The sequence below is a fragment of the Acomys minous genome, assembly GCF_964271855.1.
Source record: "Acomys minous genome assembly, chromosome: 15".
Lineage (NCBI taxonomy): Eukaryota > Metazoa > Chordata > Mammalia > Rodentia > Muridae > Acomys > Acomys minous.
The window spans coordinates 94,433,746-94,577,924 of NC_140497.1; the positions used below are offsets into that span (position 1 = coordinate 94,433,746).

Genomic DNA, 144,179 nt, shown 5'->3' on the forward strand with positions numbered 1-144,179 from the left:
AGTACCCCCTTTCAATCTGTAGTAATAATATATACTATAATATAGCATATGTACAAAACAATGTTTTGAGACAAGGCCTTACTAACCCTGGCTGGCTTGGAACTCATTTGTAGACCAGGCTGGCCTCAAACTCAGAGAGACTCACCAGCCTCAACAGCCTAAGCACTGGGATTAAAGCCATGCCCAGCTTGCTTTTTATGTTGTACATCCAGTACCGTGCCCCCCCCCCCTTTTATCTTTAAATGTGTAATGCCGAGAAAGCCCTTTAAATACCAAACCTCGGCAGCAGGCAGCACAGCAGGCAGCGCAGCAGGCAGGCCACAGCTGCGCGCCCTCCCTGCGTTAGTTCGCCTCTCTGCGAGGCAGGCAGGCATCAGCGGCCATTGTCCTTGCTTTTTCGAAGACCAAAGCAGCAGTTTTGTGAATATGAACTGCAGTGATGAGCCTTGTTTGATGAATGGTGCTGTGACTCTGAAAATGATCCCTAGGGAAGAGCTCAGATGCAGACATCTGCAGCCTTCTCCTGACCTTCCTCCTCCTGCCCTCACACCCCCTCCCCCACCCCAACACAGGCTGCAAACACTGGACCTTTTCTTCCCCCAGAGCGAGGCACAGCAGTTACTCTTTCAAAAAGTCACCGTGAAGTCTCAAACGATTACACTAATTTCACCCTCTGCCTTTTCCCCTTTAAGAGATGGACGGTTTTGAAAATGTCTGCTCCAACCTGGATTTGTTATGGAGCACCAAGTGTGGTTCCAGAAAGGACCCTGCCACCACCTGGAGGTGACAAAAGCATCGCAGAATCTATGAGCAGATGGGCTTTGCTGGAAGACAGGCCTTCCCCCACAGAGCCTGTTGCTATTAGCTAATGCCCCTTGTGTGCAGCCCATTGCTAATGGCATCGTTAGGGTCAAAGGCAGGAACCTGGCAGTTCCGGCAAATGGCTTAGCCACCCGCTCTTAGTGGGAGAACAAGAGAGACAAATAGCAGTGAAAGCAGGAAAAGAGAGACGTGTTCACAGTGGCCACACTCGGAAAAGAAGCCACACCCCATCTCCCTCTTTGGGACCCTGATATGATGCTTAGGCTTGAATGGAGGGCAAGTCGTATGCACGGCTTAACAGTCCTGAAGAAGATGTGGTCCCACTTGAACAGAAGACTGTCTCAGCCCCGGTCCCTCCCGCTGCGTGGCCTGATGAGTTGGCAGAAGTGTATAAAACCTCTTTCCAGGTCCCCCTCCTGGCTGACAGAGGCCCCAGGTCCCCCTCCTGGCTGACAGAGGGCCCCAGGTCCCCCTCCTGGCTGACAGAGGCCCCAGGCTTCTTGCCCAGAATGAGAATTCAAGGGAAATTCCAGTTTCTTGTGTCCATTGTCTGACAGCCACAACAGTCTCCGCAGAGTCTCTTCATCCGGGGACAGTTGCGTCCCTACAACTGTCTGTGCTCCAAGCCTGCACATTAGACAGCGGCCTCCTAAGTCTAAGAGCAAGCAGGAGAAGGCTCACCTCCTCGTCTTCCCGTGTGGAAACGCCTCATTCTATCCACTTGGGTGTGGGTTTTGTTTTTATTTTATGTGTGTGGATTTTTTCCTGCTTGTGTGTTTATGCGCATGCCAGGTGCCCATGGATTGGAACACAGGCCTAGTGACTTGTGGCCTGGTCAGGCCCCTCTCCAGCTGGTTCAGGAAAGGAGAGTTGAGATCTGACAAGACATGGCAGGCTGATGTGCCATGGGGAGGCACCTACCAAGATCTAAGTGAAAACCCTGGCAGAACAGTACTAAGCTGGAAGAGAACCAGCACTTACAGTAGTACTAAGCTGGAAGGGAACCAGCACATACAGTAGTACTAAGCTGGAAGGGAACCAGCACTTACAGTAGTACTAAGCTGGAAGGAAACCAGCACTTACAGTAGTACTAAGCTGGAAGGGAACCAGCACTTCCAGCAGGGTCGCTGACAGCTCCCACGGTTGGGGAAAGTGGTTGGAAGGCATCTGCCTGAGTGTTCACTCTGAGACTGTCTCCAGATGTGTTTCCCGGAGTAATGAAAGTACCATGTGTCTCTAGGTTCCCATACAAATTGGGAAACTAAAAACGCCAGATGATTACAACAGATTTCTGCTTGTGTTCATAGGAAAACAACTGCCACGAACTCTTGGGGAGCGAAGGAAGGTGCGTTCTCTGGCTGATGCCTTCATCCTGGTGCAAGCAGGTCCCAGTCTACAGCTGCTCAACATGTCAAGTGAGGTGTCATCCTGCTGGTGGTCAGGTGACACATCAGAGGCAGTGACCTCATCTGGTTCCCTGCAGCTCGCCTGACCAGGACATTCGGTTCTGTATTCCAGCCATCCCCCTCCCTGCCCTCAAGTCCTGGCCAGCCATGCTAGGACCTGTCCTCTCCTCCCCCCCACCCCCTCCCACCTAAAGACAAGAAGATACACACCGATGCAGAACACAGCCTCATTAGCCAGGGTGGTCCAACAGGCTTGAGCCCTGGCACCAGTCTGCTAAGGGGCAGAAGGGACATGACCCTGAATCCCTTTTCGTGGGTCTCTTCTTCTCTGGGGGGCTGTTGGCCACCAGCCCACAAAGGCAGGAAGCAGAAGTCCAGGCACAGGGCTCCGAAAGCCATGGACATGATAGAAAATGACTTCTCCGGACCTACTTCAGGAGACAGTTAATCAGGGAGAGCAAAGGCTACATAGGCCCTGGGGGGTGGGTGGGGTTTCCAGGATAGGTGCACATCATTGGTTGGAACCAGGCACTTTAAGAATGCTGGTTTTGCATTTGGCAGCACGCTCCTATCACATGATCAGGAACACAGCACCTAATTATCCTATAGGTGCATGGAGGGGAGAGCTGGCAGGGAGCTGTGTCAAGGGTCATATAGCAAATGTGCTTAGGGGCATCTGTGTCTAAAGACACTCTCCAGGTGGAGTCAGGCAGAGAGCCAGAGGCCCTGCTGGGGAGAGGGAGTCCTGCACCAAGCTCAGCGTGGCTCTCCAGACTGGGAGGACTGCAGCCCCAAACAGCAGGGCCCTTCCAACACTTTTTGTGTCTTGTTGGCTTCCTACTACTAAACAGCAAATTCATCGGTGCGGAGACCATTTGATAAAACCCATGCACATATGGCCAGGGTTCCTGTACCCATGATACTTCTGAGACTTTGCCGAGGCTGCTCACACCCCCTCCAGGACTAGCACCAATGAGCCTAAAGAGACGGTGAGGTGGGAGGGACGTGTGTGGTGATGGTGGGACGCTGGCCATCGGGGAACACTGCCCTGGGGATGGGTTTAGTTTAATGCGCAGTGACTTTTCTGATTGTTGTGATGAAATTCCTGAGTGAATCAGCATAAGGCAGGTGTGGGTATGTGCAGTCTCAAAAGTCAATAGGGTGATAGGGTGCAGCCCGTTATGGCGGGCTTCGGCTGGGGGCACTCGTTAGAGTAGAATGTTTGGTGGACAAAGCAGAGGTCATCTACTGTGGGGATAGAGCTCATTGTGTGGCTGGGTAGGGCCAGAACTCATTTCTTCATAGTTTAGGAGAGAGAGAGAGAGAGAGAGAGAGAGAGAGAGAGAGAGAGAGAGAGAGAAGAGAGAGACACACAGAGAGACAGAGAGATGCCAACACCTAAATAGCTCTTTCTTTTGTTTTTCTTCCTTCCTTCCTTCCTTCCTTCCTTCCTTCCTTCCTTCCTTCCTTTCTTCTTTCCTTCAGGTTGCGGCCCTTACCTGTGGGATGACAGCAGCCACATTCAAGGCAAGTCTTACATCTTCAGTTTGACCTCCGTGGAAGCACCCTCAGGCCCTCCCAGAGGTGCAGCATGCCCTAACTGAGCATCACACCCGCTGACTTCCATGCCCCTAGAAGTTACAGGGAAAGGTGGCCTTCCTTTTCTTGCACACACCACACCATGACTCGGGCATGCCACAGTGAGTCCCAGAACTAGACTGCATGAATCTCAGAAGAGACTTTGAGCTTTGCACTTTTAAACATGTTTGAGCCGGGCATGGTGGCGCACGCCTTTAAAACCAGCCCTGGGGAGGCAGAGGCAGGCGGATTGCTGTGAGTTCAAGGCCAGCCTGGTCTACAAAGTGAGTCTAGGACAGCCAAGGCTACACAGAGAAACTCTGTCTCGAAAAACAAAGCAAAACAAAAACAAAAAAAAAAATGTTTGAGACTGCTATAGACGATGGAGACCTCTGAAGGTGCACTAAATGCATTTTGCATTGTGGTGTGGCTACAAGCCTATGGGGGCCAGGGAGTGGAATACCCTATTAGGAGGTGTGGCCCTGTTGGAGTGGGTGTGGCTTTGTCAAAGGAGGTGTGTCCCCAGGGCTTTGAGGTTTCAGATGTTCAAGCCAGCCCTGGTGGCTCACTGTCTCTTCCTGCTGCCTGCATATCCAGATGTAGAACTCTCAGCTCCTCTCCAGCACCACGTCTGCCTGCACGCCGCCATGCTTCCCGCCATGATGACAATGGACTGAGCCAGCCCCAGTTAAACACTTTCCTTTGTAAGAGCTGCCTTGCTCGTGGTGTCTCTTCACAGCGACAGAACACTGAGTAAGACACGTTCACCTTTGGCTTCAGACTCCTGGGTGCTAACGCTTAGTCTCCGACCTTGTGAGTCTTGAGGCCTCAGGGAACTCTGAGCCGCAGCTTGAGAGGGGATCACAGTATCACAGTATGTCTTCCGGGAGGCTGTGCAGATCAGGTGAGTGGACACAAGGGGGCGTCTCTCTCCCTCCCTCCCTCTCTCTCTCTCTCTCTCTCATCTCTCTCTTCTCTCTCTCTCTCTCTCTCTCTCTCTCTCTCTCTCTCTCTCTGCTAGTCTAGTTAGCAATAAATGAATGCCATCCTTATACACACACACACACACACACACACACACACACACACCGAGGCCCACACAGTATACCCATTTACATGGAAGTCACCAGCCGCCTTGCTTGCCTAGCCTAGAAAGAATGTTCGGAAACACAGAGTGGCAAAGGACACCTCTGTAGTCTTTTGCCAGAACAAACCATGGCCGTGCCTCCATGGCTGTCAGAACATCGACCACCTCTTCTCTTGTTGAGATTCCTCTTGTCTGCAGGATTTCTTTCCACGCAGCCATACTAATAGTAGGGTCTATGAAAGTCAAGTTAAAAGCAGCAACATTTTAAAGTCCTGGGGAGGCCGTTTGTTGTCAGGTCCCCACTGTCGTTGTTTTATCATGGCTGTGTTGTACAGCATCGTGGTCTGTGACAGTCTACTTCTATGAGATTCTAGTAATCGCTGCCTAGGTTCGCCCTTGTTCTGTTTCCAGTTTGACTCGGACACTTAGCCGCCCAGAACTGGCGCAAAAGCCCACAGAGCTGAAGAGAAAACCCTCCATCAGACTGCCCTCGTCTGCCATGTCCACCACAGGAAGTCTCCTGAGGTCTCCAGGCCACACACATTTCCGCCCAGCTGAGCTCTGTGAGGTCACCATGACCTCTTTTATATTCGACAGTTCGCTCCGGTGAGTCACCAAATCCAAAGCTTTGTTAAAGGGTATGCTTCAAGAAGAGACAGACAGACATATAAGGCAAGAGGACACTCCACTCCACACTGCCCCCCTGTGCGCTCAGGGAGCAAGCCCTCCTGGGGACGAGGAAGACAGCAGAAAACCTAACGAAGAGTCTACGCCAACCCTGAGTGGTTTGCGTCAGGAGATAGCTGGGGTGGGAACAAGACACCGATAATGCTAGTTATCAGTAATATTAGCTGGTAATTACTAGTTATCAGTAATATTAGCTGGTAATTACTAGCAGCCTCTATCAGTCAGCTCATCGGATCACAACTCTGAAGGCAAAGCCACAGGAAAGCCGAGTCACTAAGTACCCCCCCTGTTACCAGCTGTCTGGCTGGGGTCCTTTCTTTCTGTTCACATGGCAATTGTGAAAAGGCCAGGAGAGGCTCCCCGACTGCTGACCCTGGCAGCTTTTGTAGTCCTTAACCATCAGCCTAGACACAATGGGCAGCTGTGGCAGGCAGATTCAAACAACATCAGGAGGTTTCCTCTAGCGTTGCTGGACCATTGCTGGTAGGGAGCCTTGGCTACTAGGGCCTCCCCGACACTGGAAAGTACCACAGCCTTGGGTGGGTGCAGGAAGTGATGCTGGTGTTTGATTTCAGCTCAGGCTAGGCTTCAGGCACCTAGCGAGGCCCTGGGTCTGAAGGCCTGATAGCTCTCTGGAACTTTTCTTGTTCCCAAGACTTGCAGTTTTTCTTCTCTGCTTCTTTGCATCCCTCTATTCCTCTTTATGTCTGGCTTTCCACCCCCTCCTGGCCTCCCCTTCACCTCTGCCATCCTCTTGATTTTCCTACGTCTCTCTCCAGGGCTTTTCATCTACCTCTGCTTGCTACCGAAGCTGTCATGGCTGCCAGCATTTGTCCCTGCTGCTGCTATTTATTATCAGAGCCATTGCTGCATCCCTCTGCCTGCCTACAGCTCCCAGTATAGCCACTGTCACCGCCAAGCTGCTGCTGCTGCCACTGGCACTGGTCCTCTTTTGTCATAGCTTCCACCACCACTGTCGCTGCTGCTCCCTTCCTGTTGCCAGTCCTCCCTGCTCTACCAGCAGCAGAGACAGGCAAGGAAAGGGCACGAAGCACAGGAGGGCGTTTCTTGGCTAGATTATAGCCGGAAAGGGTTTCTTTGCACCAGTCACACCAGGCCTGCATGCAAGCGATGGCTGTCTCCCACACATTACAATTCCTCTGCCAGATGAACAGGAAAACGCCCCCTCCTAGAGTAGGTAGAACTGATGCCACGGTAAGTCTGGAACATGCTGGAAACCCGTAGCTACATTGACAGCCGCAGGCAGCTGTGTGTAGTTGCCATGTCACTTTTTCAAAGCATCTGTGGAATGCTTGAAAGAGCTAGGGCTGACAGTCCTTCTCTCAAGGCATCACGGGCATCAGAGAGAGATCCAGAATCCATGAGTTAGTGAGTCCAGGCACCCCACGCCCAACGTCTTGGCTAATTTACTGGGAAAATGAACATAAGAGAGATCACTTAAGATAACGACTTATCGCTAACATTATCAATGACTAAGTAGTGTTGGCCGGTGCTGTAACTACACTTACTCTGTCTCCTGTGCCTCCAGGAAAGGTGTGTTGTTCTAATCCGCCTCATCCACGTGACCACAGAACCTGTGTTCACCAGCCAGAAGTCTTCACTGACCCCTCAACAGGAGAGAGTTCTTATTGGGACTTTTCTTAGATATAGGTCATGGATTAAATCAGTGGACACATTTTTTTTAAATCTCAGCCTGCCTCCTCACCCAGTTAGTGAGCTTGTTCCTCGGGTCATTGTGATCCAGGGTTCTAACGCTTGAGTCCTGGCCAGCCCTCACTCTGACCGCGCTGTGTCCTGGCGCATCTAAGAGTGAACTGATCAGCCGGAGTAGCAAAGATACCCTTGTCAGAAAAGCCCAAAGGTCTTAGCAACTAAGGAAAACACCCAATATAATCTTCGTAATACACACTTTACTGTGAAGACTTAAAACCACCAGGGGCTCCAACTCAAGCTTCTCCTTTAGATGTGGGGAGTCGTTTCCAGCAGGTGGGATTATTTGCTGAGCAGCTACTATGGAACAGCTCTTTGCTTTACATATACTGAGACTTTTTAAAAAACATTTATTTATTTATTATTATGTACATGGTATTCTGCCTGCATTTACACCTGCAGGCCAGAAGAGGGCATCAGATTACATCATAGGTGGTGGTGAGCCACCATGTGGATGCTGGGAATTGAACTCAGGACCTTTGGAAGAGCAGTCAGTGCTCTTAGCCTCTGAGCCATCTCTCCAGCCCCTGAGATAATATTTTGGAAGGTAAGTCAGGCCGCCGCATGGACAGTAGGCTGAAGGAAGCTAAGCCAGGAGAAAGCAGAGAAGGTACATGGATAATAGACAGGCAGATGTGGAAATGGAAGGGGAGAGTCTGAGAAGCACAGAAGAAATTTTCAGCTGACTTAGCCTACCCCTAAGCCACACCCACCCTGTTCTAGTCTGAATATGAAATGTCACGCTACAGGCTTATGTGCTTAAACACTTTGTAACCAGATGGGGGCGCTGTTTGGGGAAACTGTGAAACCTTTGCACCACAGAGCCCATCCATACGGAAGAAGTAAGTCCCTGGGGGTAGACACTGATGTTTTGTAGTCCTGCTTTAATGTGTGCTCACTCTCTGCTTTCTGAGTGTGGAGATGATGTGACAAGCCAGCTTCCTTATCCCACCGTCATGCCCTCCACCTGCTGCCATGTTTTCTCTCCGTGACGAAGTACATCCCCTCAGAACTACAGGTCAGGATAAATCCTTTCTCTCTTCAGTTGCTTTCCTCAGAGTACGTCAACTGAGGGACCATATATCATCATAATTCCCCAGGAGATGGACCGAGGCCCCTGCAAACCATGAGCCAGAACAAACCCTCCATTGAGTTTTCCCGCTGCCATGATGAAAAGAGAAACACAGCTGGGAAGAGATTTGCCAGAGCTCAAGGGGTCTAGGAATTCACCCACTATACAGAGGTTGTAAAGACCACACCTTGCAGGTTAAAATGGAGTTAAGTCCAAATACTTACCGCCAGAGATGTCAATACTTTTCAATTGATTCAAGAGACACATTCACAATGGCGTGTCACAAGCCTCCTGCCTCGTCCCAGCTTACAGAGCGTGTTCTGGTTCCACTGGGGGACAGAAAGTACCCACCAGGTCTATCAAAGTTGTTCAGCAAAGGGCAGATAACCTCGCGGTTTTCTGTGACGTGGAGGTAGCGAACCCTACCAGGGTACCTGGCTGTCATACGTGAAACCTGTATGTGCTATTTATCCTCTGAAGCCAAGATACTGACCTGACAAATTGCAGAGAAGCTTTGCACAAAACCTTTTCATAGGTTTTTAAAGAAATCATTCTGGGGTTTTATGGCTTGGGGATCAGTGCATAAATGCTGCATATTGAACAATACCAAGGTTTTTTAAGCCCTTCTATTTGGAAACACTCAGATGCCCCCTGCTCTTACCAACCCCAACCTTCACCTTAGCCCAGGAGGCGGGCAAACCTGGCTGCCAGACTGACTGGATGAACAGCATTGTGACGTGACCACCAAGCAGTGTCACAATGTGCCCTTTTGAGGGCTGTGGGAACCTGGGCCGTTTGAGAGCAGGCAACAACACAGCCTTGATCATGAAACCACCTCAGGTAAAGAATTAACTACCATAAGATGGTGGTGTTTCCACCCATCTCCAGGGAGACTTCAAGACGTCCAGCATAGTTACCTGTACATCAGGCGGCTAAAGGCCCTTGGGACTATTGATCCACTAAGAAGTGTTTATTTGGCCCATGCTTTCCGATGCTGCTGCCCCCTGTTGCCTACCCATGTATTTGGGCCGAGCATCACCACAACAGAAAGCCACTTGGCAGAGGCTCTTTCATGTCTTAGTGACCAGGAAACAAGGAAAAAAGTAACACCAAGAAGCATTTAGGGTAAGACCTAGCAACAGGCTCCAATGACTAATTTCCTCCATGAAGGCCCCAACCCCTCGCTTTCATCGTCTCTTTAAAATGCCTTCATGTTATAAATCTACCAAGGGGTTAACCCATTGATCAGGTCATAAACATTGTGGCCAAATTATCTCTAGAAATGACACCATTGATATGCCCACCGGTGTGCTTCACAAATCCTCCAGGCTTTTCTTTTTTGTTTGTTTTTGTTTTGTTTTGAGACAGAGTTTCTTGGCCTCTGGTCCATGTCCCTATAGAATGTAACATAAATGCCTCTGGTCCATTTCCTTGTAGAACCCTCATTCTCCATGGAGCCTCAGAATAGTCTTTATCTTGTTTTGTTTTTAAATTTAAAGATGAAACGGAAGGCAAGCACTCCACCACTGACTATATGTCCCTAGACCCTCTTTTTCCTTTGTACTTTAAGACATGGTCTCACTAAGATGGCCAGGCTGCCCTTGAACCTTCACTGTCCCAGGTAGTTTTAGGTCAACTTGACACAAACTGAGGTCACCTGAAAAAAAAGATAACCTCAATTGAGAAAATTCTCCCATAAGACCCAGCTGTGGGGCATGTTTGTAATTAGTAATTGACGCACGAGGGCACAGCCCACTGTGGGCGGGGCCATCCCTGGGCTGGTGGTCCTGGGTTCTATAAGCCGCACTCTTCCACGGTCTCTGCATCAGCTCCTGCCTCCAGGTTCCTGTCCCTTCTGAGATCCTTCCCTGGCTTCCTTCAGTGACGAACTACCATTTAGAGGTATAAGCCAAACCAACATCTTCCTCCCTGCTTGCTTTTGGTCATGCACCATATTTCACTGCAACATAGAAACCCTGCCTAAGCCACCTGACCTGCTGTTTTTGGGAGGACTGTGGAAGGACTTTGGAACTCTGGGCTAGAAAAGCCACCGAGTGCTGAGAGCTCTGTGGGATGCTCTGTGGGGGCTTGGAAGATCACAATGCTGAGAGCAGCGCAGAAGATGGAGGCCTGGCTTGTGAGATTTCAGAAGGAAGCAAAGACTCTGCCGTGCGTTTTGTGTGAAGAGTCTGTGGTTCTGGTTAGCTGGAGGTAAAGAATCAGCTGTAATTAAGAAGAGACCAGCATCGCTGAGGTGAAATCTTCTGGCAAGTGTTTCCTCAGAGTCAGCACACAGAAACTGCGCTCCAGAAGTGACCATGGTTGTACCTTGTGCTGGCAGCCACACTTAGTCCTGTGTAAGAGTCACCCAGGTGGTACCAGTTTTGAAGGCATGAAGGGGTCATGGAGAGCAGCTGAGGCTCAGCACTGTGAGAGGCCAGGGGAGGCCGCTGGTGAAGGTGCCGCCTCAGCAGCAGTTGAAGGCCCAGGACTGAAGGTTTTATGAAGAGAAGTTGAGGCAACATGAAGGCACCATGAAGAGGGCCCAGGAGAGGCTATTGGTGCAGTGCAGCCCAGTTGCAGCGGGGACCCCAGGACCATGGCATGGCCACCAAGACAGCAACTGTGGGGTGGAGCCAGCTGGAGCCTAGGACACAAGCTGCGTTTGCTGCAGAGGGCAGAGCTGGAGGAGTGACCAAGCCCCTTGGAGGAGCCCAGACGATTGTGAGTAAATCCCAGATCACTGGACACTGAGTTGTTTACACTGCTGGAATTTGATTTTGTTTTGTTCAGAGTGAGACTGTGCCCTGGTTCTTTCCCTCTTTAAGTCAGAAACTTTAAATGTATATATATTAAATATATATATACATAATTTTTACATGACTCCACATTTGAGAAACTGAATTTTCAAAGAGATTTTAGGTTAAAAGAGACTGCTTTTTAAAAAAAGACTAGATTTTTAAAGTGTTTGAGTTTTTAAAGACAGTGGGACTTTTAAAGTTTGTAAACTGTTTTATACTGTGATGCTGATGTGAGATCTTGAGGATGAACAAAAAATGAGAAGCTATGGCTTAGCAGTTGTTCATGTGTCAAGCTGACAAGGGGTCAATTGTCCTGGCTAGTTTTATGTCAACTTGACACAAGCTAGAGTCATCAGAAAGGAGGGAACCTCAGTTGTGAAAATCTTTCCATAGGATCCAGCTGGGGGGCATTTTCTTAATGTGTGATTGATGTGGGAGGGTCCAGCCCACTGTGGGTGGGGCCATCCCTGGCCAGGTGGTCCTGGGTTCTATAAGAAAATAGGCTGAGCAAGCCATGGGAGCCAGCCAGTAAACAGTGCCCTCCATGGCCTCTGCATCAGCTCCTGCCCTGTTTGAGTTCCTGTTTTGACTTCCTTCAACGCTGGATTATTATCTGGAAGTATAGGCCAGATAAACCCTTTCCTCCCCAGCTTGCTTTTGGTCATGGCATCTTTCTGCAGTAATAGAGACTCTGACTAAGACACCCGTTGCAGGATTTGAACTTGTAATCTTTCTGTCTCAGCTTCCCGAGTAGCTGGGACTACAGGCTGAGCCTCCAGGCTGAAAGAAAAAGTCTTTACTTTCCAGTCTATCAGTCTGGTCTTCTGAGCACTCAGTTAAGAGCTGCCTGCAGTGCCCCAAGGTCACCTCTCACCCCTTTCCCCAGGCTCCTATAAATTCCTCCCACAACCCCAAAGTCTGAGGACTGCGTGAGCAGGTTCGCTCATAGCGGGCGTCAACCTCACTTCTTTATTAGTCAGATGTTTTCACCACTGTAACCAAAACAGTTGTGAGGTCAAACTAGAGGGGTTCTTTCCCTCACAGTTTCAGGAGCATCAGGTCCCTCATGACGAGGGCATGACAGAGCAAAGCAGTCCATGGCAGCCTTGAAGCAAGAGAAGGCAGCCACACAGGAAGCGGTCAGGGAAGGACACAGCTCCCAAGCAGCATCCCCACCCCCACTGACCCACTTCCTCCAACGAGGCCCTATGGTTCCATCTTTCACCACCTCCCGATAAACCCACCATATTACACACACATCCAGGGAAAGATCCAATCCTAACAGTCTCCGATCATCTGTGGAAACACCCTCACAGACCTGCTTGGAGGCCTGGCTTATTAATCCGCTTTATTGGTCGCCTTGATCCAGTTAGCTGGCAATTAAAGTTAGCCATCATATACAACCAATTATTTGAAGCTATTCAAAGATTATGTGGGTGCAGCTTGTGTTAGGCGTTTGGAGTGCAGGCATGCTCGGTTGGTGGAGTGTGTCTAGAGTGTTTGAAGTCCTGGGCTCTGTCCTCCGGTGTGCTGATGCATGCCTGTATGTGATCCCAGCCCTGGAGAAGTCATGGGGGAGGGATCAGAAGTTCAAGGTCAGCCTGGACTACATGAGACCCTGTGCTCTAGTGTCCCATCTGTTGCTATGGTAAAACAGGGACAAAACAACCAATGTAGATGAGCAAGGGTTTGTTTGGCTTATATAGCCAGGCCATAGTTCATCGTTGAGAGGAGTCAGGGCAGAAACTCTCACTCCTTCACTGTCTGAGTCACCTGCTTAATTGTGCTGAGCAAACTTTCTCATCAGGACCGCCTGCCAAGGGATGGTGTCCCCCACGGTAGGCGGTGCCCTACCAAGGGATGACATCGCCCATGGTGGGCGGTGCCCTGCCAAGGGATGGCTTCCCCCATGGTAGGCGGTGCCCTGCCAAGGGATGGCTTCCCCCACAGTAGGTGGTGTCCTGCCAAAGGATGGCGTTGCCCACAGTGCGCGGTGCCCTCCATCATCAGTCAGTCATCAAGACAGTCCCCCCAAAAATAGATGTGGCCACAGGCCAAGCTGAGCGAGACTGTTTTCCAGCTGAGGCTTTTTCTCTCAGATGAGTGTAGACTGTCCAGCTAGGATACCCTGTCTCAAAAACAAAACAAAACAACAAAAAGTATGTGAGACACAAAAAGGAGGCAACATCTTAGCATGGGCTGATGGTGGGTGCTGCTTCCCTCTTAACATTCTGGAGTTATCGTCATATTCAGACAATTTTTTGTTGTTTTTGTTTGTTTGGTTTGTTGTTGTTTGTTTTTGTTTTTTGAGAAAGGGTCTCTCTGTGTAGCCTTGGCTGTCCTAGACTCACTTTGTAGACCAGGCTGTCCTCGAACTCACAGCGATCCTCCTGCCTCTGCCTCCGGAGTGCTGGGATTAAAGATGTGCGCCACCATGCCCAGCTCAGACAGTTTTTAAAACCCAAATGTTACAAAGAGGAAAGGGAGACACGGGTGCACTTCAGAGCCGCTAGTGTGGTCCCAGCCTGGCTCTGTCCCTTGGTAGCAGTGTGATCCAGGCAGGCGGCATTCCTACCTGTGTCTCAGCCTCCTTGTATCCGACGTGGAAGACGTGGAAATGGTTATAACCTTGTCCTGTGGGTGAAATGAAATAACATGTGAACCATTCTAAAAATCCCAGAAAAGATCAGGTCCTAAGCAAATGGTGACTGGTTGCCTGTAGATAGTGGCTTCGCTGCAGCAAAGCGGCTGCCTGTCAACCATAAAGCTGGCTAATCTCTTCAGTCAGATCATCTCCTTCAAAGCAGTCCGTCAGAAGCTTTGGTGTAGAAAGAGTAATTCAGTGTCAGGCTTGTGGAGCCCAGCCGTTTCGTGTGAGATGGGATGAGGTGGAGGTGTCACCTGACTGCGGAGCATTGCACAAACTGGTGGACAGTGGGAAGTATTGAGAGGCAGAGGTGTTTCCAGTTTCCATTGTGTGAGACCATGGGCTGTGTCCTGCTGTGGTCAATGTCCTCTCTCTGGTCACAGGAAGTGGTTCATGTTATTTGAACTCTGGCCTTTTCTTTTTAAGTGTTTCTTTTGGAAACAATCCCAACTCAGAAATACACACCACCACTACCACCATCACCACCACCACCGCAACCACCACCATTACCACCACCACCACCACCACCATCACCACCACCACCACCACCATCACCACCACCATCACCACCACCACCACCACCATCACCACCACCACCATCACCACCACCATCACCACCACCATCACCACCACCACCACCACCACCACCACCACCACCACCATCACCACCACCACCATCACCACCACCACCATCACTACCGCCACCGCCGCCACCGCCGCCACCGCCGCCACCACCATCACCACCACCACCATCACCACCACCACCATCACCACCACCACCATCACCACCACCACCATCACCACCACCGCCGCCACCGCCGCCACCGCCGCCACCGCCGCCACCGCCGCCACCGCCACCACCACCACCATCACCACCGCCGCCACCGCCGCCACCGCCGCCACCGCCGCCACCGCCATCACCGCCGCCACCGCCGCCACCGCCATCACCACCACCACCACCACCATCACCACCATCATCACCACCACCACCATCACCACCACCACCACCACCACCACCACCACCATCACCATTCTTTAATGTTTATTGTGCTTTCCTTTTATTGGAATTAATTTTTTAAATTGTTGTTATCACTCTGGATATAAATTTACAGTATATATTTGGGGCTTTATTTTGCCCTTTTTGCTTTTTTTTTTCCTGTATGGTACTGAGGATTGACTATAGGGTCTTGCACACGCTGGGCACATGTTGTACCACCAATTTGCTATATTGCTGTAGTACTAATTACTAAAAATAAGCAATATTTACTTACTATTTTAAAATTATTTTTGTGTATGTGTGTGTGCCTAGGCACATGTCCGTGTACCACTTGCACACCTGAGGCCCACAGAAACCAGAAGAGGGCATCTTAATCCCCTGGCACTGGAGGTACAAGTCATTATAAGCCACTATGCTGTTGCTGGGGACCAAATCCAGCAAGAGCAGCAAGTGTTCTTACCCTCTGGGCATCTCTCATCCTTTTACATTCTGATGGATGTGAGTAGGGATTCAGTAAGCTATCCAGGCTAGCGCTGAACTCACTGTGCAGCACAGGCCAGCCTTGCTCTCATAATCTTCCTGTGTCAGTGTCCATGTAACTGAGATCTCAGGGCTACGACGCCAGGCCAGGCCCGGTGGCTTTCCCTTCAGATCTTGTGATGGGAAAGCTTCCTTTTCAGTAGCCCTCTACCAAGCCGTCCCCGGGAGCGAGGACAGACAGAGGCTCTGAGTGAAGCAGCGGGCCGAGCACAGCATCTACAGGAGAGGAGAGGAATTCCTAGATCCAAGCTACCCTGCCAGAGCCAGCCGCTCACTCACGCAGTATGACTACCACCAGGATAGGAAGGGCCTGAGACTTCACCACCGGCCTCGCAAGGTTAGAAAGGAGAATCCTGAGTCAAAGAGAAGAGAAATGTCTTTATTCCCAGCAATGGCAGCCCCCCAGGGAACTGGCCTTTTCTTTCTTGGCTCCTAAGGCCCCAGAGCAGTGGTTCTCAACCCGTGGGTCACAACCCCTTTGGGTGTGAAACAGCCCTTTCACAGGGGTCACTTAAGACCATCAGGAAGCACAGATGTTTACATTGTGACTCATAACAGGAGCCAAAATACAGTTACAAAATAGCAACAAAAATAATTTCATGGTTGGGGCTTCACCACAACGTGAGGACCTATATTAAGGGGTTGCAGTACCAAGAAGGTTGAGAGCACTGCCCCAGAGAGATGAAAAGGGAGGAGGATGAGGAAGCACTTTAGGTACAAGTGGACACGTTATGGGAGCAGAACCCTTGGGGACAAAGAGGTGGCTCAATAGTGAAAAGCACTGGCTGCTCTTGCAGAAAAACCCCAGTCCCACTTCCAAACCAACCGCATGATGGCTCAGGACCGTCAGGGACTCCAGCTCCTGTGAGATCTAACACCTTCTGGCTTCCACCAACAAATGTGGTGCACAGACACGCAGGCAAAAGACACATAAAACGAATAGATTAATCTTAGAAAGAGAGAGAGAGAGGGCGAAGAAAACCCTGGAGAAGTTTCCTGCATGCAGACTCGATGCTGGAGAGGTAGGTGAGAGTTCTACACTTGGGTCGGCAGGCGGCAGGAAGAAAGAGGGACACTAGGCCTGGCTTGAGCATTTGAAACTGCCCATCCCCAGTGGCACACTTCCTGCAACAAGGCCACACCTAACAGCGCCACTGCCTATGAGCCTATAAAAGGCCATTTGTCGTTTAAACCACCACAGCCACCCACAAGGCACTTGAGCATGCATTCAGCCTGCAAGAAAGGGTGGCCGCCTGCCTCAGCAGATGCACAGGAAGATCTGAAGATCCACACCAGGCTGCTTAGCAACAATCCTGCACCCACACCAGGCTGCTTAGCAACAATCCTGCATCCACACCAGGCTGCTTAGCAACAATCCTCCACCCACACCAGGCTGCTTAGCAACAATCCTCCACCCACACCAGGCTGCTTAGCAACAATCCTCCATTCACACCAGGCTGCTTAGCAACAATCCTCCACCCACCCAGGCTGCTTAGCAACAATCCTCCACCCACACCAAGCTGCTTAGCAGCAATCCTGCAGCCACACCAGGCTGCTTAGCAACAATCCTCCACCCACCCAGGCTGCTTAGCAACAATCTTGCATCCACACCAGGCTGCTTAGCAACAATCCTCCATAAACAGCTTCACATTTTCCTTTCAAGCCTCAGAACATGCTCGCCTACCTTCCACAAGCAACATCATAGCACCCAGGGGCTTAGAGACAGTACATAAATGTAAGGGAGACCGCCCTGAGGTCAAGGACCAAGGCCATGTTTTCTTTATGAGAATGGTGCTCTGCTCAGGAGACACTCAGTAAATGAGCTGGCAGAGCCTGTAATTGGACTCTCTTTGTTTCAGTTGTTAGAGCTCTATCTGTTTACTTATTTATGTGTGTGCGTGTGTCTGTGAGTGGGTGTGTGCTGGTGCATTGCCTGGGCACATGTATAGAGGCCAGAGGAAGATGCCAAGTGTCCTCCTTCACTGTGTAAGTCACCATTCCTTTTGAGTCAGCGCCTCTCCCTGAACATAGAGCTCATGTTTGCTTGGCTAGACTGGAAGTCAACAAGCCCCCCAGTGGTGCTCATGTTTCTGCACCCCACGCCACCCCACCCCACCTTACCCCATGCCACCTCCACCCCATCCCACCCCCACACCACACTACCCCCACCCCGCCTCACCCTGCCCCACCCCACCCTCACCCCACCCCACCCCACCCCACCTGCGCCGCCCCACCCCACCCCACCCCACCAGGCCCCACTCCCAGGACCCCCAACCCCCACCCCACCCTGCCCCACCCTCACCCACAGAGCTGGTGTTACAGGAGCATGTGGAACACCAGCTTGTCACATGGATGCTCGGAGCTAAACTCCAGACCTCGTGATTGCACAGCAAGCGCCCTTAACACAGAACCAGAATGTCTTCAGCTCTGTAGCCACCAGCCATGTCTCCCACCCAAAAAACACTATAGATTCACCAAACATTGGCCACAACTTGGCACCACCATGTGTGGCAGAGCTAAATTCTCTTTCTTTGGACCTACTTAACCCAAACAGCTGGTGAATGTATAATATGCCTTCTTATTAGTTAATTCTGGCATTAACCCACAGCCTGTAAACTATGGTGAGGTTTAACTTGCAGAAAAGTCATGGCTGTTGAAGAAAATACAGAAGCTGGCTCCAGGAAGCCAGTCTACTGCAGGTTCTAGCCAACAGGGAGGGGGTTGAGGGGAGGGAGAGAAAACGCGGGGGGGAGGAGGAGAGGAGTGGGGGAAGAGGAGGGACAGCAGCTTTTCCTAGAGCAGCCTGGTTCCTCAGCAAACACTGACAGGGTATCCTAACTTAGCTTCTGACACTGTCTGGGCATAGCACCAGACCCCAAAGGCTAAGGGCGCCGTCTCACAGGACTGCCCCATGCCTACCTTCAGATGCCCCTGCCTGCCCAACCCATTCTAGCTAACACGGCTACAGACTGGAAGTTTCCCCAGGATCCTGTTCCCAGATTCTGTCATTTGCTAGAACATCCACAGAGCTGCAATGGCTTTCTTTCTGGATGACTGACTTAGTTACCACTCAGGGACAGTTGGCGAGCCTATTGAAGATGACGGATGTGCAGGGCAGGGTCTGGAAGAGTCTGAGAGCAGGAGCTTCTATCCAGTGAAGCTCTGCGAGGTTCCAGCATGCAGACCTGCTCCACGGCTGCGTCTCTCTGCACCCGGGTCATGCTCCCATCTCTCTAAGGTCTGAATGACAGTGTCGCAAGCTGCCACACACACACACTCCGCTCCGCCCGCTAGAGCTGGGAGCCACCCTCACCACTGCACCTTCCCTTCTACCAAGGACCACTTGTATCCTCTAAGCCAAAGCAAACCCTTACTGAAATCCCTGGCACTGCTGATGGGTAAACCGTAGGCTCCACCCCACCCGGAAGCCAGTGTGCACAAGCCCACCTGCTCAACAGGAGGCCATGAGTAGCTGACAAGGCCTTATATTATAAACCACAGAAGATGCCCCCTCCCTTCGAGAACTGTGAGTAAAACCCAAGATATAAAGGATCTCCCATAGCTCTGATCACTTACGGTGAGGGGTTTGGACCTTACAAGGCAGGAAACACGAAAGAGAACTACAGCGTGAGTTTCCTAGACCAGGGTGTCATGAGTGTCTCAGGTGAGAGCTGCTTGGCTACCGCCGGCCCCACCTGCACAATACTCCTAAGGCGTCTCTGCCCAGGCGGCACTGCCTAAACTCTCAGACCTGCACTTTATGATCCCTCATTAAGAACTTTGCTTCTGGTTTGCCTCATGCTTGTAGTTGGAGATGTGAGTTCTCTGTCCCGGCTGCGCACCTGCCACTGGCTGCCATGTTCCCCACCACGGTGGATTCTTACCCTCCCCCAAGCCCGGGAACTGTAAACTTGAACACATTATCCTGTAAAAAAAAAAAAATCAAAATGAAAAATTTCAAGTTTTCTTCTCATCAGTGTTTTGTACTAAGAGAGTAAGCAGTAAGACCCCCACATAAGCATGTTGGGGTGATCACTACTGGGAGATTTCAAACACTACTGAATGAGCAAGTGCAGGTGGCTTAGTGGGTAGGGGCGCTTTCCCACAGGCCCGAGTTCAGTCCCTGGATCCCACAAGGATCAGGAAGAAGTGACTACATGATGTGACGACCCGAAGTTGTCCTCGGATCTCCACATGTGTGCATGTATGTACCTGCACCCACACACTATGTTTTAAAAAGGAAATAAACCTTTTAAAAGAACTACTGAAAAGCTACACCACTAACAGCCGATGGGTTCCATCCTACCACGCCCATTTCTTCCCCATAGGATTGAGCAGTTATGTCTGACTCTGAAGGAAGGCTTGTCTGGGCTCACATCCAGCTCCCTCAGGGATGTGTGACCTGTGGTTAGCCAGAAGAATTTAATGGGTGCTGGCTTTTAAGTCTCTGAAGAAAGAAATTGAAGATATCAGAAGATGGAATGATCCTCCATGCTCATGGATCTGTAGGATTAACATAGCAAAAACGCCATTTTACCAAAAGCCATCTACAGATTCAATACAATTCCCATCAAAAATATCAACAAAATTCTTTACAGACCTTGAAAGAACAGTTCTCAATTTCATAAGGAAAAACAAACTCAGAATAGCTAAAACAATTCTGCACAACAAAAGAATTTCTGGAGGTATCACACCCCCCCCAAATTTCAAGCTGTACTGCAGGGCAATCGCAATAAAAATTGCATGGCACTGGCATAGACACAGATAGGTTGATCAATAGAAAAGAATCGAAGATCCAGAAATAAACCCACACACCTATGGACACTTGATTTTTGACAAAGAAGCCAAAATCATACAGTGGAAAAAAGACGCCATCTTCAACAAATGGTGTTGGTATAACTGGACATCTGCACGTAAAAGGATGCAAATATACCCCTATTTATCACCCTAAACAAAACTAAAGTTGGAGTGGATCAAAGACCTCCACATAAAACTGGACACACAAAAACTAATAGAAGAAAAAGTGGGGAAGAGCCTTGAACTCATTGGCACAGGAAACAACTTCCTGAACAGAACACCAACAGTTCAGGTACTAAGATCAACAATTAATAAATGGGGCATCATGAAACTTAAAAGGGGAAGGACACTGTCAGCAGAACAAATCGACAGCCTATGCACTGGGAAAAAAAATCTCCATCAACCCTACATCAGACAGAGAGCTAATATCCAAAATATTCAAAGAACTCATGAAATTAGACACCAATAAACCAAAATGACCCAAATAAAAATGGGGTACAGAGCTAAACAGAGACTTCTCAAAAGAGGCATCTCCAATGGCCAAGAAACACTTAAATGTCCAATGTCCTTAGTCATCAGGGAAACACAAATCAAAACAACCCTGAGATTCCATCTTACATCCATCAGGATTACTAAGATCAAAAACTCAAGTGGCAGCATGTTGTGGAGAAAGGGGACCACTCCTCCATTCCTGGTGGGAGTCCAAACTTGTACAACCACTTTAGAAATCAATCTGGCACTTTCTCACACAATTGGGAATAGTTCTACCTCAAGACCCAGCTATGCCACTCCTGGACATAGACCCAAAAGATGCTCCACCGTGCACCAAGGACACTTACTCAACTATGTTCATAGCAGCCTTATTAGTAATGGCTAGAATCTAGAAACAACCTAGGTGTCCCTCAACTGAAGAATGGATAAATGTGGTACATTTACACAATGGAATACTACTACTCAGCTATTAAAAACAAGGAAATCTTGACATTTGCAGAAAAAAAAATGGATGGAACTAGAAAACATCATCCTGAGTGAGGTAACCCAACCCCAAAAAGACATGCATGGTATTTACTCACAACTTTATTAGGCATGAAGTACAGGGTAAGCAGGCTGCAATCCACAGACCCAAAGAGGTTAGGTTACAAGGAGGAACTAAGGGAGGATGCTTGGATCTCACTCAGAAAGGAAGATAAAATAGGCACTGAGGTGGAGGGAAGGAAGGAATTGGGGAGGGGAGCGGATGGGGAGGGGAGCAGGGATGGGGGTTAGGGGGAGAGAGGGCAGGGGGAGAGAGGGCAGGGGGAGAGAGGGCAGGGGGAGAGAGGGCAGGGGGAGAGAGGGCAGGGGGAGAGAGGGCAGGGGGAGAGAGGGCAGGGGGAGAGAGGGCAGGGGGAGAGAGGGCAGGGGGAGAGAGGGCAGGGGGAGAGAGGGCAGGGGGAGAGAGGGCAGGGGGAGAGAGGGCAGGGGGAGAGAGGGCAGGGGGAGAGAGGGCAGGGGGAGAGAGGGCAGGGGGAGAGAGGGCTGGCGTTGGACTCTGCTGTTAAGGTCAAAGTGGTACGACAACACGGGCGACGGAATCTCTGGTTAGAGTGGGAAGGGGTGTGCGTCCCCGGCCTGACGCCTAGCCCTCCACACTCTGACGGAGGCAGTCCTGTCTCGTGTTCCTACTCTGCTTTCCGTCAGTGCCTTTGCGAGGGACTGGACATGGTTGCGGAGCAACAACTCCCCAATATTGGCCGAAAGGTTCCATTTTCTTCTTTCCAGACCCCAACAGCCTAACCTGAGTCTAAGCGTTTAGCCTCTTAGGAAAAGAAAAAAAAGAAAAAGAAAAAGAAAACTGGTAACGCAGCAGCCATGTAAACATCATTAGGACGGCTGCCAGCTTCTGAAATCTGCGTCAGACTTGCGGTTGGTGGGGCATGCCAATCCCTCGAGACAATTGCCTGAAGAAAGTGGGCCGTCACCAGCACCACTTCCTCTCTTAATCTATAATGGGAAATACTTCATCACATAGAAAAGACCCTTGGGTTAGGAAGATATGCACTCTTTAAAAATTACATGGCATAAAACTTGCCAAAAAAAACAAAACAAAACAAAAAAGACAACCCCAAATCTCCTTTTGGGAGGAACTTGCGTGGCCATAAGTAACATTTACATCCCTGACTTGTGGACCCAAATAAAAAGTCAGGGAAGAAAAAAACCTCTCCACACTCTCTGTCCATTAAAACAGCAGTCTATCAATGCTTAGGACCAATTAGAACAGGGTTTGTTTTTTTTTTTTAAATCTTGTTTTCACTAACAGTTCATCCTTTTAACCCAAAATTGTTTACAGGCTGCAGACAACAGCAATACTAACATATCTGGGATCCAGCTGAGGGGGGGGGGGCAGGCAGACGTTAGCAGTTATTAAAGCTGATGAACCACATTAGCAGTTAGTAAAGCCGGTTTGTTTTTCACAGACAAGCTGTTACTGTTAGATACATAATTAACAGCATGCTTCACTCCTCAACTGTTTTAAGCCGCCTTTCCCCTGCGTTCCTAACTTCAGCACAGGTGACTGTTCTCTTAAAGGATGCCAGACCAGGACAGAGAGATCCCCTAGCACCGCCCACTGCTTCCTGAAGCGCCCACAGACACTCCTGGGATAACTCCAGCCTGAAGAAATAACACCAGTCCGGACTTCAGGACCATTCCTCTTTTTAATCAAACGTCTACCGGATCCTTTCCCCTCCCTTCCAGGCCTGCACAATGCTCCGCCAATGAGAGCATCACATCCTTTTCTTAACAAAATAACTCAGGAGGCAGAGGCAGGCGGGTCGCTGTGAGTTTGGGGCCAGCCTGGTCTACAAAGTGACTCCAGGACAGCCAAGGCTACACAGAGAAACCCTGTCTCAAAGAACAAAACGAACAAACAAAAATAAAATAATCTCCTGAATAGATACCCACCTACCGGCAATCTTTGCCATCCCCCTTGGATTGGCCTGGACCAGGACAGCAGCCACTGGCCAGATGCACCTGACTGGGGACCTCTGAGATGAGCTTCACCAGGCAAGAGCATCCACAGCTAACAGCCTTGGATTCCTCTACTGACAGATGAACTCTCTAGACCTAATGACTGCCACACATGTGGAGACTTGCCTAGTATTGAGGAAAATGCTTTGCTTATGTAGATGTATCAAATGTTATTTGAAACCATTGTTAATAGCCTCGCAAACCTCTGTACAAACGTGCCCTTGAGACGTCAGCCCTCTAAGCAGTTAAGTTTGTTCGGTAATCCCTGCCTTTTATTAGCTGTCTGATAATGCTATGTCTTATTCTGATGCTCCTACCCTGTCTCATCCAGTTCTTAAAATGGCAAAATGGGCAACACTGCGAAGGTCACCGCCAGTCGTCGGGTTCTGGTTCAATACCAAGCAAAGAAACTAAAGGTTATGACGACATCTCTCCTTCACAAAATGAAGCGGGAAGGTGCTGGACCCTGCTGGTGAGGTTGGCATCAGGCATCACCAAAAAGCCCCCTCGCTTGATGCTAAAATGATGGACTGCCTTCCTTGGCTGCGGTTCCCTCCTCTCGGCCTGATCTGAGGAAAGCCCAGATGCGCTAAGGAGTGTCACACAGCCCTCAGCGAGGTTACAGGTCAACCTAAGAAACCTTCCCAGTGTGCACCTGGGCATTCCTGGAAATACCCTCCATGCAAATGAGATGTCTTGGCACCTCAGCGTTCAACCGAAGACCTTTTTCCATACCTCTGACCATACCTGGAGTTCTTCTTCCCCCCTTCCCTCCTCGCTGCCCATAATAGGATAATTAAGTGCTGTGTTCCCCTTCTTATGACAGGACTACGCTGCCGCCGCACGTAAATGAAGCTTCCCTGGCGCTCCAACCCCCAGTGAATCAAACACTTTCACCCTCCAAAACCCTTCCCACTGCCCAAGTATTGTTTTACATGAAATAAATGGGCCACCAACATCTATTCCACTAAAGACCGTCTGAGACTCACGTCATTTATTCTGGGGAAGGAAGGGCTCACCTCCTCCCCTAAGAGTTCACCACTGGACTTCTTGGCTGCACATCGGGCAGTCAGTCACGTGCTGCTGGCCATGGTGAGCTCCTGACGTTCTCTGGTGCATCAGCGAGCATCAGCGAGAGTCACTGCTGCCGCCATCTTTCTCACACTCCTCCACCCACCTCAAGGTCCATCTGGGAGGGCAAGCAGTCATTCTGTCTGCCCAAACCAAACCAGGTTCCCTCTCCACTGCTCTCTTGAGCTCCTGTTACTAACTCACCCAAGGCAGGCCAGGCCCTCCTGGCTCCACCACCTGGCCTGGTGCTGGCAGCTAAAAGAGCAGTTAACACTTACTGTGGAGAAATCTTTTCTCCCGCACCCCCAGCATTCACCAGAGATCTCCTGGCCCAGAGCTCGGTTCTGTGTTCCACCCTTCTCAGCCCAGACACTGGTGGTCCTGGAGAGTCAGAACCTTTGACCCTGCACTTAACCCTTTTCTGCCCGGAAGCCCATGATGCTCTGGCCTTCCCTGGAGAGAAGCATGCACTTCTGTTTGGGTGGCATCTGGGCCTGCTGGGAAACACTGAGCAATAGGCTAGGTGAGAGAACAGAAATCAGAGGTGGGGGGCATCTCTGGGATTTGCCAGAGACCTGGAATAGGGGAGACCAGGAAGTCTATGGGGGTCACCCTAGCTGAGACTGCACTTCCGACAGCCAGGCAGGACTTCCAGTGGAGGGAGAGACACCAATCTACCCACAAAACCTTCAACCCAAAATTTGTCCTGCCTACAAGATGTGTAGGAACAAAGACTGCTGGACTGGCCAGGCAAAGACTGGCCCTACTTGAGACCCATCCCATGGGAGAGCGCCGGCCCCTGACATTACTGTTACTCTGCTGTGCTTGTAGAGAGCAGCCTCAGCCAGCAGCTGATCGAAACAGGTGCAGGGACTCACAGCCAAGGATTAGATGGAGGTTGGGGAGTCTTACGGAAGAGTTGGGGGGATGACGGAGAGCCAGGGGGGGGTCAAGGACTCTACAAGAAGACGTACAAAGTCAACTAATGTTTTTAAAGTACTTTTAATTTTGATACCCTGCGCCACCCCCCCCCCCCGTGTGTGTGTGTGTTTGTGTGTGTACCAGCGTATGTGTGTACATATGTGTATGAATGTGTGGGGATGTATGTATGTGTGCATGTATGTGTATTTGTGTATGTGTGTGCATGTGTGTATTATGTCCATGGGTTTGTGTGTGCATGTATGAGTGTGTGCATATGTATGTGTGTTTCTATGTGCGTGTATGAGTGTGTGCATATGTATGTGTGTTTCTATGTGTACATGTGGTGTGTGTGCGTGTGTGCAGGCACACTCCTTCCACCGTGGGGTCCAGGGACCCAGCTCAGGCTGCCAGGCTTGGGCAGCACTTTCGCCAGTTAAGCTTTCTCCTGCCCTGGATCTGAAGTTTTAATGTCTCTTCTTTTTAGGTCACTTATCTGGTGCACATTCAGCTGCCATCAGCACATTACCTCTGAGGGAACTTCCGGTGCCCAGGCTATGTTCAGGGGAAGGTGTTCTTCCCATGTTTTTTTTAGAGCGGGTTTGATGGTGTGAAGTCAGGGATTTCAAAGCTGTAGCACGAGGTGGAGTTTTATCACGCTGCCAGTAATTCACTAAGTGCTAATAGTTGCAACAATGTTAATAGATAAAGCTTAAAACAGGATGTTTTCTGTTCAGTCCCTTCCCACAACGCTGGGGTGGGGGTGGGGCCTGGGTAGCAGTTGCATTAAGCAGAGCGAGGACTCATGAGTAAAACCCTGCAGGCAGTTTTGACTGAGAACTTAAACTTTACTTTCATTATTACCAGGCAGGATCAACTGACTTTAAAGACAAGACAAAACAAGAATACCAGGTTCACCCTAAAGAGTAGCTTCTGCATTAAAAAAAAAAAAATCAGGTGTTCCTGTATACAATGCCTATACGTGTATATAATTTTAGTATAATGATTTTGAACTGAGATAAAGATTTTCAAAATTTATTGTTACCATACAAAGAGTTTGGTTTCATTGTGGATATATATATATTTATTATTATTATTATTATTATTATTATTATTATTATTATTATTATTATTAAGTATACATTTTTTACTACCCAGAGGCTTCAGATTTTCCTGTAGCATGAGCTATACTGGACGACTGAGCATAACCTGAAACTTGAAATTAAATTAGTGTTTAATGATAGGTCCTAGGCTAGGAATTGATAACAGAGATGAAGATAAAGATTCAGCCCCTGTGCCAGGGAAACTCCTAAACTTGATGGTGAAGCAGACATGTAAAGCTAAGTGCTATGAGAACACAAAAGAAGAAATAGATTTTCCAGAAAGGTTCAGGCACCTGAAAGAAGGCGATTCTTTGATTATGCCTTCAAAGAATGAAATGGCAGTTTAGGGACTTTTTTTTTTTCCTGCGGCCAACAATAAAACAATGCAACAGCATCGCCGTTTCCACACCATCTGCAAGATACACCCCCCAATCTGACCACACCCCTGCAGGGTGGCCTGGGGAAGAGACCAGAGAGCGTAAGTTCTAAGATGTAGCAGCTGAGGACCACATAGCTGGTGACACAGAATCTGAGTCCACACGTGTATAGCCGGGACCTCAGTCTGGCCCAGAAATACCCACTGCTGCTCTCTGTATGCGGTTAACTTGTATCTGTGTAAAGTCCGCATGTAGAACTTTAATCTGGAGCCCAAATAGAATGTCAGGGTGCTCTTTGGTAGAGGGCTTGCTTAGTATGAGGCCATGAGTTCTGTGCCCAGTTCAGAGTGGGAGGCAGGGATTGGAGAATTGCTTGTAAAATAAAAATTCAAGACAGAACCCCAGCTTAACTAGCCAACAACGTCTGCTCCTCTCCCTCAACTCCAGCACGGTTTGAAGGTGCAGACTTATAATTTCGTGTGTTTGCCAGATTCCCTCTTCCATAACTTGTGAACACCAGGAAGTCAAGGAAAGAGCCTTCACACTGTTCCGAACCCCTCAGGAGCAGCCCAGCATCTACACGTGTGGAGTGATTGATTGCTGACTTACCTGGCGATTTTTATAGGGAGCTTGCTAAGTGTGTGGTGTGAGTTAACGTAAGTGGAGTGAATGTTTGTAAGCTAGCTAATGAGAAAAGATGGCCAGAGCGGTATAGCACTATGGCTTTTAAACTAGTACTCTCTATATATGGTTTGTTTTTTTTTTTAAAGACTGATTTATTATAAAATGTTCTGCCTGCATGTGCACCTGCAGGCCAGAAGAGGGCAGCAGATCTCATTATAGATGGTTGTGAGGCACCATGTGGTTGCTGGGAATTGAACTCAGGACCTCTGGAAGCACAGCCAGTGCTCTTAACCTCTGAGCCATCTCTCCATCCCATACTCTCCATATTTAATGCACATCACCAACCACTGTCTACAGTGCAGAACTGTCCTGTTCACCCTGTCGGAAGGGCATCACAGAGGAGATCCAGGTGTAGTTAGAAAGACACTCTATGAGACATCTTGATGAAGGCCCATACATTTCATTTCCGAACTTCAACATTGTAGCTATTTTGCCTTTCAAGGTAGAAAAGAGTAATAACTTCAACAAGCACCCGTGTGTTGAGTGCTGACAAAGGCAAGTGCTTGGTTTGCTCTTGTGGTGCTATGCACATGGTATAGAACTCTCCCAGCACCCTGTGGACCTATGCCTACATTACTGAGGAGGGTGTGTGAAAGGAGGCAGCCCTTCCTGGAACTTAAAGAGGGAGAACAGAGACATCGGCCTGTTTCACCTTCACCAACCATCTCGGGTCTGGTGCATGCTTGGCAGTGGGCTGGCACGCCCCGGCTTACAGTTAGGATGTTAACAATAACAGAGATGCCGGAGTGTCTTGGAAAGAAGTTTGGAGAAAAAGACACTGCACAGGAGGTTTTCAACCTGTGATTTGCAATCTGAGATTTGCTTGTGGTTTTTGCTGTTCTGGTGACCCAAAGTTCAGGCCTTGAGACACTAGCACTGAGCTGCTCCCCAACCCCCCCCCCACCCCCCCACCCCCCGCACAACCCCCCTCCCCGTGCCTGAGGTACAATGTTTGAATTTGGAGCTACCTAGTGGAGTACTTCTGCACGTACCTGCTGGCTTACAAGGTACTTAGACCTCCGACCCCCTCCCACTTTCTAAAAGCAAACTGCCTTTTCCCCAGAGACATGAAACCTTCCCCTCTGCCTCCTGGGGGTGGGGGTGGGGCACCCTAGGTTGTTGGCTTGTCCTGTGTTAATGATGCTGGCGCAACAGTGATTCCTCTAAGGCCCGAAGGGGTTTACGGTTGTCTTCGGCAGCCGACAACTGCTTATCGTCACAGCTTAAAAATTACTGTGCAAGAGCACACAACTAGTCAGTGCTGTTGGCTGCTGGTTTCTCTCCTCTCTTCTGTCTCTCCCAGACTGCCAGGACACAGCAACCATTTATCAGTGCTCTGAGGACAGCCAGCTGGTACCGACGAAGCGCTTACTCTCCAAAAACTGCTACAGTTATCTTGTCTGCACTTTTTTTCCCCCAACTTTTTTTTTTCTATTTAGGGAGCTGCCAGCATTCAAGATGTCAGTTTTGGCTTTCGACCTATAATTGGGCAGAGAGATGGGAGGAAAACCCCCACAGTTCAGGTCAATGGATGGGAGAGAAACCCTCCCGGACACCATCTAAACAACAGGTGGTTTAGTGAGCTGGATTAACTCTTTTACACACACACACACACACACACACACACACACACACACACACACACATATTCTGTCCTTAACCCCGCCCCCACGCACACAAAATCATAGGCGGAGTTTTCATTCTGAATGGCACCTGCTGCCCAGAGCCCAGAAGCCCATCTGGCAGGATCTGTGGGACACCAGGCTTGAGGTTGTTCAGGGGCTTGAGGCTTTGTGAACAATGGACATCAGGTTTCTTTCTTTTCTTTTCCCCTCAGTTATTTCCCGCGGCCCACTGCCCACCACCCCTACGCCTCCTCAACCCTTGGTTCTCTGGAGAGGGGTTATCTCCATCCTGACCCTAGGGGAGTTCCCAGAAGGACATTTTTAGCAGCGGCCGCTCTTTTCCAACTCTCTCCCCCCCCCCCCCCGCTCCCCGGGGAGGAGCTGCGGTGTGGGAGCAGCGGATGCCAAGGGCACAGAAGCCACCCGCTTTCTGGCATTGTTAGTGTTGCGCACGGGAGGCAGGGGACATAGCTGTGCCTGCCAGGTGGTCGGCTCGGAGCAGCGCAATCATCCAGCGGCAGAGAGGACTGATTTCCCTGCGCTGAACGCCGCGCTCAGCAGCCCGCCCAGCGCAGGCCCGCCCTCCCCAGGCGCCGGGTGGTCTCTGCAGAGGAGGAAGTTCCCGGGCACCGCTGCCTGCGTCACAGCGGGGTTGGCACCGCGGCGTTGGCTCGGCAGGCGGCGGCGACCCCGGGGCTGGGCGCTGGGCGGCGCTGGCTGCCGCGGGCCAGGCGGTGCGCGGGGCGGTGCTGGAGGCGGCTCCGCTCGCAGCCGGGGAGGCACCAAGGAGGAGGAGGAGGAGGAACAGGGCTGCGGAGCTGGGGCGTTAGCTGCGTCCCAGCTCAGAGCCCGGGAAGAGGACGAGGACCAAGGCGCCGCCGCCCCTACGGCCGCAGCACTTTGGGCGCGACAAGCCATGAGCAGGGGCCCCGCGGTCGCTGGCCGCCGCTGAGCTCAACCCGCGCCCCAGCACCCTTTTCTTTGGACTCCCTCGCCCCAAGAGGTAAGGGCTGGGGATCCGCGGACCGATGGAGAGGGACAGCGGGCACCCGATCATTCCGCTCGATTCCCTGGGCGCGCCCCATCCTGGACGCTCCGCCCAGCCTCCTTGGAGTCCCTGCCTCCTCCAGGCTCTGGGATAGGCACAATGTGTAGGCTGCTCGGTGTACGGTCCTGGGAGCCCGTTAAGCCTAACCCCACCCAACCCACGAGAGCCCTGGCGTCTCTGCCAGGGACCCCTAGTCCAGGCGCCTAGCGCAGCGCAGCCGCAGGTTCTGGGGACTGGGGGGAGGGGCGCACGAGGAGAAAACGCGGCCGCGGCAGGGTGGCCAGGACGATTCTCCTTCAAAACCCCCGGAGATGCTGGGGCCTGGTTTTTCTGCTCTTCTCCCCAACACCCTCTCCTGCCTAGAATGCCTGAAGTTAACACTTTTTGAGGAAGGAAGGGGACATCGAAGGTCTCCTTTGGGATCCAGTGAGCACGAGTCCGCTCACCTGCAGGTCCAGAGGGGAGGGAGGGGGCTGCTCCGCATCTCACCGCCCTGGAGGCTGGAGGCCAGGTGTCTAGGCCAGCGCCTACGGCCAGGACCTCTCTGCCTTCACCCAAACCGAGCCTAGCAGGTCCGTCGTTTTCTTTGGTTTCCAGCTTAGAGGTGTTAAGGCTAGAGTTAGCCCCTCAGGAGCCTTAGGGTGTGCTGTGTAGACACCAAAGCCTTTCTTTTTTCCAGCAGTCAACCCCCACCCACCTCCACCCTGCTCCTCCACGATTGCCTGTGCCCCTCAGATTTCAATTATTTTAAACCCCTTCAAGTTTACCTTTGTGGCAGCTCAGCCCACACCTACTCCCCATGCTTATGCGGGTGTTGAGGGCAGAACTTGACTGAGTTTTCAATTCCTCAAGGATTTGCAAATCAGTTAAAAAAAAAAACATTTTTGGGTTCCCATCCTCCTTAAAGTGAAAAATAAGAATAATTGATCTTGTGGGAGTGCCTGAGTTAGGCTCAGAGATTCTTAAATTACCCGTTAGAGGTGCTGTTTTACTCACTTCTGCAGACTGCGGTAGTGTGGAAGTGTGGCCTTCACTAAACGGTCGCCTTCCTGCCGGGTGTGCAGTGGTTTACTGAAGCCAGGACAAGGCTTTAGAGAGTCGACCAGGTATTGAGGTGTCATCCGGGTGGCAGGAATACAAGCGATTTCAAGCCTCTCGGTTCCCACAACTCTGCAAAACTGCCCGCAGCACAGCTTTATACATACAGTCTCTCTGTTTTCTAATGATTTGTAAAAGGCTACCGAACCTGGTTGTAATCTGAACTTAATAGACTTTCAGTCAGATTTACAGTCTGCGGTGGGTATGTGGACAAAGCTGTTGGGTTAGAGCTGCACAACTCTTAGTCTGTGATACTTGAGTCTCTTATCGCTTAAGAACAACTGGGAGGTGGGGTGAGGTTTTGGAAGCGCAAACATTTTCCTCTTTTGTATTCTAGACTGACAGCAGGTAGGGGAAACCACCTCAACTCTCTGAAAGGTGGAGAGCACAATTAACCATTTCTCTCCTGAAGCCTTTGGTCTCATGTAGCCCAAGCTGGCCTCAGACCTTGAACTTTTGATCTCGCTCGTGCTGGGATTATAGGAGCCCACTGCCCACCCGCTTTATTCTGTGCTGGGGATGACTCTGTGGCTCTGTTCATGCCAGTCACACAGTCTGTTAGCTAAGTTACAGCCTCAAAAGGTGTATTTTTTTTTTTAAGGGGAAGCTTTTGGTAAAGAAAAAAAGTTGGGTTTTGTTTGTTTATTTGTTCATTTGTTAGTTTGTTTTGGTTTTTTGAGACAGTATATCTCTGTTCTGGACTTGCTTTGTAGACCAGGCTGGCCTCGAACTCACAGAGATATGCCTGCCTCTGACTTCCAGAGTGCCAAGATTGCAGGTGTGCGACAAAGGAAAAAAGTTTTAAGAACTCTAAAAGAGCGTGGTGGTGCACGCCTTTATTCCCAACACTCTGAGGCAGAGGCAGGTGGATCGCTGTGAGTTCGAGGCCAGCCTAGTCTACAAAGTGAGTTCAGGACAGCCACAGCCAAGGCTACACAGAGAAACCTTGTCTCGAAAAACAAACAAATAAATAAATAAATAGGAACTCTAAAAGAAAAAAACAATTTCCTGCTATGTAAAGTTTATCTTTTAAAAATAATTGAGTCAGAAATATATTTAACTCCCAATGCCCAGTTTTTAATCAGATTATTAGTATTATTTTTGTTTTCTATCTTTTGTTTTCTGAGACAGGGTTCCTCTTTGTAGCCTTGGCTGTTCTGGAACTCACTTTGTAGACCAGGCTGGCCTCAAATCAAATTATTATGGTTGTTTGATTGTCTGATTTGATTGATTGAATGATATAGTGCTTCTTGGTATAGCTCTGGATGTCCTGGAACTTGTTCTGTAAGACCAGGCTAGCCTCCAACTCAGAGATCTGCCTGCGTCGACCACCACCAGCCAATGATCTTTAACTTTTCTGTAGTATTTTAATCTATAGTCATTGGCACCATTATAATAAAGCCCAAGTTTAAAGAGAAATGAGATGAAAATTATACTTATCCGGCAAGACTTGCCTTAATGATTCAACCTGCTACGTTTCTGTTATGTAAACTGGCTGGCCTGGTGTCTCTCCTATCCTAAGAAAGATGGTGCAATCCCCGTTTTGCAGAAAGGAGCTCAGAGTTTATGCCTTGCCAAAGGCCATGCAGCTGCAGTAGCCAGGCCTCAGGCCTCTGTGCTTTCCCTTGTCTGTTTCTAAGTACAGCCACACTCTGAAGCCCAGTCTTGCCGCACAGACCTGGCAATCCTCCTGCCTCAGCCTCTTCAGTGATAAATTTACATATATGAGTTACTGCACCTGGTTCTTTTTAGTTTAGTTTTTTTGAGTTTTTTTTTTTTCTTTTTTGCTTTTTGAGACAGGGTCTCTCTGTGTAGCCTTGGTTGTCCTGGACTCGCTTTGTAGACCAGGCTGGCCTCAAACTCACAGAGATCCTCCTGCCTCTGCCTCCTGAGTGCTGGGATTACAGGCACGTTTTTACCATGCCTGGCTACCATTTATATTTTAAAAGAACTGTAGTCAAAGACGCCTCCATAGCAGTGCCCTCCTCATTGGTTGTAATATGCGTCCACAGATGAGCCAAGACTAGAGACACAGCCAACGTCCCAGGGGGAAGTAGAAAATCCTGGGGCTGTGTCACCGTCCGTGAGGCGTTGCTGCCAAGTGGACAAGCGCAGCTGATGGGCAGGGCAGTGTGGCCCGCCAGGGTGAACAAGCTACTCATCTGGTTATCCGTCAAAGGAAACATGGAAATAGACAGCCCTTGCTCAAAACTTAAATTCTGTTCATACTAACTTTTCATTCTTAATTTCTGTTTTCTTACGCAGGCCCTATGGTTAGTCAAAAGCATATTTAGGTCAGAGCGGGAAAAGAAGGGGGCCTTCGGATAACGGGGAGAAAGCATAACATTACAAACTAAAAAGAAGCCGGGTGGTGGTGGCGCTCGCCCTTAATCCCAGCACTCGGGAGGCAGAGGCAGGCGGATCGCTGTGAGTTCGAGGCCAGCCTGGTCTACTAAGACTTCAAAGGACCTCAGCTGAGTGAACCACGCTAACCCGGTTCCCTTGTATAACGGAGTTTTAGAGGCTACCTCACTGCACGAGTTAGACAGAGCAGGGCTTGTAGAGACAGCTCCCTTCTCACGGCAGGTGAGCATTAAGGACTCCATCTTTGTAGCCTGTCTAGTGCTGACTGCGACCTCTGCATTTGCTTTGCTGTGTTTTACCTGAGGGGCAGACCAGTCCGTGCTGTCATGGACTCCGTCTTCCTGCCTTCCTCCAGCTGCCCTTGGGTCTAAGTGTTTTTCAGCATATCTTACCATCCCATCCTTCCTTGAAGTCTTTGAGTTGGAAACAGGCATTCACGTCTGTTAGTGTTTCCTCTGTTCTGTGCCACACGTTTTTTTTAAGGAACTTACTAAAGCTGTCTCAGTGGCTTGGAATGCGTGTGCTTTGGCAGACAAACTTTCCTGTTCCTGCCGCTCCGAGTCTCTCGGGCGTGCTTATCTCTCGAGGCACTGTGACGACGGGGGTATCTCCCCACCACACACAGACCCTCTACCGCACCACACCCTCCGCCCCGGCCCCTAACCTCCTGGTAACCTCCTGTCAGTTACACTGCAGACAAGCGTTCTAATCCTTTAGTTTTCTTTATGTTATTTTCCCAGGTAAATACACCACAAAAGGGAGTTGTTTGAGGTGGTGGGCCTTCTGTTTGTTTGCTTGCTTGCTTCGGGCCGCGCCTTGATGGCTCCTATGTCCCTAATGCAAGGCAAGTCAGTATGTGTAAGTGCTTCCCCACAGCAGCGAGGAAAGGCGCCCGAGGTACCTGCTTACCACGTGGTTGGCAGCGCCTCCTTTATCTCACTTGTTCTTTATGTGTATTATGGAGTGTGTGTGCCTGTGGATGTGTGTTCACGTGTGTGGGCTTATGTGTATCAAGCTGCACACCCACATGTGTGCAAGTTCCTGCCAAGGCCCACGGTTGATACCGGGAGCCTTCCTTGATCGCTTTTCACCTTGTTCATTGGGGCAGCGTCTCTTCCTTGGACCAGGAGCTCAGCAGTACAGCGAGTCTAGGGAGCCAGTTTGCTTCTGGGGTCCCCACTCCCTACCTCTGAGCCCTGGAATGACAGACTTGATTCCACCTGGCAGACTCATTAGTTCTCAGGATCTGACTCAGGTCCTCCGCTTACAGGCCAGACTCACACCCACCCTTCCAGACCCTTCCTTCACTTTTTAACTAGTCTTGCATTTACTGGAAGGCCACATTTCTTAAGTGAAAGGTAGGCTTTGTTAAGAAATCGCTCCCAGGGCAATGTAATAAACACCACTGGATTATGAACCTATTAAGCACATCAGCATCACACAGCCCAGAGTGGGGGGAGGGGAGGGGGAGGAGGAAGGGGGAGGGGGAGAAGTGAGGAGGGGGAAGGGGGAGGTACTGTCTTTAGTTAGGAGAGTAAGGCTTGACAAGCTCAGGAGGTGTTTGAGGTAGTGAGCTAGGTAGAGGAGCTGAGACCTTCAGTGTGTCACCGCTGGGGGCTGCAGTCAGAAGCCACTTTCAGGAGAAAATTAGGCCAGATGAAAGTCCCAGACCATCCTGCCACTGACACAAGGGACAGGACAGGGGAGGCCTCCTGCCTATTGGTCATTCCTGGACTATGGAAATGGGAAAGAGACTGTGGGGTCAAGAGGAGCAAGAGTGCAGTGAAGCTAACATGGCCTTGAACAGCTAACTTGGAAGACATGCGGCCGGCCATTGTCGCCCAGCCCCCATGGCTAGTGCAGAAATGCAAGAGGCTTGCTTTAGACAGTCTGATGGGAACCTGTGGAAAGTGACCCAAGTGTTTTTGTGGAGAATGACTAAGCCAGTCTTATCAGAGTTGCTTCCCATCACAAGCCCTACAAGGAAGTCTAGGAAGTGTACAAGTGTTGACTGTGTGCAGGTGCAAACATGAACACAGGATTAAGCTCATGGCCTTTCACAAGCTACATGCATCACATACTCCTCCTGACTCATGTCTCCCTCCTACTCCCTTTCCCTGTGCCATCTCACACACACACACACACACACACACACACACACACACACACATACACACATACATACACACACATGTTAAGATGTTTGTATGATTCTATAGTCTGTGATATGTCTTAGAAAAAATGTTGATAGAAAAAAATGTAGTGTGGGCTCTGAAAAGTTTAGCAAAATTCAGAATCCAGCTGTCAGAAAGAGTGGAAGTGGGGGCCATGTTGAGACAGGGTTCCTCTGTGTAGCCCTGGCTGGCCTTGAACTCAGCAACCATGCCCAGCTCAGAAAGATATTTTGTAGCTTAGGAAAGTCACTGAAAATGTTTCAGATGCGGGGAGTGTTTGAGTTAGAGCAATCCAGCTCTATGTATGTGTTCCTTAAAGAATCTTTCCAAAAACCCAGGAAAGGAAAGCTATTCCCACACCAGACAAAACAGCAAGGTAGAGCGCGGGGGAGAGTTAGCGTGGCTGAATGCAAACTGCCAGAGGCCCTAGAACAGGGCAGAGCGTGCGAAGGCTTAATGCTACCTCCCGACCATTGTGACTCTGTGGACTGTGGACCACAGCCATTGTTTATTCTTTTCCCCACTTCTTCCTACCCAACCAGTTTTTTTCTGGGGCAAGATGACCCCTTTGAGAGCACAGGCTCATGGGGTTCTGTGTTCCACTCACTGGTCGTAAAGGAGCTGTGCATGGCCAGAAGGCAAACAGAATAGCCAACATATACATATATTTTTCTGAATGTATCGTATGTCTTAATTTTAAAATCCTCCACAGTTATATTGTTATTTTGTATTTATAAGAAGCTTACTTAGCTAGATGTGGTAGCATACGCTTTTAATCCCAGCATTTAGGAGGGTGAGTCAGGTGGATCTCTGCAAGTTGGAAGTCCGCCTATGAGTCAGCCAGTGAGTTCTGGGACAGCCACAACTACATAGGGAGGCCCTGTTTTAATAAACAAAACAAAAGCAGAACACAAAACAAAATGAAAAAGAAGCATATTTTATTCACTCTGTGTGTAGCAGGGCGGTATGTGTGTGCACACCTCTACGCAGGTGCATACGCACGGATCTGTGTAGAGGCCAGAGGTCATGTGCCATAAGCCATCTCACTTACTTTTGAGATATAGTGTCTTACTGGGACCTGGTTCTCTGATACAGCTGGGCTAGCTCACCAGCAAGCCCCAGGGATTCCTCTGATCCCGCCTCTCCAGCACTAGGAATACAAGCGTGTGCCACAATGACTGGCTTAAAACAAAACAAAAAACTTGGGCGCCAGGTATCTGGATAATTGTTTGGACCATTCTCATGGCTGACAGCAGCTATTTCTCCAGCCCTTGTCTTAAACTGAAATTCATTTGTAAAGAACTGATTACCTAAATTTTACAATGGCAAAATGACAAAACCCCTAAGTTCCCCTGCCAAGACCTCCTCAACTGGGCACCCTTTTGCTTTCCCGATGGGCAGAGCCCCCCTCCGTTCTCACACTGAGTGTAAGTCAGTTTGTCTGTATCAGAGAATTTGCACTTATTCATAACCACAGCGCGCTCTCATTATGAGAGTTCAGCATGCAGCTATCTGGGGAGGGTGGGGCTCGGGTTGTTCTCAGCTTCCCTGGCTTCTTGCACAAGGGCCCCTGGAGAACAAAAGCCTGGGCTTCTGGTGTGTTCTCTGGAGCAGCGGCGGCGAGGAGGCTGTGTTCCTGGCAGTCTCCCGCATCTGGAAGCTGGCGCGCTCTGGCACGCAGCACCTCCACAAGCAGTGCATCGCCACCCCATACACACACACACAATGATTTTAACCATACTGTCCTTTTCAACCTTAACGTCAAACTTCCGAAAACATGTTTGGTGACAAGAAAATACTCAGGATGGCTAGAGCTGTGTCCGTTCTCTGGTCACTCTACGCTCAGTGCTCGCAGACTCCCCTGGACACTGCAGCTCCGGGACTAGGACTGTCGATGTGGCACTTCGTCCCTCCTAGCTGGGACCACATCCGCTTCCTTCTGTTGCTTCTGTTTTGCTTCGAGACAAGGTCTCACTACGTAGCCCTGGATGCCCTGGATCTTGCTATGCACAGCAAGCTGGTCTTGAACTCAGAGTCCTGCTAGCCGCTGGCGTGCTGGGATTAAAGGTGTGCACCTCCACACCCATCCATAACCTTCTGCTTGAAATTCTGGTAATGGAATTTGGTCATGTCATTAGGGATTCATCTTTCTTCATAGGGGCAGATATACATGTGGGAATATTCCTAAATGTAATTGAAAATTAGGGAGAGGAGCCGGGCATGGTGGCGCACACCTCTAATCCCAGCACTCGGGAGGCAGAGGCAGGCGGATCTCTGTGAGTTCAAGGCCAGCCTGGTCTACAAAGCGAGTCCAGGACACAGCCAAGGGTACACAAAAAGACTCTGTCTCGAAAACCAAAATAAAACAAAATAAAATTCAGGAGAAAATGTTGAAAAGACTATGAACTAGCAGCAAGCATATAAACATGAAGTGAGGAGTACAAGCATTCCCAGGTGGAAGTCACCAAATAAGATAAATATCTGCAACTGTGAGCCTCGTGAGGGCGTTCTCTGAGTTCTCACGTTCACTAGCATGTAAAATTGTTGATGATAATGCATTGCATTGTGACATGTCATACATGTATATAGTACATTTAATTAGTGTTCAGCCATGGTCCTATTTGTAACTCCCCACCCTCCCTCTGATCCCCTTTCCAGCAAGTCCCCTTTCTACTTTCTCCTGCCAACCCCACCCCCACTCCATCCACCCACCTCTCCATCCCCCACCTCTCCATCCCCCCACCTCTCCATCCCCCACCTCTCCATCCCCCCACCTCTCCATCCCCCACCTCTCCATCCCCCCCACCTCTCCATCCCCCACCTCTCCATCCCCCCACCTCTCCATCCCCCACCTCTCCATCCCCCACCTCTCCATCCCCCACCTCTCCATCCCCCCACCTCTCCATCCCCCACCTCTCCATCCCCCCACCTCTCCATCCCCCACCTCTCCATCCCCCACCTCTCCATCCCCCACCTCTCCATCCCCCATCTCTCCATCCCCCCACCTCTCCATCCCCCACCTCTCATCCCCCCAGCTCTCCATCCCCCCACCTGTCCATCCCCCACCTCTCCATCCCCCCACCTCTCCATCCCCCACCTCTCCATCCCCCCACCTCTCCATCCCCCCACCTCTCCATCCCCCACCTCTCCATCCCCCACCTCTCCATCCCCCACCTCTCCATCCCCATCTCTCCATCCCCCCACCTCTCCATCCCCCACCTCTCCATCCCCCAGCTCTCCATCCCCCCACCTGTCCATCCCCCACCTCTCCATCCACCCACCTCTCCATCCCCCACCTCTCCATCCCCCACCTCTCCATCCCCCCACCTCTCCATCCCCCACCTGTCCATCCCCCACCTGTCCATCCCCCACCTGTCCATCCCCCACCTCTCCATCCCCCACCTCTCCATCCCCCACCTCCCCATCCCCACCTCTCCATCCCCCACCTCTCATCCCCACCTCTCCATCCCCCACCTCTCCATCCCCCACCTCTCCATCCCCCCACCTCTCCATCCCCCCACCTCTCCATCCCCCCACCTCTCCATCCCCCACCTCTCCATCCCCCACCTCTCCATCCCCCACCTCTCCATCCCCCATCTCTCCATCCCCCCACCTCTCCATCCCCCACCTCTCCATCCCCCACCTCTCCATCCCCCCACCTCTCCATCCCCCACCTCTCCATCCCCCACCTCTCCATCCCCACCTCTCCATCCCCCACCTCTCCATCCCCCACCTCTCCATCCCCCCACCTCTCCATCCCCCACCTCTCCATCCCCCACCTCTCCATCCCCCACCTCTCCATCCCCCACCTCTCCATCCCCCACCTCTCCATCCCCCCACCTCTCCATCCCCCACCTCTCCATCCCCCACCTCTCCCCATCCCCACCTCTCCATCCCCCATCTCTCCATCCCCCCACCTCTCCATCCCCCACCTCTCCATCCCCCATCTCTCCATCCCCCCACCTCTCCATCCCCCACCTCTCCATCCCCCACCTCTCCATCCCCCACCTCTCCATCCCCCCACCTCTCCATCCCCCACCTCTCCATCCCCCACCTCTCCCTCCCCCAGCTCTCCATCCCCCACCTCTCCATCCCCCACCTCTCCATCCCCACCTCTCCATCCCCACCTCTCCATCCCCCACCTCTCCATCCCCCCACCTGTCCATCCCCCACCTCTCCATCCCCCCACCTCTCATCCCCACCTCTCCATCCCCCACCTCTCCATCCCTCCACCTCCCCATCCCCCACCTCTCCATCCCCCACCTCTCCATCCCCCACCTCTCCATCCCCCACCTCTCCATCCCCCACCTCTCCATCCCCCACCTCTCCATCCCCCACCTCTCCATCCCCCACCTCTCCATCCCCCCACCTCTCCATCCCCCACCTCTCCATCCCCCCACCTCTCCATCCCCCACCTGTCCATCCCCCACCTCTCCATCCCCCACCTCTCCATCCCCCCACCTCTCCATCCCCCACCTCTCCATCCCCCCACCTCTCCATCCCCCCACCTCTCCATCCCCCCACCTGTCCATCCCCCACCTGTCCATCCCCCACCTCTCCATCCCTCCACCTCCCCATCCCCCACCTCTCCATCCCCCACCTCTCCATCCCCCACCTCTCCATCCCCCCACCTGTCCATCCCCCACCTCTCCATCCCCCCACCTCTCCATCCCCCACCTCTCCATCCCCCCACCTCTCCATCCCCCACCTCTCCATCCCCCCACCCCACCCCCGTGTATTTAAAGTACTTGTCAAAAATCAGTAAGAATTACTTAGTAGTCACTTTTAAATACCTTAGAGGTTCATGAAAATTGGAACCATGTTGAAGTATCCCCCATGCTTTTAGTGAATGGGACAGATACAACTTGTCGCCTAACTTCTGGAACATTCGGTTGAAGATTGCTCAGTCATTTCTGTTTTGGAGCCCTGAAGACTGACTTCACTGGGAAAGCTCCGCCTGCTGGACATTAGCAAGGCAGGACAAGTGTGCGGGCCAGCGAGGTTGGGAAGTGCTGTTCAGATCCTGCGGTTTTCTGGCTGGTGCTTAGCCAGGCAGAGCCTGTGTAGCAGTGGGTGCCATTTGGGCACGAGTTAAGAATTGTAGTGTTTCATGAAGTCTGGATGGCATGTTAGAAAACATATATAGGACACTAAAGCCAGGATTTGAAACAAGCTCGGTGGAATGAAGTAAGTAACTTCCTGAGACGAGAGGAAGTAGTCAAGGCAAGCAGTAAGGTAATTAGTTAGAGGAAAGTGCGCGGTGGTGTCATGAGGAGGGATAAGCCATGCAAGTGCCCGGTGTTGACACACGATTGTGTCTGTGGTCAGTGCAGGGGTCCCAGAGGACTAACAAATGCTTGTGAATGAAGAGATGAGAGAAATGCAAGACACGGGAGGACTCTGTGCCGTTAGTGTAAAAGCAGACGTGCCAGCCAGCTAGCGAACTGCTAGCAACTGTTGCTGGTTGAATAAGTTGTGAGCAGTTGTTCTTGTAAATCATATGTAAGGAGGTTTGGGAAGAGCCACTTAAAGTGCATCCTTAGGGGCACTTAATAGGAGAAGTGGATGGTAGGCTGGGTTTCCCCGCCCCCCCCCCCCTGGTTTTTCGAGACAGGGTTTCTCTATGTAGCCTTGGCTGTCCAGGACTCGCTTTGTAGACCAGGCTGGCCTCGAACTCACAGAGATCCGCCTGCCTCTGCCTCCCGAGAGCTGGGATTAAAGGTGTGCGCTACCACTGCCCAGTGAGACTGGGTTTTAAATGTAGATTCAAGATTATTACTAAACTTTGTTTTGAGATAAGGTCTCACTGTGTAGCCCTGACTTGCCTGGAACTCATTATGTAGACCAGGACGGCCTCAAACTTCTAGAAATCCACTCACCTCTACCCCAAGAGTGCCGAGACCAAAAGCCTGCTGCATCACACCCTGCATTGCTTACCAGACCCTTGACTGACAGCTAGCATTTGCTGGGTGGCCAGGAGACAGATTTTCAAGGAGTCCGCTCTCCATTGGAGATTGTTTACATCTTAAATTTCTTCACAGAGCTTATGATGATACCTTGCAAATAGATTGCAAGTTTGAAACTCTCTTGATCATTTCTGTTTCATTTTGAATTAATTTCTAAGTTGGAGTACAAAGTCACAGGTGTGTGTGCGTGCGTGGGTGCGTGCACACGTGTGTTTTAGTCAAGCGCAAAGTACAATGGAACTTGCTCCTCCAGACAGTCTTTACACATTGCCTTGGCCAAGGAACCTCCATCCGTCGCGTTCTGTTTTTGTGTTACCATGCTTGTGTGTGTTATCATGCTTGTGGCTTTTTGAGCTTCTTCATTTATATTGCACCTTCAGGATTAGGATGGCCAGCACTGAAAATATACCTTTTTTTTTTCCTGTCTGGAAATATTTTCAAAGCATAATTTAAGTGAACATTGCTTCACTATTACTGTCTAATATGGTATGTGCACCTGGATTCTTGTGTTTTGTGCGTCTTGTCCACTTTAACATCCTTTCTTTTAAAAGGTACAGCAAGAAGTACCTTATTGGGTACTTATCTTTGTGGAATGCTTTTTGTTGTTGCTGGCTGTTTGTTTGTTTGTTTGTTTGTTTTTCCAGACAAGGTCTCTCTGTGTTAGCCTTGGCTGTCCTGGACTCAGTTTGTAGACCAGGCTGGCCTCGAACTCACAGAGATCCACTTGCCTCTGCCTCCCGAGTGCTGGGATTACAGGGTGCACCACCATGCCCGGTGGTTATTCCTAATTTTAATGAGCCCTAAAATTCTTATCCTGATAGGAAGTTATATTCTTCCTTTAACATATGTTTGAGTTGTTCAAAACAACTTAATTTTGGTGAGGGAGGGCAGAATAGCCCTGGCTTCTTGGAACTCCCTTTGTAGACCAGGCTGGTCTTGAACTCACAGCGATCTGCCTGTGCCTCTGCTTCCCAAGTGCTAGACTTAAAGGCATGCACCACCACGCGCAACAGAACTTAACATTCTTTCCTAAAGAGTTGAAATTCTGAGGCTGGGGAAAATGGGTCAGTTGATAAAGTGCCTGCTGTCCGCGCACGCGAACCTGAATTCAGACCCTCAATGCCCATGTACAATCTAGGCTTGGCAGTGTTCTCTGTGACCCTGGTACGTGGAGAAGCAGAGCCAGGCAAATCCCTGGCTCCCGTGGGTCAGCCAGCCTCTCCCAGCTGATGAGACACTCTCTCAAACGGTGATGTGGAGAGAGAGAAAGAGAGAGTGAGGAAGAGGGAGACGGTGCTGACGGTTGGCCTCCAGACACACCTGCACCCACATAAACACACTCACACACTGTTGCTACGCTGAAGACTGTGTAGTGGTGTTCAGGAAGTTTATTGTAGCCCTTGCCCCACTTACAAAAGTGTAGCCTTCACAGTGGGGTTGTCATGCTGAAGACGTTATGTCCAGATGTGTGACATTTTTCAGCACAGCATGTCACAAAGTAACCTTGCTCAGTTACTGTTAGGAAGGACAGATGCCTAAACATTTGGTATCAGTACATTACCAGGATTCCGTAAAGACTCTCATCAATGCACACAGTCAGAACACATAGCTTTATGAATGGCATAAACACATCTTACTTCCCAGGGGGACATAGATTCCATACTAGTGGGCTCATCTACAAACAGCCTTTTTATTTCATTGCCCCTACGTTTTCTTCTTAGAATAAAGTCAACTTTTTCTGAGCTGGCTTTACAATTTTTCAGTTATCCGGCAGATTTTCGCCATGTCCTTTTCAGCATTCGCTAGGTGGTGCGTACAGCTGTCCCTGTTATCATTTCTTACAGGATGTTTTCCTTCTTGGTGTTAGAATGCTGGGAACTGTGTGCGTTCCAGGACTCTGGAGTGTGTGCTTAGTTTGGTAGCAGCCTGAGGAATGTGACCCTTCAACCCCGAAAGCTGGGCTTCTGGTTTTGGGGGGCATTCCTTGGCATTGTACCCGTGAAACAGAGCTTTATAACCAGTTATCGTGGACGCTTACACAGAACTCTTCTGGATTTGAGTCTGTTGTTTTGTTGTTTAAAGGCACACTGAAATAACCTACTAAGTTAAGGGTTAGAAATGACTTTTGGTGGGGGAGGGGTATCTTTTAGAAAATAACTTAGGCAAGGAAGGCATGAGAGAGCAGCAATCCAAAGCAAGAAGTGGTGGAGGGCTCCCTAAGAAAGGGAAGCCAAACAGGGGCTTTTTCTCTTGGAACCTTTGGGTGCTTCCTGCCCTTGGAAGCTCCTAAATGCCAAAGCAAAAGCGGCAGTCCTGCTGACCCGCAAAAGTGGAAGGCTCAGTTGGGGACTTCCAGTGGCTGCAGAGCGAAAGGAAAGTGTTCACGTCATCCCAGAAGTACTAAGGGACCGCAACTGAGCAGGTAGCTGGCCTGAGTCCACACAGGAGCAACCTCCTCTAGGCAGCCCACCAAGTGCTAGGCTCAAATATGACGACCCCACTGACCGGTTGCAGCTAACGCCAGAGCTTGCCAGAGGCAGAAAAGAGCAGTGGCCATCTGGATATCCATGTAAAAGTCAGCTATTGGCCATGAAAATACACAGGAAATTGTAGCCCCTATAAGACAAGGGAAAAGCTGGGGGGTGGTTGCGCACTCCTTTAATCCCAGCACTCAGGAGGCAAAGGCAGGTGGATCGCTGTGAGTTTGAGGCCAGCCTGGTCTACAAAGTGAGTCCAGAACAGCCAAGGCTAACACAGAGAGACCTTGTCTTGGGGGGAAAAAAAGACAAGGGATAGTCAGCAGAAATTAACTTGAAGATGAGCCAAATGTTGGAATAAGGCAATAGCAAGTTACAGCTGCTGCTGTCCACGGTATGGAAGGGACGGTGATCCTAACGGCCCCACAGATGGAGCTCAGCCGAGAAATGCAAACTGTCAGTGGACAACAAGATGCAAAAAAAGCCCCTAGGTGGACTTCAGAATTCACTGGAGAGAACACACACACATGCACGCACACACGCACACACGCACACACACACACACATTTTGTAATGTAAAGAGAAGAGAAAAAGGTGTGAAGAAATTGACACACAGGGGCACGTGGGACAGTATCAGGTTAAGCACAGTAAAACCATCTCTAGTTTGTCACTGTAGCCTGAGAGCTGGAACTCAAAGTATACAGAGAAAGCAGGCTCTATCTGCTCCAGGATGACCACAGTCAGGATAAAAAATAAGTTTTCCTCAAGAAAAAGAAAACTATGGGCTGGCAAGATGTCTGCAAGCCTGATAAAACCTGTATTTGATACCCAGAGCCCTCCACACTCCTCACTGTGGTACATGGAGCCCGTACTCACAGGCACAGTGTGTACTTTTTAAAGATTCTTTTTATGCTGTGTGTAATGAATGTTTCATCTGTGCATGCGTCTGTGCACCCTGTGCATGCAGTGCTCTCAGACACCAGGGGAGGGTGCTGGATTCCCTAGTACTGCGTTATGGTTGTTAGCCGCTCTGTGGGTGCAGGAACCAAACCTGTGTCCTCTGGAAGAGCAGTTAGTGCTCTTAACTGCTGGGCCATCTCTCCCATCCCAATAAGACAAAAATGAGGACAGAGCAACCTTGCTTGTATTCTTTGACCACAATAGAATTTAACTCAAGAGTTTAAGACAAGGATATTTAGAGGGGTGGCTGGAAGAAACGAGCGAGTGCCTGACAGCACTTGATGCTTTGCTTTCCCAGAGAGCTCAGGGCTGTTACCTAGCACTGCATCAGTGGCTCACGGCAACCCTACGTCCAGGTCTGGGGCAGCCAAGTGCCCCTTCTGGTCTCTGTGGGTGGCATGTACATGAACAACCCCCGCCCCATGAACACACCACATACCATACATCACACCACACACACACCACATATCACACACACCACATATCACACACACACACACACACACCATACATCACACCACACACACACCACATATCACACACACACACACACACCATACACCACACATCACACACACACACACCATATATCACACACCACATAACACACACATACCATACACCACACACCACATAACACACACACACACACACACACACCATATACCACACACCACATAACACACACACACACACACACACACCATACACCACACACCACATAACACACACACACACACACACACACCATACACCACACACCACACACCACATAACACACACACACACCATACATCACACACCACATATCATACATCACACACACCATATATCACACATCACACACACCATACACCACACACCACATAACACACACACACATCATATATCACACACCACATATCACACATCACACACACCACATATCATACACACACACACACCACATATCACACACACACCATATATCACACACCACATATCACACATCACACACACCATATATCACACATCACACACACCACACACCACACACCACATAACACACACACACACACCACATATCACACACACACCATACACCACACACCACATAACACACACACACACCATATATCACACACCACATATTACACATCACACACACCATATATCACACATCACACACACCATATATCACACACACACCACATATCACACATCACACACACCACATATCACACATCACACACCATATATCACACCACATATCACACATCACACACCATATATCACACATCACACACACCATATATCACACACACACCACATATCACACATCACACACACCATATATCACACATCACACACCATATATCACACACACACACACACACCACATATCACACATCACACACACCATATATCACACATCACACACACCACACACCACACACCACATATCACACACACACCATACACCACACACCACATAACACACACACACACCATATATCACACACCACATATTACACATCACACACACCATATATCACACATCACACACACCATATATCACACACACACCACATATCACACATCACACACACCACATATCACACATCACACACCATATATCACACCACATATCACACATCACACACCATATATCACACATCACACACACCATATATCACACACACACCACATATCACACATCACACACACCATATATCACACATCATACACCATATATCACACACACACACACACACCACATATCACACATCACACACACCATATATCACACATCACACACCACATATCACACATCACACACCACATATCACACCACATATCACACATCACACACCATATATCACACATCACACACACCATATATCACACCACATATCACACATCACACACACCATATATCACACACCACATATCACACATCACACACACCATATATCACACATCACACACCATACATCACACACCATACATCACACACACACACACCACATATCACACACACACACACACACACACACACACACACCATACACCACACACCACATAATACACACACCATACATCATGCACCACATATCACACATACATACACAAATATTTGTCGTTTTTGGTTATGAGCCTAGCTTTAATAGCTGAGGCTTCTCTCCATCCTGAACGCTTTAAATATTTGTAAAGACATTTAGAAGAAGGTCAGTGAGTAAATTTTGTGTATCTTTTGAGTCAAAAACAAATTCAAGAAAATGTTAGTAAAACATTTCCAGCTGAATGATAAAAGCACAACATCAAGTTAGGAAACAATGATGACACGGTGGGGCGTAGGTCAGGGTGCTGGGCAAGCAGGAGAGGGGGAGGCAGGCGCCCGCAGAGCCTGATGTGTGTATATGTTTGTATTAAAAAAAACATACATGGTTGGGGATGTAGCTCCATGGCAAAGCGCTTGCTGGTATACATGAGGCCCTGGGTTTATTCTATCACTACTAAAGAGCAACAGTCACATACACACACCCCAAAAAAGGAAAAGAAAGAAAGAAGAAAGAAAGAAAAAGAAAAAGAAAGAAGAAAAAAAACCACCAAAACAACTGCAAAAAACACAAAAAGTTTAGCGTCAGTTATCTGGTTTATATATTTTTAAAATATTTATTTATTTATTTATTGTATATGACTGCTTTATCAGCAGAAGAGGGCATCAGATCTTATTATAGATGGTTGTGAGCCACCATGTGGTTGCTGGGAATTGAACTCAGGACCTCTGGAAGAGCAGGCGGTGCTCTTAACCACTGAGCCATCTCTCTAGCCCTGGTTTATATATTTATATATGAGGCAATAAATTAAACCTCAAAATATAGAAGAGAATAATGGAAATAACAACCAGTGAGTTGAAAAACAGATTTAAAATTAAGTTTAAAAATTTTTAATTTACTTAAAACTTAAATGAAATTGATTAAAATTAAGTAAGTCAAATGTTTTATGAATCGACACTAAGGTGCTGATTGTCATTTTAATGTAATTTAACAAGAATAATTAACTCTGATCAGTTGTTCATTTTCAGGAGTATTAACTGAACTTCAACATTTTATTAATGACTTTTGTCCTTTGGCAAGTTCACACACGACCGGGTCCTTTCCAAGATTCAGGACTCCTGGTTTTGTTTTTGTGGCTTGCAGTTTAACTAGTGCCATCCGTGGGCCACTGAATGGAAGCTGTGGGTTGGTACCTCCGATGGGCCCAGGGCTGGAGGGTGCATTCCTTCTCTGTCCCAGATCTCTCAGTAGCACATAGTTCAGCCCTGAGTGATGGGGCTCTGAGCCCTGTCCCCTCCCAAGCCTGACACAATAGATGAGCAGCTCTCTGGTGGGTTTCTAATTAGGAGCGCCCAAAAGATGGCAGCTGCCCTGGCCCTTGCGATCTTTTGATCTTTCCATCCCCTTTTCTTTGGTGTCCCCAGAGCATTAGAAGGGATGCTGTTCTTTTTTTTCTTGAGTCCCTGCGTTCGCCACTGTTCACTGGGAAGAGGCCTCTCTGCTCCTGTATGAAGATGAATATGCATTAAGAGGCCAGGCACTTTAAAGCTGTGTTAGCCTAGTATTCAGTTACCCCAAGGGCTTCGGATCACACCAGGCACGGGGCTTGGCCCGGGTTTTTATAGTAACAGGTATGGATTCTTTCCTGTGGAGCAGGCCTCAAATCCAACCCTAATAGTAGTGCTATTACACAAGCAGGCGCACATTGCTGGGAAAGCTGGTCTTGCAGTTCAGAGTTCAGAGCTGGGTAAACCACCTACTTGCTCGCCCAGCAGCCACAGAACATCTTCTGGGACCGTGAGAGGCCCCAGCAGGGAGGAGGTGCCCAATCAAGGGCAGAAGGGCTTCGGATTTCATTCACTGTCAGTTGCAAAGTATTGCTAAGGCACCTCAAAATCTCTACACCCTGGGTTCAAGTTCTGATTTAAACAAATAAATAAATAAAGCCGGGCGTGGTGGCGCATGCCTTTAATCCCAGCACTGGGGAGGCAGAGGCAGGTGGGTTGCTGTGAGTTCGAGGCCAGCCTGGTCTACAAAGTGATTCCAGGACAGCCAAGGATACACAGAGAGACCCTGTCTCCAAAAACAAGAAGGAAGGAAAGAAAGAAAGAAAGAAAGAAAGAAAGAAAGAAAGAAAGAAAGAAAAAGAAAAAAGACGGAAGGATTGACTTGGAGGCAACCCCAGTTGTACAGTGAGACCCTGTCTCACAAACCTGAGGCCAGGGGTATAGGGTGCTGGTCTTACATGTACCCTGGGTTCCGGCTCCAACACCATAGGCAGACAGAGGAGGATCTGAAAGATCCGCAGATGGGAACATGCGGATTTCCTGGCCCTCAGCCTTAGCAACCTGGACATGCCTGCTAGCTCCTGCTCCATTTAGCTCACTTTTGTAAACTGCACTCTTTCCTCCTTAGTGTTGCAAGTTGAGAAAGGACAGTTTTCAAATTCCACATATAAGGTGTTTAGGAGGAACCGAGCTTCCTGCACGTTTGCACTCCCACACTTTCTGCACTGGAGTTCACTTCATAGACAGCGGGTTTGGTTTGTGTCTACTGAACACTATTGTTTCACTTTACTGTCAGCTGCAGAAATTCCCTTTTCTCCTTGTCTTCTCATCCCATTAAATCACCCGTCCCACTTTCCCCTGTCTCTGAGTCAATTGGTGACCTAGTCTCCTGGAGGCCTGCGGGGTACCTACTCAGGCCACAGGCAGCCTTTCTCCTCTATGGCCTCCACTTTGATGTCAGTGCTGGCCTCTCATTACCTTCCAGATTTGCACCTGAGTCATCTTTATCCTGACACAGCTAAAAGTGTGAGTGGGGGAGGGGAGGGGAGGACCCTGGTGAGATGTTTTCACATGTGGGTGTTTATCGCCGGAGTGGGGCTGGACTTTGGGCTTCTTGTCAAGTATTTTTTGACTCATATCCTCTGCTTTCATGCATTGACGTCCCTTTATTGTGGAAAAGACGCTCCGCATATTTTAGAAACCCGAGAAGAGAGCTAAGCATTCAGCCTGAAGAACCGAACTCCATATACTGCTACCCTGTACCTTAGCTCTTTTTTAAAAAAATATATTTAATTAATTTATTCATATTACATCTCAATTGTTAGCCCATCCCTGTATCCTCCCATTCCTCCCTCCCTCCCGCTTTCCCCCTACTCCCTTCCCCTATGACTGTGACTGAGAGGGACCTCCTCCCCCTGTATATGCTCGTAGGGCATCAAGTCTCTTCTTGGTATCCTGCTATCCTTCCTCTGAGTGCCACCAGGCCTCCCCACCTAGGGCAAGTGGTCAAATATGGGGCACCAGAGTTAGTGTGAAAATCAGTCCCCACTCTCCACTCAACTATGGAGAATGTCCTGTCCATTGGCTAGATCTGGGTAGGGGTTCAAAGTTTACGGCACGTGTTGTCCTTGGCTGGTGCCATAGTTTGAGCAGGACCCCAGAAGAGTCCAGAGGGTCCTAGAAACCTGTACCTTAACTCTTAAGAGCAGCCGTGCTTTCAGAAAGATTTACATTTCGCACCAGGGAGTCCAACCACCCATAAGATATAGAGTAAGGATTGGCCTTTGCTGCTATCACCTGCCTGGCTACTTTAGACATGTATGCAGTGTTATGAGCATACTCACACCACGCTCCGTTGGCACCCCCGTCCTTTGCCCTTCTTCCCACCTGTCCCCCGCTGATACTCCCACCTACAGGAAGCAGTCATTGGCTCCTTGGAAAGGGATGGGGCCTGGACACCTGAGTCCAGGATGACAGGTTAGAAGGCATAGCCTTGTGCTGTGTGTGTGTGCGTGTGCGTGTGTGTGTGCGCGCGCGCGCGCATGTGTGCATGTGTGCGGCAGAATTTCATGACACTGCTGCATCCTCCAGCTTTTACATTCTCCCTGTCAAGTCCTCTGTCATGTTCCTTGGGCCTTGAGGGGCGGTGATGTAGGTGGCCCCATCTAGGGTTGAGTGCTCATCAGACACTTATTTTTCAGCACTTTGACCAGCGAGGAGTCTGTACTCACTGCCGCCCTCTGTAGGAAGGAGCCGGAAAGTGACACAAGTCTGTGGGTATAAACGTAAATATTCAGTTTAATAGCGGGTCCTCTTAGGGAAGCAGCGGTAATGTGTTCTCTGCCCATGGACCCATGATCCTAAGGAACTAACTCTTCGGTTGATAGCGTCATTGGTTTCGGCTACTTGGAAACGCTGAGTCCTGCTCTCGAGGTACCCAGGGCTGAGTAAAGCACCAAGAGACACAGAGCCGCTTGGAGATCCCAGATTGCTCATCCGGGGCCTCTGGGGTGGACTGATGTTCATGGGGTTTTGACTGGTACATATGGATGAGAGATGGGCAGTCTGAGGAGACTTGACTGATCTTAAGACAAGGGAGAAATTACACAACGCAGCTGTTTTCAGGAAGACACCAAGGTTTGAGGGTTCTTATAGGCTTTTCCCGTGGTCCCAAGGTAAAGACGCATGTAGAGTGTACCAGGAGATGCCAAGATAGAAACTTAGACAACCCTATTTTTCTAGTTGTGCATACTTGTTTGTTTGTTTGTTTGTTTGTTTGTTTGTTTGAGACAGGGTTTCCCTGTGTAGCCCTGGCTGTCCTGGACTCGCTTTGTAGAACATACTGGCCTGGAACTCACAAGAGATCTGCCTACCTCTGCCTCCCTGAGTAAACTGTGCATAATTTAAAGAGGTTTAAAAAACTACCCAGTAGAGTCCTACTGCAAGCCCAGACCTTCCTGGCTATAAGGCTTGTACTGCAGCCGCCATACAAAGCAGAATATGTCGTATAAAATGGAGTTGAGATGACTTAACCGTGTTTTTACTTTCTAGATTAATGTGGCTGCTTCTGACTAAGAACTCTGGGACCACAGATGTTCAGTGAAGTGACATAGGCACATAAGGTAATGACAGGAGTGTTTTTTTTTTCATTGTTAACAAAGGTTGTTCTAATCGAAGGGTTCTTTTACCAGTCTTCATGTACAAACCTGCTGTATTTAGTTCATAGAGCAGAATTTGCATAAAGTGCCTTTGAGTTCTGGATTAAATGCTATTAATGTGCTGTGTCTCCGCTATGCCGTGACTGTGGCTTCAGTAAGCAAGAGCCACTGTGGCTTGGAAGGTACTTACTGTGTGATTGCATTCATACATTTGCTTTCATACTTTTTAATACCAGAGAGAAAAAAATTAGACCCAAATGGAGCAATACATAACAGCCTACATTATATAAGAACATCTGGAAATCAGTACTAGCTCTTTTGGTTTGGTTTGAGTCCTATGTATCCCACGCTGGCCCTGAACACTCCGTAGCTAAAGATGACCTTGGTTTTGGTTTGGTTTGAGTCTTACATATCCCAGGCTGGCCCTGAACACTCCATAGCTAAGGATGACCTTGAATTTCTAGTCTTTCTGCCTTCTCCTTCCCAGGGCTGGGATTAAAGGTTTGGGGAGCCACAGCCAGCTCAGGCAGTGCTGGGATGACCCCCAAAGCTGCCAGGTGAGCGCTCTGCCAAACTGAGGAAACCTGAAGAATAGTTTTATAAGTCAAAACAGGACTAACTGGGGAGAGGCAGTAAGCTACGTCCGCGGTGCCGAGGAGCAGGTGTATTCTAGAAAACCCCCACCTCTCCCGAAATGTGTGTTTCTGTGAGTGTCTTTACATTCCCTCAAAGCCCCCTTGAGTTCTGTCCAGACTAGAACATAGTAAGATGCCTCACATGAAGAGGCATCAACCCTGAGGACAGGTTGGCCTTGCCGGCCTCTGCGCTCTGCTGTTTGGTTTGACCAGCATTTCTGGGAAGGGACTTGTTTGAGTCTCCGGATTTCGTTTGCTCTGAGGTTTCTATGTTTCTGCCAGACCTCTTCCTGTTGACGTTCTCGCTAAATGAGAGTCATTTATGCGACATCATAACAGCGCTCAGCATGGCATCTGAGGGTGGCCGAAGGCCCTGATATATTAATTAGTCTATTTGGGTGTGTTTGCTTAGAAACCTGGAAGGAGGCCTGTCTTCAAGTACATTTTGCTTTCAGAATGTAATCTGAAAGGACTAGAGAGTTCTTATCTCACGAACATTTTCAAGCGGTCTTTCTGCTTGCCTCAACATTTCCCTCTTGTCAGCATTTTATTTAGAGGTGGTTAAGGATGGCAAGACGGCCATGATTTAAAAATATACACCCATGTCCTTATTCTAAGAAAAATTCTTCTATTTTAGTATCAGGCTCATCCATGGGTAAGACTGGGGAAATCCTCATTTTTCTCTCTAAAATGAAGCAGTTGATTTAAAAATTGAGCCTGTGTGTTATTATTTCTTGCACTGAGTGGTAATGACAAATATTTAGTGTGAATAGGCATGTGGGCTGTCGGCTGGCTGAAGAAACGGACTTGCATGAGTCCTGGGAGGAGCAGAGGCTGCGGTTAGGCTCTGGGAGGTTACTCAGCACCTAAGGCTAGAGAGCTGAGGATGCAAGTCCAGAGTTAGAAACCAGTGAGCGAGAGGCAAGCAAAACGTCCGTGGCACTGTCAGCTCGTAGGAACCGAGAGATAGTGACAGCACCCAGCTTCTAAATAATCCTGCAGAGGACAATACCCAAGGGTGCTGACAGAAGACATGAGCTGTGGACAGGGTCAAATTATATCCCACGCTTTTATGAAAATGCCACGGTACAATTAATAAATGCTCATTTAAAATCCCCTTTGAGATTGGGCTGAGTTAACCAGTGGGAAATGAAAGTGAGAATGGCCCCTCTTGCTGCTGACGTCCTGTCCATACACAGGAAGAAGCTCAGTGTTGGCTGTGGTGGGGATTTAATGGTACTGTAAAGAGGCTCCCCGCGTGACGCTGAGGCCCCTGTACTTCCCCTGTGCAGCCCCAGGCAGGATAGTAAACTCTGAAATCTCAGGTTTTCCCCATACACATAGGCTTGTGGAAACTCAAGCCTTGGAATAGGGGGAGATATGTAACGCCGCTCACGTGGTGTGCCTGCACTTTCCTCACACACTTTAAACCTTAGTTTGTGTCCCAGGGTTTCCTTTATACACAGGGGGATAAGATCAATGTTGCTGGCTTCCAGTTACCAAACAAACACAGACCCTATCGTAACATTTATGTTTGGCGCATTTTCCACACTCAGAAAATATTCGATGGGGCTAAGCCATGGGTGCGCATATTCGTTTCCGTGTCATATAAACCGTTACTGCCAGGGCAACTAGGTCAGGAGCTGGGAGTGCCCGGAGCGAGGCTCTTAGACTCTGCCCTTACAGTTTACAGTGTGGGCGGACACACAGCCGAGGCTATAAATAGCCCAAGTAGTGAGGGAGTGTCCGCAGCAGGTAGGAAGTGTTGCTCTCAGATTGTATATGAAAATACTTAGCCACTTGGGCTCTCAAAATAAGGTACCATAGTCATGGCCCAAGCCCCCCTTCAGTATTGCTCAAGCAGCATGCTTTCCCCTAAAGCCAAGTTCATGGGGACCTCTGTTAATCCTGATGTGGTATGGAGGCAAATACAAGCTAAAGACATAATATTAAATTATGGTGCTGGCCAGACATGATGGAATTCACTTTTATTCCCAGCACTTGGGAGGCCAAGGTAAAGGATCTTTATGAGTTCAAAGCCAGCCTGGTCTGTACAGCAAGTTGCAGGCTAGCCAGAGGTACACAGTGAGACCCTGTCTCAAAATAAATTAATAAAATAGAAGGCTCCAGAGGGTCCTACAAACCTACAAGAACATCATGACAGGCGGATCTGGGCCCAAGGGGTTCTGCTCAAGCTACTGCACCAACCAAGGACAATGCATGCAGTAAACATTGAACCCCTACTCAGATCTAGCCAATGGACAGGACATTCTCCACAGTTGTGTGGAGCGCAAGGACTGACTCTGACTCGAACTCTGGTGCCCCATATTTGACCACTTCCCTTTGGTGGGGAGGCCTGGTGGCACTCAGAGAAAGGATAAGCAGGCCACCAAGGTGAGACTTGATAGCCTATGACCATATAGTGGGGGAGGAGGTCCTCCTCGGTCACAAACCTAGGGGAAGGGAATAGGGTGAAAGTGGGAGGGAGGGAGGAATGGGAGGATACAAGGGATAGGATAAGAATTTAGATGTAATCTGAATAAGTTAATTAAATAAAAAAAATAATTAATTAATTAATTACTAAAACAGGGGCCAAGGGTGTAGCTCAGTGGAACAGCATGTGCTTAGCATGTTCAGAGACCATCCAGTCCCTAGCTGTAATCAGCCAACCAATCAGATCATAGAGTACTGAAATCATTCTGTGTAAGCAAGCTCCGCCTTTGTCAGCGCTCCCTGGAGCTCTGGCTTTCCTGTAAGATCTCGGCAGGTGTGTGACTTCACTTCCTAAGACGTTTCTAGGGAATGAGGTCCCAACCCAGAGTCCTAATCCTGTGTTGGTTTGATAAGTGGAGCTAACAATGTTGATAGTATTTTAACAAAGCTCCCTCTTTGTGTAAAGGGAAACCCTGGAACACGCACTAAAATAAAACGCCTCAAGCCTGGCCTACATGCCTAACTCATTCAGGAGTGAGTGGCTCTGCCGCGTGGCCAAAGTTGAGAGACCCCCACGCCGCCTGTGTTGGGTTTCCAGCAGCAGGTTCTCCACTGGGCAGTCCCCGACGCAGACTCACACAGATGTACGTGAACACAAAGCACTGTCCATGTTTCCAGAGAGCTCCCCAAAGGGTCCCCAGGGTCCTAGCCAGGCACCAAGGGCCTTCCTGTATAACGCCCATTTTTTCGTGTGTGTTCGAGACCCCTTTTTGGACTTTTGTTTTATTTCTGTCTTGAGAAAGAGTCTCACTTGTAGCCCTAGCTGTCCTGTTCTCAACTCACAGAGCGTTTTGTACTTGGAACCAGAGTATGTACGCACGCCTTCCCTCAGCCTCCAGAGTGCTGGGATTAAGGTGTGGCTCGTTTCCTTAATGACTGCTATTCTAACTGGGGCAAGGTAGACTCTCCCTGAGGTGCGTTTTTCATGCTGTTATTGTCTGTGTCCCACCTTTTGGGAATTGTTCGTTTATTTCATTAGTTCATTCCTTGGCCTGGTTATTCGACTTCCTGTTTAGCTTTTTGTGTTCTTTGTATATTCGAGATACTAATCCTCTCTCAGATGTACAAGTGAAGATTTTCCCTCATTCTGTAGACTACTTCTTCAGTTGATTAGCTGTTTCCTTTAGTTTGATGAGGTCTCATTCGTCAGCCAATGGCCTTATTTCCTTACCAGGAAGGAAAAGGAGAAGTTTTTCCCTACACCTGTGACTTGTTTTCACCCATTTATTTCTCCTCTTAACAGCTTTTGAATTTTGATTAGATTCTGTCTATGTCATTTAACAATCAGTCCCTTCCTAACTGTGTTACTCGACAGACAGATGGAACCCTGGTGCCCATGCACCACACGAAGCATTTTGTGTGCGCGTGCACTGGAGCGTTCGCACACACTGCCAGGCCCTGGGCCCGTCTGTTAGCCGTCCACAGCCCTACGCTCACCTTCACTTCCGGCATTTCTGTACGCACTCTGTTTCTACTGCTTTGTTCGTTCACTCAGGCAGGCACCATCCTGGGTGATAGGGACAAAGAACAACTTCCATTAAAGAAATCCCCGCATTGGTGGGACTTCAAATGGGAGAAGACAGAGAAGGAAACACGCGTGTGTTCAACTGTGACAAGTGGTGTGGAAGAGAAAAGGAGCGTGGACTGTGGGCTTAACGTTAAAGCGGCTTTGCCGCGTTACTGCCCACGCTAGGGGCGGTGGTGGCGTACACCGCCATGTGGTGACAGAGACGGTAACGGGTAGGTGAGACCGGAGCCAGATTCCACGAGCCCTGAGGACGGGGAGGGGTCGAGCCTGCTGATGCCACAAAGAGGAGAATTCCGAGCAGAGGTGTTGTGTGTATGAAGGTCTTGAGACGGGGATGGATGTGGAATGTCCCATGGAGGTCTAGAAGGGCCTGTGTGGCTAGAGCAGATAGGAGCTGGACAGAGCTGAGGAGCAGGATGCTGTGGTTAGCTTATAAGCCCAGCCTAGTAAGTGTTTTGTTTTGTTTTGTTTTAGTTTTTCAAGACATGGTTTCCCTGTGTAGCCTTGGCTGTCCTGAACTCGCTTTTGTAGACCAGGCTGGTCTTGAACTCACAGCGATCTGCCTGCCTCTGCCTCCCAAGTGCTGGGATTAAAGGCGTGCGCCACAACCGCCTGGCCTAAGAAGTGTTTATTATTAGGCTATAATTACTACGATGGTATTTTCTAACCCACTATCAATCAATAAAAACACAGACACCTGCTATATTTTCAAATAGTCTTGGTTCACCTGGGGAAGGGCAGATGTTACTACCCTAAACTACCTTCTATACCTCCCTGCCCCAATCCCATGCCATCTGCTTCTAGTACTTTCTATCGAGCTACCTCCCATCCATAATCCCAAAATACTTTCCAGTGTTCTTTATCTGGGCCAAGTCCTCCATCCACACCGGCCATGTGCTCCTCCTCCACCTCACCCATGGCGGCAGCCTCCTTCCTTCTCCACTTCCTCTCCCGTCTCCTTCCCAAGATCCTCTTCCGGTCTCTGTCCCACAAGCCTGCGAACCTTAGCCGCACCTATCCCATTTGCCCTGCCCATGTGTGTTGGCTTGTTATTGGTCAAACATGAATAAGTTCTTAGGCAAGGTTACAAACATTTTGGGGTCCGTGAGTCTGTTCATTTGGGCAGCAGCCAGACCAACCCCCCAACAGCAGAAGGCAGGAGTGTATGGGCTTGCTCAGATTTTCTCTTTTTCCTGAGTAAGATGGAGAACTATTGGAGGGTTTGGCTCACAGGAAAATCGATTAAGAGGCTCCTGTGGTCATCCAGCTGGTGTGCATCAACGTAACAGTAGAGATTGGTCAGAAATAGAGGCTGGCAACATAGACCGGAGCTAGAGGGCTTATCTGGGATGTACGGGTACCTGGGATGTATTCCCAAGAGTGGATCTTGGGGAGGTGTTAATGCCGGGCTCTAGATTACATTCTTCTTAAAAGAAGAGCTCTCCATACCGAGGCGAGGGGCCCAACTACTGCTGCCTACAGCCGTTAGGGCCTCTATGTCACCTCGGTAGGATTCATGTAGGACTTCCTTGAAAAAGAAGCATCAGTGTGAACCCCCTCCTGTGTCACCTCCCACGGCTCCAGCATTGTCACACTGCTGTTTGCTATTGGCCATGTACCTTCAGGGACTGTGACCTAAACTGTTGCTGAGAACCGTTGCTTAGTCAAGGCCTGTGTTGTACTTCCGTCCAGGGTGGGTCTTCGGAAGGCCACGAGGTCGGCATGAATCCTCCAACTCCTTGAAGAGGACAGAAAGATTTTTTTTTATTCTGTCTGCACACACATATCTTGATGAGTGTCTTACACACCTATGCTGCCCTTTTGGCTTCTGAGAGAAGTGCAGCGCCCTGAGAAACTGTGCAGAGCGGTAAAGGAAACTCAGGGTTCTTGCCTCGAAGCTAAGGCCACCTACTCTAAACTCTGAAAGCCGAGTGGATGCTTCTCATGTGTATTTTTCATAAAGGTTTATTTGTTTCTATTTTACGTGTGACCGTCTGTGTGTACGTCTGTGTGCTCTGCGCATGCCTGGAAGCCACAGAGGCAAGAAGAAGACATCAGATCCTCTGGAACTGGCATTGCATACAGGTTGTGAGAGTGTGTGTGGGTCCTTCGGAACCAAACTTGGGTCCTCGTCAGGAAAAGCCAAGTGCTTAAAAAAAAATTAATTTATTCCTATTACATTTCAATTGTTATCCCATCCCTTGTATCCTCCCATTCCTCCCTCCCTCTCATTTTCCCCCTAACTCTCCTCCCCTATGACCATGACTGAGGGGGACCACGAGTGATTTTTAATGGCTTCGATGCCTGAGCCTTCTCCGCAGCCCTTCTGCTTTGCCTTTCTAACAGCTGAGAGAATTTCCGGTCACGCGGTCACTAGTTTTCACTCGTTCATTCAGCAGTGGTCCCAGCGAGTACCAGAAACCGCTGCGGGCATCGGAATGGAGGGATGGGCGAGGCAAGGGCCCCCTGACTCTTAAGGAGTTGACCTTGCCATAGAGGAGACAGGCCAGACACGAGTGGAAGACACAGACAGCACAGGCAACGAAGAGAGTGCAGCCATGAAAGGGTTCTGAATGTTGGGATAGTGTACTGCTGTGCAAGAGTTAGCGTGTGTGTGTGTGTGTGTGTGTGTGTGTGTGCGCGCGCATGTTTTTATAGTTTGTACATGTGTATGTACAAGCATGCATACACATGCATGTGGGGACCAGGTGTTGATGTTGAGTGTCTTCCTCGGTCATTCTTTATCCTTTGAGACAGGTCTCTCACTGAACACGGAGCTCACTGACTCAACTACGCTGGCTGGGCCAGCAAGCTCCAGAGAGCCTATTTTCTTTCTTTTTTTTTTTTAAATAATAATTTCTTTAACTTAATGTGCGTTCGTGTGAAGGTGTCAGATCTCTTGGAGCTGGAGTTCCAGACAGTTGTGTGAGCGGCCATGTGGATGCTGGGAATTGAACCTGGGTCCTTTGGAAGGGCAGACAGTGAGTGCTCTTAGCCACTGAGCCATCTCTCCAGCCCCTGAGTCCATCTATTTTCTACTCCCTCATGTATATACCATGCCTGACTTTCTCATGGATGCTAAGAATGGAAACTCAGGTCCCTGTATTTGCAGCAAGAACATCACCCTTGGAGCCATCCCCCGGCTCCTAGTAGTAATATTCTCAATGGGCAATCCAAGAAAATATCTCCAAATGAGCTGTTCGTGCAAAGACTAGAAGGAAGCTAGAGAAAATATTTGTGTCCATATCTGGGGCAAAATGTTCTTTGTTTCAGCAAGTGCTGTCTCTATGTGCTCTAAGTGGCTCTGTCCTGTCCCCTGGTAACCCTTGGTATGCCCTAACCTGGCCCTGTTTGTTCCTCCAGCTGAGACTTTTCGGCTTTGTGTGGCTTACCCAGGTGCTTATGGAGCCCTCTTCCACTGGTGCTCCACACAGGATGAAAGCTGTGGCTTCAATACTCAAGGAATATTATACATAAGATACACCTAAAATGTTTCTGGCTTCAAACTAGTCATCTAAAAGCAACCCCTCCGTGAACACATCTGCAGTGAAGCCGGGCACTTGGCTGGCACGTGAGGGAAAAGAGGTCCTGGTAGCTTTCTTGGGCCAAGAGATGGTTAATAAGTAGCCTAACCAAGTTAATTTGACCGAGAACAATGAAAGGGAAGTAAGCGGTCAGTGTCCTGCTATTTTAATTTGGTGTAAGTTTCCCAGTATTCAATTCTCAGTACAGAAAGTTCCCCCTGTTTTGCAGCACTGAGTTCCTGGATGTCACATCCGGAAACCCCTAAATTAGGAGATCAGAGCAGGACAGTGTTTGGGAAATGCGTTCTCGCCCCCAAGGGGTTAGCTTCAAACAGAAGTGATCCTGTGGCTCCGTGACACTCCATTTTTCCAGCTACAGTGACAGTTGGTTCCATACCATGGGCTCCATGGGCAGACACTGAGTCCTTTGAGCCTTCTCAGTGTGTCCCGCTCTCAAACATGTTCACTGTGGACACAATCTGGAGACAGCTAGCTTCCCGGCTGGATGATTATGTCAAGGCTGAATGTCCCGGGAAGGTGACTGTGGAGTTGGAGTTTGCTCTGCCTTTCACAGACTTTGGAACACGGGGGAGACTATTTAACTCGTGTGTAGGCTTCATCCTCTACACAGCGAGCCAACAGTGTAGAGCAAGAAGATCATGTTCCACAGATGCCGTCTTTAACGCCTGGCAGTCGGCAAGCGTTACCTGTCGTTAGCCCTGCCGTTCTCACTTTTTTAAAAAAGGGAACTGTGAATTAAAGGGGTTGGTTTTGTTTTGTTTTGTAAAGCATTTTTCTTAATATGATGCCTCTTATTAATACTAACCTTTCTCACGGTAGCCACAATATGGAAATAACCTATCAACAGGTGAATATGTCTGGGTGTTTTGTTGTTTTGTTTTGCTTTGCTTTTTAGTTTAACTGAGGCTGCGCACAGGGCCTAGAATACAGGAACAGGACAACTCACCAGTAGCCACACCACTGAAGAAAACGTCTCCCCGTCTCCTCCAGAGACAGTCAGCCGCCTGTAGCTCCTCAGGAAGGGCAGAGCCTCACGGGTCCTGTCTAATGCATCGCTTTCAAAATGCGGCATATTCCAGCTTTCCAAAAAGAAGTCGATTCTGCGATGTGTCATGGCACCCATAAACCCTGAAAGCTTTACGTGAAGAGAAATAGGCCAGTCACACAGCAGCAGACACTGCACGACTCCACTCGCATGGCGCGTCTACAACAATCCGGTTCATCCCGTTAGAGAGTGTCCCCGTGGTTCTGAGGAGAGGGGACCAGTGGGAGTTACTGGGCTCAGTGTCTTAGCCACTTTTCTATTGCTATTGTGAGGCAACATGACGGAGGCAACTTACAGAAGAAAGCGTTTATTTGAGGCCTATGGCTTCAGACAGTGAGTGTGCAGCAGGCAGAAGACAAGATGCGGGAGCCACAGTTGAGAGCTCACGCCCCAGTCCGTAAATTGGGAGAAGCAGAGAGCATGCTGGGAATGGCTGAGTCTTCTGAAACCTCCCAGCCCACCTCAGGGCCACACCTCTTTCAACAGGGCCACCCTCCTAACCCTTACCAAGCACTCCCACCAACTGAGGACCGAGCACGTGTGAACAGAGGAGCCTGTGGGGCTGTGCTCATTTAAACCCCCTCAGGGCTGTACTATGTCAGTTAGCAAGGTAAATGCATTCTTGGGACGTTCTGAAGAACGTTGACGCTGTGGTGAGCAAAGCCACACTGCACAGCTAAATACTGCTGAGAAGGTAGATTTTATGTGAACTTTTCTTACCACAATGACAGGTTTTTTTTTTTCAAATTGTCACCTCCCTGGCACACCTACCAAATCTAATTGTCATCACTACTGACAGATATTAAGTCCCTGCCTCTCACCCCACTTAGTGCTTACACACTTGCTAACACTTCCAGAAGAAAGTAGCTACTTGGCTCCGCCTTTTAAGCATGAGGAAGCAAAAGAATTAACTCATCTACTCTCCTGGGTTACAGGTGGCAGAGGTCCTGGCCCAGGTCCTTTCCCTGGAGGGCCATCCTGCCACCCGGTCTGATGCAAGGGCCTCACTGACCAACACTGGACCTGAGAATGTTATTCTGTCACAGAGGAAGTTCTCAGATGTGCAGGCTCCTGGGTTCACTTGCCAGCACCAGGAAGAATTACTCATAATACTGTGGAACTACAGCAGCACAATTGTCACAGTGTGGTCTACCTACGGCCTTGGTACTGGGGACGTTATTTCCCCCACAAAGGTACAAGCAGACGTGGAAGATACAAGTGACGGCTGCATTAGTTACTTTCCTGTTGCTGTGATAAAAAAAACACCACGGCCAAGGCAACTTAGGGAAAAGAGAGTTTATTTGGGCTTATAGTTCCAGAGGGAAGAGTCTGGGATGCTGGGAGTGTGGCAGGGCGTAGTGGACGTGGTGGCTGGAGCAACAAGCGGAGGGCGCACACCGTGAACCACAAGCACTTCATCACAGGGTGAATGAAGCCTTACGCTCTCAAAGCCCAGCCGTAGTGACATAAGTCCCCCAGCAGGGCCACGCCTCCGGAACCTTCCTGAACAGTTCAAATGCCTGAGGCCATGCAGAAGAGTTTTACTCTAAACCACCACAGGGTTTCTGGCCTTCCTGTTTGTCTTCGTGTGTGTGTGTGTGTGTGTGTGTGTGTGTGTGTGTGTGTGTGTGTGTGTGTTTCCCCTGAATAAAACCAGTGCTGTAGACTGAGTGCCAATTTGGAGAACTGAGTTGGTAGAGGTAATGTGGTGTTTAACTTTTAAAATGGGTTAAGATGTTAGAGAAAGTCACCCGCAATCCCAGCAAGCCCCCGTGAGGTGTTGGGTTGGCGCTGATTCAGTACGGTCTTCACTGCCAGGCTTCCGCCCCTTGGGTATTCTCTGTTTGATCCGCCTGTGTGGGGATTCGCGTGTTGCCATGGCAAAGCTCATATGAGATGCCCTCCTGCTGAGGAAGGTTTTGTTAATGTTTGAGCCTGCATTTTCATTTCCACATTTTTAATCTTGGCGTTACCCAGGCAACCCAAATAATTTCATTTTCTCTTTGAAGTCGATGCCTGTAGAGCCAGTATACCTCATGCTGGCTCACTTACTCTCACGCGGTTTTTTTTTTTCCTGGACACTTTCCTTACATGGAGGCTCCCTGCATCTCTTTCTGCAGTCACTGTTGGTGTAGTGGTTAAGTGTGTGAGGAGATCACACCTCTCAGTGCTACTCAGAAGAGAGCTATGGCTCTTCACACTAGAAAAATGCCAGTTTAAGTGATAGTGGAGAAAACTATTGAATAAATTGTGTTGTTGTTGTTGTTATGGTTACAGGGTTTATCTGTGTGTAGCCATGGCTGTCCTGGAGCTCACTCTATAGACCAGGCTGGCCTTGAACTCACAGAGATCCCACCTGCCTCTGCCTCCCCAGTGCTAAGATTAAAGGCGTGCTCTACCGCACCCAGCTGAATATACAGGAGCCTATTGGGGCATTTTTTCCATCCAAACCTATTTGGTTCTTAGGATTTGGATTGCAAGTGGCAGGAGTTTGTATCAGGGCTGGGGGTGTAGCTCAGTCGATGGAGTACAGCCTGGTGCACAGTGTGCTGGGATCAGTCCCCAGCCCTGAATAAAAGTGGGCGCAGTGGCACATACCTGTGGCATCAGGACTCAAGAGGTGGACACAGAAAAATCACAAGTTCATGGTCATCCTCGACTCTGTAGCCAGTTCAGGGCCAGCCTGGGCTACATGAGACACTGCCTCAAAACCAAAACCGCTTGAGAAGAGTTTATACAGCAAGAGAAGTTTAAAAGTTTGTCTGAATCTATTCTAATTCTAAGTCGCAGTGTGAAAGCTAGGCACAGGTTTGTTTCCACTTCGTTTCCTCAGGCCCAGGCGAGCACAAAGCTAGTTTTATTTTTTGATTGTTGGGTTTTGCTTTTGGTTTTGAGACAAGCGATCACATATTTGGTTTTATTTTTTGATTGTTGGGTTTTCCTTTTGGTTTTGAGACAATCTCCTATATCCCAAGCTGTGCTCAAACACACTGTGGAGCTGAATCTGGACTTGAACTCCCAGCGCCCCCTCCTCCCTCCCAGCGCCCCCTCCTCCCACCCAGCGCCCCCCTCCTCCCTCCCAGCGACCCCTCCTCCCTCCCAGCGCCCCCTCCTCCCTCCCAGCGACCCCTCCTCCCTCCCAGCGACCCCTCCTCCCTCCCAGCGACCCCTCCTCCCTCCCAGCGACCCCCTCCTCCCTCCCAGCGACCCCCTCCTCCCTCCCAGCACCCCCTCCTCCCTCCCAGCGCCCCCTCCTCCCTCCCAGCGCCCCCTCCTCCCTCCCAGCGCCCCCTCCTCCCTCCCAGCGCCCCCTCCTCCCTCCCAGCGCCCCCTCCTCCCTCCCAGCGCCCCCTCCTCCCTCCAAGCACCCCCTCCTCCCACCCAGTGTCCCCTCCTCCCTCCCAGTGCCCCCCTCCTCCCTCCCAGCATCCCCCTCCTCCCTCCCAGCATCCCCCTCCTCCCTCCCAGCGCCCCCTCCTCCCTCACAGCGCCCCCTCCTCCCTCCCAGCGCCCCCTCCTCCCACCCAGCGACCCCCTCCTCCCTCACAGCATCCCCCTCCTCCCTCCCAGCGACCCCCTCCTCCCTCACAGCGCCCCTCCTCCCTCCCAGCGCCCCCTCCTCCCTCCAAGCACCCCCTCCTCCCACCCAGTGCCCCCTCCTCCCTCCCAGCACCCCCTTCCTCCCACCTCTCCAGTGCTAGGACTCCGGGTGTCCATCACCACCCCTGGCTTACACAGCTGTAGATCCTGTCCTCTCTTCAAGAAGTGAAAGACTAGTTGCCCCACGCTTCGCAAGAGCTGGGCTGCCTCGGACAAGCCCTTTGAGTTTGAATGGCTGTGAGGAGCTGAGAGGCAGAGCGAAGGGCCGCGCCCCTCAGCCTCCTCTCCGGGATGCGTGTCGCCGCCCACGTTTCCGCCCTAGCTTCTTGGTTAGCTTTCAGTCTCCATGATGGACCCCATGTTGGGCATTTGGTGGATTTAAAATGCTGAACAGGGGGAACGAGGAAGAAAAAGAGAGAAAGAAAAGGGTGAAATGGCAACACGGGTAAACTTGCAGAGCATCCTAATAAAGAGAGAGAAGCCAAGCACAGAGCGAAAAGTGTCGCGGGTCCTCACAGCAGCACTGTGAGGACCCGCAGGCCTGGCCTGGTGGAAGAGGACGGTTGTCACGGTCCCTGGGGACGCGGCATGGCAGGGAGGATGGGAGGATGGGAGGAAGCAAGGTGGCAGCACCAAGCAGTCCCGTAGGAGGAGTTTGATCTTGCCTTCTGTAGTGTGTCGGGATAACTAGTCAGCAGCAATTTACATGTCAGTCACCAAAGGAAGAAAGCTGAGAGGCCTGCCATGCGGGGAAAGGTGTTTATGCTAGGCCAGCAATGTAGCACTTGCCTAACATGCCTAAGGGTCTTGGTTCAAGCCCAAGGACCACCAAAATTCAGAACGCTGGGGCCCCAGAACCCATGAGTGTATGCCAATTAAAGCTGCTGCTAAACAGATCTAAAGGCTCGCCCTCTGGCCAGAGAACGGACGTCTGTGCAGTGCACAGGTGGGCTCCTACGTAGACGTGGACAGACTGAGGGAGGACGGTGGGACGGATGTAGAGCAGTGGTCGCTAGCCCCGTCATTGCCACCTGTGCTTGGGGAGGTGCTGACTGAGCCCTGAGATGCCAAAATAATGTTGCTGGTTGGGATGAGACTCTCATGAACTCAGTACCTAGCATGGGCAGTCGAGGTGTCGGGTGGAGGATGCCCCGTATAGGATCGGTGCCGCTGCCCATCTGGAGGACAGTGTACCTCGTTAACAGGAAGATGAAGCGTCTAGATTTATGCTGGGTAGCTGAAAAAAAATAACGTCCTTTGTTGCACTCCTCCTCTGTGATGCCTCAACCAGCTCAGACCTGTTCTCGCCTGTGGGATAGACAATGCCAAGTGTATCTTAACAGAAACAGAAATAAAAATCAGTACCGCCTCAGGGAGAGCAATGTGAAGGACTCAAAGGAGGCACCTCTTCAACCCCAGTGATTCAGGCAGCTCTGTCCATACGAAGCATCCTGGCTGTCTCTCACCCCTGTGACTAGGCGTGGGTAATTGTTCAGTATATGGTTCCATCCTGGTGCAAGGGTCTCACTCCCTGCCCTCCTCCACATGAACGGTTCAGGGTGTGGCTGATGGAAGCTGCCAGGTCTATGGTCAGGGTGACAGAGAGGTCACCGGCCCCTGCCATGGAGAACATGCTCATTTCAAGGCTCTCCATGGATAAGCTGAGCCCCTGAGCCTCCAGGGAGGGGGAGGTGAAGCCAGTGAGCCCCTCGGCTTCCTTCTCCTCACCTGCAGCCCCAGGGCCGACCGTGCTTGGAGCCAGCGCCTGCGGTACAAGTGAACCAACCTATCTTTCCGCAGATTCCCAGTTCTCTATGGAGAGGACGTTATTTATTTACTTTGCAGTAACTTTTATGTCCGAGTAACCATTTTTAGGCCCGTGGAGCAGCCATCTCTGTTAACTTTTGAGGATGGGTCATTTGGACAGAGGGAACGGAACAAATAAAAACAAACGTTCTCTGTTGTTCCATCAGCTGCCCCCTCTCTTGGCGCTGGGCCTGTTTTCCACCACCCAGAAGATCAGCCGTTAAATTCCCCAGTTCCCTTCAGAGCTCAGAAAGGTCTTTCATCTTTGAAGTGTTTGGCTTGTAGAAGCAACCGTTCTTCTTGTTTATGTCCTTCTTTTTTTCTTCTTTATGAAACATCAGGTTTTAACTGAATTACTCAGATACTTCTATGCTACTTTTTATTTTATAGATTTGAGGTTTATTGATTGATTTGGTTTGTGAGACAGGGTCTTACTGTAGCCCTGGTTGGCCTTGAACTCGCTATAAAGACGTGGCTGGCTTTGAGCTCAGCGATCTGCCTGCCTCTTTCTCCTGGGTGCAGGAATTAAAGGTGTGCACCACTCCACACCCGCTAGGATTAACATTTTAAGCCTTCCAATTTAACAACTCTTTGTTATTGTTTTGAGACGGGGTCTCATGTAGCCCAGGCTGACTTAGCCTGGGATAACCTTGAACTCCCGTCCTCCGCCTCTGCCCTGGGAGTGCTGGTATCATGGACATGCCTCACATGCTAGTCCACAGTAATAAGCCGTGAGCCAGTTCTGTTCTTTCCAAGCACACTTTTCACCCAGATGGTGACATTGCTGTAGAAAAACCAGACCTGAAGCCACCTTTAAATGCCACAAGTCAGACTGATACATCGTGAGGCGTATGTATCTTGTTTTCTAGATCTTTCAACTACTTCTAAAAATATACCTGGCAGGGCTGTAGATAGTTATGAAATGGTTTTTCTAAGGAAAGCCTTATTTAGTTCCAACCCAAGATGTTTACTAATAATAGCACCTGGCAAATAACCACTTTCAAAATAGTATTCAGGACTTGTTTTATTTGGGGGGGGGGTTGTTTTTTATTGTTGTTTTGGGTTTTTGTTTGTTTGTTTGGGGGTGTGTGTGTAGGTGTGTGTAGGTGTGTGTGTGTAGGTGTATGTGTGTAGGTGTGTGTGTGTGTGTGTAGGGGTGTGTGTATGTGTGTGGCAGTATGCCAGGCGTGGTCAGGGACTTGGTAGGGTGAGGCAGGATGCTTATAAGGCTGAGCCCTCACTGAGCTACACGGTGAGTTCAAGGCCAGCTTGGGCAACATACAGATGGCCTGAAACATTTAGAAATTGGGCTGGAGAGACGGCTCAGAGTTTAAGAGCACTGACTGCTCTTCCAAAGGTCCTGAGTTCAATTCCCAGCAACCACATGGTGGCTCACAACCATCTATAACGTGATCTGATGCCCTCTTCTGGCCTGCAGGAGTTACATGCAAATAGAACACTGTATATGTAATAAACAAACAAATAAATATTTTTTTAAATTAGAAATTGAAGAGGGCCTGGAGCTGTGGATGTAGCTCAGTGGTAGAATGTCAGACTAGTCAGTATGAGGCCTTGACTTCAATGCCCAGTACCACAAAAAATATTAATAAGAAGTAGGAAACATGCGTCTTAGTCACTGTTCTAACGATGGGATGAACCACAACCAAGGCCACTGTGAGAAGGGGACATCTCACTGGAGCTTACAGTTCCAGAGGGTGAGTCTGTGGCTGTTCATGGCGGGAGGCAGGTAGGCATAGCGATACAGTGATATGGCTGAAAGAGTGCTTCCTGATCTGCAAGTGGATGTGGCCAAGCAGGGTAAGGGAGAGGGAGAGACTTAGAGAGACTGAGCCTGGCTTGGGCCATTGAAACCACAAAGCCCACCCTCACCCCACACCCCCAGAACCCCCACCTCACCCGCCACTACCCCACCCCCACCCCACTTGCCACTACCCCACCCCACCTCACCCGCCACTACCCCACCCCACCCCACCCCACCTGCCACTACCCCACCCCACCCCACCCCACCACTACCCCACCCCCACCCCACCCGCCACTACCCCACCCCCACCCCACCTGCCACTACCCCACCCCCGCCCCACCCGCCACTACCCCACCCCCGCCTCACCCGCCACTACCCCACCCCCACCCCACCCGCCACTGCCCCACCCCCGCCTCACCCGCCACTACCCCACCCCACCCCACCCGCCACTACCCCACCCCCGCCCCACCCGCCACTACCCCACCCCCGCCTCACTCGCCACTACCCCACCCCACCCCACCCGCCACTACCCCACCCCACCCCACCTGCCACTACCCCACCCCCACCCCACCTGCCACTACCCCACCCCCACCCCACCTGCCACTACCCCACCCCCACCTCACCTGCCACTACCCCACCCCACCCCACCCGCCACTACCCCACCCCCACCTCACCCGCCACTACCCCACCCCCACCTCACCTGCCACTACCCCACCCCCACCTCACCTGCCACTACCCCACCCCACCCCACCTGCCACTACCCCACCCCCACCTCACCCGCCACTACCCCACCCCACCTCCACTCCCTGTGACAGACCTCCTCCAGCAAGACCACACCTCCTAATCCTACCCCCACAGCTCACCAGCCCAGGACTAAGCATTCGAATGTGAGAGCCTGTGAGGCCGTTCTCATCAAACACAGGGGGAACAGAGGTAGCTAAGTAGTTAAAGCACCGGCCCTTCCAGAGGCCCCGGGGTCAGTTCCCAGCACCTACACGGCAATTCATGACCATCCATAACTCCAGTTCCAGCACCGTCTTATGACCCCCTCAAGATGCAGGCATGCAAATAGTGTGCACACATATGTGCAGGCAAAACACTAATACAGGGTAAATAAATAAAAATCTAATGTAAAATTAAAAATCTAACAAAAGGTTTTTTAAAAAATAAAATAGAATTGTGTTGGGTCATATCCAGAATTGTCTGATAGCGTTTAATTGTTTTTCTTCTGTTTTGTTTTCACTAACAAAGGATGCAGATGGATTCATCTATAACCTTGTGCTTGAATGAGAATTGGCCACGTAGCCTCACATGATTGAGTGCTTAGTCACCAGGGAGTGGACTGTGTGAGAAGGATGAGAAGGGTTAGGAGGTGTGGCCTCGTGGGATTAGGTGTGAGAGGAAGTGTGTTGGGGGGAAGAGGGGGGCGGGGAATGTTAAGGTTTCAACACCCCAGCCAGGCTCAGTGTCCCTGTCCGTGTTTGCTGCCTGTGGATCAGGATGTAAAGTTCTCAGCCCCATGCCTGCCTGCCTGCTGCCTGCCTTGCTGCTTGCCTTACTGCCTGCCTGCCTTACTGCTTACCTGCTGCCTGCCTGCCTACCTGCCTCCTTACCTGCTTGCCTGCTGCCTGCCTGCCTGCCTGCTACCTGCCTTACTGCCTGCCTGCCAGCTTGCTTACCTGCTGCCTGCTTGCCTGCCTGCCTGTCTGTCTGCCTGCCTGCCTGTCTGTCTGTCTGCCTGCCTGCTGCCTGCCTGTCTGTCTGCCTGCCTGCCTGCCTGCCTGCCTGTCTGTCTGCCTGCCTGCTTGCCTGCTGCCTGCCTGTCTGTCTGTCTGTCTGTCTGCCTGCCTGTCTGTCTGTCTGTATGCCTGCTTCCTCCATGATGATAATGGACTAGTCCTGGGAAACTGTGTGCAAGCTGTCAATTAAATGCTTTATTTTGTGAGTTGCCTTGATCATGGTGCAATAGAATGCTAAGACACTGACCTTGAGATTTTTTATTTAATTGGTCAGCCGCTTGTTCCCTGTGCATACACGAATGTGCACAAACTCACACATATGTGGGTTATACATAACCTCTAACATATGGCAGCCATTGAGGTGTTACATGAAAAGTGGACAGACAAGATTTACTCCTGCTTTATGAAGCCTACATTCTAGACATAGGAGACAATATTAATTTAAGAAAAGGGATATGAATGAATGAAAGATGGCGTCTGAGGTAGAGGGACGGTGGTGTGAGAGCCTGAGGTGCCGGCTCTGAGTGTGCCAGAACGCTGGTTGCAGGAGCTAGGCGTTGGCGGAGCATGGAGAGAACCATGCGTTCCAGTTGTAGGGCTGGACCACCAGGACGCACTGCTTACGCTTTTTTCCCTGGGGGCTGTTCAGGCTTCATAGGACCTGTTTGACATTCGCTGTCATGTACTCTGTACTTAGGAGGGGAGGGGTCCTCCGGCCTCAGCTCCCAAGTGCTGGGATTTCATGAGACACCATGCCAGAGTATATTTATTTGTGTGCTTCCTTTTTTTTTTTTTTTTTTTGTTTTTATCTTTTACAAACATTTTTGTTAATTCTTTGCTTATTTCACACATTGCATTTTGATCATGTTAACCCGCAGCCCCTCCCCTTAGTTCCTCCTGGGTCCACCCCACCTCTCTCCCCTTCTCCTGATCTCATCCTTTTTGATTTTAGTATAATTATCCAGTGACTCTGATTTGCACCAGCCACATATTTGGGGGTGTGATGACATCCAGCGGGGTGTAGTCAACCTACCAGAACCACACGCTTAAAGAAAACTCACTCTCCCTCCGCTAGAAGCCACCCCACCCCACAGCTCCTCAGTTAGGGGTGGGCACCCCTGAACCCTTCCCACCCCGTGCCAGCATGAAGCGCAGTTGGCTTTGGTGGTGTAGACCTCATGAATGCCACCTGTGTTCACGAGAGCAGTGTCCCGTCCTGTCCAGAGGACTCTGGTTCACTCTGACCCTCCCCCAGCTTCTGGGCGCATCTTTCCATCCCCCTCTTCTGTGAGGGGCCCTGAGCTTAGGGGAAGGCCCGTGGTGTAGATGTCTCATTTGGGACTGAGCACAGAGCCTGCTAATTTCTATGCTTTCATTGGTTCTGCATTAAGCTGTTTTGGCTGCAGAAAGGAAAGGTGAGGTCTGAGGGCTGCACTGATCCTGGTGGGGAATGAGTGCTTTTTATCTTTTTTGGGTTTTTTTTTGGGGGTGGGGTTTCGAGACAGGGTCTCGCTGTATAGCCTTGGCTGTCCTGGACTCACTTTGTAGACCAGGCTGGCCTCAAACTCACAGCGATCCACCTGCCTCTGCCTCCTGAGTGCTAGGACTAAAGGCATGTGCCACTACTCCGGGCCCTTCCTGCACTTTGAAAGCTAGCTAGCTGGGAGGGTTTCCTGAACATCTGAAATTGGTTTTTCTATGTCCTGAAACCAAAGTGCATGGTGTGTTCAGTAGCAGGGTCTTACCATCTAGTTACAGTGGGCAACCAAAAACACTGACAGGAGCCTATGTTGTTTTAAATGCCTCTAGGGTGTCCCTGACTGGTAGGTGGTAGGGAGAGACAATGCAAACCGGACACTGAGCTTTTTATTTAATAATTCACGGGGCTGGAAAGATGGCTTTGTACTACAGAGGACCTGAGCGCAGGTCCCGGAGTCCACATCAGGTGCCTCACAGCTTCTGAGTCCTGCAGCCACCTGCATTTGTGTCTTGTGTGCACATACCCTACACACACACACACACACACACACACACATACACAAACACATACACATGGACACGGACACACATGGACACATACAGACATATACATGAACCCATGCACAGACAAACACATGCCTAAGCGATTGTGTGTGCATGAAAATCCTAGGAAAAGTATTGAAGAGAGTGTGGGAAAAAATAAGAAGTGGAGAATGTAGAGGAAAGCTGTGGGGTTGTCTTGGAGGGGGACACGGCACACACAGCCCCCCACGCTGCTGTGGTTACCTGCACAGCGTGTGCACGAGATCCAGCCAGCTCAAGTCCCAGCACGGATGGAGAGCGTGCTCACAGCGTGTCCCCTCCCTAGCTAGAAAGCCGTTGGAAATCCTGGTGTCGGGAGAGAGGGAGAATCATTTTTCTTTGAGGATGTCGCCACTGGTAGGTGAAACCACAGACCTCTTTGTCCAGGACCCACCTCTCGCTCCCCTGAATGGTTGGTGTACAGCTGTGCAGGCTCAGGTTACAATGTCATTTCGTTACTGCCAGAAAGACACGAAGCAAATGGGATGCACACACCCCCTGGTAGTGCTGGCAGTCGGGTTGGAATCCAGATACTAGACTAAGATTGATATTCTTTGAGCCATGGTTAATAAATATAGAAGAATGTGTGAGCACTATTCCGGTTCTGTGCTGCTGAGGAAATGCTGTGTTAGGAAAAGCCATAGAAGACACTACACTTAATAGTGCCAGTATTTTTTTTTCCTGTATTGTTCATGGTCATATGTGTGCAAGTGCACGTATACACATACGCAGGAGGCCAGAGGACACACTCAGGTTTTATTTTTGAGGCACTGTCCACTGTGATATTTGAGTTAGATCTCACTGGTCTGGAGCTCTTTGAGGAGGCTGGGTTAACGGGCCAATTAGCCGCAGGGTTCTGTTTTGGGTTGCCTAAAACTGAGAGTAACTGCACCTCACCACACTGGCTTTTCACAGGGGGCCCGGGACAGAGTGCAGATCCTTATGTTTACAAAGCCAGCACTGCACAGACTGAGCTGTCACCCCAAGCCCCACTTACCAGTGTTTTCAGAGCAAAGGATTGAATATCTTCAAGAGGTGAACAGTGAGTGCAACAAACAAAGTGGCCTTTAAAACCTTGTGCGGACTAAGCACATCCTCGACCACTGAACAGCAACCCCACCCAGCAGTACTGCCAAAGAAGAAAATGGGCACGGTTTCAGAGAGGCAGAGGTAGACTGTGTTTATATTTCAAAAATTACGGTAGCTGACTCTGTTGCAGAGACAGCCCAGCAAGGAGAGCCTTTGCCTCACAAGCATGCTTTATGGCTCCTGGGCCGCCTTTGTTTCCCATAGCGAAGCACAAGCCTAGGAGACAACTCAGCTCGGAGAACCCCACTGCTGTGGGCTCTAGACCTTCGCCTTTTTTAAGGAAAACCATTGATAAGGACCAGCGAGCCTCTGCTTTGGGGGCCCGTGGAACCCTCACTATCCCAGACCTTTGTAAGGGACCCCACAAGGCGAGCATTTTATAGTGATAACTAGTGTGTCTCTTGCCTTTGGTGGCGGTGGTGCAAAATCAGTGGTGTGAAAGCTACCATTCATAAATCAAGATCAAGGCCCAGGCCTGGAGGGGGAGGGGTTGTAGCCTTCATGAACACACACTGACAAACTTGGTTTTTGCTTCAGTTGGTTTCAGATAATACCCCTCTGCCTGAGTAGAGGTTGTTTAGTTACTGGCCCTCTTTAACTAGATGTTGTTTTGATGACCATGTGATCGTAGACGCAGAGCTCTGTTGACCACGTGACGCTGTGGGAGGACGCAGAGCTCTGTTGACCACGTGACGCTGTGGGAGGACACAGAGCTCTGAGTTGTTCAGTTGGGGCTTGACTTAGTGACTGTGACCCCACGCTATTTCCTAGCCCTTTCTTCCACAACAGTTCCTGGGCCTCGGAGGGGATGCCCCAAATGCCTGACTAGTCTCTCCAACTCCAGTGGGGTACCTATCTGCTCTCCCCTGTGTGTCCCATCTCTAGAGTGTGGCTGGTAGTGAGTCCCAAAGAAAGTCCTTCTCCGACAAAACACAGGAAGAGGAGAGTGAGGATTGATGACAGGACACTGGAGCAGGAGCACTGGTCTCTGCAAAGCACCTTAGGCAGTGCGTCATATTCCTCTAACAAAACAGCCAGGGGCCTGCGACTTCCACAACCACCATTTTTTTTTTTTTTTTTTTTTTTTTTGGTCAAAGCTCATAACACCACATGTGAAATTTCCCCCTATAGAATGGGAATTAAGCCCAAAGTTGACTGCGTGCATGACACTTGAGACCACGATGACACTAACTGGCACCTCTTGCCTGGCACTGCTAGGGCTCCTGGTCCTTACAGCCTTTGACTGACCGAGGCGACTTCCCGACCTTGCTCCTTTGGGTACATTCGTGTGCCTCTCAGACACCTTTCAGTACCTGTAAACACCCAGCTTGTTAGTGCTTTGGGCCACTCTTCGCCCAGCCGCCTCAGGAGCACATCCTGGCACTACCAAAGCTAACCTGAAGGGAAGGTTCAGCCCCAGCTTGGCTCCCCCAAGTCTTACAGCGTAAGCATGGCATGCCTGTAGCGTAAGCATGGGATGCCTGTAGCGTAAGCATGGGATGCCTGTAGCGTAAGCATGGCATGCCTGTAGCGTAAGCATGGGATGCCTGTAGCGTAAGCATGGGATGCCTGTAGCGTAAGCATGGCATGCCTGTAGCGTAAGCATGACATGCCTGTAGCGGGAGGGTCTAGTCATGGCAGGCGACCAGCAGCAGTGTTAGTAGCCTTTAGCATTTGAGGCCTCTGGGGTGTCATGGGCCAACAACTCGTAGGCAAAAAAAACCCAGTCCTATCCGTGGGATCCTCACTCAGCAGCCGTGTGGCTTAAAGGAGAAACCTTTTCCACCCGCACAGAAAACCTTCAAACACTCTTTGATATTGACAGCCACAGGCTGTCACAGAATTTTCCCAGTCACCTCGATGGGTGTCATCTGTGCCTTACCCCTACCATTAAGTTCCCAGGGACTTCACAATGACACCAAGTGCTTGTTCTCTTTGTGATCTGACTTCTCAACTTTGCTCGTTTGGGTGTACATGTGTGTCCCTCAGTGAGCTTTCTGGACTAGTAAAACACTCAGAAGTTAGCATTGTGCCCTCAGTATGATAACATTGGGGGCGAGGGGGGGGGCGGAGTACGTGTCTTTTGCCTGCAGATGTGTACTCACACCGTGTATATGCATAGGTATGTGTACATGCAGTACCCTTGAGGCCAGAAGGAACCAGGTCCCTTAGAATTGGAATTACTGTTGGGAGCTAGCACGTGGGTGCTGGGAGCTCGGCCTGTGGAAGATCAGCCACGGCTCTTCTGAGCCGTCCCTCCAGCCTCAAAATGAAACGTTTTACAAGATTGACATAAGCAACGAAGCAAGGCCCTGGGCCACCATCCCATGAACAACAGTGCGGTTGTAAAGATAAACTTGGTGAAATTCCGCAAGTCCGTTGCCGTTTATGCCAGCCAACCATCAGCTGATCTCAGAGTCTGTAACTAAGGAGACACTACAAGTAGAGCATCAGGTTTAACTCAACACGAGCGCGTTCCGTACGGTCCTATAATGTCCGCCTCCCTCCTCCTGGGCACCCAGACAGCCTCTGCGTTTCTCCGCCGCTGATGAACTCAGTGACACTGGCTCTAGCTGACTGGTTTGGCCTAAAGCAAGGGAAGAACGCTGCCTGCCTCTTTGCCTGCACCAGCCTGGCATCCAAGGCTGCTGCCTGCCTGCAAGCAAGTCTAATGAGCGCTTGACTGGCATTGCATTGCTGCTGTAGCCAGCCGGTGCCTCTCCGATGGCCACACCTGGCTACTGAAAGGCCCTGTCGATGGGTGATCACTCTGCCCCAAGGGAGAGAAAGGTGCAAAAAACGTTCTCTGGAGAGACAGCAGCCCACCCCTTGTTCAAGCTTAAACCTTTTTACCTTCTCTGTATCCAGCTGCAGATGCCCGTTGCCTTTGAAAGTCTTGGGGGCCCCAGAGACGCCCTCATGGTGGGGCTCACTGCTGCGTCCCTGTTGCCCATGCAGTAATGAACTAGTCAGGGTCAGAAAACCGAATATCCACAGTGATGTGAGAGACTGTTGACACAGCTCTTGTGTGTCTGACCACGTATCTTCATGAGGCTGTGTTCAGTCTCAGGCAGTTTAACCCAAACAGCATGTCACAACACTGCTTTGAGAACCAGACCTGAGTCCAGCTGCCGACTCTATTTGGATATTGGGGAGATTTGTAAAAGCATAAAATAATGCGCTCTTTTTGTGCTTTGGAACATCTCAGTTTTTGTAGTATATGTTAACATGTAATGAATCCTTTTCATTTCTGAGTTCATAGGTTTTTTTTCATGAGAAACATTAATATGAAACCAACATTTTTATGTCATGTTTACTTATTTTCATAAGTGAATGCATGTTTTTAAGAACCGTTTTTCAGCCAGGTGGTGGTGTGGTGGCGCACACCTTTAAATCCGGAGGCAGAGGCAGGCAGATCTCTGTGAGTTCATGTCAGTCTGGTCTACAGAGTGAGTTCCAGGACAGCCAGGGCTCCATAGTGAGACCCTGTCTCAAAAACAAAACAAAACAGAAACTCATTGAATAAAAGAATGGTAAAGCAGTAAGGCAGACTGAATATTGTGAGACTTTCCAAAGCTCTGGCCAGCAGCAAATTCTCAGGAGCCCTGGGTCACGGTGAAGGCTGTGAGCATGGGGGCAGACTCAGAAGAGGACACTTCTGGTTCCCTCCCTGGCCCTTGAGTGGCCCCTCTACATTCAACTCCTGACGATTTTTTTTATTTGTTTGGTTTTTTGTTTTGTTTTGTGACAGAGTTTCTCTGTGTAGCCTTGGCTGCCCTGGTCTCGCTTTGTAGACCAAACTGGCCTCGAACTCACAGCTATCCGCCTGCCTCTGCCTCCTGAGTACTGGGATTAAAGGCGTGCGCCACCACCGCCTGGCTCAGCTCCTGACGTTTATATAATGATAGCTTTAAAAATATTTGGAGAGGTGGCTCAGTATGTAAGAGCCTGGTTTAGTGCCCTCCTTCAGCAACCACTAATTCCTATAGCTCCCCAGGCAGACATGAGCCCCAGCTCGCGGTGGAGTGTCATAGGGCCCAGTCCCTCTCAGGTCACGCGCAGGTCTCCACTACGAGTGTGTGTTCATGGTGCAAATTCCATGTCCGGTCAAGAAGACAGCACTTGGTGGTGCTCTTCAGCCTCCCTGCCTCCTCTCCTCAGTGCCCTGGGCATCTGGAGGGGCAGCGTAGTGTTAGCGCTAGCTCCTGAGCTGTCGGGTTTATAGAGATACTTTTGTTTTCACTTTGCAGCCCTGTAACAAACACCTGGGATAAATCACCTTTAAAAGACCAGGGGTTTCTTCTGGCTCATAGCCCTAAACACTTCAGCCCACCATGTGTTTGCCTGTTGCTTTTGGGTGTTGGGCGTGGAGTCACATCTGGGCAGGAAGGCCTGCACCTCGTGTGGTACCTGAGAGAGCAGCCAGCACTGGAGTCTCCGTATTTCCTTCAAGGGGCGCTCCCAGGGACCTGATTTCCTTCTGCTGGGCCTGACCTCTTAAAGGTCTTCCTTCTCCCAGAAACACCGCAGGCTCTGGGCTATACCTGCATTAACACATGGCCTCTAGGGAACACTTAATCCGAATCATAGCAAGTTTCCAGAGCAAACTGATTTCTCAGAAGAGAAAATTGGGATACATTTGAGATTCACAGTGAAACATGATATTCAGACAAATGCACTTAGATTTAAAAAAAAAAACTGGGAGAAAATGAGACAGCCACCCCTCCTCTCCCCCTGCCCCCCCCCCCTCAACTACCAAAGGACAGTGGCCAAGTCACATGATTCTCCTCTGTAGAGTAAGCAAAGCACCATCAATAGGTCCCCAGGAAAGCGGTAACAAGTGGATACATAAATGGCACTTACACTAAAGCACAGCCTGGGAAGACAAGAAATAGCAACAACGTTTCAAAAGACGGACCCAGTTCCGGGTGGCATCTTCATACTGTACTTGAGGGAAGTGAGGACTCAGGAAACACCTGGGGCTGTCTAAATCCAAAGATGCACAGAGGGAGCTTGGTCACCAGACAGTAGTTCAGCTGTATGTGGCTCTCTGCCTTTCCTCCGTCGGTGGCCCGTCACCAGCTCAGGGACGCTGTGTCTTGGCAGTCCTTGGGCTTCCAAAAACCCCCTCAGGCTCACAAAAGCATCTCAAATGTTGGTTTTTTAAAAAAAATCCCTATGTGATGTCCAAAGAAAAGTCCGTTCACCAGCACTCTCCCCCTTCCTCAGAAACATGATCCCGGTGACAGAGTTCCGGCAGTTCTCCGAGCAGCAGCCGGCCTTCCGGGTGCTGAAGCCGTGGTGGGACGTGTTCACGGATTACCTCTCCGTTGCCATGCTGATGATCGGAGTGTTTGGATGTACTTTACAGGTAAGCACCCGACCCGTGGAGGACTGAAAGCCAATCTGTGCGGCTTCAGAGCCTGGTTCTTCGGGGCTGGTGGGAAATGGCCTAGAATACATGAGAGGCTGGGTTCACTTCCCTAGCACTGTACGGGAGGAGAGACTGTGCTGGTTGTGCAGTGGGGATTGCGTGTAACTTTTTTGTTTGTTTTGGTTTTTTAGTTTTTTGTTTTTTGAGACAGGGTTTCTCTGTGTAGCCTTGGCTGCCCTGGTCTTGCTTTGTAGACCAGGCTGGCCTCGAACTCACAGCCATCCGCCTGCCTCTGCCTCTTGAGTGCTGGGATTAAAGGCGTGCACCACCATGCCCAGCTGCGTGTAACTATTAAGCAGTCTTCTCCAGCGCTATCTGGTGCTGGCAATCACTTGCTGAACTTTGCTATTGCGATGGTGCTGGGCTTAGAAGAACTCAAAGAAGCTACCTCCTCAGGTGATACTTGATACCGTCAAAAGGGGCTCCTTGCCTTCCATCGCCTCTGCGCTTTAGTGTGCGACGGCGTGCGTTCACAATGCCAGCTTCAGTTGCCAAATACAGCTTCTTGCTTTTCTTTGCCCCTTTTGCTTGAGCCTGAGTTTTCTGGGAGAATTAATACTAGTGAGATTCCAAGATGTGCTCAGTGTTTAGTTCTGAATGAAAATGTTAAGTCCGATCATCATAATGCATTCTGTATAGAAGCCATGTATCCACAGATAAGTCCAGATGTATCTTCATGCCTGTTACTGTGTCAGGCACCACACTCGAAGGACCTGGAAAGCAGACAAGACTTAATGTGATGCTGGCTCCCCGGCTTGGAAGTACCGAGGAACTCAGCTTAGCCTGGAAAATGGGAGGATGAGCTGGCCAGCTGGGGTGGGGGCTGGAACGGAGACAGAAGGTACTGGGAGAGGAGAGGACTGTAAAAGTGAGAAAGAACACAGCATCGGATCGGAAACTCTCAGACCAGGGCGTCATTAGGATGGTAGTCAGTGCAGCGCCTGTGAGCGGAGTCATCCAAGGGGAAACGGTAAGGGGAAATATTGCTTTTAAATTATCTGTATTATTAGTCTTATCAGTAGGCCCAGCTAGTGATCGGTCATGACACTGACACTTGTTATATTTTAAAATAGCCTTAGTTAATCTGGGGCAGGGCAGACATGGCAGGGTATGGTATCCCTGCCCCAATCCCATGCCATCTGCTTCTAAAACCTTCTATCAAGCTACCTCCCATTCATAATCCCAAATACTTGCTAATGTTCTTCATCTGGGCTGAATCTCTATCCATGCCTGCCATGTGTTTTCTTCCATCTAACCCATGGCGGCCTTCCTCTCCTCCCTTCTCGGGACCCTCTGGTCTCTCTTCTTCCTCTTCGTCTTTCTTCTCCATCCCAGAATATCCGCCCCCCCCCTCTCTAAGCCTGGGAACCTTAGCCACACCTATCTCATCTGCCCTGCCCAGGGGGGATGGCTTTTTTATTAATTAGCATCAAAATATATCAGACCATCCCCTAACAGGAAAAGGTGTTAGAAACAACATTGTCTTGCAGGTGAGATGGGATCTCTAAGGCCAGGGGGAAAACCAGAGGGTTCCCTGCTCAGGGAAGGTGTGGGCAGCAATGGTGGACAGCTCTCACCTAGTTCACTGACAAGGAGAGGAACTAACATCCGGGCCCTTAGAAATCCTAGTTTTGGGGGCAGGAGAGACGGCTCAGCGGTTGAGAGCGCTGGCTGCTCCCCCAGAGGATCTGAGTTCAGCTCCCAGCAACCACACAGTAGCACACAAGCATTTCTATACTGGGTTCTGATGCTCTCATCTGTCACGCAGATAGAGCACTCATACGCATAAAATAAATAAATCTTAAAAGAAAAGAAATCTTAGTTTCAGTGTTTGGACAAGTGGATGGAAGGTAGAGTCTGGGGGCCTCGTCTGGGGGTGGTTGGGACCTTAAGGAAGAGCGCCTGGGAGAAATGGGAAAAGAAACCTCCAAACAACAGCACGGTATAGAAACGAAGCCTTTTAAGGGTTGGCATTGCTGATCACCGTGCCCTCATGCCACTGTGTGTCCCGCGTCCTCCTGCACGCCTCACTCCTTCCTTGTGCCAACTCTAAGGTCGGAGCTGTTGTTTTCCTAAGAACACAGAGGTTAAGGAGAAGTTTCCCGGCAGGTAGCAAAGCTCCCAATGTAAACCCAAGCATTTTGAATCCAGAGTCCTTGTTCCTGGTCCTAATGTCACATTCGCTGCGCTTCATGTAAGTGAGAAAAATGTTTTACTCCCTAGCCTGGTGGTGAGCACTTGGAAATTGTAACCAGAAGAACCGCACCATATGCAGGAGTGCACATGCTACATGCGAGAGCAGGCACACTACATACCTGCAGCTCGCGTAGGGGCCATGCATGCTACATAAGTCCCACATGTGCAGGAGCACGTACACTACACAGTTGGGGAAAGTGAGGAAACAAGTAAAGTCAGTGAGTACATTACAAACAGGGAGGGATCGATGCAGTCCAAGACCTCCTGTGGGCTCTGAACAGACACCACCAAACCTGATGTTTTTTTGTTTGTTCTTCCACTAAATGGATCTTGGCAACCTCAGCAGACCTCTTTTTCTTTCCCTGATAAACGAGGCTTCTCTTGGGGCTGTCACTGTGTCCGAATCACCACCCTTGGTGCATGGAGGCCACTGTTAAAGTACAGGTTGCAGGAACGCAGCCGCCGAGATGCCCCCATGGTCACCCTGAAAACCAGGGACAGTCGCTCAGTGACCATTCTCACACCGCTCAGCGCGAAGTGAAATTTAAAATGTAGTCAAGCTTATTTCTAGAAATTTCCACTTTGTATTTTAGAACCACAGTCGACCTCGGGTAACCAAAACCACAGGAATTGAAATTATGGAAGAAAGGGAATTGTTAGAAAACTTAGAATGCAAGGAGAGGGCCACAGAAAAAAGACAGCTGAAATACGTAAGTGGGGGAAGGACAGCGGGAGCAGGAAGTGTGGCTTTTGGCTAAGGAGCTGAGGTAAGGCAAGAACAGGCTGGAAGGAGCATTTCAAGCTAGAGGCTAGAAGAAGGGTCCAGGGGCACGGGGTGCCGGGCCCTTCACCCCCTCATCCTCTGTTCCTCTGGAGACTGGATATAGGTAGAGTTTTAACTTCGTCGAGTGGCAGCATCGCTTAGGATGTAACTGGCCTTCATAGGATGCCCCTTTTGGGCTAGTGTCCAGTTATAAGTGAGTAGATACCATGTGAGTCTTTCTGGGTCTGGGTTACGAGGAGATTGGGATAGATGCAGAGACTTCTTATTGGGACTCTAGGTGAGAGAAGTACGGGAGAGTGGGGAAACAGAAGGATCCAGAGGGTCCTAGAAACCTACAAGAAGAACATCATGACGGGTGGATCTGGACCCAGGGGGTGGGGACAATACATGCAGTAAGCATTGAACCCCTACTCAGATCTAGCCAATGGTCAGGACATTCTCCACAGTTGTGTGGAGAGCGGGCTCTGACTCTGGCATAAACTCTGGTGCCCCATATTTGACCACTTCCCCTTGCTTTGGGAGGCCTGGTGGCACTCAGAGAAAGGATAAGCAGGCCACCAGGATGAGGCTTGATAGGCTGTGACCAGATGGTGGGGGAGGGGGTCCCCTCCTGTCACAGGCGTAGGGGAGGGGAATAGGGTGTAAGAGGGAGGGAGGGAGGAACGGGAGGATACAAGTGAGGAGGTAACAATTGAGATATGATCTGAATAAATCAGCTAAATTAAAAAAAAAAGAAAAGAAAAAAAGATGTAAATGACCACTGATTGGTGGGCTTCGTTTAAGCTGAGAGAGCAGTGATTGGCCATATGGCTGGACTTCTGTGGTTGGGGGGAGCATTTGTGTGTAAGCACGCGCCTGTGTCTGTTGGCTTCCAAGAGGCACAGACTCTGTTCCTTCATATGAGCCTGATGTGGTGGGGGTGGGGGGAAGGGGGAGAGGGAAGCACTCGGGGAGCCGTGTGGGCCACTCCTCCTACAGCAGCGAAGGTTCTCCCACAAGGGCAAAGCGGTGCGTGCAAGCGGTGCGTGCAAGCTGCCACTCTAGTCCTGTCTGTAAGGGATTCCAGAACCATGATGTTTATGTCTTCTAAGTCTGGATATGAGGTGAACCGAGAAAGCAAGCAAGGGTTCCCCCCCCAACCCCCGTGGCACGTTAAAGGTAAAGCTGGGGCCTCAGAGGCGATGGCAGCCAGGCTGTGGAGAGCTTTGTCAACTTCTGGAAGGTGACTGTGCTCAAGTGAGACAGGACCCACTTGGACCATTATGAGCAGAGGGATTTTGTGAGGTGGCATTTATGTTTTTTTTTAATCTATCTATATCTATCTATTTATTTTGGTTCTTTTGAGACAAGGTCTCACTATATAATTCTGGCTGTCCTAGAACTGGCTCTTTGAGGTTGGCCTCAAACTCACAGAGATCCACCTGCCTCCACCTCCTCAATCCTGGGAGGAAAGGTGTGTGCCACTCCACCCAGCATGAGGTGCTATTTTTGCCAAGACCACTCCAGCTGTGGGAAACCAGAGTTAGGCCAGGCAACGCGACGTGCTTACGGGCTCAGCACCCAAGAAGCAAAAGGCTCCTAAGCCCAAGGCCAAGTAGGGAGGTTCCAGACCAGCCTGAGCTACACTGTGAGAGTCTGTCTCATAATCCCAGCACCTGGCAGCGCAACACCTGGCAGCGCAGCACCTGGCAGTGCACCTTGCAGTCATCTAGATGTAACCCCAGTAGAAAGGGGGGGTGCACTTTCACATGGGAGACAGAGGGAATGAACAGTACAGACGCCGTGGAAGGGAAACCTATCACTTGCCGACTTGGAAACCCACTACAGCAATTCAGAGAGTAATCTGGTGCCTCGGACCAGGTTGGAGACAGTAGCTCTGGCTATATTTAGGGGAGCATACCAAGAGTTTCTGGGTGATTGAATGTTAAATGTGAGAGGGAAAACGATGGTATTGTTTCTCTAGGGCTTTCAGACCTGAGCAACTGAAGGGGTTTGTTTTTGAGCCTGTTGTCCTTGAGGTGTTTGTCAACCACTCAGGCTAATGTTGAGTGCTTAGGTAGCAGTGGGCACTGATCTCCAGGGGAGGGACAGAAGGGGCCTAGATAGAAGGTTTTCCCCCTTGACTCACTGTGGCAGGACCCCCTTGGTTTGGCAGGATCCTCCTTGACTGGGCAGGACCCCCCTTCCCTGGGCAGGACCTCCCTTTGCTGGGCAGGAGCCCCCTTCCCTGGGCAGGAGCCCCCTTCCCTGGGCAGGAGACCCCTTCCCTGGGCAAGAGACCCCTTCCTTGGGCAGGAGCCCCCTTCCCTGGGCGGGAAGCCCCTTCGCTGGGCAGGACCCCGTTTAGCTAGAAGTATCTCCTGCCATAAAGGAACGACAAAGCCTTTGTTTGGAAGGGGCGCTACAGGATGAGCCACATTTGCAGAGAGACTTTGTGGCTGTAGGCCACAGGAAATGGTTCCAATGGTCATGTGGGTCTTAAGGAAGGAGACAGATTAACAATGGCCACTAGCTGAAGGTGCCTGGACCAGCAGGAAGACCGCACGTCTCCTCCTGGCTCTACAGAGCTCCGACACTGGACAGGAACCACCTAGCAGTCCCCACATCCCAGAGCTGGACAGAGTGCAGAAAAAAGGGAGGACTCTGGAGTCAGGGAGAAGTAGAATTTAACTTGAGCCCCAGTAAGGACAGAGTATGTCCACCAAGGTCATGTAGTGCAGCTGTGGGTTAGCTCAGCTGGCAACGTGCTGCTCCAGTGGGCACAGTGGCCTGGCTCCATCCCACACAGTACACAAGCCAGGCCTGCAGATGCACAGTTCCCACCCCAGCCCTTGAGAAGTGGAGGCAGAAAGGTCAGAAGTTCAAGGTCATCCTTGGCTACATAACAGGAACAAGCCCAGCCTGGGCTGTAGGAGAACCTTTCCCAGTCAAAAAAAACCAGTATCCATAGTAAGGTCACTCAGGAAAGGTGTCTGAAGCGTCAGAGTGGGTGTCAAGCACACATTAAGCACACACACTTTTTTTTTTTTGGTTGCACCATTAAAATTATCCATCTACAGCACACCCCCACCCTGTCTCTCTGGGGTGGAAGCTGTAGGAGTTACCGTGAGACCACCCACCCCTGCTTTAGTGACCCACATCAGATAGGTTAGCTAGCCTAGGCTGCTTACACATGCTGTTTCACCTCTACAGCCCTCGGGAATTAATCTGCTGCCAGTGGTCTAGATGCAGAAAGTGTAGTCTGAGATGCCACGACTCCAAGAAGAGAGACCATTGTGACAAGTCACCAGGCCTGCAGGAATGACGGACCATTCACAGGCATCGACATGGCAGCCATGGCCATGTGGGGTGCAGCACACTGAAAGAGAAGGACAGCATGGCCCCAAGCCCCAGCGTCAGTGCTCTAAGATCTTGAGAACACACACAGTGCTGCTTTGCTGAGTGCACGTCACTGACTCTTGAGAATATTTTTTGTTGGTTTTTTTTGTTTTGGTTTTGGTTTTTGGTTGTTTTTTTTGTTGTTGTTTTGTTTTGTTTTGTTTTGAGACAGGGTTTCTCTGTGTAGCCTTGACTGTCCTGGACTCACTTTGTAGACCAGGATGGCCTTGAACTCACAGCGCTCCTCTTGCCTCTGCCTCCCAAGTGCTGGGATTAAAGGCGTGCGCCACCACGCCCGGCTGACTCTTGAGAGTATTCAGCATGATCCTGTAGTGGCATTTCAGTCCCTGGAGATCAGGAACTCAGAGAGAAGACAAGCAAGTGAATCTCAGATAACAGGAACGGGAAGAAATCTGTGCATGCGCAGAAGACAGTCTGATTGTTTCAGCAGCCTGCCCAGGGTCCACAGTGACAGAGCCCTGGCTGCCATCTTGAGGGTGGAGTCAGCAATGGTCAGCATCCTGCTTGTGGCACACAATGGAAGACTCCCCTTAGCCAGAGCGCTAACCAGTAGCACATAGGGAAACAACCTGGGCTAGAGTCCACATGGACTTTCTTTGCCTCCCAGAATGAGGCCTGTGGTGAGGCAAATCCTGCTTCTCAGATAAGGATTTGGAAGGACAGAAGCTGGGCTAGCTTGCCCTAAAGCTAAGAGTATAGGCAGCAACAAACTATCTCTCGGGCTCCCTCTCTCTAACCCACTGGTTCCCCGCCTTCCTAACACTGAACCCCTTTATACAGCTCCTCGTGTGGTGGTGACCCCAACCACAAAATTATGTCATTGTATCTCACAACTGTAACTTTTCTACTGTTATGAATCATAACGTAAATATCTGCTATATTATATAGGATATCTGATATGTGACTCTCAAAGGGGTCTCACCCCCAGGATAAGGCTTGTGCCTTTTACCCTGCCCTCTGCTGTAGAATATTGGGGAAGGGCTGGGGGGCACACATGTCCAGATTATAAAAGGACAGTGGAGAGGGAGGTAGATGTGAAGTTACAAAGTTCAGCCTTACAGACTCCGACTTTTTAAGGTTGCTCACTGTTGCCTGCGTAAGATAATAGCTTCTGCATTAAGGAACCAAGAAGAAAACTGCTATAAATTACTAAGGGGAATCTTTAAAGTGCCCAGGAGCCACACTGCAGGGAACATACTGTTCCTTGAGAAAGGAGTTTGAGCTCCTATTTGGACTGAGCTTCCGGAATCCTCTGCGGCGGGCTTAGGGACTGCCAGCCTCTGAGACACAAGGGGCTCTCTGTGAAGCTCACATTCCTTTCGCATCTCCACAGCAGTATTAAAATGGCTAAAATATGCTCTATGCCTTGATAGTCCCCCTGGTAAAAGGAAAGTCCAGGCATTCTTTGTGACCTTAGTTACCAAGAGAGTTAATTCCCAGGTTTGAAGACCCAGCAGGGAAGAGGTGCAGTAGTTGGCCCGTGGAGTGGCAAGGAAACACTAGCCAACAGCCCGAGGATCATGGAAACTGCTTCCTGTGAGGCCAGCCATGCTTGCTTATCTGTTTATTCCCGAAATGCACTGTTCATATAACACAGTGCAGTGCACCTTTAGGAGCACTGGGGGAGCCGGGCGTGGCCAGCACTCGGGAGGCAGAGGCAGGCGGATCACTGTGAGTTCGAGGCCAGCCTGGTCTATCTACAAAGTGAGTCCAGGGCAGCCAAGGCTACACAGAGAAAATCTTGTCTTGAAAGAACAAAAACAAAAAACCAACCAACCAAACAACCAAACAAAAGAGCACTGCGGGGGGAAGTCATTATCAAAAAAAGGGGTACTGGCTAGGCCCCTTCTTGCCCCCAGAATGCAAAAGTTGGAGTCAAGCCCCTCAAATGTTACCCATCTGACCAATATTTATTCATTTCAAAGCAAGCAGTGGTTTTCAAAACTACAGCAGCAGAAAGGCCTGTGTAAAGAGCATTCCTTACGTGACAGCAGTCCACAGAAGAAACAAGTACCAATTCTTCATTAGCCAAGAGGGCCTAGGAGTGTGTGTATCCTATTTCTGTAAGTCATGGCCCCCTCAAGGACCCACAGTGTAAACATCCAACTTTGTGCTATAAACAGCTCTATTCAAAACCTCAACACACTCTGTAAAAGAGACCAAACCCTGAAAGGTCAACACGTTACTTCCTGGAAAAAAAATCAGATTGTTTTAGATTTCTGCTCCGTGACTTTAGGTTATCTTATTATAAGCAAATCCACAACAGCCTGCAGGCAGCCTGATACAAACACAGAGTGAGCAGTTAGGGACCAGAGGCAGGAATTGGGGGTGCCAGTCCCTGGGAGCCCCCGGGGACCTGCCCTGTGATTGTTACACAGCAAAGATATTTCCTGCTTTCTGAGTTGGGTGGGAGCCACAAAAGAATTATTTCAATGGCTTAAAAGACGGGAAAAAAAAGAAATGTTCCGGTGTGTTTAAGCTAAGCCCTGGGGCAAACTGGCCAGCAGGTTCATGCATAAACCTGCACAGCTGAGCTTATTGGGGGTTTCCAGTGTGTGTGTGGAAGTTCTTCTCTGTACAGCCACGGCAGATGGCTTTCCGTGAAAAACCTCACAGGCAGCTCACAGAAAGTCCAGGCAGGAACAATCACCAGCTTCAGTGGTACCGGAGGGCTCCGTCGGCAGGCACGGCCTGCTCTGAATTTCTCTTCTGCTGCAGGGGGAGCCCAGAGGTCCTTGCCCGACCTCAGTTTAAGGGGAAATCTACTATGCCAGGGGAGTAGCAGAGGGACCAATGAGCAGGTTTAAATAAGACCTCAGTTGGGCCTGGGGGAATCATACTTTAGTACCTGGGCACGTAGAGCACCATAAACTTGACACTATCCTGGGCTACATCCAGGCTAGCCTGGGCTACTGAGACCCAATTTTCTTTCTTGCTTTTTTTTTTTAAAGATTTATTTATTTATTATTTTGTATACAGTGTTCTGTCTGCTTGTATACCTGCATCAGATTACATTATAGGTGGTTGTGAGCCACCATGTGGTTGCTGGGAATTGAACTCAGGACTTTTGGAAGACCAGCCAGTGCTCTTAACCTCTGAACCATCTCTCCAGCTCCCTGAGGCCCAATTTTCAAGAAAGCAGAAAACAAAGAGACAAAGGCTTCATCTAAGTTTCTCTGTGCCCACATGGATGTCACCGTTCTACTTGGGACTCTGGGAGGTGTTAAGTTAGAAATCACTCAGCTATGAAAAGAACACCGAAGGGTCTTCTCATCTGCGGCGGCTGGGGAACGGTGAAGGCGGCATGACCCTCAAGCCCCGTGCTACCCCACTACGGAGAGCTGTCTGCACTAGGGCCCCTTCATTGCTGTGTTTTAGTCAAGCACTTGTTCCTTGCAGGGACTTTGCTTCTCATGTTCCTTCGCCATGACAATTGAAGGTGCAGTGACCTCCTGCCACCAAGAATAACTTATGAGTTACCTTTCACCCCACTCTCCTGAATTTGGCAAAAGGCAGGAGTCCCGGTGCTGTTCTCAGACCCTGACCACCGTCTATTTGCCCGGTCAGCGAGTGGGGACGCTTCCCTGTACCCCACCCATGGTCGTGGCTTGAAACTATTTTGCTGCCCGTCTTTCCCCTCCCTCTAGTCACAAAGGGTTAATAGAGCACCGTGCTCTCCTCTGTGTGAGGCCAAGGAGCTCGAGCACATGTTTAGTCTGTGATGCTGTTCATGTGTGTATAAGTCCCTCCAAACCTCTAGAGATCACGATCAGCTGCGTGTGGTAGGCCTGGCAGCCCAGCACCTCGGAGGCAGAGACAGAAGGAACGGTGCAAGCTAGAAGCAAGTCTGGGGCAGTGAGTTTGAGGCCAGCCGGGAATGGATAGCAAAATAAAAGTAAGATGGGGGATGGGGAGAGCAGTTATTTACTATAACATCGGAGGGGCCGACTTATTTATTTCTCCTCAAGGTGGTGTCTGAGACCCCTCTGTCTCCTCACATTAGACCTGCTCTTCCTCTTCTCCATGACTTTGCTCCTCCCTGTTTCCTCTACCCCCCACCTCCACCCGCCCCCAGAACACTAGCGACTCCTGTACCCCTGCAGGAATCTGAGGCCCTGTGCTGACCGAGGCTAAAGAGGAAGCACATTTTAATTGTCAGCTGGGAATTTTCTAGCTTGCTACTGGAGCCTTTCCTTTCATGCAACGCGTGCTTCTTCCTCTTAAGCTAAGTTTCCTTTGCAAAATCACGTGTTTTTGTTACATGCATTTTAAAAATCCCTGTCACGTGATCCATGGCATCATGGTGTCATGTGGACTAAGGAGAACGTTTGGGTCCCTGTTCTTTGTCAAGGGTAAAGGCAGTTCATACGTCATCCTGGGGGCCAGGAACTCACTACATATAATATGTAAATATGAGTCGGACATGGCCGAGCACACCTGTAATCCCAGCCTCAGTGAGCTGGGATCTCAGCACTTAGCGAGCTGAGGCAGGGGGATGAGGATTTCAAGAGCAGCCTTGGCTACAGAGACAGCTCAGGGCCAACCTGGGTTACATGAGAACCTGTCTCAGAAACAGGATAAGTGACTATGCTTATTAATTAGTTAATTAAATGCTTACTGCTAGAAAGATACATACCAACTAAAAAGCTTAAAAGGAAAAAAAAACCAGCACCATTGAAAAGCACAGGAGAAATCAGTGGCCTAGGAAATAAGCCAACTGCCAATAGACACGACCTTCGCAGGAAACATTTAGGTATTCAATAAGTAACCTTAAAGATAATTAAAACAAATAGAAACATGTTACACATTTTAGGTGACACCACACCCAGTCCCCAAAAATTATTTTACAGATCCAAAACAATACTAATAAAATACTGGTAGTATTTTTTTTAGAAACTTTATAAACTTTCCCCCAATTTTAAATGAAGAGCGGTTATTTATTATGATAATGGGAAAGAATGGTTTGAGGGATTAAAAAGACAGAGGGGGAGCGGTGGGGTGGAAGACTGTGTTTATGTATTTTCTACCCACCTTCTTCACCCTCCAGCTCTTCCTGCGTTCCTTCCCACGCCTCAGACCCGTGGCCTGTACTTCTTTGTTGTGACACACACACGCATGCACGCACGCATGCATGCACACACATGTAACTTCCACTTGCTGAACCCATTTAGTGATGCTCACAGGTATAAGCCCTGAATTTTAGCGTGTGAGTATATAACCTGTAGTAGCCACAGCTACTGGAAATGTAAAGTGGGACCATGGCAGGGAGCTCTGGAGAGGGATGGATGCCAGGATGCTGGTTTTCTTGTTCTACCATTACCCAGAAGTTGCCTGATATATCTCCAGAAGACTTTATCTGCAATGCATAGGTTCTAGAGCAATATAGTGACTTGGGCTTGTTTTCTTGGGTTGGATGTTATGGGCTGACCTGAGTCTCAAAACCTTCATCTCTTTTCATGGGAGAATGTTCTTTTTATTCTAAGCAAGTTTTGGTTTGGTTTCGGGTTTTTTTGTTTGTTTGTTTTTTAGTTTTTGGAGTCAGGGTTTCTTTCTGTAGCCCTGGCTGTCCTGAACTTGCTTTGTAGACCCGGCTGGCCTCAAAGTCACAGAGATCCACTGGCCTCTGCCTCCCCTAAACAAGTTTGTAAGGAATATTTTACTCATGTTTATGTATATGTGTATGTACATGTGTGTGATGTCTCCAAGGAGGCCAGAAGAGAAAGCAGATGCCCTGGCGCTGTAGTTGCAGGTGTCTGTGAACTGCCTGACCTGGGTGCTGGGAGCCAGACTCAGGTCTTCGGGAAGAGCAGCCAGCACTCTTAGCTCCGGAGCCAACTTCTCAGTCTTTATTCTTGAGTGCTTGCTTTCATCCCCTGGCTTTTGAACATAGGTCGTCTTTCGAGGCTTTGTATTTTTCTGAAATAATGGTGGCGCCTTTGTGACAGGGGTTTGGTCTTACTCTGGAAGGCTGCGGTCTTGCACCGGTCGCTTCTTTCTACAGAGTAAGCTTGTCAGAGCTGGAAGAGAGTTTAGGAGATGTTTAGTGAAGGCCTAAGCGAGATCATTTATCCTCGACAACGCAGTTCCTTTTCTTTGAGACTGTCTGGGGATAGAAGAGCCCTGTGCTGTGAAACTTGCGCTCTTAAAATACAGATACATTAGTGCACATTTGTGGAATGTTGACTGAGTTCCCAGGACTCTGGTAGGAATTATGGGGAATACAGAATAATTTAAGACTCCATCTCTGCCCCCAAGAGGTTGTATGTAAGAGTTACAGAGACAGAAAAACACATTGTTTACTCATCCTGTCACTTTACTCTGTAGCTACAGGCACCATGCTAGGCTCTGACTACTTCAAACGTAGTTTGGCTCCTAAAGATATTCAAACTGTGTCAAACTTGGAATTCGTGTGTGTACTCATAATACTATATAATTTCTACAGTGGGTACCTATAAATAAATTTCAGTGACTACAACAGAGACAAAAGAATAAGTCTACTTTGAAAATCAAAGCCCTTAATGTTTTATGCAAGGCTAGAAAAATATAGGAATAAATTACATTTCTGAATAAAGTGTTAACAAGGTATTCCAAAAGCCAGGATTTGTAGGACATAAATGTTCACACAGATAATTTTAGTAAATAAGGACTTAAGAAAGGAAGCAAGGAGGGAGGGAGGAAGAAGATAGGTGGGTGGATAGACAAACGGATGGAGACAGACAGACAATCAGACACTCCCTGATTAAAAGAATAAAGGCAGGCAGGCGGATCGCTGTGAGTTCGAGGCCAGCCTGGTCTACAAGTGAGTGCATGACAGGCAAGGCTGCACAGAGAAACCCTGTCTCGGAAAAAAAAGAATAAAGGCCTGAAGTATTAAGAGATCCTTTCCGCGTGCCACAAGCTGAGGCATTCGCTTTCTAGGGAGCTCAGGATGCTGGCACTGTTTGAGCTCTGCTATTAAAGCAGTGTCCTCAAAAGCTGGGGAGTTCTCTGTTGACACCCAAAGCTGGAGCCCCGGAACTTGCTGTGGTGTTGAGTGTTACAATGTAGTGTTTTACATTGTTCTTAGAAAATGCTTTCTGCCTACAAGGCTGGGTGGTGCATTCTTTTCTGAAACACCATGGACACGCATATTTTTAGTTTCTGCAACCCCCTCAACCCCAAATAATTTGCCTAGCTAAGCAGGTTATCAGCCACGTCAGCATTTTGTTTTGTAAGAAACCACAAGTGTTCACTAGAAATACAAAATGTGAGTATTTTTATAGCTCTAGCTAGAAAGGTCAGTTTCAAGTGAAAAATTAAAGCTTTCCTCAAAACTTCCAGCAGAATATGCAGTCTGGGCGTGCTCTTGACAGGACTTGAGGTGAATTTTCCCCGTGTTAGTGCTAGTGGAGGCCCAAGGTTGGCACCAAGTATCCTCTTCCTCCTCTTCCTTCCTTCCTTTCTCTTCTCTCCCTCCTCCTCCTTTTTGAGACAGGGTCTCTCTGTGTAGCCTTGGCTGTCCTGGACTAGACCAGGCTGGCCTCGAACTCACAGCGATCTGCCTGCCTCTGCCTCCCGAGTGCTGGGATTAAAGGCGTGCGCCACGGCGCCCAGCCAGGTGTCTTCTTCAATCACTTCTTCACATTAGTTTTTTTTTTTTTTTCTTTTTCTTTTTGCTGTTGTTGTTGTTTTGGGTTTTTTGTTTTGTTTTGTTTTGGTTGTTTGAGACAATGTCTATGTAGCTGTGGATGTTCTGGAACTAGCTGTTTACCCCAGGCTGGCCTTGAACTCCAGAGAGCCGTGTGCGCCTGCCTCCTGGTGCTGGAGCTACAGCCTGGTGCCGCCACGTCCAGCTTCTGTAAGGGTTCTGGAGATCCGAACTTAGGTCCTCGCGCTAGCGCTCTACCCACGTAGCCCATGCCCAGCCCACACTTTAGTTTTGTTCTGAAAATTAATTACAGTATAATTGGAATATGTTTCACCTAGCCTCTTTAGCCATAGATTTCAAAGGACCTCCACTTCACTTGGGACATTCCGTGGGACTGAAGTGTGAGCCCTTACGTAAACCGCACAGAGACTGAGAGAGACCCAAGGCCAAATACCCACTTGCTCCTCTGGGCAGGTGCCCGATGACGATACTTGGCGTGTGGGAATTATTGCAGAAGATGTGCAGGCATGGAGGGAAAGCTAGGCACAGAAACCATTCAACTGATGCTAAGGCTGGGGCCCCTGCCCTCAGTATCAACAGTCTGGTGACCTGGGCACACCTCAGACCTCACCAGGTCTTTCTCTCCTGTAAAAATCATCTCAGAAGTGGGGGAGTGGGCTGTTTGGCCTCTTTGTTTGGCATTATGATCTGTCATGCTCAGTGTAAAATAACAACAACAACAACAACAACAATAATTAAACAAAGCAGGGACGAGGAAGAGCTGGGTAAACTAGCAAGGAAATGGACAGGGAGAATAGGAGAGAGAGCAGAGAGAGGCAGGTGCTCCCATCAGGGCTGTTGTCCTCCCAGGTCATCACAGGCCACTTTCACCCTAAGCCAGAAGCACTCCTGCTGCTGTTACATCCGCTCTGAGAAAGGAGAAGCTTCAGAGTGACTCCTGTGTGGAGGGTGTGGCTCAGTGCTAGTGTGTGCTGCTGCCTCCCACGCTGTAGAGCATGGTGCTGGTGTGTGCTGCTGCCTCCCACGCTGTAGAGCATGGTGCTGGTGTGTGCTGCCGCCTCCCACGCTGTAGTGCTCGGTGCTAGTGTGTGCTGCTGCCTCCCACGCTGTAGAACATGGTGCTGGTGTGTGCTGCCGCCTCCCACGCTGTAGAGCATGGTGCTGGTGTGTGCTGCCGCCTCCCACGCTGTAGAACATGGTGCTAGTGTGTGCTGCCGCCTCCCACGCTGTAGAACATGGTGCTAGTGTGTGCTGCTGCCTCCCACGCTGTAGAACATGGTGCTAGTGTGTGCTGCTGCCTCCCATGCTGTAGAACATGGTGCTAGTGTGTGCTGCTGCCTCCCACGCTGTAGAACATGGTGCTAGTGTGTGCTGCCGCCTCCCACGCTGTAGAGCATGGTGCTGGTGTGTGCTGCCGCCTCCCACGCTGTAGAGCATGGTGCTGGTGTGTGCTGCCGCCTCCCACGCTGTAGTGCATGGTGCTGGTGTGTGCTGCTGCCTCCCACGCTGTAGTGCATGGTGCTGGTGTGTGCTGCGGCTTCCCACACTGTAGAATGGAATCCTTACTAATTTGGATGTTTCTAGTATTGAGTTTTTTGTGTGGCTGATACATCTGGGTAAGCCAGAAGATTGGTGGTTTTTTTTGTTTTTTGTTTTTTGTTTTTTGTTTTTTTTAAACATTTCTAGCTGCTGTGGTTGCTCTGCAGCTCACACTCATCAGCAACCCACAGTTGCTGAGTAAGATGTCAGTCAGTCAGCTTTTGCACAACACTTCAGAAATAGTTTTTCCTGTATTGTTTCAGGGGCATAATTATAGGTAAATATTTCAAACTTATCACAGAAATAAGCTGTCACGTACAGTGTATATTCCTAATGTTTATCCATAGGTTTTTAAATAGCTACTGGATTTTCCTGGGTGTTTTTAACTTCAAAATAGATGCGTCCTATTGAAGTCTTACATTTCTATGGATCTGATAATTTACTGATCTACTTGGAAAACGCCACCAGTCCCTCTAATTCCTGTGCCCCACCCCCTCAGTTTTTAATCTAACTCCTTGTCAGATGTGGAGCTGTATTCTTCCACAGAAGGAAGCAGGCAATAACAGTGTAACCAAAACACAGGAAATGGACCCATCCCAGGTGTCTGGAAAGTGTCCGGCCAACCAGGAGTTAATGGTATTAAATGATAAAGGTAGACACTGTCGCCCCGTCCTCTCAGAAACGTTGCTATCGGAGCCTGTGGTGATGGGAGAACTGTGGTTATGGAGCCAAGTATCAAAACACAGAGACATCTTAATGTGACGCCTCCCGACTCTGGCACTCTGGATCTTCAGCAGGCTGCACTTAGCTCTGGCAGTTTGGAAAATGTGCATAAGAAACTGTTTCTTCTCAGGAGAAGGTAGCTAGCTGTCAGATGCTTCCAGTAGTTAATGGCATCCGGTTTTAGGGATTCGTGTACTGCTGGGACTTGTCGTCCTTGGGGGAAGACAGCGTCTATTCATCTGGTGCTCACGGCGTTCCTAACGTGAGATCAAGCCATGGGGTTCAAGCGGGGGCGCCTCACTCTGAGGGGCGTAGAGTGTTTAGGCGTTCACTCGGTCTGTGCTATAATGACATGGGATTCATGCCGTCCGTCATGGTGCCATTTCGTATTCCTCAAACGAAGAACTTTCTGTTGATTCATATTCGCAAGATTTGCCCAAGTCTGGTTTCTGTGAAATGCACAGAATGCATACCATTGTTATCTTCTACCGCTGAAAAAGTTCACACACGCACGATACGTATGGGCATTGTCTTCTCCACACTGAGAAAGATGCGGGTTTGTGTGCAGTCCTTCCTGAACCTCTCGCTTTCCATCCTCAGGGACCAGCTACTGACCTGATCAGCGTGGCTCCCTCACTTGTAACCAATGCTGTGTGATGCTGATAACGGGGAGGCTGGGGGGCGGGGTGGGAGGTGGGAGGCGGGAGGTAATGCTGGAAACTCTGTGGGGGGTGGGGGGGGAGGCAGGAAGCAATGCTGGCAACTCTGTGTCTGGGGAGGGGGGCGAAGCTGGAAACTCTGTGGGGGGTCGGGGGGAGGCAGGAGGTAATGCTGGCAACTCTGTGTCTGGGGAGGGGGGGCTGGCTACTCTGTGTCTGGGGCGGGGAGGTGGGAGGTAATGCTGGCAACTCTGTGGGGGGGGGGGCGGCGGGAAAGCTGGCAACTCTGTGTCTTTGTTCTTCCTCTGCTTTGGTTCTCACCTATACAATTTCATCGCTGTACACATTACTTCCTGACAATCTTCTAAGTTTTGAGCATCTTCACTAAAAAGGCACAATCCAGACAACAGAGCATTTATTTCTAAGGCCTGGGGGAGAGGGGCACTTGGCCTTGTTTCTTCTTACAACTAATAAAGACAAACTTTTTCCTCATTTTCCTCAGTTCTTGTGTGTGTGTGTGTGTGTGTGTGTGTGTGTGTGTTTCAAAATACACACTCAGGAGCTCATGCACGGGAATAATAGGAGCCCTGACACGGCACCACAGTGGTAGCTAGTACTCATATTTATTAAATAACCAGTTAAACTTTCACAATTTGCTTGAGACTTTTTTCCCTCTTTTGGCTCTGTGGGTCTAAACTTTCTCCACGTACTTTGTGCTGTTCCCTAACCACTCTGTAAGTTTTAAACACCATGGCTTAGAGGGACTCTAGACAACAGGCTACTATCCAGTACTGTCAGGAAGAATCTGAGCGAGCTGAGAAAACTCTTAGACCTGAGTGACAGAAGCCAGCCAACCTGAAAAGGCTACAAGCTGTCCGATTCAACTGTGGAACATTCTGGAGAAGTCAAAACTGTAAGGATGATAGAAATATCAGTGTTTGAGGCAGGGGCAGCGTTCTGGGAGGGACAGCAATGGACAGACGAGCTGTACCGAGAGACTGCCCTGCAGGATGTCACAGCAATGACTGTGTGTCATAGAGCTGTCCAGACCCATAGGTACAGAAGACCAGGCGAGCCACCAAGTAACTGTGGACTTAGGGCAACAGTGGCATCTTGTATAGGTCCATCTTATCCATTGTAGCACCATTAGGGGTGCTGGTAAAAGGACTCAGCATGCATCTATGAACGGGAGGCTCATGGGATGTCTCTGCACCTTCCTTCTATTTTGTTGTCAATCTAAAGCTTCTCTTAAAAAGAAAGAAAGAAAGGAAGGAAGGAAGGAAGGAAGAAGAAAAGAAAGTCATTTAAATAACAGGGGGAAATATATGCGCACACAGCAGGCCGGAAGTGAGGGTGAGGGCACGGCTCTTTTTGCTTTCCCATTTCCCCTGGAAACAAAGACCTTGTTTGTCCTGGTGACAGTGATGCAGCGAGTGTGGGTCTCATGGATGTCTGTTTTTGTGCTCTGGGGTAATTACCCCCAGATATGCAGGGCTGGGCTGGGAAGACGGCAGGCTCACGGGTAAGACGATTGCAGAGCCTCCCAAAGTGTTCGTTCCTTCAGCATCATCTGCCCTGACTTTTTCAGTTCCTTCTCATTCTCTGAAAGGTTTTATGATACTTAAGACATTTTCAGTAACCTCGGAACAAAGTCAGCATTTTCTGAGCTAATGCTTCCGCCCTGAGAAGAAGACAGGTGCCAGTTGGCCTTGGTTCTTTTTCCCCTGGGATCTGGCCTCCGGGAGACGGAACTTAAGTTTGCATGTTGATACTTCAGTGGCTTTAAGAACCACTTCCCTCCCGTTTTATCCCTTTGCCCGGGAGAAGTGAGTAAAGACTGACCATCCATCTTCCCGGTGTCTTTCTCTCTTTGACCCAGTGCAGCCTTTTGTTCCTGTCCCTGGAACCTACACAGCTCTAACCTTCCATTCCCCAATGCCCTATCCAAGTCTAGAAACGTCAAGACCCAATGTAGTCGGGCCTCCTCCTGGAGCCTCCTACTGCACTTCCTGTGCCGCCCTGTGGAGGGCGTTCTGCCTCACTTGTACTCTTGCTGACTTTTCGACGGTCGTGTCTATCTGTAGCGGGACTGCAGGGCAAGCATTGCTCATGCTGTTGTGCTTTTCCGTGTCACAGCCATAGAGCAGATACCTGGTACCCTTTAGATGATAAAGGCCGCTTCCTGGTGTCTCTGGACAAGCCATGGGGAATACAACTTGGGATGTATTTCCCGCTGCGCCCTAAGATGACAGGAGTAATTTGACTTGTTGTCTGACTTGGGGCACCTCTGGTTATCAGTGTTGTGGGATGTAGCATGTAGTACCAGCTATATGCATCTCTGCTAAGTGAGTGGAGGTTGACAGAGACAGTTCCAACAGAGATGTGTATTTAATATAAAGGTTGTCAAGACATTAGCATTATGAGGAATCTCTGTTGCTTGGCTACTGCCAAAATAAACTTACACCCCACCAAGTCACCTCTTCCCTTAAAAGACTGAATATCTTTGGTGTAGTCCACCTGATTTTTTTTTCTTTTTTTTTTTTTGGTGTGTGTCTGTTCTACCAGTTTGGATCAAATCTACCATAGGTGCACTGGAATTGTAGCTCAGTTGGTAGAGCCTTTGCCTAGCATGCACAAAGCCCTGGGTTCAATCCCTAGCATCTCCCAAAGCAAGTATGGTGGTCCGTGCCTCAGCACTTGGAAGGTAGAGACAAGAGGATCATGAGTTCGAGGTCACCCTCAGCTACTTAGCAAGTCCAGGGCCATGTATCTGTGATGCGTGAGACCCCTTCTTAAAAGAAAAACCTACTCAGTGCAGCGGTCAATGCAGAGACTCCCAGCTTGGCAGACCGCTGAGAATGTGTGACTGAATGCTCATCCTAAATGAGGCATCTGACCAATGGCTTGTGGACTGGCAAAGAAGAAAGTGCAGAAAGAATGTAAGACTCACAGGATAAGGAGGTGGGCCGTGAGATGCTGTCTTCCAGCCATGACATGCTCGGTGTAGTCATAAACTCAAAGTAGCTGTGATGGCCTGCATAAGAAAGAGGCAGCCAGTCAGAGTCCCAGTGTACATGGCAGCCGGAGCCAGCCAGTCAGAGTCCCGGTGTGCATGGCAGCCGGGGCCAGCCAGTCAGAGTCTCAGTGTGCATGGCAGCCAGGCCATGAAGCCCCTTACCTAGCTGAGCAGCTTTTGGCAGCTGGAGTCCACTTAAGGAGGAGGAGTCCTTTTCCTAAAGGGTTGACATTGGGTTGTCCACACTCCAGTGAGTGTCTCCGTACCTATACATTCAGTCATCAGAAATTGGACCCAGTGTGTTATTTAGAATAATAACATAACCATCTTCTGAGAGGCTTCATCCGGCAGCTGATGGAAACAGATGCAGAGACCCACAGCCAGGCTGAGCTCGGGGAGTTTTGTGGAAGAATAGGAGGAAGGGTTGAGTGAGCTGGAGGGGTCAAGGACACCACAAGAAGACCTACAGAGTCAGCTTACCTGGGTCCATGGGGATTCACAGAAACTGAGCCACCAACCAAAGAGCATGCAAGGGCTGGACCTAGACCCCCCCCCCCGACATATGTAGCAGATGTGCAGCTTGGTCATCCTGTGGGTCCCCTAACAATGGGAGCGGGGACTGTCTCAGACTCTGAGGGGACTGCCTCTGAGTGTATTTCCCCTAGCTGGGCTGCCTTGCCTGGCCTCAGTGGGAGAGGATGCACTTAGTCCTGCTGTGGCTTGAGGTGCCAGGGTGGGTTGGTACCCATCATGCATGGGGGCTCCCTTCTCTGAGAAGGAGGAAAGGAGAGATGGAGGGAGCGAACATGATAGAGGGACTGGGAGGAGAGGCGTGAGGAAGCTGAGTTCAGGCTGTAAAGTGATTGAATGAATGAATAAATAAATAACTTAAAAATAGAAGCATCATAAAGGTGGAAGGAGGAAGTATTGGGAGGGTCCAGGGAAGTGGGAGAGGAGCTTTGATTTGGGTTGGAAATGGTTAATATACATGTATGAAATTACCAAAGCATAAATTTTAAAAATTCCATTTATTTAAAAACAAAACAAAACAAAACAAAAAACTGCCTTAGTGTAGTGGTGGCACACGCCTTTAATCCCAGAACTCGGGAGGCAAAGGCAGGTCGGTCTCTGAGTTCAAGGCTAGTCTAGTCTACAAAGCAAGTTCCAGGACAGGGAAACCCTGTCTCCAAAAGGAAGAATAGGAGGAGGAGGAGGAGGAGGAGGAGGAGGAGAAAGGAGAGAAAGAAGAGAATCTGCTTTACCCAAGCTGAGCAGCGATAGCCAACGTGAAGCCCTGTCCTGTCACACTATAGGCCACAGACTAAGGAATATGTGGAACTGCCAGTGAATGTTGTGTCTCGTCTGCTTTGTTGGAAACATGCGCACGTGGTTATGGCGAACCTCACAAAATGCTAGACTTCAAAACACTCCCTGTTTACATGTGGAGTCATGGCAGGTAAGATAGCAAAGCACAGAGGTGGGCTGCAAACCCAGACAAGCGTGTCCCTAGAGCAGGAACGGAACACTGAGTGGGCTAAATCAGCTACCAGGCTCTCTTCCAAAACTGAGCAGCCACAGACAGGACCTCACTCCTGCCAGTAAAGGGAGCTAGAAATGCTCCAAGCAAGATAAGCGACTGGGGCCTGGCCACTGTTTGAAGCCAAAGCCCCTCTTCCCAGAAGGATCTGGAAAGATAGATAAATGACCAGATGCTCAAGCTGGTGCCTCAGAGGACACTGCCCTCGGGTACCTCCCGGCCAGAGCTCCAGCCGACCTGCTCGCTGTCTCCAGCACGGACAAGGAAGGTGACGACATCCCAGTGAAACACCAGAGCTCTGCGACAATGCCCAGGGATGGCCCCCGGCCAGATGGACGCAGAACTCGCAAGTGGACAGCGGAAACACCTTCCACTCCAAGTGCATCTTCCCCAGAACGAGTGAAGAAAACAGAGAGAAAAAGAAAAGGCTGAGGCCAAGCTGGGTATGGACATGTGTGTAATCCCAACACTCAGACAGCCGAGGCAGGAGGATCGCTGTGAGTATGATGTCAGCTTGTCTCAAAAGGAAATGAAAACAATTTTAAAGGAAAGCTGACATTAAAATGAACAACTAGACGATGATTCAGTCAAAAGCAGATGAAGTTCTGAAGCAACGGGCCAGGAATTTAAAATGATGCTACGCAGGATGACCAAAGAAGCAAAGACCACAGCAACACCAGGTAGCTGTGCCGAGAGCCGATAGGAAACATTTAGAAATCTTGGAAACAAAAATTCACAGGGAATGGAAGGTGGGTGGTGTACAAGGCCCTGCATTCAAACCACGGCACCCAAACCAGCAACTTCAAAAGTGGACTCTAAAACGCTAGCTAAGGGTCAGAGAGCTGGCTCAGCAGTTACAAGAGCACTGACTTTCAGAGGACCCAGGTTCGATTCCCAGAAGCCACACTGGCAGCTCTCAACTGTCTGTCACTCCACTTCCAGTCAACCCAGGGCCCTCTTCCGGCTCCCTTGAGTACCAGACATGAACCTGGGGCACAGACAAGTTTACAGGCAAAACATCCATACACATAAAATAAAAACTAGTTTTAAAAAAGACGAAATGATGGAACGTGTGCGCTGCACTCAGTTGCCCAAGTAAGTGGTACGTTAGACGTGAGTTCTGGGTTCACAGATCTGAGCAGGAGAGAGAGAGAGGAGACTGCAGAGGGCACCCTTGCTGGAGGAAAGGGACCACAAAGCAGGAGCACGTGTCCACAGGAGCCGTGTGAAACTGAAGAAAGTCCAGTCCGTCATGCCAAGTACAGAGCAGGCGTGATCCGAGTGTACCCAAAATGAAAGAGACGCCAGGAAACCTGGGATTCACGGTAAAATCTTAACAGCTACTATAAAGAAAGACAGGCTGCTCACTTAACAACTCAAGTGGGCAGCGGGCATCTCACCGGCAAACAGGAGAAAAATGGAATGATGTTTCCAAATGCAAAGGAGAAATAGCTTTCAACACAGCATTGTAAAACACCCCACTGTACGGTACTGTTGGTCAAGAAAGCAAGTGCCACCCTCGGCACCCACTGCAGCTAAGCTCAGTGGACACACACACAGAAGGCTTTAAGTTGGAGACAACTTTTGTTAGGAAGAAGAAAGTTCTCAGCAGCAGGAGGAGGGGATGAGAGAGGGTGGCGGGAGATGAAAATGTATAAAATTCTCTAGAAAAGAATAAAAAACGATTTTTAGTTAAAAAAAAAACTTGCTGAATAGATACCCTGAGGCTAGAGTGCTTGTTGCTCTCCCAGAGGACCCAAGTTTGGTTCCTGGTGCCCACGGCGAGTTCCCAGCACCCACAGCGGGTTCCCAGCACCCACAGCGGGTTCCCGGCACCCACGGCGGGTTCCCAGCACCCACGGCGGGTTCCCGGCACCCACGGCGGGTTCCCGGCAACCATGGTGGGCTGCTCACCACCCACCTGTAACTCCAGTTCCAGGGGATATGATGCTCTCTCCTGGCCTCTGTTACATCCAAACACATGTTGCACACACACATACACACACACACAGAGGCACATAAGCACACATGTGTGAAAAACTTTTCAAGATAACTTTTAAAATATGTTTGTAAAAAAAAAAATGAGCAATAAAGATATTTTCAGACCTATCAATTATATAAAATAAGAATAGGGCCAGGCGGTGGTGGCGCAAGCCTTTAATCCCAGCACTTGGGAGGCAGAGGCAGGCGGATCGCTGTGAGTTCAAGGCCAGCCTGCTCTACAAAGCAAGTCCAGGACAGGCAAAGTTACACAGAGAAACCCTGTCTTGAAAAAAGAAGAAGAAGAAGAAGAAGAAGAAGAGGAGGAGGAGGAGGAGGAGGAGGAGGAGGAGGACTGTAGCTCTTGGGCTATATGTCATTTAAGTCACCTAATTTGATTTACTGCCTTGGTCTCTTGAACTATAAAATGAGAGTCATAGCATACTGCCTTATTAGATCCAGGTGGCAGTTCAGCAGTTCAGCCAGCCGTGCTGACACACATCTGTACTCGCAGAGCTCTTGGGGTAGAGCCAAGGAGAGTGGGAGTTCAGGGTCCCTCTCAGCTACATGGGGCATTGGAAGCCAACCTGGGTGACATGATACCCTGTAAAGTGGAATTTAGAAGTGACGATTGAAAATTAATACTGTGATGACAGGATAAGGACAGCCTCATGGTGAGCATGGCACGCACACATGTGCTGCTGTTGCCATCACCACTGCCACTGTCACCCTCAGCTGGAGAAGAGGCATAGGAGGTACCCTTCATGCCTACACTGACAGCGTCAGACCTGGAAGGACTGCTGGTGGCCCTGGCTGTGTCACAGCAAGAATATGCCTACGCTTTACTGAGCCTTGGTCGCTGCAGCTGGTTTTCCGCTATGAGGGTCTGTCTGGTGGGCTAGCGGTGCCCTCGGCAGCCTCTTGCAGTCACGCACTGTGCTACGGAGGCCCACTCTGCCTGAGTTCAGTTTCTGCCTTTGTAGTCTGTGCAAAGACCTTGATTGTCATGAGGTCTTCACTCTTGCAGAATCACCAAACACTGGGTTCCTAGTGTTTAGCGATACAAACTGGCTTTCTCTGTTCTCTTACTTTTACATTTAACTATTTGTGTGCACATGTGGGCTCAAACTCCAGACTCCTGTGTGTACATGTGGGCTCAAACTCCAGACTCCTGTGTGTACATGTGGGCTCAAACTCCAGACTCCTGTGTGTACATGTGGGCTCAAACTCCAGACTCCTGTGTGTACATGTGGGCTCAAACTCCAGACTCCTTTGTGCATATGTGAGCTCAAACTGCAGACACCTGCCTTAAAGATAACTGTCTCTATTAGCCACCGTCTCCCCGGCCCCAAACCACCTGTCCCTCATAATGAGCTCAGTTGTCTGTGCTTTTTGGTTGTTACTCAGAACTGCTGCACACCGTCCATATCGTCCCCTGTCCCTGAGTCTCTTTGTGAGGGTGACTCCTCTAATTTGATCCAAGCAGCAGCCTGTCTCATTGCAGACAGCTTGCGCCCCGCCTTTTCTGTGTTGCACCCTAGGAGCTGCTCGGTGTGTCGTCACAGATAGTCTTCTCTACAAAGCCCTGGCCGAGCAGAGCAGCAGAAGGCCCCGAGATTGTTCCCCAGGGTGGCAGATCAATGCACGGACGCATTGCTGCTGAGCCTTGTCTCTCTTCTCCCATCTCAGGAGAATGTGGGAGCCCCGCTCATGGTAATCATGTGCAACGTGGGCAGAAGGCGAGCAGTAAACAAGAGCACCAGGAAGTGTTCCCACATTTCTTCCTCCCCTCATCTACGTCTCTCACACAAATGGAAACCGGATCCAGAGCCATCCGGGTCAAGGCAGGATGCCGTGAGGGCGGGTACTAACTCTCAGGCCGCAGTGAGAGAAGAAACACAAAGATTAAAAATACAGACTATCCCCTAATTTCCCACACTGCTATGACTTGCCTCATGTCCCGACAATGCCGCTGCTTTGTGTCAGTCCGTGATGGGGTGAACGAAATCAGATATTTCGCTTTTCCGTGACATGAGCTTAGAATAAAATCTTGGTACTGGAATTGAATGTTAACGTTCTCCAGGCAGAGGAAATGGACGTTTATTGGATGTTATTGCTACTTTCTTTGAGCTAATGACATTACGGAGAGCTCTTTGGGTAATATAATTTGAAACTATTATCATTTCTGTGTTCCAGGTCATGCAGGACAAGATCATCTGCCTTCCGAAAAGAGTGCAGCCTGCTCAGAACCACTCTTCCTTTCCCAACGCCTCCCAGGCAGTTCTCAGCACCACCCCGCTGCCTCCACCCAAAGCCTCTCCAAGCAACCCCGCCACGGTGGAGATGAAGGGCCTGAAGACGGACCTGGACCTCCAGCAGTACAGCTTCATCAACCAGATGTGCTACGAGCGCGCCCTCCACTGGTACGCCAAGTACTTCCCGTACCTCGTGCTCATCCACACGCTGGTCTTCATGCTCTGCAGCAACTTCTGGTTCAAGTTCCCCGGCTCCAGCTCCAAGATAGAGCACTTCATCTCCATCCTGGGCAAGTGCTTCGACTCGCCGTGGACCACACGGGCTCTCTCCGAGGTGTCCGGGGAGGACTCGGAAGAGAAGGACAACAGGAGGAACCACGTGAACAGGTCCAACCCCGTCCCGTCTGGTCCCGAAGGCAACCTGGTGAACTCCCAGTCCCTGAAGTCCATCCCCGAGAAGTTTGTGGTTGACAAGTCTACCGCGGGAGCTCTGGACAAGAAGGAGGGGGAGCAGGCGAAGGCCTTATTCGAGAAGGTGAAGAAGTTCCGGATGCACGTGGAGGAAGGCGACTTGCTGTACGCCATGTACGTCCGGCAGACCGTGATCAAGGTCATCAAGTTCCTCATCATCATCGCGTACAACAGCGCTCTGGTCTCCAAAGTCCAGTTCACGGTGGACTGTAACGTGGACATCCAAGACATGACGGGCTATAAGAACTTTTCTTGCAACCACACCATGGCTCACTTGTTCTCCAAGCTCTCCTTCTGCTACCTGTGCTTCGTGAGCATCTACGGCTTGACGTGCCTTTACACCTTATACTGGCTCTTCTACCGCTCCCTCAGGGAATACTCTTTTGAGTACGTCCGGCAGGAGACTGGGATCGACGACATCCCCGACGTGAAGAACGACTTTGCGTTTATGCTCCATATGATCGACCAGTACGACCCTCTCTACTCCAAGCGGTTTGCGGTGTTCTTGTCCGAGGTCAGCGAGAACAAGCTGAAACAGCTCAACCTGAACAACGAGTGGACCCCCGACAAGCTGAGGCAGAAGCTGCAGACGAACGCCCACAACCGCCTGGAGCTGCCTCTCATCATGCTCTCTGGCCTCCCGGACACCGTGTTTGAAATCACGGAGCTGCAGTCCCTCAAGCTGGAGATCATCAAGAACGTCATGATCCCCGCCACCGTCGCCCAGCTCGACAACCTCCAGGAGCTCTCCCTGCACCAGTGCTCCGTCAAGATCCACAGCGCGGCACTGTCTTTCCTCAAGGAGAACCTCAAGGTCCTGAGCGTCAAGTTTGACGACATGAGGGAGCTGCCGCCCTGGATGTACAGCCTCCGGAACCTGGAAGAGCTCTACCTCGTTGGCTCCCTGAGCCACGACATCTCCAAGAATGTCACCCTGGAGTCCCTGCGGGATCTCAAAAGCCTTAAAATTCTCTCCATCAAGAGCAACGTCTCCAAAATCCCTCAGGCTGTGGTGGACGTGGCCAGCCACCTCCAGAAGATGTGCGTTCACAACGACGGCACCAAGCTGGTGATGCTCAACAACTTGAAGAAGATGACCAACCTGACGGAGCTGCAGCTGGTCCACTGCGACCTGGAGCGCATCCCCCACGCCGTGTTCAGCCTGCTCAGCCTCCAGGAGCTCGACCTGAAGGAAAACAACCTGAAGTCCATAGAAGAGATTGTGAGCTTCCAGCACCTGCGGAAGCTCACCGTGCTCAAACTCTGGCACAACAGCATCGCTTACATCCCCGAGCACATCAAGAAGCTGACCAGCCTGGAGCGGCTCTTTTTCAGCCACAATAAGGTCGAGGTGTTGCCTTCCCACCTCTTCCTGTGCAACAAAATCCGATACCTGGATTTGTCCTACAACGATATTCGCTTCATCCCGCCCGAAATCGGGGTTCTGCAGAGTTTACAGTACTTTTCCATCACGTGTAACAAGGTGGAGAGCCTTCCCGACGAACTCTACTTTTGCAAGAAACTTAAGACTTTGAAGATTGGGAAAAACAGCCTCTCCATACTTTCGCCCAAAATTGGAAATTTGCTATTCCTTTCCTACTTGGACATCAAAGGCAACCACTTTGAGACCCTCCCCTCTGAGCTGGGAGACTGCCGGGCTCTGAAGCGAGCTGGGCTGGTTGTGGAAGATGCTCTGTTTGAGACGCTACCCTCGGATGTCCGGGAGCAAATGAAAGCAGAATAACTTATTTTTCATCGAAATATGACTGAAACATGCTTCTACCAAATACAGTATAAAGAATTAGGTAGTCTTAATGCCTTTCCTATCTTATTTTTTGTTTTTGTTTTCCTTTTTTCACACAAGACATGATGTACACAAAGATTAAGTAAGGAGTATGTATTTTTTAATAAAATCTTAATTGTATTTTTTCAATATTGATATTTTAAAGTTCTGTTTGTCCTGGAAGCTAAAGCACCTGTTTTTGTTTCCTGCCAACAGGCACAGGATAGCTCATCTGGCTTGAGGCTTTCTTTCCTCACTTCAGTTTGTTCTTGTGAGGGAGGAAGTTGCTCAGAGATGGTGTGCGCGTTCGGCATATTTTAAATGGGTGGAGATACTTTGCCAACGCCATTCTGCCCTTGTTTACACCTGTCCTTGTTTGTGTTTTCATCATGCGTACCAAGGAGTGTGTGCTACTTTAACACCCGCTGCCGCCTTCTTCGCCAGTCAAGTCTCTCCACTCCTGGCTCACATAGCACTGCGCTGTCACAGAGCATCACCTTGAAAGCCCCCTTTGCTCCCAGCACCATTAATTGTATTATTTCCTACACAACAATCTCAGTTAGCCTTGGACGGGCTCCTTAAATGGAGGAGGGAGCAGCCGCCCCTGGCTGCCAGGCTTCTGTTCACTTTACCGCTTGCTGTTGAACTGATTTGAATGTTTTTTTTTTAAACCAACATCCTAAAATATGTCATTAAACATTAAATACGACCCCACCACCACCACCACCTCAGTATTGTCATGTGGTACTGGTGGAGCAACCTTAGGAAAATTAGATTTATTTCAGTATTCTAGCAGATAATTAAATTTTAAATCATAGGATTAGAAGCCTGTTTTGAGTAATTCAATCATTTTTGATGCCTTGATATGTGGATGCATCCAATGGAAAACAATCTTGCTGCTAAGGCACTCTGTTAAAAAGCTGATGTATTCCACTGCAGCCTCCGTCCCCCTCCTTGGGCCCTGGGCAGCTTTGATCAATTCCCTTTCTGCCTGCAGGAACAGAGCAGCCCAGTGTCTACATTATATACAGTCACGGACTTTGCTGTGAGCCTGCCCTCAATGACGCTGCAGATGCTAGTAACATTTGTAAGCAGGGCAACTCCTCAGCTCTCTACTTAAAAATCTATCTCACTTAAATCGGTCTGGTCACTTTCCAGCTGTGTGGCCAACTTCTAAGAGTTGTCACTTAGCAGTAACTCCTGCCTAGTGGCTGGGAAAGCCTTGATTTACCTTTGTATTCTTAAAAATCCAGCCTAGTGTGGAGATTTGCGCTACATAGTTCCCTGACCGGTGAGAGGAAGGACACATTTAACAATGAGAGAAGGAAGGTGTTTTACATTCTGGATGCCCATTTTGAAGAATGTTTTCTTGGCCCCCACGACCTTGCCCAGCTCTGCTTTTTTTGTGTGACATGCAGAAGGCAACTCTGAAAGGCACTGGGCAGACATGTGGTCCTCATCTGAGTTAAGATGGAGAGACATGGGAGGTGCAGCCCAGCAAAGAAGCATTTGTCCGTGGTGTGCCCTAGACCTGAGTTCAGTTATGCAGCACAGCAGAGCAGAGGCAAGGGGGGGGGGGGGAGGGAACAATCCTCATCACTCTGAGTCTGTGAAGAATGAAGGATGGACCTGTGTGAAGGAAGGGCCAGCCACGTGCAAGCGCTTCCGTTTATTGACTAAAGTTTCAGTCATGATTATTTTTAACCTAGAATAGAAATAATAATATTTTGAAGTACTATTACTGCTGTGCTTCTTATATGAAGAAATATTCAACTTTAGAATGCTGAGATCCTGAACATGAGTCATGTTCATAAACAGCCCTGTCCTGAGGAATTTATGGGCAGATTGTCATTGAGCTAGTGAAAGTAAGTCGAGTCAGTGAACGCACTGTTTTGGTTGTTAAAATGTATGCCTATTTCCAACATCCTTCAAAAGGGATCTATTTAGGTTAAATACTATGTTTATGTTGAAGCCTTTATCACTAACTGAAAATCCCACATGACTAAAACAAATCACCAATAATTCAATTTTATCAAACTTCAAAGTAATTTGATTTATTTTTCATAATAATTCTGCAGGCTGACTTCCAACCTAAATTGTAAATAACAACATTCAACAAATCAGGAGAATTCTGTGACTTTGTTTTACCTAAGAGGAAAATAGTCATAGGTCTTTCTATTAGATTTTATAAAACTTCCTATGCCTCAAACTGAACTTTGAAGAGTTTAAATTTTCTGATTCTTGTCCTTTTTAATACAGTAAGTTTTGTTCACGTTCTCGAGTTAAAAACTTTGGGTTAGTATTTAGCCTTCCAATGGTAAACTCAGGTGCCTGAGCTGCTGACCTTTCTGATGTCGGTTGATCCGACTCGGCGCACAGAGGCGGTCTTGCCTCGTCCCTCTCTGTTTTCCAAGTGCTCTTTCTGAGAAAGGTCAGCCGGCTCTTTGTCCAACCTCTGAGTCACAAGAAACCGCTGTGTAAATCACAAACGTGCCGTCTGTATTCGTCACTCCAGGGGCAGCTTCGAGCTCAAGGTAAGCACACCGCCCCATGAGGGTTAGTGACAGTACGGGACAAACAGGCGTGTGCTGGTGGTCTGGCTGGACGGTCCTGACAGAACCCCACCAAGGCTCTGGCAAGATGGCTCTGTGGGTAAAAGGCACTAGCCGTCCAGGCTGAGGACCTGACTTTGACCTTCAGAATCCACGTGGTGGAAGGAGAGAAACAGCTCCCGTAAGTTGTCCCCTGACCCTCCACACTGGTCCCACGACACAAGCACCTTCACAAAACACACACACACACACACACACACACACACACACACACACACATAGACGAATTAATGTAAATTTCATATCATAAAAGCCACACCTGTAAAACATGACACCTCAGAGCAGAGGTGTTTTCCTATTACCCGATTTGATGAGATAAGGTCTGGTGTCTACGCGTGTAGGTTCCTCAGAGCGCCCACCAGCTCTTCCCCACTGTATAATGAGCGACAATCTCCGTTGTGCCCTGAGCAGCGAGCAGGCCCTGCCTCTCCAGGCTCTGGGGAAGTGCTCCTGCTCCAAGGATGTTGTTCATTTTTATCATAGGCCCTGCTTTGGAGGAGGCTGAGATAACATGGACTCTTCCTTGGGTTTCTTGGAACAAGATACGTCCAGTCTCTTACAGTATGCCAGCTTATGGCTTTAGTGTATCTTGCTCTCTAATCCAATTTCCTACCAAATGCCTGGTCAATAGTATTGCCATCCCAAAACTAACATTTATGGCTCACTGATTTAAAAAAAAAAATCTGTTAGCACCACTCTCGCAAATTACATATACGTTGGCGTCATTTCAGCTCTTCCGAGGGTAAATTAAGAGTTCTGTTCTGTGACTCCTGAGTGTGATGGTGCTGATTAGAGTTTACACTGGGGCGGAATCTCAAGAACAGGGTTTCATACTCAAGGGAACAAAGCAGCATGGTTGCCACTGAGGAGACTTCTAGAAGGGTCTGTGCGGTGTCTGTATCTTGTCTGTTTAGAGACATGGTAAGAAAGCTCAGGCAGTCTTGCCTAGAGTTTTCAGACTTGGCTCCCACTCTTCAAGTTTCTGATAATTTGAAATCAGGCTCCCAAACAGACGTCTGCTCCCATCCCCCACCCCCAGCATCATCCGCTAATAAAGACAGAGTTTGTATGATTATCTGAGGGAGAGAGAAAAGAGTCTTCCCTCTGCTGCCCCCCCCCCCCCGAGGAATTACTTTTTAATTGGAGGGGTACATGAACATCGGGCAGCTTAACTCTCTGACCAGACAGCAGCCACCATGTGTTTGGGGCTTGGTTTGCTTTTTGAGCCAGGGTGTTGCTTTTCAGCCCAGGCTGACCTTGAACTTGAGACCCTCCTGCCTAGGCTTCCTGGGCGCTGGCTAACAGGTGTTTGCCCCGCACCTGGCCCGAGTGGTTTCCAGTGTGTTCATTTGCTTCTTTGTTTCTCCACCATACTACCCTTTGGGGTTGGCGCTCCATACTTTGTGTGCTTGCTCGGTGTCTGTGTTGTGTCCATTTACTTGTTCTCCTGTATTCAGACTGTCAAGTGCTGGCAAACCTCTTGAACTGTCAAAAAAAGAGACTGATAATTGATTTGTCAAAAATATATGTCCATGAACGGAAATGTCTTAATGTTATTTGCTACGTAGTGGATAGGAACAAAAGTAAATAAAGTCATTTTTGTAACAACTTGAGGATCCATCCGTTTCTTACTTATTTTTAGAAACCATGCTTCTCTTTTGTCCTTAAACCATTGCCAAGCTCTCTGGGCTGCAGGAAATAGGCTTATTCAGTCCTTACCATTGAGCTAGTTTTTATGGTTATAACTAACTGTTTCCTTCCTTAATTCACTGTACTGCATCGACCTAAGCTGTCCCTGGAGTTTAATTTGGGTAATTAGTGCTTTAATGTATAATCTGGTGTACGACTTTGTACGTTTGCCAAATCAGATTGTACACTGCTCTCCTGCTCGGCCTTCAGTAAAGGCCTATGGTAATAACGGTAATAACGGTAGTTACTAAAAGGTGGAAGAGTGGTCCTGCACAGCCAGGGAGGCGTCCTTAGTTAGCAGTCCTCAACCTGCGGGCCTCGGCACCTTTGGCAAGCCTCTGTCTCCAAAAATACTTCACAATCACTAACAGTAGCAAAGTTATAGTTGTGAAGGAGCAATGAAAACAATTCTATTGTTGCAATTATCACAGCGGGAGGGACTGTACTGAAGGGCCGGGCATTGGGGAGCTTGAGAACAGCTGCCTGAAGTAAACACGCCATCGCGGAAGCCACCTTTCCATCCTGTTGCACAGGTATTCAAAACCTGTGACTGGTACTGACAGTGCACAGCTAAGCACACACACACACACACACACACACACACACACACACACACACACACACGCACGCACTGTGTAGAACGACCTGGATGGCAGTCCTGACTGGGGAAGGATGCCTCTGATGAGGTGGGATGAGAGTGTGGTGGGAGAGGCCGGGGGTGTTGTGTTTCAGAGACAAGTAAGCCCGAGAGAACCTAGCGACAGAGCCTAGATTCCATGCGATGCAGCCTCATAGCCCACACAAGGAAAAGACTCCACCAGCTACTGCCCTCCACTGTTCTGTCTTCCAGAACACCACTGAGGCTGAGCACGTGGTGTGGTGGTCACTATCGCTGGCCGTCAAGAGGAAAGTCACAGAAGTTAATTTGAGGCTTAGCAGGGAGGGATATGTCCTGGTCACTTTGCTATTGCTGGGGTAATTACTACCATACCCAAAGCAACTTACAGAGAGTTACTTAGCTACCAGGACAGGGAAGACAGCGTGCTGGCTGGAGCTGGGAGGTGGGGGGCTGGGGGGGGGATGGTGCGGGATGGGGGCGTCTACTACTCAGACTGCAAACAGGAAGCAGAAATGGTCCAGTCTTTTGAAACGTCAGAGCCCTCCCTCAAGGACAAGGCCATCCGTATTCCAGTAAGGCCACACCTCCTAACCCTCTCCAAACAGCCACCAACTGGCAACCAAACAGTCAAATGACTTAGGGGAAACATCCCGTGCAAATGGCCACGGGTATTTCCACGGTCTCACCGTGTAAGTTTGAGTGTCATTCTACATAGGAAAGCCAAACGCTTTTCCTTAGAAACGTTTTCTGCATGTTAAACCTATGAGTAAAGATTATAGTTTGGATTTCACATTTGAAAACATTTGAAAGGCTTGTAATTCCAGCACTCGGGAAGCTGGGGAAGGCTGCTCCAAGTTTGAGGCTACCCTAGGCTATCGAAGTAAAATTCCAGTCCATCTCAGACAGCAGCATGAAACAGAAATAAGTAAATGTAAATTTAAGATAAACCTACTTGAGCCCAGAAATGTACAGATAAGCACACGCATGACCAAGCATGCCATAAACGGGTGTTTTCTGAGTTTTTAGTATTTTTTGTAAAATGTACACGTAAGCAACAATCCTATCAAACATCTACACCAAGTGGCCATTCTGATTGGTTCAGAGATTCTGGAAACATAGACTGTCTCTTTTCTTTTTTCATTCCTTGTAGAGTTAATTTTATTTCAAGTCAACTTACACCCAGAAATATACTATAACTGTGTTTGAAGCCAGGCATCAGTGTTCACATGTGTGATCTGATGTGGAAAACTAAGACAGGACCTGTCTCAAAAGTAAATAAATAAACTGAAGAGTAAATGTTTGGCTTTTATTTCACATTCTGTTTAATGCACAGTTACAGTTTTAAAAATCGGCTTCCAGGAAGTGAGTCTGATGTGAACAGACACTCACTTCCAGTCCGTTGATTTGTGGGCGTTCTTGGGGTTCTCATAGACAGCGGGGTGATTTTGCCACCATCATATTCTCAGTGATGCCTGGGTAGCTTCGGGCATCTTTCTTAGGCCGAGTTAATCCAAGGGTTAACTATGAGATTAGCTACACTGAGATGTAAGAGTTGGCGTAAAGCAGCAGCATTTGTTTGTTTGCCTGGGGTGTGGTTCTGCGAAGGTCTTGGTGTCAGTGTGATGGGGTTTAGAATCACAGTGGAAACAAATCCCCGAGCGTGACTCCGAGGGGTCTTCCGGGGCAGGGAGAGTCACCACAAAGGTGACCAGAAGCATCCTATGGGCTGGAGGGCCAGAGTGAACAAAGGGAGGACGTGAGCTGAGGGCACATCCATCTCTCTCTGGTCCCCTGCCCGTGGCTGCCTCAGGCTCACCACGGCTGTAGTGACTCCCCTGCTGTGGGGAACTGCACCCCTGGAACTGTGAGCCAAAGTAAGCCACCTTCCTTGGGTTGTTTTCATTGGGCGCTTTGTCACAGCAGAGAGAAGTTACCAGCACACTTTCTTAGTAACTTAAGCTTCTTTATGAAAAAGCCTTCATGCGGTAGTCAATCTCAACAAATACTTTAAAAGCCATGAGGAGTAATCCTGGGACTTTTTCTGTGGATGTTTGTAGCAGGAAATTAATTTGTTCGGAATCGGAAGGCTGCTTTAATCAGCTTTCTCCCTACGGGTCCTTTACTCCTGGTGTGACTCAGAACCTTCCCTGGTACTCACACTCTGAGCCTCAACAATAGCTCCAGCCTGGTGGACCTCATTGCTTTATGCATCAAGAAGCAGACAGGGGCCAGGCATGGTGGCACACACCTTTAATCCCAGCACTCAGGAGGCAGAGGCAGGTGGATTGCAGTGAGTTCGAGGCCAGCCTGGTCTACAAAACAAGTCCAGGACAAAAAACAAAAACAACAAGAACAAAAAAGAAACAAAACAAAACAAAAACAAAAGGAAGAAGAAGGAGAAGGAGGAGGAGACAGGATATTGGCTGCTTTTGAGCCTGTGAGTCCACACTATAAAAATGAAAGTGAGAAATTCGGCTTCAGTCACATAAATGTTTAAATCTAAGTGACATGTTGAAGAAACAGTAGCATCAGACGGTATACACAAACACTTCCAGAGGAGTTAAATAGCTAATTTAACTAAGTAAACATTGATGTGGGTTGGGGAAAATGGCGCTGTGACTTGCTTAGCAGGAGCTCTCCTGATACTTAATGCACCGTCCAAGTAGAATTTGGAGTTTAGTTCAAATTCTGTCGATGTTTAAAAATAAAAACCAGTCTCAAGTACAGTAGCCAGCTAGATAATATCACATAATCTAACCTAGAAACCTCTGCGGAACACTGATAACTTCAGCTTTAGATATAATCAAGAGCCTATATCAAAAACAAAAGCCCAATAAACAAACAAAAATAAAGTTTTAAATTTGTAAATCTGGGCGTAATGGTTCCTACCTCTAAACTCGGCACTCAGAAAACAGAGGCAGGAGAAAGACATCAAGTTCGAGACCAGCCTGAGCAAAACCTCATCTCAAAAACAATCATCTGAAAGTAATCCTAAGTGCTTCATGATGTCATTTTCCACAGCACCGACCACAGTGTGGGGGACAGTCACCAGGCTCAGCTTACAGTCTCTCCTAAAAGCAGTTTTAAACTCCTTAGAGTCCTGTGTGTTTCCAGTGTGCACAGAGAGAAGGAAAAAACATACAAAAAAAAAAAAAAATCTGGTACTCTCTAGGTGCTTTGGGGACCAGGGACATGTATGAACAAACTGGCCCAACCTGAGATATATCTATAAGGCATTTAAGACTTACATTTCTTCCTAACAGTTGAAATCTGCGTTGTGACTTACTTGGGCTGCTCTTGGCTTTATTGGAGTGATTTTAGGACCCATTTCCCACATCAGAGGCCCAGGCAGTGCAGAAATGAAACCTAAATTTACCCGCAGCTCCTACCAGCTGGGCTCCCCAAAATACCTAATAAATAAGTCAGTACCGCTCACGCTGTCGAGGGGCCTGGATGAGGGCCGCTATCCAAAAAAGTCCGTCGGTCCCACTCGAACACCCTCCTCAGTGAGTTTCTTAAAGCTACCACAGTAGAGGAACACACACTAGGAGGTGGAAATAGGAACTTAACTTCATGGGGAGAGACCCTAAATTGGAGGTCTCCATCGGGCCCCGCCCCCTTGGAGAACGAGGAACCCTGCGGAAGAGGGGTAGGAAAGACTGTGGGAGTCAGAGGAGATGAGGGACACCAGGAGGGCCTCCACGGGCGGCACGCACAGGGCCTGCGGGGCTCTGCCCCAGGACCTCTACAGAGATGTGGTGTCTGTCAGCTTGGCGTGTTCAGGAGACTCGGAGCAGTGCAAGCCAGTGTGTCCCTGACTCTTTGGATGGCTCTCGGGACTCTTTATCTTCTATTGGCCTCGATAGGAAGGGGTTCGCCGTGTCCGTTATTATCTTGCTTGTCTTTCAGAGGCCTGCTCTTTTCTGAAGAGGGAACGGAGGGGAAGTGGAGCTCGTGGGGGGGGAGCACTAGGAGGAGCGGAGGGAGGGAAATTGTGGTCAGGATGTATTGTGTGAGAGAAGAATCTATTTTCAATTTCAAAAATTAAAATAAAAGAAAGAAATTTACTCTCAGCCAGGTTTTTTCTCTCTCGCTTGGTTTTGAGACAGTCTGGTTGTGCAGCCCCCGCTGGGCCCTGGCTTAGCTTCCTAGCTGCTGGGGCTGCCACTCCCACACTCTCAGTAACCGCACTAGGGTATCTGCTTCTAGGGCTGTGGGGGTGTGAAGGTTTGAAAGCAGCCCTTGGTAAAGCCAAGCATCATGGCGCACACCTTTAACCCCAGGACTCGGGAGGCAGAGGCAAGAAGATCACTGTGAGTTTGAGGCCAACCTGGTCTACAAAGTGAGTCCAGGACAGCTATGGCTACACAGAGAAACTCTGTTTCAAAAAAAAAAAACCAAAAAAAAACCCAAAAAAACAAAAAAACAAAACAAAAAAAAAGACGCCCTTGGTGACCCTTGACCCACAGATGTGTCATCATCCTAACCTCTACTTTCCTTTTCATGTGGCACTCTTCTGTGTGTGTCAACATCTATGCCCAAATTTGTACTAATTATCTTTCTGCCGATGTGATTAAAAAAAAAAAATACAAAAAAAAAAAACTTTGACAAAAAGGAACTGGGAGGGCTGTATGTGGCATTGCATGCTTTTAATCCTCAGGAAACAGAGGTAGGCAGATCCGTATACAGTATACATAGAGAGAGCCAGACCAGCCAGGGTTACATAATGAGACACTGGATTTAAAAAAAAAAAAAATTTTTTTAACTAATGTTTTCAAAGAGCCTAAGAGAGAAAGCGTTTATCTCAGCTCACATGACACCTATAGTCGAGAGCAGAGGGAAGCAACTCCATGGGGGCTCAGTAGCTTGCTTGCTCTCTCCTCTCTTACACAGTTCACGACCTCCTGCCTAGGGACTTGTGCTTCCCACAGTGGACCGAGTCGCCCCACATTACAGGACGATCCCCTACGGAAAAGCCCACAGGCCTACTTGATATAAGTCATCCCTCAGCGAGACTGACCTCCCAAGTGAATCTCCATGAGGTCAGGACTAAACTAAGCATTACAGGTGGCCATATTAGATCTCTCCCAACACTGTTTCCATATAGGATCGTAGACCCGATCTCATCCAAAATAACAACAACAACAACAACAACAACACCCCACCCTTTTAGGATAGAGAGCCAGGGCTTCACACCTGGAAGATGTGCAGACAAAATTGAATCTATGACGCCGGGTAAGATATTTCTCTCTATAGACAAATCTATCCTGTCCTGGGCTTATTAGAAACAGAAGTTGAGTCCTTGAAGACTGGCTGTTCTGACAGTTTCCAAATGGTGTTCCGGCTATGTGGGAAAAAGCGTGCAGCACTCTTGGCTCTAGCAGCCACATCCGGCAGCTCACGCCTGCCTGTGACAGCAGTTCAAAGGGATCCGACTCTCTCTCTCCTGGCCTTCTTAAGCAACTGCACTTATGAGCACATACCCCCGACACAGTTACACCTTCATCCACATAGTTTAAAAAAATTAAATAGGGGATGGAGAGAATGATTCAGCAGTTAAAAGCACTGGCGGCTCTTCTAGAGGACCCATGTTCAATTCCCAGCACCCACACGGTGGCTCAAAACTGTCTGTAACTCCAGTTCCGGGGAATCCTACACCTGCACACAGACATGCATACACACAGGCAAAACACCAATGCACATAAAATAAAAACACATAGATAAATAAAAGTAAATAACAAATCCTCCTTTAGGTAGAAAGCTCTAGCTCTCCACAGAAGACTCGGGAGCACATGAGGCTCCCGGTTTTCTATCTGTTGTAATTAACAGATAGTACTGTGTGTCTGTTTCCCTGCAGTAAGCCAATCCAAAACTTCACAGCATGAAGAAACCATTTTAGGGCCCTCATACTCCTCTGTAAGAAATTTGGACACGACCCTGTGAAGATAGTGCCTTGCCTGGCAGGACTTGATGGCTGGGAGCTAGAAGCACGTGGAAGCATCTTTATCCTGTGTCTGGCATTTGCCTCTACTCACAGCTGACACCTTGGCCAGGACAAGTATTTTCACACAGCCAGGGCGTCTTCCCAGCCTGGCAGGTTCAGGGTGTGAGACAGCTTATGACATCTTAGGGATCCAAAGTGAATGTCTGAACACACAGGAAAGAACGCACAAGAGGGACACACAGGAAGGACACACAGGAAGGAGCACAGGAGGGACACACAGGAAGGACACATAAGAGGGACACACAAGAGAGACACACAGAAGGGACACACAGGAAGGACACACAGAAGGGACACACAGGAAGGACACACAGGAGAGACACACAGGAGAGACAACAGGAGAGACACACAGGAGGGACACACAGGAAGGACACACAGGAGGGACACATAGGAGGGACACACAGGAGGGACACATAGGAGGGACACACAGGAAGGACACACAAGAGGGACACACAGGAGAGACACACAGGAAGGACACACAGAAGGGAACACACAGGAAGGACACACAGAAGGGACACACAGAAGGGAACACATAGGAAGGACACACAGGAGGGAACACATAGGAAGGACACACAGGAGGGAACACATAGGAAGGACACACAGAAGGGAACACACAGGAAGGACACACAGGAGGGAACACACAGGAAGGACACACAGAAGGGACACACAGGAAGGACACACAGAAGGGAACACACAGGAAGGACACACAGGAGGGAACACATAGGAAAGACTACCTCTTTTTCTTTTCTTTTCTTTTCTTTTCTTTTCTTCTCTTCTCTTTTCTTTTCTTTTCTTTTTGAGACAGGGTTTCTCTGTGTAGCCTTGGCTGTCCTAGACTCACTTTGTAGACCAGGCTGGCCTCAAACTCTCACTGCTCGACCAGGAGGGACTGACTACCTCTTTTTTATTATTATTATTAATTCATTCATATTATATCTCAATTGTTATCCCATTCCTTCTATTCTCCCATTCCTCCCTCCCTCCCTCCAACTTTCACCCCATTCCCCTCCTCTATGATTGTGACTGAGGGGGACCTCCTCCCCCTCTATATGATCATAGGGTATCAAGTCTCTTCTTGGTAGCCTGCTGTCCTTCCTCTGAGCACCACTGGGCCTCCTCCTCCAGGGGACATGGTCAAATATGGGGCACCAGAGTTCATGTGAAAGTCAGTCCCCACTCTCCACTCAACTGTGGAGAATGTCCTGTCCATTGGCTAGATCTGGGTAAGGGTTTGAAGTTTACGGCCTGTATTGTTCTTGGCTGGTGCCTTAGTTTGAGCGGGACCCCTGGGCCCAAATCTGCCTACCATAATGTTCTTCTTGTAGGTTTCTAGGACCCTCTGGATCCTTCTACTTTGCCATTCTCCCATGCTTCTCTCATCAAGAGTCCCAATAGGATGTCCTCCCCTCTGTCCCAGTTTCCTGGTAAGTGAAGGCTTTTGTGGGACATGCCCCTTGGGCTAATATGCAGATATAAGTGAGTATATACCATTTGACTCTTTCTGCTTCTGGGTTAACTCACGTATTTTGATCATTTCTAGTTCAATCCATTTGTCCACAAATTCCGGGAATTCCTTGTTTTTAATAGCTGAGTAGTATTCCATAGTGTCTATGTACCACGGTTTTTTATCCATTCTTCTACTGAGGGACACTTAGGCTGTTTCCATGTTCTGGCTATTATGAATAAGGCTGCTATGAACATGGTTGAGCATATGTCCTTGTTGTGTGCTGGAGCTTCTTCTAGGTATATTCCAAGGAGTGGAATAGCTGGGTCTTGAGGAAGCCCTATTCCCAGTTTTCTGAGATAGCACCAGATAGCTTTCCAAAGTGGTTGTACTAGTTTGCATTCCCACCAGCAATGAAGGAGTGTTCATCTTTCTCCACATCCTCACCAGCATGTGCTGATACTTGAATTTTTGATCTTAGCCATTCTGATGGTTGTAAGATGGAATCTCAGAGTTGTTTTGATTTGCATTTCTCTGATGACTAAGGACGGTGAGAATTTCTTTAAGTGTTTCTCAGCCATTCGATATTCCTCTGTTGAGAATTCTCTGTTTAGTTCTGAGCCCCATTTCTCAATTGGGTTATTTGGTTTGGTGTTGTTTAATTTCTTGAGTTTAGATGTTCCATGACAAAACCAAATTCAAACAATACATATCCACAAATCTGGCTTTACAGAAATTAATAGAAGGAAAATTCCACCCCAAAGGGACAAGCTACAACCAAAACTACACAGGAAATAGATAACTACACCATGGCAAAAATACAACCACACAAACTCCCTACGATAACCAACATCAAAATTAAGGATCTTAACAATCACTTGTCATTAATATCTCTCAACATCAATGGACTAAATTCTCCAACAAAAAGACACAAACTAACTTAATAGATGCATAAACAAAACCCAACATTCTTCTGCCTTCAAGAAACACATCTCAGCCAAAAGGATAGACATTACCTCAGGGTAAAGGCTGGAAAAAATATTCCAAGCAAATGGTCACAAGAAGCAAGCTGGTGCAGCCATTCTAATATCCAATACACACACAGAAGGCATTGTGGCCATCTCTAAAATAATAACTATCACAGATACACACACACACACACACACACACACACACACACAAAAGACATTGTGGCCATCTGTGAAATACTAACCATTACACACACACACACACACACAGAGAGAGAGAGAGAGAGAGAGAGAGAGAGAGAGAGAGAAGACATGGTAGCTGTCTGTGAAACACCCATCTGTCACTGTTACAAGTCTCGCCACAACCTTTCTTATCATAGATGAGTCAACATTCCTTCAGTGTTTCCTGTTTGAGGCTCCTACCTTAATGTTACTGTCATTTATAAATGAAAGGTATAATGTCCATAGAGAATGAGGCCCATTCATTACACTGGTTAGCGCAGAAAACCAGAAAATTGAGAAAGCCATTTTTTCCTTTACTCTTTTCCTTTTTTAAAATGCCTGGCAAAGTCTACATTATAAAATAACTTGAAGAAAACTGTTATCCTTTTTTTAAATTAAATCTCATTTTTAAGGATTTTCATTCTTAAATTATGTGTATGTGTATTGCACATGAGTGTAGTGCCTTGAGAGGCCAGCAGAGGGAGTTGGAGCCCAGGAGCTGCAGTTACAGACTATTGCAGGGCACTTGACGGGTACTGGGAACTCAACTCGGGTCTTCTACAAGAACAGCAGTTCTCTTGACCACTGAGCCATCCCTCCAGCTCCTCACATTTTTTTTTCTTTTTGGTTTTTTGGGACAGAGTTTCTCTATGCAGCTCCGTAGACCAGACTGACCTCAAACTCAGAGATTCACCTGTCTCTGCCTCCAGAGAACTTGGATTAAAGGTGTGTGCCACCACTGCCGGGCTCAGCCCCTCACATTTTAAAAATCATCCTTTTGAAGGGTTTCAGCTGACATTTTCACAACTTCATTTAATTATCAGATGTTTTTCCCAGTGTAAGCCCGAAATGTCCAGTAGTGTTCAGAAACATTGGCATTGTACATACATACGCATATCCCTGGGGACTTACACAAATTACTAAGAGAAAGTGCCTCATTGGTTTTGATGGTTAGAAAAAAAAAGGAGAAACTGGGTAAAAAGCCCTTTAGGTTCTTTCTGTCCTAATCCCAATATGAGAGGCCATGCACAGCCGGGCAGTGGTGGCGCAGGCCTTTAATGCCAGCACTCGAAGGCAGAGGCAGGTGGATCGCTGTGAGTTCGAGGCCAGCCTGGTATACAAAGTGAGTCCAGGACAGCCAAGACTACACAGAGAAACCCTGTCTCAAAAACCAAAAAGAAAACAAAAAGCAAAAACCAAGAGGCCATGCACAGCCCTAGCCAGCTGCCCCCTCCCGGGCCTGACTTCAGCGAAGGGACAATCCTGTACAGTGACCAACACTTGGCACAGCATGCTTTCCAGGCATGCATCCCGTTCAGCGGCGTTTCTAGTGGGCCACACCCTTCCAGTTCAGTAGGAATGTCTGAGGCTTGTAAAAGTTTTCTAGGAAACAATTACTCATGAGCAAAGGGACCAGAAAAGTCCCAGAGATGATGTGTAGCAGGCAACTTAAAGATGACTCGCAGTGGGCAGTCTGCCGGATTACGCTTGATAGAAACTATGATTGTGTAATGCCATGGTAAGCTCTGCCTAACGCCTCCAGCCTACTAAATCTTCAAAGGCGCTTGCTGAGGGCTTCCCTCAGTCCTATTCACTCTTGGAGAGAAAAAAATCCACCGGCATGTTTAGCTGAAACGAAGAAAGACTAGTCAGAGCATGTCATCTGGCGTCATCTAACATGAGGTTGCATGGACTACATCAGCGGGTCTATAGGTTCCTTAAGATTCAGAGGAAATTAATTTCTTCCTCCCCTCATACCACACCCTTGAATCCCTCTCCCCTCCCTCGGGATGCGCAAATTCCCAGTATGCTCATATTTCTGGACCACGGACTCTGCCCATTTCTACAGAGATCTCTCACTGATCAGCCTATCGCTCCACAGGCTACACTCCTGCTCTCCTGTACCGATCTCTTTCTAGCTCCACAAGGGCAAGTCTTTGTACATCAGGCTTTTGTACATTTCAGGGACGGATGTCCATTTGGACAGACATCAGGACGTGCGCATGCGCGAAGCCGCGCTCCTCCCCTCAAACGCACAATACCTCTTCCGCTCTTCACTTCCCAGGGCAGAGTTCATGTCCCCCTTTCTTGGCCTCTAATGTTTAGTCCCACACCCTTTCCTACGCCTGTCACCCTAGCAGCTTATTACACATTTCTTCTTTATTTTGTCTTCTTAGGCAGGGTCTTGCTATGTTGCTCCAGCTGACTCGAACTTATGGCTGTTGAGGGGTATTCGCCAAAAAAAAAAAAAAAAAAGCCTGCTCCAACATGGGTTGGTCAGTTATTACACTGGGTACTCAGGATCCCAGTATAGCATCAGACGTTTCTCAAGATGAGCTTTTAGGCACAAAGTCTATGTTGACATACTTCAGTTAACAAGAACAAAGAAAGCCAAAAATAAAAAAAATAAAAAATAAAATAAAATCAAGGTTAGTACATTTAGAGACTTTCCCAGAGCTGTGGACTTTGATGGATTAGGTCTTTGTTTTCATTTTTGACCATGTACTGAGTTTTACAGCCTGAATGATACTTCCATCATGGGGTCAGTTGCGTTAAAACCTAGAGCCCTCTTACTTGCCTCCTGGGGAGCTGAACTTCAAATGCTTGTCATTGTGCCCAGCTTCAGCGCTTTTCTGAACACACCCCCTCTTCCCCAGGGGACCTGATGTCCGCTTTGTAAGTGACCCACCCAAATCCCTGCCTGACCTGTCCTCTCCTGGTCTCTCCCCGTCTTCTCAGAGTCCCCTTCCTTTCCGGTCCTCTAATTGCTGAGTGCTTGGGTTCACAGCTCAGCCCTCAGTGCCCTGATTAACTCTTGGATGGCTGTTAACTCGCGGGTCTTCCTACAGTGACTGGCAGCTTTCTGACTCTGGCTGACACCTCTTTGCTCCCTCCTACCCGACCGGTCGTTGGACATTCCTACTTATTCCGTCATCTCAAGCTTAAAGAGCCGAAAACTAATGTCATAAACACATGTGCTGGCAGTGCAGGGGCCTCAAAACCATCTCCCCACACACTCTCAGGCTCCCTTCCCACCCACTTTCTCCCTTATCCACACCCAGACTAAATTCACATGCATTGTCTCTGCTCTTTCTTCTCGGCAGTGTGCAGACTTCACTGCTTTCCAGATCCTCCATGAACTAGGCCTCCCTTGTGTTTCCTGGCATCCAAAAGGAGTTCAAATGCTCAAGCTGACTGTGACTTTGAGCAGACTAATCTAACTCCCTATCCTTTGTTTATAGGAAGGATATCCTTATTTTGGCCTGCGCTGCCTAGATTTATGCTACAGTCATCTGAGAAGCGGGAACCTCAACTGAGAAAAATGCCTTCATAAGATCAGGCTGCAGGCAAGCCTGCAGGGCATTTTCTTAATTAGTGACTGATGGGGGAGGGCCCAGGCCATTGTGGATGGCGACATCCCTGGGCTGGTGGTCCTGGGATCCCTAATTAAGCAGGCTGAGGGAGCCACAGGAAGCAAGCCAGGAAGCAGCACCCTCCATGGCCTTTGCATCAGCTCCTGCCTCCAGGTCTCTGCCCTGTTTGAGTTCCTGTCCTGACTTCCTTAAGTGATAGACTAAGATGTGAAAGTGTAAGCCAGATAAGCCTTTCCCTCCCAGCTTGCCTTGGTCCTGGTGTTTTATCACAGCAATAGTTATGCTAACTAGGATTTGGCCCCTCCCCCAGGAGCACAAAGACACTTTGAAACCCCTGGTGGAGAACCTGCAACTCTGTCTTAAATTGTAACTTTCTCCTTATTGTTTATTACCAGTCCTGTTTCCAATCAAAATAAAGACCCTGTGCCCAAGGCCATCTCCTTCCTTCTTCTCAGTGATGTAACTAAGTTTTGATAGCCGGCAAAGAAGTGTAAATTAGCATATGTAAATCAGCCAGGTGGGAGTCAGCAGTTAGAGCACAGCGCTGAGCATGTCAAATTGGGAAAAGGTCTCCTCCTCTTCTCCTTAAAGCTCAAGCCTGTTGGCTTGCGGGTTGCTGGAGAGATATCTAGGTGTTAAGGGCTAAAGCCAAAACGTCTAGCCTTATCTTCTAAGGCAGGAGTCCACATGAGGTAATGTGTTACTGTAGTACACTCTGCCCAGTTTACATCCTGTCTATGCTGTTCTCTGGATGCCTGTACTGAGAAAAGCCCCCGGTTCCGAGCACAGCCTCTTCATCTGTAACTCAGAGGCACGTCTTAAAAGCTGCTGCGACGGTCAGCATCAGGTATATGAATGGCTTCCAGGCTTACAGAGCCCGGTGCTCCAGGGCTTACTCTCAAGAAGTGCGAGGGAGGCCGGGTGTGGTGGCGCACGCCTTTAATCCCAGCACCCGGGAGGCAGAGGCAGGCGGATCGCTGTGAGTTCGAGGCCAGCCTGGTCTACAAAGTGAGTCCAGGATGGCCAAGGCTACACAGAGAAACCCTGTCTCGGAAAAAAAAAAAAGTGTGAGGGCTGAGAAGCAAACTTAGTCAACATAGTGCTCGCTGAGCAGGCGTGGGGACCTGAGTGCGAGCACAAACATAAAGGCATTCTTCTAATCCCAGCCCTGGGGAAGTGAGCCTGGCAGGTCCTTGGGGCTCAGTGGCCAGCTTGTCTAACAGCAAGGCTCAGGTCCCAGGGAAAGACCTTGTCTCAAAAAACCAGGCGAGTGTTTCCTAAGGACTAGTGTTTGACCCCTGGTCTGCACGAACTAGTACACACACACACACACACACACACACACACACGAAATTTGCTACTTTTATGATGACATAAATTTGAAAAAGTTTTTTAAAGGATTAAAACCTAATAATGGGACCTTTGTTCTCAAAGATTCCACACACTAACAGGAAAAGACAGTGGCACACTCGAATAGGTACAATGTGTCATAAGAGCTAGCCCAAAGGCCTGTTCACGGGGACCACAAGGAAAGTGGGACACCCCAGACACCTAACCAGAGGAAAGAGTCCAGCAGGGAACCCTACAGAAACGAGAAGATATTAGGGAAAGGGAATTCTGGGTGGGGACAGAGGCCTGAAACATGTCACTGGAGAGCATGGGACAGGGGGAAAAGTTCCTGAGTCACTAGAATAGAGAGCAGAAAAAGAAATGTTAGGGTCAGCTTAAGGGCATCCTGTAAATGACATGCTAGAGTTTTCTTTATGTTTTCCCCGCATCAGAAGTGGGGAAGGCACAGTCCTTAGCCAAAGCCAGGAGAGGCCCCCGGCCATAGCTGTCTTGGTACCATGGTTGCCTGGCATGCATGGAGCACTGGGTTGTATCCACAGCCCCGAATCAAAGCAGCCCTGAGCCATGGAGCGTGGCTGTGATTCCCAGCACTTGGGAGGATCAGAAGGCCAAGACGGCTATCAGTTAGCTACACAGCAAGTTAGAGGCCAGCCCAGGCTACACTGAGATCTTCCTGAGAGAAAGAGAGAGAGAGAGAGAAAGAGAGAGAGAGAGAGAGAGAGAGAGACAGACAGACAGACAGACAGACAGACAGACAGAAGGGGGGCCAAGGGGATGGAGGGAGGGAGAAGGAAAGGAAGGAAGGGAGAAAAAGGAAGATGGCTGGAGTGATGGCTCAATGGTAAAGAACTTGCCTTGGGAGTATGAGGACGCAGGTTCAAATCCCCACCACTCACATATAAGCTGAGTGAGTACAGTGGCCTCCTCTACCTGTAATCGCAGCCCTCAGGAGACAGAAGCAGGACTTTCCCAAGCAAGCTGGCTAGCTACACTATACCAGCTGCCCTGGGGAGCTCTGGGCTCAGCAAGAGAGCCTGCTTCCATAGATAGTTATCAAGAAAGACATATGACATCAACCTCTGACCCCCCACTACATACACAGACACACACGCAGGTGCATGTGCACGTGTACACAGGTAAACATGCATTCATACACACAGTACACAAAACACAGGCAGAAAAAAATTACAGTGAGAGAGGGAGAGAGAGAGAGAGAGAGAGAGAGAGAGAGCGAGAGAGAGAGCGCCTCAGTAGTTTTGCGAAGTTTAAGGCTTTACTCTTTGCTTTCCAGTCCTAATAAGAAGAAAGAGATTCCATCTGGCCTCACACAGAACCGAAGGCCACAGAGAGCTCTGAGAGTCAGGCAACAACGCCCAGGGCAAAGTTCTCCATGCAAAGGGAGACTCATAGACACTAATGTGTTGCATCGCCTTGTCCTTGACATCATCATAGACCACAGGGAACGCACCCAGCAGACTCATCTTCCTGTGTCCCTGACCCGCCCTCTCTCACAGGCTGCTTTCTTCCCTTGCTTGGCTGCCATTGTTTCAACGGTTCAGCTGTTTGGTGGGGGAAGACGGCCCAATGAGTAAGGAGCTTGCTGTGAGAGCACAAGGATCCGGGCTTGGATCCCCAGCACTCACGTAAAAAGTCAGTAGGATAGAGAGAGCTATATTCCAACTGCTGAGGGTGCAGAGCCAGGACATCCCAGGACCTGACTGGCCTGCCACACTCAGGTTCCTAAGGTCTCAGAACACAAGGGGGTCCTCCCGAGTGGTGGCTGCCCTCCCCCTCCCAGGCTGCCCACTTTTCAGGAGGTGGGCTCGAAGGCTAAGGACCAGTGGTAAGGGAAGGTCACGCTCCACTGAGCTAAGTGTCCCCAGCTGACCTTCTGCCGTCTTTATTTTTCTGTGTTCCCTCCCCTCCCCCAAAGGAAAGGTGGGGCCATCCTTCCTGCATAGGAACTTAGTTTCTTTTCCCACTCTTGCCAACTCTGCATTCTTGTCCAGTTCCCGGAGCACGAACTCAGGCGTCTTCGGGGTCAGCATTGCAGAGCCCCTTGGTCATCCAAACAAAGGGTCAGCTGAGGGAAAACACAAGAGAAGAAGCTAGAGACCGCGTGGCTTCTCAGCTGATATCTCTGAGTGTGTTTCCTGGCCTCTGCCTCAGCCTCTGCGAGACCTCAGAGAGCCCGAGCCCGAGACCGGAAGGAGCTCTGCTGCTCCCTGACTCCTTCCATCATTTTCAGATGCAGAGGCAGCTCGAGGCTTCGCAGCATGAGTCAGCCTCCATGATGGCTGCCCAGAGGAAACAGATACCTGGAGCAGGGCAGTGCGTGCCTCCTCGTGTGTTGTACATGAACCAACAGAGAGCGACCGTCTAAACAAATAAACTCTCCCTCCTAAAGTTCACTCGCAGGCTCTGTGGTTTCTGGAGCTGCCCCATGACATAAGCAGCAGCTGTGTGTCCTCAGGAGACTGAGACCAATTTATAGCGACTATTTACTGTCCCGAACTGTCCCCTCCTCTCATACGAGCCCTGTCACTGTGTGAGTTTTGCCTCTGGCTGTCTTGAGGGGGCTCTCTAACACTGGCCTCCTGAACCCAGGATGCCACTCTGCGTCTGCTTCTGGCCTAGTTTGTTCCTGGGTTGGCCTAAGCTGGTGTACAATTATCCCAAATGCCCCAGAAAAGTGTCATTCCTTGTGTCTACCTTGGAAAAGGACTGTCTCTGGTCTGGGTATTACCCCTGGAAAGCAGTCAGGAGAGCATTACACCTCCACAAAAATAGTAAAACTATTTTAATGTTACATTTTTTGAATTCCTAAGTATACATGAAAGATAACAATGTGTCTGTTTTTTAAAAGTAAACTTAACAACTATAGGGGGTTCTTCTTTCTTCAAGATACAAAAGTACCCACATGTATGTATTTTAAAAATTTGGAAAGACATACATCTAAACGTAACATGAAGTTGTCATTTAATCGTAAGATTATGAGCTCCCTCCCTTTCTTCTTCCCTGTTCCTGTGTGTGTGTGTGTGTGTGTGTGTGTGTGTGTGTGTGTGTGTGTGTGTTTGACTATTTAAAAGGATTTTCCAGTCAGTTGTATAACCCTTGCCCTTGCAAGCAGAGACAAGAGGATTATAAATCTGAGGACTGTGTGAGCCATATGGTGAGACCCCCCAACTCCAAACAACAAAATCGCCATATGTAGACATATCTTATGTGGCCCTTGGTCTGTTATGTAGAATCATGTCTACAATCTTGGCGCAGAGTGTCAGCAGAAACTACTAATTGTAAATAACAAGTTTTGCCTTTCATCACATGGACCCAGAAGATCTATTCGTCTTGGTTTTTATCTACTTTCCCTATCTATAAAACAACTAGCTTTAAATTTTGATGTTTTTAAATGACCAATGTTGAGTTCATCATGTTTCATTTTTCAAGGGTAAACAAAAATCCAGGATGCTAACATATCAACAATGTACTTTCTTAAGAAGACAAACCAAGATCTAGAAATCAAGAGGCAAAATCCACCTATCTGTGGAGACACTAGTCTGAAAAACTTTTGTTGTACAAAATCTCTAATAAATAAAATTGGAAATGTGCATTGTAAAAAAAACAAAAAACAAAATCTCGTGAAAACAATACATTTAAGTGTGTGTGTGTGTGTGTGTGTGTGTGTGTGTGTATAGTGTGTGTGTGTGTGTGTGTGTGTGTGTGTGTGTGTGTTTACTAAAAAGAAAAGAAGTGCCCTGGGCTTTGCATTCAAAAGTCCAGGCTCTACCATTTTGAGGGTAACCGCTTGGCTTTGCACAGAAGTGTGTGGGTGGGTGGTGCTCCCTTTACACAACTTGAGCGCACTCTGTCTGCTTTTCAGATGCTAAGAAGTGGGGAGTCAGAATGGAAGGATGCATGCTCCTCCTGTGCAGCTGGCTGAATGAAGCACAACTGAATGAAATGTCCTCGGTGCAGTCTTGGGGCGGCTAAGGTTCTAGCAGACCCCAAAGTCTGGGCAATCTAGTCAGATGATGACAGGGAGTGGGAGACACAGAAATGGTCCAAAAGGCTTCTGTGGAGCTGATAGTGCCTGAGCTCTGTGTTGAAGGATGATTGGGAATTAGGCAAAGAAATGGAAAAGCATATTCTAAGGAGAGTCCAAGAGGTATGAAAAAAGTGCTAAAATTATCACATCTGCTGGCAGCTGCTGTCCAGAACTACCCAAGATGATTAAGAGGTTCTGTGCTGCCCAGAATAGTAGCCACCAGCCTTGTGGTGTCACTGGGCTGGTAAAAGAGGGATTTTTTTTTTTATTACTATTAAAGAGATTTATTTATTTATTATGTTTACAGTGTTCTGCATGCATGTCTGCCTGCAGGCCAGAAGAGGGCACCAGATCTCATTACAGATGGTTGTGAGGCACCGTGTAGTTGCTGGGAATTGAACTCAGGACCTTGGAAGAACAGGCAGTGCTCTTAACCTCTGAGCCATCTCTCCAGCTCCAGAAGAGGGAATTTTTAATGTGATTACTTTTCTTTCTCGTTTTGTAAATGTTTGCCAAGGTAGCCCAGGTTGACCCTGGACTTGCTAGGTAGTTGAGGATGGCTGTGGACTCACGATTCTTCCTCATGCACCTCGCAGGTGCTGGGACCACGGCTTCGTGCCAGCGCGCTCAATTTCTTTGATGCTGGAGTGGAATTCGGGAAGTTTAGGCAAGCCTTCTACCAACTGAGCCACGTTTCTCAGCCCTGACGTCACTGACACTGTTTCATTTAGCGGCCTTAGCAGCAGGAGCTGGGGAGCTGGAGAGGTGGCTCGGTGTTTAAGAGCACTGGCTGCTCCTCCAGAGGACCTGTGAGCAAAACACTTATATGTACATAAAAAATAAATAAATGAATCTTAAATTTAAACAGCACCGTAGAGCCAGGAGCCACTGTGTCCAAAAGCTCTTGGGTGCCGTCTGGTTTGCTGTGGTGAGGGCTTTTTCAGGTTACTTTTGTTTTCATTCCAAAGGTGAAGAGGGATCACTGGGGAATTGCAAAACAGAGTAATTACATGAGAAGATTGAAAAGATTAGTTACAGAGTTAGGAGCAAGAGAGATTGCCCAGCTTTTAACCTGAATTTGTTTTCCGTGAACAACTCAGACAAGGTGACAAATAGCCCATAAAACAAACATTGCCATAAAAGTTATCTTTAGAACTAATCTGACAGTGAAAACTACCAAACAATTAGGCCACCCACAGACCAAGGAGTACAGCTAATCATCCCAGCAGGGCACTGAATACACAGCCCTTTCCTGAGGGCCTGCATACAAATGGCCAATTAAAGGAGACAAATGGTATAGTGACTCTCTGGCAGCCAGAGAATTTTGTTTTGTTGTTTTTTTGAGACAGGGTTTCTCTGTGTAGCCTTGGCTGTCCTGGACTCCCTTTGTACATCAGGCTGTCCTCGAACTCACAGGGATCCTCCTGCCTCTGCCTCCCGAGTGCATTTCCTGCTTTCTATTCAGTGCAGGACACCCCACCTCTCGTGGCATGGGGCCACCTGCCTTTAAGGTGGGTTTCGATGACCCTAATTTAGAAAATTCCGAGGCTTGCCTGGTAATTCGGAATCAAGTTGTTGACGTGAACTATCACAGAGCTTTTTACCCAGCAGTGATTGCGCCTGACTCCCCTCTTTATATTTATAATTCTACAATGGAAACCTGCGATATCAGGGAAACGGGGAGCACTTCCTCTAACTCAGGTTGTTGACTATGAAGGAAGTGTGAAGCCATGACTGAGGAGTAGCTGAAAGCCGGCGGTTGCCACACCTCTACTTTAAGAAGGAAGCGAAGGGGCCGCAGACCTTTGTGAGTCTCACACAGGCTGAGTGGCTTAGGTGCCCTTTCCAGAAATTCCCCCTGCTGTTAGTAATTGCACAAGTGTTTTAATTAATCAAGATAAAATGTTGACAGCCAGCGACGATTATGCCTGAAGATGATCTTGAAGCCAGGTGTGTGGAAAGTTTGCAAAGCCGGAGAGAACGCCTCTGCTGGGTTCCAGCTGAGCCGCTTTCCAGCCTCTGAACAGCACAGAGCCGGCCCTGGCTCTCAGGCGAGCACAGAAGAGCAGAAACTCACGCCGGCCTAAAACGCTTCTGCTTTGACTGTGAGAAGAAAGTGAGAGGGGAAATCTGAAGAAAACAACTTCAAACTGGGGCTTGCCCCTCCTTGGGGCAGAGTAGGACCCAGGTTTCTGTGTCAGCATCTGCCCTCAAATATGATGACAATAAACCTCGTGGGAAGGCTGAGTTTCTTGAAGGACTTCAGAGGCAACAGAACAGTTTAACTTAAACTCATGTTTGTACTTGGGCTCAAGAGATAGCCCACTGGTTAAAAACGCAACCGTCCAAAAGAAAAGGCATTAAGCTGGATGGTTGTGGCGCACGCCTTTAATCCCAGCATTGGGGAGGCAGAGGCAGGTGGACCCCTGTGAGTTCCAGGCCAGCCTGGTCTACAAAGTGAGTCCAGGACAGCCAAGGCTACACAGAGAAATCCTGTCTTGAAAAACAAACCAAACAGAAAAAAAAAAAAAAAAAAGGAACTCAACCATAAAGATCTGAGCGTAGGTATGAGGTTACTATGTAGTTTAAATTCTGAATTCCTGTCTAAAGGTTGTATAAACTCTGCTCCCGAACTGTCCCCCAGATATGTCAATAAAGCAGCTTACAGCCAATCGCTGAGCAGGGGAGAGAATAGGGTTGGACTTCCTGCCAGCCAGGGGTGGAGTTAGGAAAGGAAGTAGGGGAGTCCGCCACTGGTCCAAGGAAGATCAGGAGGAAGGAGCTGGAGCTGAGGAAAACTACGAAGTCCAAGTATCACTGGGATATTTGCTGGAAGCAAGACAAACTAACAGGGTTAAGAACAGACGAAAATTGCTCAAGATTGTGTAGTGAAGCTCATTTTTAAATAAAAATATAAAAGCATAAATTATTCATGTGAGCCAGGCAGTGGAGGCACACGCCTTTAATCCCTGCACTCGGGAAGCAGAGGTGGGCAGATCGCTGTGAGTTCGAGGCCAGCCTGGTCTACAGAGTGAGTCCCCGACAGCCAAGGCTACACAGAGAAACCCTGTCTCAGAAAAACCAATAAATAAATAAATAAATAAGTAAAAATTTAAAAATTGTGTGATGGCCAGATTAAGAGAAAAACTAAGAGAAACGAACAGAGTTGTGTAAAAACAGCGTCAACACCTGAGTGCGGATATTGTTGGGACACAGAACAGGAGCCCTATGGAGGAGAAGGTAAGTACGTGGGCGAACCCCGTGGTGGTTGACAACGGTGCCAGCGCGGGAGGCGCCTGTCACCGTTGGGCATGGAGGGTCAGGGTAGTTCACGGTCGTGCTGTTCTTAGGGGAAGCGGCTCACTCTGAAGTGAAAACAGTCTCCCCCTGGCTGCTCTGCATTACTGGGTTACGTTATAGTATGCTTTTGGGATTGTTATTGTTGTGGTTGCTGTGTGTTCCCTGCGCGTGGAGGTCGGAGGTCCACCTGTGGGAGTAGCTCGTCGTCTTCTGCCATATGGGTCTTGGGGTTTCAACTCAAGCCGCCAGCTCTACCCTCTGATGCACCCCGCTGGCCCCATCTACTGTGCTATACATAGCTTATGTGACAGAGAAATTCAGTTTTCTCACAGATTTCTCAGAGCATACTTACAGTGCAAGTTGGGAACACCCTCTTTCAGCAATGGTGAGGGAGAATTAGCTGAGAAAGAAAGGACGGGAAGAAACTATGTTGTTGCCGAGAAAAACATACCCAAAATTAAAGTTAATTGTATAGGTTTTGTTAACTCATCACAGAGAAGGAATTTAAAGTGGACATGTGAAGGGTCAAATGAAACGGCCATGGGGCCTGCTGCAGGTCACATGACAGGCTGCTGCAGGCCAACAGGCTTCCAATAGCTCAGTTCTGCCTTCCTCTTCCCCTTTTCCTAACTTTTCGGTGGTGATTAATAGGTACGTTAGGAATTCAAATCTCCAGTAAGTTGGGGAAACCTTGGCTGAATGTTGTTAGCATACAGGCCACAGTCTGCCTAGCAACCTATGACGCCATTACCTGCCGGCCACTAGGTGGGCAAGCTGCCCAGGACATAAAAAAGGCAAACCCACCTCCTCTTCCTCTCTTACCTCTCTCACTCTCTTCTCTCTTCCTCTTCCTCTCTCTGTCTCTATCTCTGTCTCTTTCTCTCTGGGGTCCCCTCCCCCGTCCCTGCTCTCCCACGCTCCTATAATAAACTTCTCCATGTCATATCTGGTGCCTGGCACCTCAGTTTTCATGTTATAAATGTGGGTGACGCCATCCCATGGGCTGTTGTCCTATACTGAATATAAAGGAGAGAGCGTGGGGGATGGAGAGACGGCTCAGCAGTCAGAGCGCTTACTGCTCTTGCAGAGGATCAGGGTTCGATTCCCAGCAGCCACCTGTGACTCCAGTTCCAGGGTCTCTGACGCCCTCTGCTGGCTTCTGTGGGCCCCAGACACGCTCAAGATGCACAGACATATATGCAGGCAAATCGCTCATACACACACGATAAGTCTTTTTAAAAAGGAGAAAGCTCCATGGGGCCAGCAGCCGTCTCTCTTTCTGCTTCCCGGCTACAGATGCAGTGTGATTGGCCATGGTCACATTCCTGGCGCCATGACTTCCCCAATGTGATGGGCTCAAAATTAAGCCGCCACCCATAAGCTGATTGTGCTGGTGTTTTGTTATAGCTCAGGAAAAGTAACCAGTACCAGAGTGAATGGACACAGACGGTTCTCATGGTCACCTTCCCACTGTGTGTTGCTTCCTCAAGTGCTCACTGATGTCCCCTGACACCGAGTTTTCCAAACCCGCTTGGCATCCCGCCTGTGCCTGAACACACCAGCAGGGCCCTGTATTTCGAGGGCTTGCTTAGCCTCAGACCCTTAACCTTTGGAAAGATCCTCAGCACACCTGCTGCTCGGAGCTTCCACACAGGCGAGGTGTCTTCGGGCAAGGAAGCCGTGCTGGAAGAGCTGTAGTCTCTCATGGAACATCTGGATTAGCCAAGGGCAGGGCCGTGTGTATCGGCTACGCTCTGACTCCAGTGTCTGCACTCATCTGGAAGTGAAGAGAACCGCGCCGTATGTGGACCTCAGGTCAACATATCCACTAAGTGGACAGGTGCCGAAGGCCTACCCAGAATGCTTCAGAGGACATAAAAATGTTTCTCTCCTCACTCAATGGTGCTGGGACCAAACAGAATTTCACTCTTTCTTTTCAAAACAAAAAAAAAAAAGCAGGGGAAGGGCTATAGAAGTAGCAACTTCAGTAGTTGGTAAATGCTTGCTTAGAGTGTACACAGCCCAGGTTTAATCCCCAGTCTACACAAGCCATGGGAGGCCATATCAGGAGTCACAGCACTTAGGAGGTCTCAAAAGGCGGATGATCAGGAGTTCCAGGTCATCGTTGGCTGTATATTATATATGTATAGGAGAGGCTCCAGGTCATGGTCGGCTGTATATTATGTATGTATAGGAGGAGCTCCAGGTCATCGTTGGCTGTATATTCTATATGTATAGGAGGAGCTCCAGGTCATCGTTGGCTGTATATTATATATGTATAGGAGAGGCTCCAGGTCATGGTCGGCTGTATATTATGTATGTATAGGAGGAGCTCCAGGTCATCGTTGGCTGTATATTCTATATGTATAGGAGGAGCTCCGGGTCATCGTTGGCTATATATTATATATGTATTGGAGGAGCTCCAGGACAGACTGCACTATGTTAGTCCTCATCTTAAAATACAAACAAGGAGGGTTGGAGAGACTGTTCAGGGACTAAGGGTGCTTGCTGACTGGAGTTTGTATCCCAGCACTCACAAAACAAGCCAGGCTTGTCTCAAATACCTGTGACCCCAGCTCCATGGCTGCTAGGTGCTTGTGGGCTTCCAGCAAGTCCCAGTTCAGGGAGAGAGCCTGCCTCTAAGGACGAGGGAGAGTTCTAGAGAAGGACACCCTTCCCCTCACTTCTGGCTTCTATGTAGTACACATGTGTGTGCTGGTCCGTCGGTCTGTCAGTCAGTCTGTCTGTCTGTCTGTCTCCCTCCTGCCCACCCCCTCTGTCTCTCAACAGAAACAGACCCCAAAATCAAACCAAGAAAAAGGAGTATTGTTTACACAATGAATCCAGCCTGGTGTGTGTTCATCTTATAACATCATATCTGTAAAAACAGATTTTTTTTTCTTTAATAGAGGAAAGAGGTCATAAAGGTGAAAAGTTTTAGGGCTCATGAAATCAATATAATGGCCCTGGGTAGCTGAGCCAAACAGCAAAACCTGGATGCTGGGAAGTACCTGACCAGGCAGAGAACTGCAAAGCCTGATGGGATTGAGCAGCCCTCCCTGGGAGGCCGGGGATTTTCCCATTTCCCCAGCCACCGAAACAGGGCACATCTTGGTGCACCATGTCCCCTCTTTTCTCCAACAAAAATATAGGGAACAGAGCACACTCTCTCACACCTCACCCAAACAGAAGAAAGGCTGGTGGTGTGAGCGCATCCCCTGCCTGGGGTGATCTCACCTCCTATTGCTAAGGAGCACACCAGGCATGGCCTCCCTACAGGGCGGTGAGAACTGGCTCCTGGTCCCAGTGTCCTCCCCCCTCAGCCACTCCCAACTCCAGGCAGAGGACACACCCTCCACCCTGCTGCTCTGCCTTAAGGTGTGGATATCTGGCTGAGGCTACTTCCTGCCAGCCGTGGGGCCAGCCTGCCTGTCTGAAAGCTCCTGAGCCCACGGAGTGTGACGTGTCCTGCCTGTGACTCAGTGTGGTGACAGGTTAGGATGTGTTAATTCCAGACTCAGCGTTAACTGGGGAGCTGTGAGACAAGTCTGCAGGGCCGGCTGAGTCAACCCGCAGTGAGAAACTCAAGAGCAACTGGTGAAGTACAGGGCTGAGAACTTCTAGAAAAACACTCACAGCCTGGGGGCTGGGATCTTGCTCACCCGGGAGAGCCTTGCCTAGCATGCAGGAAGCTCAGTTTCCCAACATCCCATGCCTGTGACCCTGGCACTCTGGAGGCAGAGCACAGGGTCAAGGTCATCTTGGCCTGCACAGGGAGTCTGAGGCCATTGTGGGCTGGAGAGAGGGTCTCAAGAAAAAAAGAAAAAAGAAGAAGAAGAAGAAGGAGGAGGAGGAGGAGGAGGAGGAGGAGGAGAAGAAGAAGAATTCATAGCCTGGGCTGGAAGGCATCCTCGGGGCTAACACATGAGGCAGGTCTGTCCTGCCTTCCATCTGTCTGCCCACACCTCTTGCTGTCTGTCTGACGTCCTTTACCAAGGGAGAACGACTCAGGAGCCAGTGCTCATGACTGCTGCAACCCACAGCTCAGATTCCTGAGAAAGGAGTAGGGTGTGAAAGAAGCTGTCTGGGGTTGTTGTTGGTGGTGGGGCTCCTGAGAGTGTGGGAGACCAGGTGTGTCGGAAATCTCTACTTTCTGGTCAGTGTTGGGGTGACCTGGAAGCGACTCTAAGAAATACATTCTACGTCACATATAAGTTGATGAGCCAGGTGGTGGTGGCGCACACCTTTAATCCCGGCACTTGGGAGACCGACACAGGCAGATCTTTGAGTTTGAGGCTAGCCTGGTCTACAGAGTGAGTTCCAGGATAGCCAGGGCTACACAGAGAAATCTCGCCTCAAAAAACTAAAGAGATAGATAGATAGATAGACAGACAGACAGACAGACAGACAGACAGACAATAGAAGTTGGGTGATGTGGACAAGGGCACTCGCCACCAAGCCTGACAATCTGAGTTCAATTCCCTGAACCCTTATGGTGGAAGGAAAGAAGTGACTCCTCCAGGAAGTTGCCCTCTGACCTCTTCATGCCATGTCACATGAGCGCACACACACACACACACACACACACACACACACACAGAGTCACTCAATTGATCAATCTATGAGATAATCATAGACTGTATCTCTTCTGGGGCAGAGTCAGCGCTGCCCTGGTTACATTGCCACGGCTGCCCACAGCCACTGGTGACTCCAGCCCCGAATCGGTGAAGAAAAGTTACATTGTTGCATTGTGGGTGGTCTTGTGCCTAAAACAAGTTCTCACTAAGTAGCTTAGGCTGACCTCAAACTTCACCCTGGAGCTTAGGTTACTGACATCAGCCAGCACTGTAGGAACACTGGAGAGATTGTCCCCTGACTGCCCTGCCAGAACTGCCAGCACCTTCTCTTGTTTTGGCCTGTGACATCTGTCGTCATCTCTGTATCATATCTCCCAGTGGCACGTAGATGCCCCCAGGACCAGGATTTGTGGGTTTATCATGTACTCTTAGCACTGGGAACATTTTCTGGTGCATAGCATGTCCTCGGTGGATATTTATTGGGACAGCTTCTACAAAGTCTAGTACAGGACACACATCTGACACAGGCGCACGTTCTCTCTCTCTCTCTCTCTCTCTCTCTCTCTCTCTCTCTCTCTCTCTCTCTCTTTTAAGACAAGGTTTTCTGTGTAGCCCTGGCTGTCCTGAAACTCACTCTGTAGACCAGGCTGGCCTCGAACACAGAGATCTGCCTGCCTCTGCCTCCTGAGTGCTGGGAAGCACATTTTGTTGAAAGTTGAACATGCCACTATGGAAACGTCTCCACAGCAGGTCCTGAGTGACTCAGGGTGCTGCTTACAGTGTAGTGGCTCATTGTGTCCGTGCTGCGGAGGCTTCAGCGGGGTGGACATTTGCCCTCTAGTCAGCAGGCTCAAGTTCTGCTTTGACTCTTAGAGCTGCTTACACTCCCCACTAGGGCTCTGAGCATAAAGATCACTCACATGCTTTCATTATTTCACTTGATGCTTCAAAGGAAATGAAATACACGTCCAGAGCCATCCTTGACCACTAACCCACCAAGGCTGTGTGAGTTACAAGTAGCAAACAGAGGCTTGGGGGGACAGGGACCAGGAGGCTGAGAAAGCACCATGGCTGAAGGCCTCTAACAGGGGGCGTGTGGAGAAGATGGCTGAGGAAGGGAAGCTGAGAACAGTGGGCTCTCAGCGTTATGACAAGCATGCTCCTGCTTCCTGAACTCAAAGCCTGTGCTGGGCAGCAGCAGCCTTGTGTCTTGCTGGAATGCTGGAAGCTAAATCTCTCTCATTCTATGCCTCAGTCTCACTTGTTTATACACACACTCACACACACACACACACACACACACACACATACACATACTCACACACACACTTACACACACACATACACACACTCACACACACATTCATACATGTACATACACTCTCACACATGCATACTTACACACTCACACAATACACAAACACACTCATATATACACACACATACATACATACACGCACACTCCCTTGATGTCAAGTTCAGTGCTCTCTCACTCTCTCTCTCTCTCTCAAGACAGAGCCTCAAAAATAAAACTGGGGGTGGGGGGGGGCAGAAATACATCATAGCCTACTTGCATTCCTCAGATGCACATGGGGAAACACCTGCAACCAGCCCCCTTCCCCCCTCTGTAATCACCCTGCCCCCCAACTGACTCAAAACCTGGGCAAGTAGTATGAATTACCCAGAACAGCACGGCACAGATATGTCTTTAAAAATCCCTGAATGTCACGGTGAACTGGTTGAGAATGTATGATGGACTGTGTTAGCACCGTCAACGTCAGCCCCATGGAAAACAGGGAACATTCAATTCTTAACCACTCGGGAAAGCTAAAAGGAGGAAGAGGAAAGGGATTCAGTGGGCTTCTCCTGTGTTTGTAGGTGTTGGTCCAGGCACCCCAGCTGATAAAGGTCGGCAGATAGCTGTGGCCGTTGGTGAGTCTTCAAAGGGAGAAGCCAGACTTTGGCGAGATAAAACAGCGCATCTGGTCTGTTCCGTTCGTAAGCACAACGGGCGCCAGGAAATGATCGCGCTAAAATAACCCAGCTGCCCAGGACCACTGCTGCCCCTGTAGGATCCTGGCTCTGTACACTACCAGGGCCTGCTCCTGCCAGAAAACCCTTTAAAAGAAACTAAATGCAAGGTCACTTACTTCCACATCACAAAAACACTTTGTCAGCTGCCAACTTCATTTTTCTAATACCCTCTTACCCAATAGCCTAGGCCTGGTGCGCTGGGCAGAGGCCAGCTTGGGGAATTCCATCCTGCCCGTCCTGACCACCGACCGCCGGAGTCTTGCAAGGAGTTCGAACTGGACACGTGGTCACTCCTCTTTTCTCCTGCTATCCTCTTATTCATCCAACTAAAGCGCTCCATCCCCAAAGTATGAGAGGGCTGGAAGGAAGGGGTGTGTTGAAGAAGTGTTAGGCGAGTTTCAACCCATGAGCTTAGCAATGTTCTCTAGATTCATTCATTTCATAAATAAATATCAAGAGGTTGTTTCTAGAATAGCTAGTGTGTATGTACATGTGTGTGCACATATGTGTGGAGGCAGTAATGTGTATGTACATGTGTGTGCACATGTGTGAGGCAGTAGTGTGTGTGCATGTGTGTGCCCATATGTGTGGAGGTGGTGGTGTGTGTGTACATATGTGTGCAGATGTGTGTGGAGGTGGTGGTGTGTATGTACATGTGTGTGCACATGTGTGTGGAAGTGGTGATGTGTGTGTACATGTGTGTGCAGATGTGTGTGGAGGTGGTGGTGTGTGTGTACATATGTGTGCACATGTGTGTGGAAGTGGTGATGTGTGTGTACATGTATGTGCAGATGTGTGTGGAGGTGGTGGTGTGTATGTACACGTGTGTGCACATGTGTGTGGAAGTGGTGATGTGTGTGTACATGTGTGTGCACATGTGTGTGGAGATGGTGGTGTGTATGTACATGTGTGTGCATATGTGTGTGGAGATGTTGATGTGTGTGTACATGTGTGTGCAGATGTGTGTGGAGGTGGTGATGTGTATGTACATGTGTGTGCACATGTGTGTGGAAGTGGTGATGTGTGTGTACATGTGTGTGCAGATGTGTGTGGAAGTGGTGATGTGTGTGTACATGTATGTGCAGATGTGTGTGGAGGTGGTGTGTATGTACATGTGTGTGCACATGTCTGTGGAAGTGGTGATGTGTGTGTACATGTGTGTGGAGGTGGTGGTGTGTGTGTACATGTGTGTGCATATGTGTGTGGAGGTGGTGATGTGTGTGTACATGTGTGTGCAGATGTGTGTGGAGGTGGTGGTGTGTATGTACATGTGTGTGCACATGTGTGTGGAAGTGGTGATGTGTGTGTACATGTATGTGCAGATGTGTGTGGAGGTGGTGTGTATGTACATGTGTGTGCACATGTGTGTGGAAGTGGTGATGTGTGTGTACATGTGTGTGGAGGGGGTGGTGTGTGTACATGTGTGTGCATATGTGTGTGGAGGTGGTGATGTGTGTGTACATGTGTGTGCACATGTGTGTGGAAGTGGTAATGTGTGTGTACATGTGTGTGCACATGTGTGTGGAGGTGGTGGTGGTGTGTGTACATGTGTGTGCACATGTGTGTGGATGCCAGAGGCTGACATCAACTATCTTCCTCGCTCTCACTCCACCTTACTAACAGAGGCCAGTTCTCGCCGATGAGCCGAGTGCCCCCTCCCCAGTTCAGCTGCCGCAGGGGTCCCACCTCCACCTTCCCAATGCTGGGATTAAGGACAGGCTGCTACACGACCCAGCAGTTGTGCATTTCCATGGGTGCTGGCGACCCAAGCCCCCATTGCACACTTCCCTGTTAACCCTATCGAGGGGATCCTAAGAACTGTTTGCAACGACACTTTTTTGCAGCAGGAAACAAATCTCTTCACTGCAGAGGGGGAAGGCTTCTGGGTGTCGTGACGCAACGCCTTTAGTCCCAGCACTTGGGAGGCAGAGAGGCTGGCGGATCTCTGTGAAGTTGAGGTCAGCCTCCTCTATGTACTGAGTTCCAGGACAGCCTAAGCTACACAGTGAGACCCTGTCTTGGACGCATATGCACTCGTGCTCACACACACGCACGCACGCACGCGGCAGAAGTCAGACTGTCTTCACTGTGCTGTGGAGTTCAAATATTATAAATATAGTGGAAAGGGGGAGTAGAGTGATATGTTAAAATTGATGTTTTTTTAAGATTTATTTATTTATTATGTATACAGTGTTCTGCCTACATGTACACCTGCACACCAGAAGAGGGCACCAGATCTCACTATAGATGGTTGTGAGGCACTCTGTGGCTGCTGGGACTTGAACTCAGGACCTCTGGAAGAGTAGCTGGTGCTCTTAACCTCTGAACCATCTCTCCAGCCCCGAAGATTGATTTTTTAAAATATTTATTTTACTTAAATTTGTGTGTGTGTGTGTGTGTGTACATGTGTGTGTGTGTATACACAGGAGTCCTAGAGCCTAGGGTGACAAACGGTTGTGAGACACCCAGTGTGGGTCCTGGGAATCAGACTTGAGGGATCCAGATTTGAATCCTCTGCAAAAGCATCAAGTACTGCTAACCACTGAGCCACCTGTCCAGCCTGTTTTGTTTGCGCTTTTGTTTTGTTTTGTAAGTGAAACAGTTGTGCCTGGAAGATCTGTAGGGAGACTGTGCCTTCATCTGACTTCCACTGGAGTCTGTGGAGTTGCAGGGGTCCGTCACATAGGTCCGAGGAGTCAAAGGCCATGGTTTAACCACATGCGCTGTTAACCTAACACTGTCCAGGGACGCGCGTTGCTACCCCAAGTCCATCGGACTGTCCTCACTGGTCATGTGGGGCGCCAAGGAAGAGAAGTTAAGGAGCCTTCCGCACATCTTCATGAGCTCCTGTGGGATCTGCCTGTGGCAAGATGAGGGAGAGGAAGCCACTCGTGACTTATTAACAGGTGGCATTCTGGGATGCGCATCACCCTGGCAAAGAACCATTGACAACATCCCGTGCACTTGGACAGCCGAGGGGGTCGGGTGGAATCAGGTGATTGGCATTTTACTGTGCTTGGGTCTCTTGGCTAGGGAGCGTCATTGACTATGGCTCTTGTTGCCCAAAGCTATGCTGTAAAGGGACAAAGTGCAAATAGAGAAAGTCAAGCCATTAAGAGGAGCCGATGCCCCTGGTCCCTAAAGTTCCCACTATACAAGCATGACAGCCTGAGTTTGGACACAGGTGCCCCTGTAAAAGCCAGGTGCGGTGGGCGGTGGTACATGTGTGTAATTAATTCTTTTGGGGGGAGGGGTTGTTGGTTTTTGTTTTTTGAGACAGGGTTTCTCTTTGTAGCCTTGGGTGTCCTGGACTCACTTTGTAGAGCAGGCTGGTCTCGAACTCACAGTGATCTGCCTGCCTCCACCTCCCAAGTGCTGGGATTAAAGGCGTGCGCCACCACCTCCCATCATGAGTTCTTATCTTGTGCCGTTGCCCAAAGAGTCCTCCTCAGTCCCTCCTAAATTAGGCACTCTAGCCTGAATCTCTATGGTCCCCACCCTTCCATGTCCAGGGCGTTTGGTTCAACCTCACACGATGCAAAGGCATTGTTCAACAGCGTTTGTGGACCGGGGTGCCTTAGGCTTTTGCCCAGAAATCTGGGCTGAACTAATGCATTGCAGCTTCCAATTGTTTTTTGTTTTTATGTTTGCCCTCCCCCACTCCTCCCCGTAACTCCTCCCCACAACTCCTCCCAGATCTACCCCTCATCTTGTGCTCCCTGCCCCCACCTCCAGATTTGTGTCCTCCCTTTTTGGAACTTCCTCCTTCTTGCAGGGCACCTCGGAGACAACCTTCAGAGATTCTGCATCGCGTCTGCAGCATTTTTATTTATTTATTTATTTTATTTTCTGGGTTAACGTTGCGCTAATGCAGAGCAATACAGTTCAGTACAGCAGATCGCCTGCTGCCCAGCCCAGGCCTGGCTGGCTGCCTGGTGTGGTAAGGTGCCAAGGGCCTCTCACTGTACAAGTGAGCTGTGCGGTTTCAGCCCCGAGACTGGCCGGGCCTGGAAGCCTAAGACGGGACTTCTGCAAGAAAGAAAGATCAGAACTCTGGTTTGAAAGCTCGAAAACTTTCAGACAGTTTATGCCTTCCTTTCTATTGCTCCATCCATGTTTGGCTCCTTTTCCCTTTACTCGCCCTTTGATCTGCCACTAGAATTAGAAAATTGCTCTGACCGGTCACTGAGAACAAACACACAGGCGTGCTGTCGCCCTCTGCTGAGAGGCACTTCTGGCCCGCAGCTTATCCGTTCTCTCTCATTTGCATTTGTCCTTCTGTTTTAAGGCGGGCCTTACGTTACCTAGTCTGGTCTCAAACTCGTGAATCATCTTAAACTTCTGCTCCTCCTGCCTTCACCTCCAGAGAGCTGTGTGCACACCACATGGATGGACCCCAGGGCTTCCTTCATGCTAAGCAAGAACTCTACCCACCTGAGCTGTCTGCAGTCCAACCAAGTCCTAAATTGTTGACTCCCTGCGGAGTTTGGGGTAGGAAACCTATCTCACGCTTAGCTTCTGTTTGTGGGCTGTTCCCTCTCCACTCGGCGCTCTCCCCACATTGTGTGAGAACTCCCCGCCGCCATGCTCCCCTCCCAGACGCATACGCTCTCTCCCTCAGGCTCACTCCCACTTGTGCTGTCAGAGTTTCCTTTTTAACGTCACCTGCCTCTCGTGATTAGACCATTAGATGACACTTAAGACTTTTCTTTGTTATTTCTTGAAAAACATAAGATACTATTGGTTCTGCCTGGTCTTATGTCAACTTGACACACAGAGTAGAGTTACCTGAAAAAGAACCTCAATTCAGAAGAGGCCTCGGTAAGATCCAGCTGTAAGGCACTTCTTTCATTAGTGATTGATGGGGGAGGACACAGCCCCCTGTGGGTGGGGCCATCCCTGGGCTGGTGGTCCTGGGCTCTATAAGGAAGCAGGCTGAGCAAGCCATGAGGCGCAAGCCAGTGAGCAGCGCCCTCTGTGGCCTCTGCATCAGCTCTTGCCTTCAGGTTCCTGCCCTGCTTGAGTTCCTGTCCGCAGAGACCCTGACTGGGACGCTATGGCTGCTGAGGGCACAGAGGCGGCCCAGGCACACTCCCTCAGCAATGGTGGCTCTCAGGCTGACAACCTGCTCTGTTTCTCCTCCCCTCCCACCGGTTCTGCTTGATAAACTGCATCCACAGGTGCACTGTGCATC

The 144,179-nt window shown here is 49.2% G+C and overlaps 1 protein-coding gene across 2 annotated transcripts; it reads left to right on the forward strand.

The window, feature by feature from the left end:
* Positions 1 to 29,615: 29,615 nt before the first annotated feature.
* On the forward strand, positions 29,616 to 106,902 carry LRRC8C (leucine rich repeat containing 8 VRAC subunit C). Of its 2 annotated transcripts, XM_084759774.1 has the most exons (4): positions 29,620 to 29,955; positions 51,917 to 51,987; positions 78,556 to 78,697; positions 104,438 to 106,902. In XM_084759774.1, exons 3-4 carry the CDS (start codon positions 78,560 to 78,562, stop codon positions 106,709 to 106,711), a joined length of 2,412 nt encoding a protein of 803 aa, XP_084615900.1. In that variant the 5' UTR covers positions 29,620 to 29,955; positions 51,917 to 51,987; positions 78,556 to 78,559; the 3' UTR covers positions 106,712 to 106,902. The 2 variants fall into 2 exon arrangements, with proteins under 2 accessions (XP_084615901.1, XP_084615900.1); XM_084759775.1 differs by lacking the exon at positions 51,917 to 51,987 and having other exon boundaries at positions 29,616 to 29,955.
* The last annotated feature ends 37,277 nt before the right edge of the window (positions 106,903 to 144,179 follow it).

Excerpts from the sequence above, each read along its gene's own strand:
- LRRC8C (XM_084759775.1), top strand. The coding sequence starts at position 78,560 with ATGATCCCGGTGACAGAGTTCCGGCAGTTCTCCGAGCAGCAGCCGGCC. Across the intron at positions 78,698-104,437 it reads TGTTTGGATGTACTTTACAG|GTCATGCAGGACAAGATCAT; the intron begins GTAAGCACCCGA and ends TCTGTGTTCCAG.